At 42.8% G+C, this 144,179-nt stretch overlaps 2 protein-coding genes across 11 annotated transcripts; one reads left to right on the top strand and one right to left on the bottom strand.

Annotated features, from left to right (window-relative positions):
* Positions 1-25,963: 25,963 nt before the first annotated feature.
* On the bottom strand, positions 25,964-98,762 carry ST6GAL2 (ST6 beta-galactoside alpha-2,6-sialyltransferase 2). Of its 10 annotated transcripts, XR_011426227.1 has the most exons (7): positions 98,216-98,762; positions 59,231-60,226; positions 50,985-51,082; positions 49,479-49,580; positions 44,530-44,704; positions 37,599-37,742; positions 25,964-30,922 (listed from the first exon to the last, which is right to left on the bottom strand). XR_011426227.1 is itself a non-coding variant. In XM_023618465.2 (6 exons), exons 2-6 carry the CDS (start codon positions 60,171-60,173, stop codon positions 30,651-30,653), a joined length of 1,590 nt encoding a protein of 529 aa, XP_023474233.2. In that variant the 5' UTR covers positions 60,174-60,226; positions 98,216-98,749; the 3' UTR covers positions 25,964-30,650. The 10 variants fall into 10 exon arrangements, 9 of the variants coding, with proteins under 9 accessions (XP_023474233.2, XP_023474234.2, XP_023474232.2 ...); XM_023618465.2 differs by lacking the exon at positions 37,599-37,742 and having other exon boundaries at positions 98,216-98,749; XM_023618466.2 differs by lacking the exons at positions 37,599-37,742; positions 98,216-98,762 and adding an exon at positions 98,027-98,165.
* On the top strand, positions 88,793-106,797 carry LOC138917785 (ESX-1 secretion-associated protein EspK-like). Its single transcript, XM_070235943.1, has 4 exons — positions 88,793-88,833; positions 96,894-98,156; positions 103,353-103,939; positions 105,661-106,797. Exons 1-2 carry the CDS (start codon positions 88,793-88,795, stop codon positions 97,795-97,797), a joined length of 945 nt encoding a protein of 314 aa, XP_070092044.1. The 3' UTR covers positions 97,798-98,156; positions 103,353-103,939; positions 105,661-106,797.
* Positions 106,798-144,179: the final 37,382 nt, after the last annotated feature.

The following is a 144,179-nucleotide window of genomic DNA, read 5'->3' as shown; positions in this document are numbered from 1 at the left end:
TGGCTGCTGCGGAGCAGGCACTGCCCAGCATTCCGCCCTCTGCCGCATTCGCATTGGAACATGCCTAGACTGTGCTTTCCAATGGAAACTCCCACCGTACTGCAGCTCCCCGCTCTTCTGGAGAGGGTGTTCTCTAAGAGCTGGGACCACAGCTTTCTATCTGCCGGCTTACCTCTTCTCCTAACTGACCTCTGGGTAGTTAACAGAGCGTGTCACTCTCAGAGTGCTCTGTGTACTCTGTCCTCTTTTCCTGGATCACGGTATTGACTACGGTGGGATTCACGGGAGGGGGTGAGAGAACAAGGCTGGTGTTCACCAAACAGCAACTATTTGTTTATGCATATTTATATCTCTCCTGGAAGATCTCCAAAGAATTGAGACTTGGCGTTTCTCTTCTTTGAATTCCTATCAGCTAGAATAATACCTGGTTACACGCTCAGTACTATTTTTTTAGACAAATACATCACGCAAGAACCTACTTACGAGTTTTTTGGTGTGTTCAATGCTGCTGCTGATTTTCCTTTTCTTTTCTGATATTTTCCCTCTCCATTGTGAGTGATGAAAACCAGTATTCTATTCAAGAACTTTCAAAAGATTATAGTAGGGGTAAAATGATCAAAAATGAATTCAGGACCAATGGTCTTAATTGGGACACATTTCATAAATGGCAGTGAATAGTGTCTCCCTGGAAATTTTAATAGTTTATCACCTATTGTTATAAACTGTGGCATTTCTTCGTAGACATGCATATACTCAGCGGACTTTTGAATGCAAAGCTTGGGCTTATAACTATATATTACTGAGTCACAGTGATTTATGAAATGCACGGAAAGAACACCAAAAACAATGCTATTTCCTAATAGACAATGGTGCTGCCGAACTTTTTCTGCAAAACTTTTGATGAATGATATGAATAGACTTTTACCAATAAACTAAGCTGAGACTCTAGTTTGCGTCTTATTTTAAAACTCAACACACTACAATAAGCACTCATTGTGGTTCTTTTGTGTGCTGGGCACTGAAGATACAGTCAATAAAATACACACACACACGAACACACGCGCACACATGAGTAAGACCCTCAGGCTGCTTAGACCTTAGACTTTCTAAGATTATTTACGGATTATGTGAAAGAAAACAGATAACTGTTTGAACATTGGTCTTTTGGAAACACAACCAGGGTATAAATATTTATATGCAAGTAAAGGAATCAATTTTCATTTCTTTCTGATATGCAGCTTTGTAGGAGCTGGGAGCTACAAGGATCTTCTCGAGTGTCCTTTAGAAGCCTGGAGAAAGAAAAGAGGTATTTATTGAGCATCTACTATTGGGCAAATGGCTCACGAATGTTAGTGATAAGGATCCAATAGAGACTTTTAAACCATACAGATTCCTGGGCTCCACCTCCAGAGACAGTGATCAGAAGGTCTAGGAAGGGGGTCCAAGAACGTGTATAATGGTGCCGGTGGCCTGAGAATGACATTATGGAAAGTAATTGAACTGACTTTTGTTTTGCCCCAAGAAACTAGCTCCTGACTCTCTAGGTCCCTTGCCTTAGTTGTTAACTTTTCACACGGGCTCCTCTCACTCCTATCAGACTCCTTTTATTTCAAATCCTAGTTTCCTCAGTCCCTCGGCTGCTAGGGGTTTGCTCTCTGTGAAGATATGCTGTCAGGAGTGACGACTGCCTCACACCTGGCCCAGTCTGCAGTGGGATCCTGACACAGGTGCCCTTGGCTCATGGTGTCCCTGGCCCCTTTGGGAGCTGTATGCTCAGCCCCGGGCCCCCTCCTGTACCCACCCCTCTTCCCACCCAGGCCCTCAGCTAGCGTCAGGTTACCCTGTCCAGGCAGAGGGATTACACCCTCATTTCACACTGTGGAGGTGTTTACCCCTCAGAAATCAGAATATGGTCTCTTTAAGGTAATAATAATAACAACAACGTTGACATGAGCATTAATGTGAACACCTGTGTGTCGGGTACTGCGCTAAGAATGGGCTAGGCGTCATCTCACTCATTCCTCACACAGCATGCGAGGTGTTCTGTCACCATCCCTACATTACAGTGAGGCTTCGAGACCCCAAGATTTTCACTGCTTTGCCCACCATCGGAGCGATGGTAAACTGAAGACAGTGTCTCTAACAGAGCAAGCTAAGGCACTAGAACACAAGGGAGCTATCTGGAGGCAGAGGGAGGCGTTCCAATATCAGTAAAATTGTAATTGACTTCATACTCACAAGTTTGACCTTGGCTGGTAGCCAGGGAATCAGGAAAACATAAGGAGACAATCAATATGTTACCTAGGGTAGTGTTAGTTGGGATAAAAAATAATCAAATTCCCCAAATACAAAATGGCTTAAAACAACCCAAGTTTATTTCTTGTTGATGTTCCAGTTCTGAGTAGTTCTGGTAACTGGGGAGCTTGGATCCATGCAGCTATTCAGGGTCCCAGGCTAAGCGAGGTTCTGCCATCTTCAACTTTCAGAGTTGCCCTGGTTGTCTCTATCCAGCCAGGGGAAGAGGAAAACATCCAGAGCATCACACTGAGAAGTGACTATGGGCCAGACCAGGAAGTGGTACCCATCACTGCTGGTCATAATCTGTTGATTGGAACTCAGTCATGTTGCCCCATCTAATTGTAAAGTAAACTGGAAAATACTATCTAGCTGAGTATCCAAAAGGCAGACTAAAACAAGTTTGGTGTGAAGCTAGCAGTCTCTGTCCAGACCATCTTTCTACTTCCCAAATATCCATTCACATCCTTATCCCCACATAGAACACACCTACTCCCTCCCTCACAGAGACAAGTAAGTCCTATCCAGCTATTGCGTCAAGCTTAAAGTCCCCATTCTCCAGCTGATGCACAGCCTACTCCACCAGGTCTGAATGTAGTTCCATTTGGCTATCTTCTTCCTACGGCTCCCAACCACCCCACCGACTATACTCACTCCTAATGCTGAAGCAGGGACAAGATAACCACAGCAAAAATGTCCCATTTGAAAAAGGAAAGACTTTGACATGCAGAAGTCACTGCAATGATGAAATCCTTTCAGGCAGGCATTGCAAGGCCCCTCTGCTCCGGCACGGGGCAGAATTCCTCGATTTGACCCCAGTTCTCCTCTCTAGTCTAGAAGGAACTGCCCTGCTCAGTGATTTCTGTGATTCTGCCCTCTGGGAGGGTTTTTCTTGCTCATTATTACACATATTCACAGCAGAAGGAAACTTTAGGATATTAGACAGTGCAGGAGAGAAAAAACACCTTTTTCCTCTGTTCTCTTCTCCATGACTGGGGCCCTGAAGATTAAACTGACAAAAGGCAGATTAACAGGGGAAAGGTTTATTATGTATACATACGGAAGCCTTCATCGAAAAGAAGACTCAAGAAGCAGTTAGACCCAGGGACTAATGTACCATTTTAACAAAAAATGATAAATTCTGGAAGTGACAAGACAAAGGAAAACGGGTTTGGGATTCTAGGGGTGGTAAATTGTGGGAAGGTAAATATATGGGAGAAACTAGTGGAAAATGAAGATTACTTTAGTAAAGTTTGTTATGCAGACCCAACTCACGGCTGACTTTCTGTCTCCAGTGTGGATGGTCATCCTTCTCCTGGAATGGGAGAGGCGGGGAACAGCTTCACAAATGGAGACAGACGCCCGCTTTCAGGCCGATAGGGAGGGCAGAGAGCTTTTTCTGCATTTGCTCCTTCTTAATTGCCTTCAGTTCAAAACAATACTTACATCAAAGCAGCATATTTTGGGGTGGTATGTTCTGATCGCCTTCAGCAGGACGGTGAACTTTCCTGGTCCACTTTCTGCTTGTGCAAGTTGGGAGGACAAGGCTGCAGTAAGGCTCAAAGGCTTCTGTTTTTGGTTTCGGTCTAGCCTCATTGGCAGGGCAATTCTCTCATACTGCGGTCTAGTTTCTTCTGATTTATGTGAGTCCACTCTGTTCTGCGTTCCAGGAGCCCAAGGACAATTTCTAGATGTAATTCTCAAGCCTGCATTTTTTTTTTCTTCCGGGACTCCATGCCTCCTTCAATGCAATGGCGAGGCGTCTTGAAACAATTGTTTCGGGGAAGGCCACATAGTTGATCCGATACTTGGGGATGAGTCACTTTATTTAACTGAGAAGACAATGACTCTTATGGCTCAAAGCCTTTCAGTCTTTTTTCCTAAAACTTCGGAGTCTAGACATTGTCAGCTGTTCTTAACCCCGTGAGACCCTAAACTGATGCATATTCTCTACTTCCTTTTATTTTTGCTTGCAAACTGGCCAGACTTTCCTACATGCCTCTCTTCTTTCAACACATTAAGCGCGGTGAGGAGCAAGCAGCCCACACCAGTGTTCCAGGTCTCTCCCACCACTTTCCGTAGGGTCACAGGCTCTAGAAGTACTCGGCCTACATTCCAAGCCATGTTAGGCAACAATTTTACCAAATGTTTTCTCTGGCTCTAACAGGATCTGTACCACTGTGGAGCTTAGGCTGATGGAAGCCCTGCTGTTTTCAACATGTGGCTTCCTAAGGTCACAGGCCTTCCATCCAGCTGCAGAGGGGAAAGAAAGTGGAGAAGGAGTTGTGGGAGGTTTGTAACTGCCAGGCTGGGATGTGGTGGGCGCAAAGCCTCTCACATTCCACTTGCTTGACTCAGTCCTGTGGCCACATGCAACTGCAAGGGAGGGCGGGAAATGAAGTCCAGCGGTGTGCTCTGTGTCAAGGCCCATGCAAACTTACTGCCCCTGACTTTCCATTCACTCAACTCAAATCTGAGTCTGCCTACCTTGTATCCCCAGGAGCACATCCTGCTCCTGTCACAGAATTCTCCCCATTCTTACCCTCCCCGATCTTGATGTCTGATCCTGTCCTACTTGCTGGCCTCGCAGATGTGAAGCTCCATGTTGGTTGTGACTTCCCACAGCCCTGAGTCCCCAAGCCCCCAGGGAGTCCCCTCCACGCAGCAGGGAGTGGAGCAGTTCCTTGCCCTGAGATGCAACGCCCGCTAATAAAAACAAAATAAATAAAGACGAAATACATGTGGTTTAGTCTCAGAACAATGTTTTTATGCCTGGAAAAGAGAAGCAGCTGGACTTTGGAGAGCATCTAACAACGCTGGCCACAGCTCGGAAGGAGAGCTTGTTCTCGTCACCTTTGGCTGGGCTTCGAGATATCAGAGGAGGAGCCTCCGGTCTCCTAAGAACTTTGGGAATTTGTTTCTGTTTTTTGCTTTGTGGGGTGACGACTGGGAAGAGGTTTTTCTCTGCTGAAGGCTCCTCACGTGTATCCAGGTGTTCCTCTGTGCCACTGCATCCTGCCTGAAGCCAAAGCTTGAAGGACTTGATAACCCATCAGCTCACTCCTTTGGGAAAGGAATTTTAACTTGATATTTGGGTTCAAGAATTCTTTAAATCCCAAATGCTGCCTTTGGTAAACTTCTTGTCCTGTTACCTTCTCTGAGAGCTGTGGCAGCACAATCAATTCTTTAACCTTCCCGGAGCTCCCTGCCACCGCCCCAAGCCAGCAAGAGAGAAATCACGATGCCAAGGCTTGATCTCACCTGCACATCCCATTAGCACCTCCATCCTTCTTGATAAGCATTTAATTGAGCACAGTAAATGTTTCAGCACTGAGTCATGGCAGATTATGCACTCGGGGGCTCCTGTAAGGTGTCTGGGGAGGGAAGGAACATGGACAGGCACAGGTTGTGGTCACCAAGCCTTGAAGGATTTGCTGTCATTTCTGTGATATACCAGGGCCCTAACCTAAGGACAGAGCATCAAATCCAAACACAGATTTGGTTAAATTGTCTAGGCTTCTTTTGGATATAAAAATAACTTTTCTGTATCAAGAATTTAAATTCTAGCCTTTCTTTTAAAGCAGAATGGCCTTAATCACCAAAGAAACGAGGTTGGAAAAAATGCCTATTTTGGGCATGTGCACATGTATTCATGTTCCATGGGTCTAAGTGAGTCACATGACCAAAGCCCACAGTTGATGAGACAGAAAAGGGGATCCAACATTTTGCCAGTGGTTTATGAAAGATTCCTCAGCTCATGTACACTGGTTATGGGCAAAATGACCACATATATGCGTGGCTGGTCAGTGTATGCCACACTGCTGTTACCTTGCTAGTGCTGTAATTTGTAGTGATGGGGCGTGTGGTAAAACCAGCGGATTCAATGAGTGCAAGCTCATTGCCACACTTCCTGCCCCAGAAAAGGAGTTACCTGGTCAGAAGCCTTGGGAATTGTGTGACAGTGGATGAGGTCTTTAAAAGTTCATGGATAGAGGCATTGACAGAGTATTGCAGGCAAGGAATGCAATTCCATATTCGGGATAAGTGATGATTCCAATGAACAATCATACATTCCTTCCCTCTCCACGATGTAGGGGGGAGGGAGAGTGTCCAACGCATTAAACCAGGTGGCCCATTAGCCACCAAGAAGAATGTTGCTAAACCAGTGTTGCTCCCTGCTGTTGATACGTTCAGCACTCAGCAGAGGCTGTTGCCAGGTAAGCCCTGGCATGGAGGTCCACGCTGTTGAGCCCATGCATGACCACCAAACTTGCCAGTATGGTCACTTGGCTCACAAGTCTATTGGGCAGGTTTGGGGAAGGTGGCAGAGACAGTGACCGACATGCACAGACCAGCTATCTAATCCCGCTGTGCAGTGAGAGCTCCCTCTGTGGTAATTGGAGCTTGGAGAGAATTCCCAAGGGACCAATGGCCTCATGCTATGTGACTTCAGAAAGGTCCATTTCTTCCCCAGAGTAACTTGTCATTGGGTTTTCATTCTTCTTCCTTCCAAGTCCCTGAGCATCCGGTGAAACCATCAGCCGTGACCTCTCCATCAGTGAAGTTCCATACCTCTAGTGTCTCTCCTTGCAGCCATGGTGAACAAGCCTGGGAGGGTCTCCTTCCCTGCCCTGGAGATCACTCCCACATGGGGCTGTAGTACTGTAGCTGTCCACTTTTGAGTGTGCCAGTATGACACGTGGAACCATCTAAAAACACGACCCACATTGTTTCCCTCTGTTAACTGGTCGTGGGAACCCCTTATTGGGCCATTGGTGGGGTTTGAGGGAAGGGTATCAGTATAGGAGAAAGTGCACGAGAGTTTGAGCTGCTTATTCAAGCAATTTGCTTGTGCCTCTGCAACTTGCTGGAGCCTAATTTTCCACATACCAGTTTCCATTTGTTAATGGAAAGCAGCTCTCTGTGCCCAGCTTTGTGGCTCAGTAACTTAGAGAACACCCAGCTCTTAATAAGCATCTTGGGTCACATAGGAGCTACCAGGGCCCAGTAGCAATCCAGGAGATATATATATTTTTTAAAGGAGAGAAGTTATCAGAAGAAGAGAGTGTGATCTTGTTCCAAAATCCTAAGGGACCATGCACATGTGACCTCCTATCATGACCAGCTAAAGACCCCAGGGATCTGCTGGGACACACGGCCCCTGTGCAGAGAATCTTGACCAGCAGCCTGGATCTGCTGCAGAGCCTTCTCTCACTGTGGGATCCACTCACCTCTGGCAGCCTGATGGATAACTTGGGAAACAGTTTGGAATAGCATGGTCAAATACATTGCCCCTAGAATCTATTTCCATACATATTCCTCAGATTTCACTCCATATAAACCAGCAGCATTCTGTAATCATTTTGATGCAGATAGCACCTTTGAGATGCCCCTGTGGTCTGCAGTGAGTCTATAATTGTTACTAGACTCTAATCACAAGTGTGGGAGCATCGAGAGGGGACGGGGCGGGGACATAACTGTGGAAGGAGCAGCATCCCCCTGCAAGGTAACTACCTCAGGTGAAGTGATGACACCGTCTTCAGGTGATGGGAGGCTCGGCTCCCAGCCGAGGGAGGAAGGGCTACTTGTGCTGGCAAGGGAGGCTGCTGGAGTATGGGATCCCTCAGAATCGGAGGAATCTTCCCTAATGATCCCATTCTAATCTCAGGGACTCTTTCTGTCCTGATCCACACCGTAACTTTACATAAGAGACCTGGAAAGGCTGTGACTTCAATTTGTATTGTAGTTCAGACACCTTCAGGATTCAGCTTTGGGTTGGTTTTCCTAAGCCTAGGCTGTCTGGCCGTGAGAAATGAGGCATTTCTGTAGGACACTCACAGGAGCTCCCTTTGCCTATGCATGCCTTGAGATGAGAATTTAAAGGACTAAGCTTGTCATCTCCTTTCCCCCAAATCTCCAGGGCAGTAAAAAGTAAGTATTAGATCTCCTCAAGATGGTGGTGTGAGCAGACTCTGAACTCATCTCCTCCCACGAACACAACCAGGTTACAACTATTTTTGGAAAAAATACCCTGGATAGAAAACTGAAAACTGGATAAAAAGAACCCCCACAACAAGGGACAGTCCTGACTAAGGTGGAAGAGGCATAAATTCCTGCTGGAGAGGAAAAAAGCCACCTTGGGAGCAGTGGAGCTTCTCAGCTGGCCAGGCGGGAGCCACCCTAAGGTCCGCAGCCCTCCCTGGAGGAGTGAGGACCGGAGTGGGGGCTGATACTGCTATGAGCATCCTTCAGACTCAGCCCAACTGAGACGAGGGTCTTACTGTCTGGCTTCTCTGGCTGTTAACTGCAGTGGGGATACCCCCAGAAAAGTTATTGGCTGAAAGCCGAAAAGACCCAGGTCTTAAAGGGCCCACACACAAACTCATTCATTGCAGCAAACTAAAATCACCAGAGAGAAGGCTGACAGTCCTTTGGTGAAACAAAACTCACCTGGTGGGCTCTGGGGACATCTTGGTGAGAGGAGGGGCCTCTCTGGAGACTGAGACATTGGCGGAGGCCATTGTTCTGATCTAGTCCAGGCATGCTGACACAGACCCTGGTGGGTGCCATTGAGGTGGGTCCCTTGGCCTGTTAGCCCAGGGGGCTGCCACACTCACTAGAGTACAGATTCAATCCAGTTCAGCCAGAGCTGGCAGCCACCCTAGGGACTGGCCCCACCCAACACCAAGCCCTCAGGCTACTTTTCAGCCTACATTGACTGGGTGCCTTGATCCTCTACAGGCAGGCAAGGGTGTCTGCCTCTGTGGGGCAGGGCCTGTGTGAGGACCAGGTGAACTGTGGGGGACATGGGGCAGAGGTGGGGGCCTCTGCAGTGTGGTGTCGGGGTATGCTCTAGGGGGTTGAGAAGTTTGCATGGACCAGGACTGTGTTGATGGTATATGTGGTCCTGTGGAGGGGTGGGGCTTATCAGTGGCAGAAGACCTGTGCTTCACAAATAGCCATAAAAAGGATCAGCCCCACCTTCCAAAGCCTGAAACAATTGAGTGCTCCCAAGCCTAGAGCCAGCCCCACTCAGCTGTACCCCTAAGAGAACTGACAACAGCCTTGTAGGCCAGAAGCCTATAGCAACTGTAAGCCCCTGAGCATAGCAACCAGCTACACTGGGTACCAACCAAATCAAGAGGAAAAATGCAATAGGAGAGTGCTGATAGACTTTGTAGCCAATGGTGCTGAGGCTCCCCAAACTGGATTTACAAACAGCTGGCCAGGGAAGAAAAGATTAGACTCCCTGGGTACCTGCAGTAAGAGCAACCCTGCCACAGCAGAAGAACACAAGTAGACCACAAAGGGGTCACTCCTGGATCATTTGGACTGGTGACGAGAGGGAAGCACACTGCTGGGCCTCATAAGGCATCTCATATATAAGGCCACTTCTCCAAGATCAGGAGACATAGCCGACTCACCTAATACATAGAAATAATCACAGAGAAAGAGGCATAATGAGGAGACAAAGGAATATGTTCCAAGCAAGGGAACAGGACAAAATCCCAGAAAAAGGACTAAATGAAATAGAAACAAGCGACCTACTTGACAAAGAGTTCAAACAAAATATCATAAGGATGCTCACAGATATTGGGAGAAGAATGGATGAACACAGTGAACTCATCAGCAAAGAACTGGAAGATATAAAAAACAACCAATCAGAAATGAAGAATGCAATACTGGAAATGAAATATTCACTAGAGGGACTCAATAGCAGAGTAGAGGAAGCAGAAGAACAGATCAGCGAGCTAGGCAAAAGACTAGAGGAAATCACCCAAGCTGAACAGAAGAACAAAAGAAAGAAAAAAAAATTAGACAGAATGAGAACAGTCTAAGAGAACTCTGGGACAATATCAAGCATGCTAACATTCAGATTATAGGTGTCCCAGAAGGAGAAGAGAGAGACAAAGGGGCAGAAAATTTATTTGAAGAAATAATAGATGAAAATTTTCTTAACCTAAGGAAGGAAACAGACATCCAAGTACAGGAAGCACAGACAGCTCCAAACAAGATAAGCCCAAAGAGGCCCACACCAAGACATATTATAATTAAAATGTCCAAAATTAAAGATAAAGAGAGAATCCTAAAAGCAGCAAGAGAAAGGCCACAAGTGACATACAAAGGGAAGCCCATAAGGCTATCAGCGGACTTCTCAGCTGAGACACTACAGGCAAGAAGAGAATGGCACAACGTGTTTAAAGTGGTAAAAGGATGGGGCCGGCTCTGTGGCCGAGTGGTTAAGTTCATGCGCTCCGCTGCGGTGGCCCAGGGTTCGGATCCTGGGCACAGACATGGCACTGCTCGTCAGGCAACATTGAGATGGCGTCCCACATCCCACAACTAGAAGGACCTGCAACTAAGATATACAACTGTGTACAGGGGGAGTTTGGGGAGATAAAGCAGGCAAAAAAAAAAGATTGCCAATAATTGTTAGCCCAGGTGCCAATCCTTTAAAAAAAAAGGAAGATTGGCAACAGTTGTTAGCCCAGGTGCCAATCTAAAAATAAATAAAGTGGTAAAAGGAAAAAACCTACAGCCAAGAATACTCTATTCATCAAGGTTGTCATTCAGAATGGAAGGAGAGATGAAGAGCTTCCCAGATAAGCAAAAATTACAGGAGTTTATCACCAAGAAACTAGTTCTACAAGAAATGCTGAGGGGTCTTATTTAAGTGGGAAAGCAATGTCCACAAATAGAGATAAAAATATTATCAAAAAAACAAAAAAAACCCGGGCAATACACTCACTTGTAAAGGTAAAAATATAGTAAAGGTAGCAGGTCAGCTACCTGTGAAGAGAATAAGCAGGTTAAAAGACAAATGTACTAAAATCACCTCTGTCAATGATAAGAGGGTAGTGGATAGACACACACTAAACAAGAGACTACATATGATTTCAAAAACATAAAATGTGGGAGGAGGGGAGTGAAAAAGTAGAGCTTTTAGAAAGAGGTCAAGCTAAAGAGTCTATCAATTCGATATAGACTGTCATATACATAGAATATTAAATAGGATCCTCATGGTAATCACAAATCAGAAACCTATAATAAATAAGCAGAAAAGTAAGACAAAAGAAATCAAACATATTACTAAAGATAGCCATCAAACCACAAGGGAAGAGAGCAAGAGAAAAAGACAGGAACAGAGAAGAACTACTAAACACCCAGAAAAAAAAGTAACAAAATGGCAATAAATACATATTATCAATAGCTACTTTCAACATCAATGGCCTAAATGCTCCAAATGCCATAGGGTGGCCAATTGCATAAAAAAACAAAACCCTTGTATATGCTGCATACAAGAGACACACTTCAGACCTAAAGACACTCACAAACTGAAAGTGAAAGGATAGAAAAAGGTATTCCATGATATAAGTAGCAATACTTATATCAGAAAAAATAGACTTTAAAACAAAAGCTGTAACAAGAGACAAAGACAGGCACTACATAATGAAAAAGGGAACAATCCAACAAGAAAATATAACATTTGTAAATATCTATACAGCCAACATAGGAGCACCAAAATACAGAAGACAATTATTGACAGACATAAAAGGAGAAACAGACAGTAACACAATAATAGTAGGGGACTTTAACACGCCACTTACACCAATGGACTGTGGTGTTGGTGACAGCAAGTTGACCGGAGACACTGCTATGCAGGAATAGCTCTTTGCTCTTCCTATGGGAGGATAAGCTTCGATTCAAAATTTGGACAGATTCATGGGAAAATGAATACACAGCGCTTGGGGCAGGAGTTGTAGAAGAACAAGTGAGGGCTCATACTCAGGCGTGGGGAGTTGTTTAACAGCTGCGCATTTTTCCTCTCACAGGATGCATGTTGCTTTGCAAGTGTGCCTTTGCCACCCCTCCCATCCAGAGGTGGAGCCAACTTTCTACTCTGTTTTTTTTAATTTTCTTTTTTAAAGTAGTTTTAGGTTTACAGCTAAATTGAGAAGAAGGTAGAAAGATTTCCTATTACACTGTACCCCAATGTATGCATAAGCTCCCCCACTATAACATTCCCCACCAGAATGGTACATTTGCTATAATCAAAGAACTGACATTGACACATCATTATCATCCAAAGCCCACAGTTTACATTAGAGTTCACTCTTGGTGTTTTACATTCTGTGGGTTTGGACTAATGTATAATGTCATGTATCCACCCTTATAGTATCACACAGAGTAGTTTCACTGCCCTAACAATCCTCTGTGCTCCACCCATTCATCCCTCTCCTTGCCCTCAATCCCTGGCAACCAGTGATCTTTTTGCCAACTCCATAGTTGAGCCCTTTCCAGAATGTCATATAGTTAGAATCATACGGCATGTAACTTTTTTCAGATTGGCTTCCTTCATTTAGTGATATTCATTCAAGGTTCCTCCATGTCTTTTTATGGCTTGATAGATCATTTCTTTTCAGCACTGGATAATATTCTATTCTCTGGATCTACCACAGTTTATTTATCTATTCACCTACTGAAGGACATCTTGGTTGCTTCAAAGTTTGGGCAATTATGAATAAAGCTGCTGTAAACATCTGTGCGCAGGTTTCTGTGTGGACATAAGTTTTCAATTCCATCACCTTTGGGTAAATGCCAAGGGGCACAATTGCTGGATTGTCTAGTAAGAATATGTTGTTTTGTAAGAGACCACCAAACTGTCTTCCAAAGCGGCTGTGCCATTTGGCATTCCTACCAGCAACGAATGAGAGTTCCTATTGCTCCACATTCTTGCCAGCATTTAGCACTGCCAGGGTTCCAGATTTTGGCCATCCTAATAGGTGTGTGGTGGTATTTCATTGTTGTTTTAATTTGCATTTCTCTGATGACATATGATGTGGGGCAACTTTTCATATGTGTATTTGCTATCTGTATATCTTCTTTGATGAGGTAGCTGTCAAAATCTTCAGCCTGGGGGCTGGCCCCATGGTTGAGTGGTTAAGTTTGTGCACTCTACTTCAGTAGCCCAGGGTTTGCCAGTTTGGATCCTGTGTGTGGACCTACACACCACTCACCAAGCAGTGCTGTGGTGGCATCCCACACAGAAGAACTAGAATAACTTATAACTAGGATATACAACCATGTAGTGGGGCTTTGGAGAGAAAAAAAAAAAAGAGGAAATTGGTAACAGACATTAGCTCAGGGCCAATCTTCCTCGCCAAAAAAACCCCCAAATCTTGAGCCCATTTTTAAATCAGGTTGTCATTTTCTTATTGTTGAATTTTAGGAGTTCCCTGTATATTTTCCATAATAGTCCTTTATCAGATGTCTTTTGCAAATATTTTCTCCCAGTCTGTGTCTTGCTTTTTCATTCTCTTGAGATTGTCTTTCACAGGGCAGTTTTTAATTGTAATGAAGTCTAGCTTATTAATTCTCTCTTTCATGGATTACGTCTTTGGTGTTATGTTTGAAAAGTCATCCCTGTTCCCAGGTTGTCTAGGTTTTCTCCTATGTTATCTTCTAGGAGTTTTATAGTTTTGCATTTCATAGTCAGGTCTGTGATCCATTGTGAGGTAATTTTTGTGAAGTTAATCTCTGTTTCTAGATTCATTTGTTTGCACATGGATGTCCAGTTGTTCCAGCATCATTTGTTGAAAAGACTATCTTTGCTCCATCGCACTGCCTTTGCCTTTATGTGGGTCTATTGTGGGCTCTCTATCCTGTTGCAATGATCTATTTGTCTATTCTTTCACCAATACTACACTGTCTTGATAACTGTAGCCTTAAAGTAAGGAAGCATCAATTCTCCAACTTTGTTCTTCTCCTTCAATATTGTGTTGACTATTCTGTGTCTTTTGCCTCTCCATATAAACTTTAGAATTAGTTTGCTGATATCCCCAAAATAACTTGCTGGGATTTTGACTGGGATTGTACTGAATCTAGAGATCAAGTTGGGAAGAACTGACATCTTGACAACACTGTCTTCCTATCATAAATATGGAATATCTTTCTTTTTATAACTCTTCTTTGATTTCATTAGTCAGAGCTCTGTAGTTTTTCTCATATAGATCTTGTACACACTTTGCTAGCTTTATACATATGTATTTCATTTTAGGGAGTGCTAATAAAAATGGTATTCTTTTTAATTTGACATGTCTGTTGTTCATTGCTGGTATATAGGAAAGCGATTGACTTTTGTATATTAACTTTGTATCCTGCAACCTTGCTATAATTGCTTATTTGTTCCAGACATTTTTTTTGTTGTTGATCCTTTTGGATTTTCTACATAGACAATCATGTCATCTGTGAGCAAGGGCCATTTTATTTCTTCCTTCCCAATCTGTATACTTTTTATTTCTTTTTCTTGTCTTATTTCATTAGCAGTGACTTCCAGTATGATTTTGAAAAGGGGCAGTGAGAGGAGACAGCCTTGCCTTATTCCTGACCTTAGTGAGAAAGATTCAACTTTCTCACCATTAAGCATCATGTTAGCTGTAGGTTCTTATGGATATTATTTATCAAGTTGAGAAAGTTTCCCTCTCTTCCCAGTTTATTGCCACTTCCTTGTTTTGATAAATCGAATGTGGCAGATACTGTGCTAGCTCTGCAGCCTGGGTCCCATGGAGCTGGCACCTTCCGCCTTCAACCTCTTAGACCTCTGCCCAAGGGAACCTCTCTGGCTGAATAGAGGAGAAATGAGGAGACTCAGTTGACCGCCTGTGCCACTGGTCAGACAGGTGAATGAGACAAACCACCCAGCTTGGGTCGACTCTCCAGCTGAACATAGCCCCCCATAGCCCCAGGAGTGCGACCAGGAGAAACTAGCAGAGGAACTGGCCAACTAACCCTCAGAAATGTGAGGACTAGTATATGGCTCTTTTTTTTTTTTTTAACATAATCCTTCATTATCATGTTTTGTGTTGCATTTCTTTTTTGTCTTTTTTTTAAAGATTGGCCCCAAGCCAACATCTGTTGCCAATCTTCCTCTTTTTTTTCTTCTCCCCAAAGCCCCCCAGTACATAGCTGTGCATTCCAGCTGTAGGTGCTCCTAGTTCTGCTATGTGGGATGTCGCCTCAGCATGGCTTGATGAGCGGTGCCATGTCCGCACTCAGGATCAGAACTGGTGAAACCCTGGGCCACCGACGCAGAGCACATGAACTTAATCACTCGGCCACGGGGCTGGCGCCCAGTGTGGCTCTTGGTTTAAGTCATTGCAGTTTGCTATGCAGCAGCAGATACACCAACAGTGGAAAAGCTCAAATGCAGTGAAAAGCTGAGAAGGAGAAAAACAGTAACTGTGCTATTTTCAACACCCCTCTAATTGCTCACTTCATTTTGTTTAGTGAGTGTTTGAGCAGATTCTGACAAGAGTCATTTAAAGATGTTTAACCCTTTCCCTGGGGTAATAAATTGCAGATCTCCTGATAGCAGGTACACATTCTCTGAATGGGAAAAAAGGACAGAAACAAGAAAAAGTTAAAAAAACACGTTTACTTGTATTTTCTCATTTCGTGAAAGAGGATTCCTGCAGAGCTTTATTTAGAGAGACCTGAAAACAAATCATCGCCAGAAAGACTTGGTTTTATTTTACTTTTAAAATTTAAACAGATGAAACTTCTCTGAAAAAGCAACCATCTGCAATGTTTAGCATCCGTCAGTGTTCTCTTCTATTAGTTATTTAGATATATTAGACTGAGGAGATCAAAATATAATAATACCACCAACAATTCATATTCACTAGGTGTCAGGCTTTGTGCTAAATAATTTATATGTACTGTCTAAATTAATAATTGCAATAATCCAATGAGTAGATACTGTTATCATCTCTATTTTACACATGAGGAAACTGAACTTCAGAGAGTAGGTAATTTGCACAAGATCACATAGCTGGTTTAGGAGCTAGGAACCGAATCTTGCCTTTCTAATCAATAAAGTGATCACAGGTGCTGGCCATGGGGCTTGGCTGTTGTTGGTGGTGACATTGCTAGAAGCCTGGGCACTGTGCTAGCCTTTATTGCTGTGGACATGTAGGGGCTCTGATCTCCATCACACCTGGACCCAATAAATGAATAAACAAGAAGCAGTGCGTGGATTTTCTTCTATATGTGTGTGTGTATATATGAGAAGGAGATTATAACGTAAATACAGTTTTCTATCCTATTCGTTTACCTTAATGTTATATCATGAACTTACCCATGTCAATAATTTTCTTTATAGCCATGGTTTTCATGGCGGCATGAATTCCCTTAAGGCTTTCATTCAGTCACTCTATGATGTTTCACCAAATTTAGGACATAGAAGAGCCTAGGACAATTTCCTTGGAAATACTATTAATTCACGGTGGATGCCCCCATGTTTTTGACTTAGGGCAAGTCCCAGGGTTTATGCTTGCATTCTTAGACAGAAAGGTCTTGTTCGTTAGACAGAAGGTTGGGTGAAAAAATTACAGACTTTGGGTAAAGAAGACCTGAGCTCAAATCCTGCTCTGTCACAATGACCTCGGTAAAGTAAGAGCATTCTGGAGCCTCAACTCCCTTGTATATCAGATGGGGCTGATGATATCTACCTCCCAAGGATCTTGTGAGGATTAATGAGATAATGTTGGTGCAGCATCTGCTACATACTGAATGTTCAGCGTGGGTTTCAGTGTTAACATTTATGTGAATTTCTTTTTCCAGATTATTTTTCTTTGGCAAAGGGAGAGGGCGGCTAGTTTTCAGATACTGATTATTTGTCTCATAATGTCTGTTAAATATGGCTGTGTAGTGTGCCTGGTAGCCAATATGGTACTGGAGTGGACTCCTTTTAACAGTCAATAACACAGAAGCAGCACAACAAAGTGACTAAGGGTATGGAACCAGCTGCCTGGATTAGATCCTGCCTCTGCCACTCACCGGCTTTCTAATTTTCACTAAGTCACTTTGCCTCGGCTTTCTCATCTGTCAGATGGAAAGACAATGGTACTCCTCTACAAGATTAAATAATTAATACATGTGATGCGGTTATGATGGGACATTAGAACGGAGTGCTTAACCAATGCTAGCTCTTATTATAAACCTCTTCATCATCACAGGGCTTGTCACTCCCCAGGAGCTGCTTCTCTAGCACTTCATCCTCTGAGCAGCTCCCCAGGGTGTCAGTCCATAAAAACAAACACAAACCCCTCCCGTCCACAGCTCCATTTACTCACCTATTAAGGGAAGAAGACTTCACTTGACTAGAAGAACAGAATACACGGTTTCGTTGTTTTTCCTGCTTTGCTGATGGTCAAGAAATATTATCATTGGGTTTATCCACATGGCATTTTGGATTACCTGTTTGTATTTCCATCCTCTAAAACTCAGACTACCTTCATCAATAGGAGTTTATTATTATCTCCAAAGGGAAGACTCATAAGAATCTCCATGGATCTTTATTTTCTCTGGCTTACTATTTGACTTTGATTTGGATATACACACACATAGACATACATACACATTTCCATGCAGAACCCCTGAACTGAAACTTGAAGCAACTGCTTGGATTCTCTCGCCCATACGTTCCCATCTCTTGCCTTAAACCTTCTTGTGCAGTGTTTCTCAAACTAGGACCCACAGACTCATCAGCCTGCTGAGATGTATTTCCAAGGTTTGGTAAACTTGCTCTATGTGTACTTTAAGTTGTATGCTTTCATTTCAGGGACAGTCAGTGAACAAGTGTGATAGGCTGAAGGTGTCTGCAAATCCTTTGCTGCCCCTCCCCTGGGAGGTGGGATCTCATTTTCCTCCCCTTGAATCTGGGCTGGCTTTAGTGACTTGCTTGACCAATACATGTGGCAGAAGTGACAATCTAAGTCTTCTGAGGATACAGTAACAGAAGTCTTCACCTTCTAACCCTGCCCTCTTGGTAAACTCTCTCTGGGAGTCCTGGACTGCCTTTTACAAAGTCCGACAACTCTGAGACTGCCACGCTGGAGAGACACATGTAGACCATCTGGTCGACAGTCCCAGGAGCGCCCAGCCTTCCGACCACCCTTGCGAAGTGACAGACGCTGCATGAAGCTGTCTTGGAGCCCCGAGACCAGCCTGCCCACAAGCTGAGAGCACAGATCAGAAGAATCACTCGACTAAATGCGGCATGAACATGTGAACAACAAAATTACGAGATTCGATAAAAATGGCTGCTGTTTAACTTCGGGAGTAATTTATTAGGCAGCAATAAATAACTGGCCCAATAGTGTACATTTATTCCAAATGATCTCAATCTGGATCTACAAATGTTTTCTGTAAGCAACCAGACTATAAATATTTCAGGCTCTGGGAGACATATGGCCTCTGACATAATTACTCAATTCTGCTGTTGTACAGTGAACGCAGCCATAGACAATATGTAAATGAATGAGCCTGGCAGTGTACCAATAAAACTTTACAAAAACAGATAGCAAGTTGGATTTAGCTGCAGACCATGGTTTGCTGACCACGCATTGTCATGTATCAGTATTTGCTCTTTTTTTTTCTTTTAATATTCAAGTTGGCACTGTGTGGTACCACTTTAAATATGGGTTATTGAGACAAGAACAAAAATTTAATGCCAAAATGTCAAAATATACTATGTGAATAAATATTGCATAGAACAACATGTCAGGAGACAGGTCTATAACAGCATAGATAAAAGAATTTAAAATGAATTTGCCCCAGAACAGTCTATCCCCTATTCATGTGATTCAACTTCAACAGACAATATTATCTGGCACATTAGTGAGGTTAATAGGAGTTTAATTAATTTGACAGCTTATTTCTATTGAGTGTAAAACCGTCTTGTTGTCTAGTGGTGTGGAAGCTGTAAGCGCACAGAGCTCTTCCTTAGTGTACGTTGGAACACACCACCCCAATGTTATTATACTAACGATAATCTGAGGTGGCAGTGTGGGTCCAGAGGAATTCTTTTCTTTAAAAGCGCTCTGTACCTTTGTCCTTGTGAAAAATACAAGAAATACTGCCCATAGGACTCATGTCCATGGTGTTAGTCCTGTGGCAATCATTCATTGCTCTCCTGCTGGTGTCCACGTGCTGAGTTTTCAACGTCAGTATGCACTATCTCTACCTGAGGTATTTCCGGAGCCACATTTTGATCAAGAACTTCCTATTTGGTGGCCATTTCAGTCGGCCCCATAGATCCAAGGCATCTTTCTGGTTTCTTTTCTATCCGATCTGCTTAGCACTTTTGGTATAAGCAGTGCTTCTCAAACTACATCCCCTACCGTGCTGATACTCAAAGAGCCGGTCGCTCAATTTAAATTAACAGCTGTTGAGACAGAGGCATCGCAAGGCTCCTTTTGTCCTGCCGGCACGCAGCTGGACAACATTTTCCAGAGCCCCACAATCAGGGAAGGGCATGGGACTGCTTTCGGGCAGGTGACTGTGGGCAGCAGTAACACACACCATCTTGAGGCACGGCCCCTAAATCGTCCTGTGGGATCCTGCAAGCTCTCTCCTCTCATCCTGTGGGTACATGCAGAGGATGCGTGGAGGGCTCTGAAACCCTCAGGGGACGGGAGAGGCTCAGGTCGGAGGAGCCTGTGTCCCTTCTCACCACGTGGAAGGATGTCAGCTTATACACCCTGTTGAGCTATCACGTAAGCAAAATCCAAATCTGATATTTGGGAATCATTTCAGCAACAACCTGCTTTGCTCATGAAGCAGTCATTCCCTAATTTCCAGGGGGGAATCCATGGTTATTAATGGACTTTCCTCCTCGATGTAAAGTACGTCATCACTATTTTTCTCTTAAACCTTTGGTGTCATATATTGCTTGTCTATTAATGATGCCAGCAAATGACAAAACAAACCAACAAGTAGCAAAGGAAGACAAATTGTAAAGTGATAAATTTTCATTCTTAGCTCAGCAATTTGTTCTCTTGTTCTGCAGGTATGTCCATGGTTACGATTTTATATTGAACACATATGAGAGACAGATTTTCGGCTGAAATAAAAAATTTCTAGTATAAGAGATGAATTTAGCATACGATTATTTTAAAGTTTCATGAAAGCCTTCAGACGTTAAAGAATCATTAAGTTAGAGCATGATATGAATAAGGAGCAAGTCCCTGAACCATGACGCTTTCTGATTTGCGCCTCGCCCAGAAGTTGGCCATCTTGCAAATTAGGCATGTGGTGATAATATGATGAAACAGTAATTTAAGGTTCTCCCCCCATAATTCCTAATACCCTTGGCTCTTTCCCCAGCTCAGGGAGCTAAGGCATGTCACCGCCACTCCTTAGGGAAGGTATATGACTATTAAATAAAGAGAAATAGAGATAGATTTTTGGCTTCTGACTTTCACTAGCCATAGTTGGCTTTTAAGACAAAAGACTTGGAAGAATACGCTATCATAAAGAGCTAGTGTTTATCTATGTCCAGATTGGCTAAAGATTCTCCAGACTGAGGGTAAAAGAAAAGCAGGAGAGGAATCAAGAGAGTTAGACACGGATGGACCCAGAACAAACAAGGAGCCGTTCCCTGCCCCTCCCGACCCCTCCTGACCTAGGTGAAATCCAAGGCAGGCGGCGAAAGAATCCCAAGGGGGGAGACAGACCCCCAAACAGGAAACGTAGACTTGCTTGTCCTGGAGAACCGCAGGAGGCAGCACGCTGTGCAGTGCTGCCGCATGCCAGGATGGCCGAGGATAGCAGACGTGACTCCACGAGCAATGAGCCAGAGACTCTCTGGTGTCTCAGGGGCCAGCGAGACACAACTGGGAACGTGAGCCTCAAAGGGGAAAAGAAGCAGCTGGCAAGGGGACCAGGCTTCAGAGGCTGTGAGACCACGGGCGGAGGAGAGGCAGCAGACCTGCTTGACTAGCCTGGAGCTGGACACTGGGCAGCAGCGTGGACAGTTCAGACAGACAGACTTCCTCCTGGTGCTCACACCATAAGCAGCTGCTCCCTCACATAGTCAAGAATGTTATTTTAATAAAACTTTGGTTTTATTTTAGAGTAGAAATAAGTTTGAGTGTAATTCTTATAAATAAAATTGAGTATAAATAAATAAGATTTATTTATACTTTGTGGAGATATAATTTACACGGCACACAATTCACCCTTTAAACCATACAATTCAGTGGTTTTGAGTATTTTCACAGGCTTGTGCAACCATCACCATTATCTAATTCCAGAACATTTCCATCACCCCCAAAAGAAATCCTACACCCATTTGCAGTCCGCCCTATCTCCCCTCTCACCAGTCTCCAGGATCCACGAATGCACATTCTGTCTCTGCGGATTTGCCCAGTGCTGGACATGTCATGTAAATGGAAACAGACAGTCGTTGTCCTTCTGTGACCGACTTCTTTCACTTATCATGATGTTTTTAACGTTCATCTAAGTTGTAGTGAACATTACTACTTCATTCCTTTTTACAGCAGAAAAGATTCCATTGCATGAATATATCACATTTTCTTTATCCATTCCTCAATATGGACATTTGGATTATTTCTACTTTTTGGCTATAATAAACAGAGCTGCTATGGACATTCATGTATACAAATTTTTGTGTGGATATATGTTTATAATTACTTAGGGTATTGTATTAGTTTTTTATGGATGCCAGAACAAATTATAACAAACATGGCTTAAAACAAAAATTTACCATCTTACAGTTTTGTAGTTTAAAAGTCTGAGATGGGTTTCAACAGGCAAAAATCAAGGCGTCAGCAGAGCTTCGTTCCTCTCTGGAGTCTCTGCCTTCCTGGTTTCTGGAGGCTGACCACACTCTTTGGCTCATGGTTGTCTTCTTTCACCATCAAAGACACAAACTTTGGGCAGAGATCTTTGCACACTGCCAGCTCTCCGGTTCATATTTTGCTCTAATTACTTTAAGAACCTGTATGATTACACTAAGGTCACCTGGATCATCCAGGATAACCTCCCTAGTTTAAGGTCAGCTGACTAGCAACCTTAATGCCCTTCACCATGTGACAGAACAGTCACAGGTTCCAGCGATGAGGATGCAGACATCTTTAGGGGTAATTATTTTGCCTACCACAGGTTTGCACATAGGACGCATTGCTGAGTCTTTTGGTCACTGTATCTTTAATTTTTTGAGGAACTGCCAAACTGTTTTCCTAAGTAGATACATCATTTTACATTCCCACCAGCAATGTATGACAGCTCCAATTTCTCTCCATCCTCACCAATACTCGCCATGTCTATTTTTTGACTATTGCCCTCCTAGTGGGTGTGAAGTGGTATCACATTGTGGTTTTGATTTACATTTCCCTAATAACTAATGATCTTGAGCATTTTTTCATGGGCTTAATGTCCATTTGTCTATCTTCTTTGTAGAATCATCTATTCAAATCCTTTTACCATTTAATTGGGCTTCTCGGCTTTTTATTATTTAGTTGCAAAAGTTCTTTATATATTCTGGATACTAGACCTTTATCAGACATATGATTTGCAAATATTTTCTCTCATTTGTGGCTCCTATTTTCACTTTTTTGGTGGTGTCCTTTGAAGCACAAAAGTTTTTAATTTGATGAAGTCTAATTTATATATCTTTAAATTGCAGCTTAGAAGAAAATCCTGGAGACAACAGTACAACAGTCTTTAAAAAGTGGGGTATCACCATTACTTTCGATGACGCAGAGGACAATTCTGGGTGGAAAAAATGGTAGAAATTAAGGACTTACTGAAAAAGTCATTCAGAAGAGAAAGCCTCTGAATATGACTTTTAAGAATACCTTAAATGACTTGTTTCACTTATATTTTGCTTTCCCATATATACAAAGGCAATATGTAATAAAAATTTATGTTGAAATCACCTAAAAGCTTTTTCAACAAATTTAAAAGTTCTAAGTTACTATTGTTTACTGGAAATATAATGTGAGCACAGACATAATTGTAAATCTTCTAGTAAGCATGTTAAAAAAAACGTAAAAAGGAACAGGTGAAATTAATTTTTTCATTTTCATTGAGATACAGAAATTAATTTTAATAATATATTTTTATTTAAACCAATATATCTAAAATATCACTTCAACATGTCAGCAATGCTACAAAATTATTGAGGTATTTTACATTCATCTTTTCATACTAAGTCTTAGAAACCCAGGGCACATTTTACACTTCGTGACTCCATTCTGATGAGCCACATTTCAAATATTCAATAGCGACACGTGGCTCATGGCTACTGTGTTCACCAGTGCGGCCCTGAGTTCGCACTAGTTTAATTCCAGCATTTTCTCTGCAGGGGTACACAACAGAAAGGCACACCTTATACTTAATGATGTCTTAGATTAGATGAAATACAGTAGTTTTTACCATGTGTTGGGAAGGGGATTCAAGATAGAAATTGTTTAGTTATGGAAAAAATCGTTATTTCTTACACATACCTGCTAGTAGTAGAGGTGGGAGCCGTCAGAGCCCCCTGCTGGCTCCATATTTCCTGAGCTCTGGGTCAGCCTCTCTGGTGCCCACAGTGCGGCAGCAGCAGTCACCGCTCTGCTCTTCCTCTACTGGGGTGCAGCACGGCAGCCAGGCCTCTGAACGTCCTCCCCCAGGTCTCAGGGCCCTCCTGGGCTCCCGCAAAGCTTTCCTAGAGGAGCATCTGAGCAGCTCCAAAGTGCCCTCCGCAAACCCCTCAGGCCAGCATCGCTTTCAAATAGCCGAGGGGCTTCGGCTGCTTGAATCCTTTTTCTCCATCCTTATGAGTGTCAGAAGTCAACAATGACAGAAGACGTATTTTCCAAAGTTACTGATTTTTCATTTACTTCGGCTTCTGCGGTCAGTTTCTCAGCTAGTGTCTCGTGATTCAAGGGAAGTCCTGTTTGTTTCTCCAACATGATACAATGTAGTCAGGCTGGTAGCTGGGAATAGTTTCTGGCACTTTAGTCCCCCACACCTGTGTGCTCTGGACCACGTCAGAGGTCCTCTTTCACTGGGATATGTCAACAGAGAGACCCGCTTTTAATAACAAAATAAAACTTGTACTTGACTGGCACACGTAGATCAAATACATTTGAGTGTTCTGGCAATTTAGAGAACTTTTGAAAAGCCTGGGTCCTCTTAATCTCCATCAATTTCAAAGCACAATTTCTCAAAATATTCAAAGGATGATTATCCTCCAAAGCGAGCGCACGCAGCGTTTCAGGTTGGCCTGTTCGAATGGGAGAGCAGCTCTCAGGGAGTCTGGGCTGCCTTAAGTCTACCACAATGGCTGCGAGCACGGGCTCTGAAGTCAGACAAGCACTGCAAGCCCAGCTGTCATTTCCTGGCTGTGTGACCGCAGGCTGATGAACCAATCTCTCTGACCCCAACTTTCCTGGGGCTAATATACTATCTACCTTAGAAGCCGTTCTTGTGAGGACCGCACGCGCACCATCCACCACAAGGATTGCCTAAATAGTTCTCAGTAAACTGTATTTATCATCCGGGGCCGGCGAACCTTTTCTCTAAAGGGCCAAATAATAAATATTTTAGGCAGGGTGGGCTGTAGGTTCTGCTGCAACGACTCAACTCTGCCTTTGTTTGTAGCAGCCATAGACAACAGGAAACAAGTGAGCGTGGCGGCTGCCCATAAAGCTTTATTTACAGAAATAGGCTGTGGGCCGTAATTTATTGCCCGTCTACAGGCAGTGAGGGGCCAGCAGACGTTTCTGCAGGAGGGCCTTCCTCCAGCCAGATTCTGGGCACCAGGGCTTCTTGAACACAACGCTTCAGTGCATAGGGCTATGTCCAGTGAGAAGCCTTTAGCAGTTTTGTTTCTGAATTAATGACTTTGCTATGCAAACAGCGTTGAAGATCCCTGGCCCTTGTTACTCCTCTCACCCTAGCCTTCCCTTCCCCTCCCCTCCCCCGTCCTTCATGCCCACTCCTTCCCTTGCTCCTCCTCCTCCAGCCCTCGCCTGCTGCCTGCAGCATAACCTCTTCCTTCCCCTGATCCCTCCGGGGGCTGCTGGTCCCGGGCTGCGGGTCTCCTGCGCATGCGCCTCAGGGTCCCGGGCGGCTCCTCCGCGCTGCCCTGAGTGTGGAGGAGCATCCTTTGATGGTCCACCTCTGGTCCTTCCCCATCAGGGCCCTCGAGGCCAGGCCTGCGTTTTAATCACCAGCAAACAAGCAGCCATCTTGCCAGGAGAGAAAAATGACGACGACACACAGGTGGCAGGCGTCCTGGCGTTCTCAGCTCGACCGAGTCAGGATGCTCACGCAGTCCTCACGTCAGCACCCTGAGCTCCCCTTCAAGGGGGCCGTGGCGTCCTCACCAGAAAGCGCAGCCGACTGGGAGTCTCTAGGAGCCTAATTAACTGATTTGCCCTTCACATGGCGAGGATGAAGATACCAAGGCTAATTTGACACTGGGGCGGGTTAAGGTGATTGCACTGTCTCAAGGCTTCCTCTAATGACTTAGGTATATTTTCTAAGACTTACAGCCTTGTCACACTGGGAAACAAATTAATCAAAAGGCGGGATTCCTAAGTCAACATCAGGATACGGTGGCCTACATAGGCCTTGCTTGACTTTGCGCGGCCATTCTCCCTCGGGGCGGCGACCTCCGAGGAGGGACACCGCGGACCAAGGACCCCGGCCTCGGGCGCTGAGCCCAGCTCAGGGCTGAAGGCAGGCTGCTGTTACAGTCCGCTAATTAGATTTCTTCGGCTGTGTGCCATTTTTTTCTGGGGACGGCTCTTTATTTTGCCACTCACTCATTTGTATGTGCAACTTCTACAAGTTAAAACAGAAACTTCTAGACAAAGGAAAAAACGTTTTATTTACAAGAAAAAAGTCTGTACACTGTGTATACATACAAATATACAAAACCAAAATAGAAAATATCAAAGTGTTAAAATGTGTACAAACACTTTTAAAATGTGACTCCTGGAAAACCTCAAGACTTAATTAGTTTGAAGAGTACACATTTCATTTTAAAAACTATCATACAAAAAAATTCCCAAAGCTGCTAAAAAAGTTCACTGGTTTCCACTGGAAAAATTTCATAAGTAACTCATCTAGAGTAAAACAGAACATGTAGTATTACAAATGTTAGGTTTTAACACTACCAATGCAGTTAATTTGTGTGAAATCTACCTAGTAAAAAGACTATTTTTCATAGAACCAATACATGTTTCTCCCCCTAATCTTGTAGAGTCATGAGCTACAGACAAGCTTCTCATCAAAGTTCAGTTCAAACAGGCTCTGAGCAGGAGACAACCTTTAGGTAGCGGTCCTACCCTCACAGTGTCTTTCAAATGCTTCTCCCATACTTTTTAATGGAGCCAGGATGTGCAGAATATGAGTGTGGGAAGACTGAACGTTTTTTTTTAACAGGACATACAACATTTGCTTCCTTCTTTTAAAAAAAAAAATGGTGTTTGCATAATTAAAATAAAATTTACTGTAAAGATTTCAGAAATAAAGTTTGATGAAAAAAGACAATATAAAACCAACCATGTGTGTAGGTATGTATATATACAATTACATAACTATATCTACATGCATACTTTTTATAACAAGAGTAAGAACTGTATCAATGTCTTTAATTCTTTAAATTCTATTATTCCAAGCTTGTAGAGGAATATGCTAGATTCTTTTTTCTTACTAAAAGGCTTCATTCATTTAATAAAAGAGGAATCAGAACTTACAATTTATTTCCTTGAATTAACAGAGAAATATCTTTCATTTACCAATTGTGTAAATAATGCCTGAGTGACAGAAACATGCAGAATAATTTCACAATGGAAATATCCAGAGTATAAAAAACAAGTTTGAACTCAGGCACATTTTACCTAAGCAATTAATTTCTAAACATAGCTGCCTTCATCAGTTGTGTAACCACTGGGTAGGAGTCCTAATCTATCAGAAAGGGAGAAGTTGCAACAGACAATATGACAGAATTCATTCAGAGACTGTCTGGCCCATATATGATCGTGCACTTCTCCATGGTCCCCTACCTCCTTTCTGTCTCTTCCCACAGCAAGCAGAAACGAAACTAGGTCACTCTGGCCGCCACCCTCAAACACATACTGTACTGGTCTCTAAGAAACCTGGACAGAGAACTCGCATCATGTCATTTGTGTACACAGAATTCTTATATCACATAGTATTACTCACGTGAGACTGATCTCACTTAATGCAGCCAAACAGGACCTTAGGAATTCAGTGGTTGTAAGTGTTCCTGCCCGAAGAGTCGGCCAACAGCACAAGGTATTAATCTGCTCCACCAGAATGAACTGGCTCGTAAACGTACAACAGAGTTACCCCGTGGTAGCTTTAAACAGTTGCTTTTATTTCCTAATTTTGAAAATGCTAACGATTATTTCAGCATCGCTTTGTCCAGATGCTATGGCTACAATGACAGATGATCACTGGAGAGTCCAGGATTGATTAAGTGTCTGGCTGAGAGATCGAGGGCACGAGACGCGTGGAAAGTACCATTGCTGAAACCGGGTTCCTTGAGCTCTGCGTCCAGGCAGACAAGGAAAGATGTGCAAAAGCCCCTCACTTGGCCCTTTGTAACGCACACCCCTCATGTTGCTTGATGCTTACATGCAACTTTTAACTGTCCACCTCGTGGCCCTGTGCACAAAGATCTTGATATGAGCACCCCTGTAAGGGCATAGTGGGGAGGCTAAGACACACAAGGCCAGTACTGGTGTTCCATGTGGACAGTGAGGATGCTACACCTGTCACACCGCACCCTTGTACCCAGTGGAGGGACTGGGGAAATGAGTTAGGGAGACTCTAGATGAAGGCGAGTTGTCATTCTTGATCAACATTTGTTTTTGTGTGATAACAACCAAAACAAAAAACGGTCAAGTGAAGTTATCCTAAAACACAAAGCAATGTGACTTTGTTAGTCCTGAGAGTGAAAAAAGGGACACCTAATGGCTTCTGGTTGCACAAGGATTTTATCAGTGTCCCTTCACAAAAGCGGATGGAGGGTTTTGGAAGGACAGGACCTGGGAGAAGTGTAGCGGGACACCATCTACTGTTAATTTCTCCATGGAGGGCTGTGTGTAAATGCAGCATGTAAGGACTTGGTCAAAGCCTGGCAACATACTACCACTTAGGGCCAATTTGGCAATACTAGAAGCAAGAATCATGTTAACGCTAACTGCCTAATGTTTTTGAGAGGCTAAACAATTTAAACTTTTAAATAGAAGAATGCCCAGCCCACGCTATATTAATATGTGTACCACATTTTCTGAATACTTAAGACCCTGATTCCCAAGAGTCTTTAAGGCCATAATAAATTCAAAAATTTTAATTAAATCTCCTTTATGTTCTTCAGTCTTTCTGAAGACAGAAAGTGCTTTTAAAACGTACATGTGTTACAACAAAATGCTATTTAAAAATCTTTGAAGTGTTTTCTCAGGCTTTTGAACTTGAATATTTACACTGACCCAATAAATTTTCCTCTAACCAAGTTCTCATGTCACCAAAGGAGGTCGTTCTGGATAATAAGGATGTCAGGAAGGAAATCCACTAGGGACACTGTCAAAGGAATGTCAATGTCTTGGGCACCTGCAGGCAGAGCCTGGAAGGCCCAGGGAGAAACAGGGCTGCGGGAGGACCGCTCACCACGACAGAGCCACCTCTCCAGCGACTTCGCCAGACTCCCAACTCCCTCCATACGCCTTCAGGAAGACGAAGCTCTTCCAGGAAATCAGAAAGAAAAGCAGCTTGACCATGTCTGCTCAGAAATGAGCTAATGTGTGAGACAGAATTATCCATCCTTTCTCACAGATCTAGAAACAAAGCTCTCCATTGGGCTTCTAGTGGATACTGCTGGGATTAAAACTTCAATTACTCCTGCTTCACTATCACAGTAAGTCAGGAGAGGAGAGGTCTGCTACCCACTCTGATTTCTGTGCAGGGGACCGACCAAACGAAGCTGTCTGTTTCTGTAAACCCTTCTTCTCAAGAAAGTGGCCTCGAGAGTGCTCAGGAAAACACCAATCCTGGGACAACAAAACTTTTCCACTAAACTCTCCTGACATTCCCATACTTGCACGGGAGAACATGTTTAATTAAGCTGCTACTGTCACTGCAGGAAGACGTAACCGCAGCACTGAGACGCGTTCTGGTGACATACTGAAACAGCACGTTTAATTACGGTATTCTAGAAAGTTTCTGTTTCACTACTTTCACAGCAAAAAAAATGTTTTTCAATGTATCAGTGACAAAAAGTTGAGGTTTAAAAAAAACAAAACTGAATATAGCTAACACATTGGGATGACAATTTCCCTCTATCTTCCTTTCCTCTGAAGCATACATGTATTTTACTTGTTGTTAAAGAGCAATGCTGTCACACAATTTTATTTACTTACATGGCTTTGTTTTGTTGCTTTTATGTTGTTATGTTTATATAAACATATCTGTGAAAACAAGGATGGGATCCCTAAATGTCTGTCTGTAGGAAGAATTAGTGAAAATTTAGTACATTGCTGCTGGGCTCTCAAAGCTGACGTTAATCTATAAGAAATGTGTATAAAGGAGATGGGTGTGCATCCCCAGAAGCACAGGGGGACTGCTCCGCCATCCTTCCTTCCAGAGTGGGAGGAGCCCCCACAGGATGTCCTAATGTCAGTGGGTGTAACTATGAAAGGAGCTGAGGAGCCTGGCAGGTGAGAGGTGCAAGGTGAGAAAGCTGGAGCTGGTGTCCACGGCCACCCTGGGCCCCGCGCAGCTGCCTTTCCTGGCCAGTGACATTCCTCTCTGTCTAGGTGACACTCCTAGTGGAGTAGGGGACACTGCAGGTAACAAAGAGTCTCCTCGATGATGCTATTCTGGGGCTGGCTTTGCCCTGGACTTTAGGACGGATGCTCTATGGTCCTGACACACGAAGAGCACAGCATTCCATGGGCACTGGGCAGCAGAGAGGGGATGCAGCGGTTTGGAAACGTGCACCTCGTAGCATGTGCTGAGGATTTCTGCCATTAAAATATACACATCTGAGTGATAATTCAGACGTTCGCACGAACGCTAGATCTTTAATGATGAACACATGTACAAGCACACTAGCACACTAGAGACTACAGACACTGTAGCCCAAGGTGGGTGTTTCCCGGTACAGCCCATTTCATAGGACCAGGTGTATCACTGAAATCTGTAGCTGAAACCAACCCTGGTCAGTGGTGCCCAGGGCCTAAGAAAAGCTTAACATTTTTGGAGGTATACTACCCATTTGCTTTTTTTCTAGATATCTTTTTTTTTTTTGCATCTTTCTTGAGCTTTTTTTTCCTTTTAATTCCATTTCTATATCCAAAGCAGTAATAAATACTCAATGGCTTAGAAAGAGAATTCTCGTGACCACCACTACATTACAGTTTAAAGACGCAAGACTACACTGCCTAAAACCTATCTTCAAGTATTCTTTTGTGACTTAGAGTACAACAGTAGTACCTTATTGCACATTGATTCCCAAGAGTCCCTTTTCAAGAGTGTGGAGCGGCGGAGCTGGGCGCCGGGCAGCGCACGGCCTGGAGCCCCGGCAGGACCACCTTGCCCTTGCGGCGCAGGTCCCCCTGGGCACCTGTGTTCAGGCGCTGCACCAGGAGCTTCTCGTAGAGCAGCGGGTGGTAGGCGCCGAGTGTGCAGGCCGCGTCATAGTACAGCTCATGGTAGTGGCAGAGCTCCGTCTGCCGGACAGAAGGGATATATTCATAGACATGCACCTCGCTGCACATGGACATCATGAGGAGGATTCCTGCAACAGAGAGAAAATCAGAAGTGATGAACACCTCCCAGCAGAAGGGATCATGTTTTGGAGGAGTGGTGGTGGGGGAATGACTGTCCAAGAGACACCTGCTCTGCACTCCCTCATTGCCTTTAATGTGGCAGTGCTGTCATTTCCATTAAGTGGCCTGTGTATGGTTCACAGGGTCTGGGGGCATAATAAGATGTAATACTATTAATATTCACTTGTTCCGTTGATTACTGTGGGCCCGGGACCAAGAGAGGAAAAGACAAAATTACTGAACTTAAGGAGAAAACAATCAGTGACACATTCGCATCCCCAAGTTAGAATATCACATATTACATCCTACACACAGGTCCCATTTGATTTGCGATAGCAGAAGTGTTATGTTCCAAAGAAACACATGCTATAAAAAACTTATTATAAAATAGCTGCTTGATTATAAAACAGTTGTTCGAATGGAAAGAGATGGAGCTGGGGACACAGAGTTTAAGATTCATATTAACAAAATTATTCTCATCACTGGAACTATCAATATTAAACTTGCTTTAATTTCTTTTTTTTTTTAATGTTTCAAACAGACAGCTATAAAACCTCATCATCATTGAGCAAATCTAGTTCTTGATCTAGGCTAAAGGGCTTTCTTGTCCTAGAACCACCAATACTTTTGTTAACATCCTTTAAACTTCAAAAAATTATATGCTTATTCTTTTTACAAAAGGGATATTCTTTGTTATGAAAAAACACAATGTCACACAGTTAATTCCTGTTATAGGCAATATCTATCTGCGGAGGACGATCATATTTCTAATTAATCAACCCTGTTTGCATCATGAAAATCCCCACACCTAGAGAAAGTCCTGCATAAGGGACACTGGGAGAGAAAAGAGAAGGGATCCAGAGAGGCTGCCCAGGGAAGGGGAGGCCTCACGGCAGAGGGGCTGCCTGGTTGACCAGGGTGGAAGGGAGACAGGCAGGGGTGCTAGTCCAGAAACCACAGTGGCATCCTGTCTAGAAGACTTTAAAGATGTGACTTGAGAGCCAGGATGCATCGTTGTGGTTGAGAGTAAAACAGCTTCCTAACAAAAAGAAGGAGATTATTCAGCTTAAATTCTATGAAGTAAAGTTGTTCTCAAGAGTACTGTCAAAACTTCAAGTTACTGGTCAGTTCCTCTGCTTTTCCTCCCAGTTCTACCAATTTCATCCTCCTCTTCCACGGATGAAGCTACCGCCCAGCTGGGGTCCCTTCTTTGGGCTGGCTGAAAGTGACAGTGATTCAGGTGGAGCCAAGAGACAACAACCCAGGCCCAGGGCCTTCTTCCTGAAGTCCCCAAGGGGGCTGGCCCCAGCACCTAAGCATGAGCACAGGCAACAGAGAAGGCTCCCTCCTCTGATAAGCAATTACTGCTGCATAAACACTTCTCTTCTTCCTCATAAAATCATCTATAAGGAACTGACACGATGACTACGAAAGCTACGTGCCCAGGGAGGAGTAAATTCTCCTTGTATTCCCAGTCACTTTAAACCTCAAACAAACAGGAGCCCCTCTGATGTGTGTGTTCTCTCTTTCGAGTGTCACAGGGCCTGTGGCCGTGGAGCTGAGGATGGCTTCAGCATTTGCCAACCAGGGGCTGTGGAACAAGCTCTTGCATGTGGCCCCAGCAGTGGCTGCTCTCCCTGCCCTGGGCACGGCACCTGGCTGTGCCAGCTGTGCACGAGAAACCACAGCAAAGGACCCTAGACATCCTCCACATCCTGGACGTCACCCATTCGCATATTTATTGCAACAGTTTTCCTGCAGATGGCAGTGAAGAGGATTCGAGAGCAACTTTTGCACAAAGGCATCTTACAAACCAGCAGTGGAAGTGTACTCGGAAACCTCAGGTCTCTGCTACCTGGGCTGTACTGTGACACAACAACACAACTTCACCCGTGGGGACTGCGGTCAACTGTGTATGAGTTGTCACCTTTACAACTCTGGTTCTGAAAGCGGATGGCTTTCAAAAGTGAATGTTATACTTAAGAAATATGTTAGTCATGTTGCTGGCCCTCCTAAAAGCAATTCTCAAATTTCAGCATGAAAACCAAAGGCCTGGGCAGTTTGTTACAAGGCTGATTCCTGAGACCTGTCCCCATTACCAGAGATCTGGGTTCCACTGGTTTACACTGGGGTCCTGGAAATGGAATTTATCAACAATCCTAAACTTCTGTGGTGAAGGCCATTTAAAAAAATTCTGATCCATCACAGACCAATACTTGTGTGAAATACAGTAACGATGAATTACTAGAAAAATGATCACATATTTGGATGCCATGCTACGTCAAATTGCTAGAAAAGTTTCTAAATACTTTCAATTCTACAGTGATCTTGTTGTAGACCAATAACGAATGTTCCTGGACCTCTGCTGGCCTGCTGCCCATGCTGGTCCAACACACATATCCTTTGAACAACTCTGCTGGAGGGGATCCCCAGGCTGTCTCCTGAGCTGGACAGCTAATCTGGAGGTGAAGCCCCCACACCCAAGTAGGGAGAACCTTGGGCTGTCTCCCTAGAGGTCCTTGCTATTGTCTTGGGCTCCAAGAGCTACTAGATCCTTGAATCTGATTATTTTTTTCTAGAAAGTTCCCAAGAGATAATTTTTACTCTTGCTGCTAGTTAATTATTACATTTTAAATCACGTATTTGCTAAATATAGAGTACTGATTTTTGTCATAAGACTAGACAAAAAGTTATAGTTTCACTACAATAGTACATTTTAGCATTTTCATATATAAATACTTTATATCTTAAAATAACTTCTGGAGCTTCAGCAATACACAAACCTGTCAGTAAGACAGTCCAAACTGAAGGCCAACAGAGGTTAAGAAAGTGTGGTTCTTATTTTGAGTTATCTCTATTAATTCCTCCCAACTTTTGCCTATCCAATACACATTCAGCAACAATGGATTCCCACCTCATTTCATACTCTCATATGAACTGGTGGCTTCCTGTAACTATGAGCCTTGGCTTAGAGCATCCAAAAATTTAAGGAATAGTAGAATCTGCTCTAAGTGTTTAAATGGCAGGCAGTTGCAGTACTGATACTGGAATTGGTATGGCAGCACCTTCAAAGGGAGGGGAAAAATTAATTTACAACTCACTGGGTACATGTGAAAGGTGGGAAAGGTCTATGGTACCAAAAGTGGAGAATATTTATTACTATTTTAAACTTTTTTCAGACAGCATGGTCAATTCATTTGGCATATGCATCTCTGCTTTTTAGTTTATTAAGGCCTATAGTTTATTAGAATTTATAATTTATGTGTAATAATACATAAATTTGAGTTTAGATTCAGATTCCGTCATATGATAAATACTGAAAATCTTTATTGTTAAATGTGGTTAAATCTACACAACAGTTTTCCTAGAGTTAACAGTACTTAGCAACACACAAAATCCCGAAGAGGAAATTTCTTCACGTTTTCCAAAAGGAACTGGGTAGACATCACTGCTGGAATGACAACACAGCTCAGGCACTGATGAGAGTGGGTGTGTTTAGTAACAAAGGGTATGGGGGCAGATACTGCAGGGAGGCAGGGTTGGGACATCCAGAGCCTTCAAGGACTACTGGAGGCCTCTTTTTGATTAAATTCAACAGTTATTAAACTGGGTGCAGCGCTAACTACTGAGGAGTTAGAGAAAGTTTCTTGAAGGAAAAAAAAAAGCAAATTAAAGAACTAACCTTTAAAAACTGGTGGCAAGCCCATAACCTACAATTCTTAGGTCAACTCGAAGAAAGTGTCTTAAATATTGTACGAGAAAAATATTTACGCACCACCACCAGCTTCTCTCCTGAAACGCTGTGATGCTGAGCCCTGTTATCCACAAATGAGGTAAGACCAACACCACCAGGCTCTCCGACGTCCTCTGAATCACCAGCAGCAAGGTACCACGTGCAGATTCCCTAACCCATCCTCAGGTTTGACGAATCACTAGGAGGACGAACAGGACCCAGCGCACCTGGCTATGATGTATTACGGCTACAGGATACAAGTCAAAAACCAACAAAAGGGAAAGGGCCTCCTCGGGACGAAGTTCCAGAGAACCCTCCCAGAGGAGTCACACAGGATTTGCTTACTCCCCCTAGCAACACATGTGAAATGTTGCCAATCAGGGAAGCTTTTTAGAGACAGTGCTCAAGGTTTTTATTGAAAGCTGGTCATGTAGGCAGAATCTGCCTGGCACACACCAAAATTCCAGACTTCCAGAAGGAAATCGGTGCTCAGCACCAACCACACTGCTTGCACAGAGCAGATGAGACACAGCGAACCATTCTGATCAGTTAGTGAGGTGGGAACCCTCTGCGATCCAAGTTCCCAGATGTCAGCCAAGGGCCAACCTTGCCAGCAGTCAGGCCTGCCATGTTGAATCTCTTCTGCACAGACACCATATATGTATAATTCCACAGTATCATGTTACTTCGTAATCATTTCCCCATGCCAGACCCACATGAGGAATTCACATCTGGTTATGCTAAAAATGTTATTATTTTTTTCATTTCCTTTCTTAGGACTGCTCAGGATTACCTTAAAAAGCTAGAATACAAAGCTATTCAGTAAAGAATCTTTTAAAAGTCACTTAAGGAACTTTTATGTTAAATAAGTTTGTTTATAGACAACCAAAAAGTAACTGCTTTCATCACTAACAAAATTTTACCGTTCTCACCGTGGAGCTGGACTTTGGATAGACAAATCAATGTGTAGACACTTTTTAATGCATTTCTCTAAGCCAATCGAATGGGCATGTGGTCAGTTTTTTAAAAATCTTTAAACATAATTCAATTAATGTCAAGTTTCTTTGGCCAGTTTTATAAATGAGTCCATACTAGGGATTCATTTGAAGAAAAAAAGTGCAAATGTTTTCCAGGCAATTATGACTCAAGAGGAATTCATCTGACAAGCTGTATGTTTTTAAATATTGTATAACGCAATATAATTATCAAACCAATTAAAAAGCATTTCAATTGGTCTTAATAAAATGTCACATTACATGACTCAGCATAATAAGGAGTCTGAACACTTACTTGCTCCAAAATTTGGATAAAAAGCAAACTTCAACCTGTGTTCAGATTATCACAAATTCTAAATGAATGAGCTTTCCCCTATAAACTCTACTTTGCATATATAGATGTATTTGAGGTGTTTCCAGAGTCTGGTAGAGTTTAATCATTTAAACTTTACCTTAATTGTGATTACATTAAAATTATCTTGCTTTTCACCTGGAAAAATCCTTAAAGTAACATCCAAAATTATTATGAATAATAGAATTTTCTCCCTGATGAACACATCCTTTCAACATGTGGCAAATAAGCTATGGATATAAACAGAACAGTACGCAACTGACAGGAAAAATACTGGCTTCCATCAATTCCCGTGAACGCCTGGACACAGTTCATGTGTGAGGTGAATGAAGAATTTCTGAGAACTGTCAGCTGAAAGGCACATTTGTGAATGAATGGTGAGGGGAAGGCTAAGCATGGAAAAGACCAGCCTAATGGAAATCTAGCAGCTGTTTCGTGGTTTCTCTACAAATTTATCATACAATGGAAATTATGAGAACTGTACCTTAAGATTATTTAAAGAGCAAAAGTGACTTTTTAAGTGAGATTTCCAGAACATATGTGTAATATTTTATAAATATTAAAAGATGCTTTGGAAATCTAAATTTGATGTAATAAATAACAATAAAAATTTAAGCAGCATCCACCATATTACACAAGAGCATATAATGCAAGAATAAAATTTGAAGGCCAATTTTTAGCTCATTTATACTGCGTTATTTGATGGGAACACACAGTCAGGATTCATTATTTATAGCGAAATACAAAAGGTTGCACCTAATCAATATAATTGTGATACACTTTACACAATTGTAAATGTTGATGTTAAGTGGCTTATTATTTCCTATTGTGTTATTATTTTGTCTTAATCACGGATCATATATTGGAAAATAAGACCCCCCGAATGCAATATAAAATAGAAAACAAAGGAAGTTATGACTTGTTTTCAAGCATATTATTCTTGCGCATACATTAAATAGCTTGAAATTATAGTGTTTGTATCTGAATTCCAGAAATATTACTTACTCTATAATCAGTAGTGGCTGCCTTATTTTTATTTAAAAAAAAACCTTTATGTTAAGTTATTCTAACTTTTTTAAGTTGGGGGAGGTGTTGCTGGATTCTACAACAAAAATATTGTTAACTGTAGATTATAAGCAAGTCCCATCTCTGGGCTGCTGGTCAGAACCCGTGTTACCAAGCCTGTCTGCCCGCCGGTGCTCAGCCTGAGCCATGGGTGGTGTCTCATGTCTCCTGCTGCACGTCGGTGGAGACCAATCCCGACATGCTTTATGATCCCAGGTCAGCTCGCTGACCTTCTATAAGAATATCTGTCTTTATGAGAGCAAAATGGAAACTGGGATTCCAAGTAAATTATTCCTTATCCTCAGTAAGGCTATGGTACAGTCAAAATGACTGCACAGCACCAAATTACAAGCTAAATCTCTAGTACCCAACTAGGAATGAAAGAGAGAAACACTCCTCAAACGTGAACAAGCAGCTCCCCAGTGGGCTGAGGGTACGGAACCTAATGAGACAAAAAGGTTGTTCCAAACAAACAAGTCCTTATGGATCATGTAAATTACCTTGATCCATGTGACTTCCTTTTAATTTTAAAAATACATGTGCGGTCCAAGAGGAGTAAGAATCTCTTTATTGCTTCTCTGGAGAAGAGGATGGTACATGTAATACATTTCCAATGTATCTACTAGTGTGCCTCTTTCTGTGAACTGTAAGGACAAATATGGACTCTGGTTAGAGATTCAAAGAAAACGCTGTATATCAACACTTACCAACAATCATCAAAACATCACACCCTTTGCTCAGCACTAATACTCTCGGGAACTTATTCTAAGCAAACGGTTGAAAGGAAAGAAAAGTCTACACAGTCACGTATAGAATAAACTACAGTATGAGGACATGTAGTGAATTATCAATAACATTGATAGTATCAAATAATTTGAAACAAACTGAATATTCAACAACTAAAGACAGGCATAAATTACGATATACCTATTTGATGTAATGATATGGTGTCTGTGATATCAAAGAAAACAAAACCCTATTTTCACCTTGATTATGTATCTTAATGAAAGAATGGTCTTTTTATATTTGGGAACATCGTCTTAATTGACCTAGCATAAAGTTTTAGATGAGGTACATCACAAGAATAGTAAATAGTAAATATTAGCTTTTAAGTTGGGCACATGAGAATTCAAAGACAAGGATACCATCAATATCTTCGTTTTCTAGTTGAAAGAATTGATGTTTGGAGACATGAAGTAACTTGCTCAAGGTCACATATTCAGTTGACTGGTGGAGCCAAGATTTGATTCTGGTCTCCGCAGAGACCAAGCTCTTAACCAAAGTGAACATGCAAAGTGATACAGGAGGAGATGGGCATCCTGCTACATGTGAGACCAGCAAATTCAAAGGTGAGAGTCTATAAGGTGACATAAAGCACAAATTCCCACTCATTTTTTCATCCACTCAGTCATAAGCAAACATTTATTATGCACCTGATGTGTGGTGCCATGCACTGAAGGAGGCTCGCTCATTATAACAACATTAAGAATAAGTAAGCCTAGATGTGGTCAAGATTTGGAAGAGCAGAGAGTGAAACAAAATTAGGATGGCAGTACTAGGGGATGGGGGGTTATTTAGTGTTTTAAAAATTGTTTAAATATTTAGTTATAATGCTATTTTCCCTTTTTATAAGGCCAACAAAGGAGATTCTTCAAAAAAAAATGTTGTAAAGAAAGACACTCTTTTTCCTTAAGGTTTGGTGAAAGCTTTGGGCCAATATCTATGTCAGGATAAATAATACCTCTAAATCTCCTGAGACTTACATATGTTAATAAAATGAGATTTCTTTAAAAGTTAGTCAAGTTTTCACTGATTTCCACATAATGACCTTGTTACCGAAAGTCAAAATATATTTGCACAGTTATAATGTTTTGAAAAACAGTTATTAGTAATCAATGTGCAACTTCAGATTAGGTTTCAGGTTTAACTGCAGTAAATATTCTTCTGTTTAATAATGATTTTTCAAGTATTTTGTTTGGTAAAGTTGTCTGGTAATAACAGGGATTTAACATTAAAAAGGTAGAAAATGGTTTAAAGATATTCATTTAGGAATCTGAGAGGACTAACTTCAGTATACATCATAGATATTAAAAGTTTAATAAGCATCTTATTCATATTAAAGTAAGCTTGAAATGAAAGTATAGTTTAATTTATTTAATATTAAAATGTATTTATATCGTCAATATTATAATTGTGCACCTATGTTGTCCAATTCAGTTTTACTATAAAGAAAGCATAATAAATTATTAGCTTTGATAAATTCTTTATGTATGTGAATTTCAAACTTCTGAAATGTTTTTCCAATAATAAGATGAGTTTCAGTGAAGAAGCTCTTAATATTTGCTTTTTTCAATGCTAGGTCAACGTGTTCCTCAAATCCTACAACTTACTGCTCTTTCTCTGTAACCAGAAAAAGCAGTGCTATTATCTGCAGATAAAACAAAAATTTATTTAGTTGCAAACTAAGTGTTTGTGTCAAAATCTGATTTTACTAGGACATCTTGACCAAAAGAAAACTTCTCTATAGGAACTGATAGATCCCACAGAACCCAGGAAAAGGCACAGCCCAGTCCTCTCAGGCATCGTGATCGATGACAACGCTGACACAGAAGCATCTCTGGGCCCACTCTAACTAAAGAACGCTCAGAATGGTGCACTCAACAAAAACTGCTTCTAGACTTTTCTCCCCTTCAATATTTACTGCTTCCCTTTTCCCAACAGAAGATGTGTACGCGCACACACACACGCGCACACACACACACCCGCCACAGCTCCTATCCAACAAGGTGAGCCCACAAGATCTGTGTGCCATCAAGGAGCCTGCTGGTGCTGGGCTAGGGGTTGCTAATGAAGGTGCCAAAAGGATGCTATGCTTCCTGAAGTGAAGATGTTGGCTGAACCATCTGCCTGAATATCACTGAGAGGATGCTTTCCTGAAATTAATGAGAGTTGGGACATCGCTTGCTGGTACCCAAACTTTCACTCCACCGATCAGTATATCCAAGTCTCAAGATGATAGAACCAACCAAAGAAACAAAAATCCACTTTTAAGCAGGGCATTTACAGTCAGCTGTTATGTATCATTTCACAATAAGTTTTTAAGACATAAAAAATGATACCATTAGTAATGATGGGAGTACATTTTACAGCTATGTCTTCAAAGAAACAAAAAGAATAGTATATTTACAGTTAAGAATCTAACGCTGGAATATACGATTTAATGTTACAAAGTTTAAAAGGACAAAGATATAAATAAGCTGTATTTTCAGTAATATATTATTTTAACTAAGCATAAATAAAAATAATTATTCCAACTGTGTTTAAACATTGCCAACAAATAAGGGACTGAGGCAAAGTGAAGTCTTAGAAAGAATCCTGTGTTCCCTACCAAGTCAAATGCATATCACCTTGATGGCATATTTATTAATACAGAACCTGTGGACCAGATTTCTAAAGTTTCCTCCAACTTTAGGATTCTAAAAAGCAAGAAGAGCAGTTTTCAAAGTCATGTTTGTGACATCCTTGTGGCCTCCTGCACGCTCTCGCTCTTGGATCCCTCTCTCTGGGGAAGCCAGTTGCCTTGTTGTGAGGACACTCAAACAGCCCTATAGTGAGGTCCATGTGGTAAGGCCTCCAGCCAACAGCCAGGGAAGTGAGCCATCCTGGAAGCAGATCAGCCAGCCAGGGTCTAGACAGCTCAGCCGAAACCTTGTGAGACATCGAGCTGAATCATCCTGCCAATCTGCTCCCAGATTACAGACCCACAGAAACTGTGTGAGATAATAAATGCTTATTGTTCTTCTCAGTATCTAAGTTTGGGGGTAATTTGCTTCGCAGCACTATATAACTAATACACAAGCCCTCTGGAGGATTCTGATGCATGCTAAACTTTGAGAAGCACTGAGCCAGAACACTCATTCATTCATCAAGTAATTATTTTTTGTACCTACTATATGCCAGGCTAAGAGCAGGACCACAGTGATGAGCAAATACTTCTCAGCCTTCGATGCATCCTGTTCTTTTCCTCCACTGCAAATATCACGGTTTGCAATTACATTTTATCTGTGCACACACCTTCATGATCTCTGCCACCCACCACATTGCAAGTTCCAGGTGGGCAGGACCTTTGCCTGGTTTTCTCACCACCACCCCTCGGGGCACAGCCCTGTGCTTGGCACACAAGAGGTGCTCAATTAATATCCATGTTATCCATGTGGTGGATGACTTTTCCCTTCCATCTTCACTGCCTTCTTCCTAAAGGAAGAATTCAGGCCGCAGGAACACACCTCTGAATAGCACCAATAGCATTACCACTAAGGGGTTCAGGTGTGTTCCACTGGGACTCTAACTGCTGTTTGCTAAATTTCCATAAAAAAAAACATATTTTGTGTTCAAAACAGTCAACTTTTAGAGTCCCTCTACTTTATACATGCAGCTTCATAAATACATATAAGGGAAATGTATGCAGCAGGTTTAGAAATATGAGAAATTAAATGTGAGACTATTTTTCATGTATGGATGAGCATGTCAATAAAGAAAAGGGATTCGTCCTGCGTCACCTCCAGGTGGAGACCTGTGCTCATCAGGAAAGAACATCAGAGAAACTGCTGCAGTGGCTTCTGCAGTGGAGACTGTCCTCTGACCAGCGCACCTGGGAGAACCCTCGACTGCATCCACTGAGACGTCTAACCCCACTGCACGGCTCGACCGTGGGTTCTTTGGTACAGTAACTGACAGGAGAGGTCAGAGTCTGGAAATGATGACATGGTGCGACAACAGGTCAATAGCTTTCAGTATGACTTCAGAACACGAAGGGGCATTTGGAGAACACTTTTTGATAACAGAAATAAATGCTTATTGATTTTTAAAACGTCTTATGGCAGATAGATTGAGATGTGGATGACATCATTTTAGCGATGTTTAAGAACATCAGATAAATTATAAAACAGACTCTGTCTCAGCATATTTCTGAGCAAGATCAAAGAAGAGGTATAATGATTGCACAACATCAATGAACACCCGCAGGGTATTCATTCGGAGGGTGACTGGGTGCTCGCCTGGGTACAGCTCTCCCAGGCTGTATCTCCTGCCCATTGTAGTGAGGGGCTCAGACTTAAATATGGCAAGGGACAAGAGCAGCAAATAAATTCAATGATGTCAGGCCACGTCTTCTATCACACCTGTATCCCACCCACCGAGCACAGCCCGCCCAGTAGGACATAATGATCCCTCATCGACACGCTCTTTTTCTTTTGTGATTAGCAAAACCAAACAGTGCTGTCCTAGACAACTTTCTGAGACGACAGACATGTTCTGGCTGCACCACCCAATACAGGAGCCACCAAGGACCACGTGGCTGCTGAGAACTTGAAATGGGGCTAGTGCGACTGAGGAATTGATGTTTCCCTCTGACTTAATCCTAATTAATTTAAATTTAAATAGCCACATATGGCTAATAGCTGCCATACCAGACAGGACAGTGCTGGAAAATAATAACAACTGCAAACTGGCCCACTAACTCATCTTTAGAAAGGTTTTATGATTTTGCCCATTTCTCATATGAGCATATTGAGGCTCACAGGATTAAGTGACTCACCCACAATCAGAAAGCTAGTAAATAGCAAAGAAGAATTCATACTCAGCCAATCCAACCTATGCTCCTGCAATGACATCAAACTACAATCTCCCTTCTTCATGTAAAAGAAGCTTTAAAGGCAACATCAGCCTACAAAAACTCCAAACTCTGAGTATAAGAGCTGTGACAGGAAGCTGACCACAGGTGGCATGACTTCTTTCGACACAAACACATAGGAAAACATTCTTCTCCAGCTAGGAGTGTCTAAGTTGAATCTTTCAAACAACATGTCGATAGTAAGTCTATCTGACAGCCCCCCACGGTGTTCTAAAACTTTTGCTCTAATCAAATATCAGCCACATGAATTCACGAGAAGGCAATAATATGAAAAAGACTTTATTAAACTTCTGCCACATCCTATTATGCTAAGCATTATTCTATCCCACTTAACCTTTGCTGACAAACAAGATTATAGTTTCTTTCCTAAACCAACAGGATCCTACAAAACTGCACAAAAGATAAAGAACCTAGGATTTCAAGTGATTTTGGAATAAAGAGTATCAATGGTATGACTTTAAAAGGGGGGTGCCTATGCTCAAGGAAAATAATATACAGAGTTGTATTGTAAATTTTGTCTTGAATTCTACGTAAAATATTTCACATTATCACAATATCAGAAACTCACTACAAAATCCGCAAGCCTCAGTTCAGATGCTTGTGTGCCTGGTAGCCATAACCAAACCAGTGTTACCTATGTAAGTTTCTCCTTCATTCACGGTGACCCACTGGGCACCCAAGTTAAGATGCAGGGTTGTAAATTAATTGAAATTAGGGTGGGGGAACATTACAGGTTTTTGTGGACAAAATTAACATCCTTTGGTTCTATTACAGTTTTCCTATTGCCAAAGGGATCTGAGATATTCCTTTAATAATATGCTACTTAGGTAAAATCAAAGAAATAATGGGGTGATAAGCCAAAACACAGGAAAGAAATGGGGTAAGATCACACACTTTGAGTATCAAAGCCTGGCTGCAAAAAAATATAAGCCAAGTGTGATGATCCTGTTACATAAAATCCACTTTTGGATTAAAGCTCAGGGACCCTGGTAGAGAAAGCTATACCAGGTCCTAGAATTAGTCTCGTCAAAGCCTGGACCTACTGTCTTGCAACATATGGCACTATACCATGGTCACCAGTTCAGCTCCTCAGTCTGGCACCACGTCAGCAATGTGCATGGGAGTGGGTGCCAGATCAAAGGCGGTCAAGGTGGGCTCTATGTGGCCTCCCCTTGAGTCTGTGTGCCCTTGACTGCTCTGACCCACAGAACACAGCACAAGTGACACTGTGCAAGTCTCTAGGCCTCGACCTTAAGAAACTGGCAGTTCTATTTCTTGTCTTTTGGAAAACTTACCAGGACCCCCCAGCTTCCATTTAAGAAGTCCAATTACTCTGAGACCACCACACAAAAGACCACGTGTGGGCACATGGTCAACAGCCCCAGCTGACCCAGCCTCCCAGTCATCCCTTCCAAGGGGCCAACCATGGGAGCAAAGTGACCTCCACCACCAAGTGACCCCCACTGATGCCTGCGGAACAGAAGGATCACCCAGCCAAGCCTGTCCTGACCCACAAAATCACGAGAAAAAATAAAGTAATTCTTGCTTTACACCTCTAAATTTGGGGGTCTGTTATGCTGCAAGAGATAATTGGAACAGTGTTCCTACTTTCTTCAGTTAATCTATTCTCCCTCTAAAACTATTAATTGTACTTGTTACATAACATGACTATATTTATTAAATATTAAGCTTAACCCTGCCTAACCACCTAACCATTCCAATTCTTAATATGTACCTACCAATGAAACCAGAAGATGGTGGGTTGGGCTGAATCTTCTCCTTAGTGTTCTCCTGGATAAAGTCCCAAAGCTGCCATATAAATTTAGGATGAAGGATGTAAAATGGCTGATTTGGGTTTCTCTGACGATGTTGAACATACGGGGTGAACAGGTTGTAATCTGGCTTCCTGTACCACTAAGAGAGAAAAAAAATGAACACAATCAAGAACAGCGGGCCACACTGTGAAAAGAAAAGACAGCACCCAGGTGGGTGGGGAGCCGATGTAGAGGCTGAGAGGCCGAGGGGTGGACGGCGTGGCAAGGTAATGACTCATCATTTCTACAGCACCTCCTCACTGGATGAGGGAGCTGGGACTCTGGCCCTGAGAGACTGATGCTTATTCTTCAGTAAAACGAGGGAGATGGCCGGGCAGGGTCAGTAGACGTCTCTGTAAAGGGCCGCATGGTAACCACGTTAGGCGTTCTGGGCCATACAGTCTCTGCTATAACTGCTGCACTCAACTCCGCCATGCTCTGCGAAAGTGGCCACACATAACGATACACGATGACCAGGCATAGCTGTGTTCCAATAAAACTTTATTTACAAATATAGGGCCAGATTTGGCCCATGGCTGTGGTTTGCTGACCTCTGGGCTCAGTCAGTCTACTTAAAGTATGTCTTCCAACTCTAATCTATAGTGACAGAAAGCATACTAGTTAGTGCCCAGGTCTGGGGTGAGGCTGGCAGGACTGAGCACAGGGTGCAGGGACTCTCTGGAGTGATGGAAACATTCCATATCTTAATTGTGGTGGTGGAAACATGACTATATAAAATTGCTAATACTCACAAAACGAACACTTACATTGACTGTACATAAATTATATGAAAAAATAAACAATAGGTTGATCTTTCAAAAAAAGTCTTCAGAAGCGTCGCAGGTGCCACCATGAATGGGATTTGGAAAAGGAGTGTGGGGGAGAGGCTTAGCTCATAGGGCTCTGAGGGGCCCACGATCCCTTCAAACAGACAAGGTGGATAAAAGGTGGGTATAGATTAAGATCCCAAGTAAGATTCCATGGTTGAATGAGTTCTATGGGCTTAAAAACTTTGAGAAGGACCGGGCCAGACCACCTTTCGTAAACTATGGTCTCAAGCCATGAGATAGCGGGAGGGAAGCAAGAGGACCGGGGGACTGTCAGTCAATTCTTTACCGCTCCTCCTCCAGGTCCTCATGTGACCGTATCGGAGCACAGGCCCCAGAGAAAGCAGTTTGTCACCTGGATTTCAGCACTGTTGCTGCCCAGAGCCACCGAGGTGGACAGCTCTGTGCTATGCACTTGGATGTAACCAACAGAGGAAAATAACAGGCCCCACAGCTAGAAGCTGTCAGCCTTTCCACAAACAGCAAGAAAGCTGTCAGACTTAAAACCAGAGGACCTCAGGCTAGGAAAGCAGCTGAAAAGTTCAAACATCCATTTGATGCCTGATTCTCAATAGGCTATACATATGAGAATGGACCAGAGAGCTGTCTCAAAAAACACACGTAGAGGCTATATGCTACACTTCTAGAAACGGGGCCCTGAGAGAGAATTCTGAAAAATACTCTCCAGGTGACTCTGATGTGCACTCTGGTTAAGAACCAGTTAGCAGTCATGCTAGGTATATGTCCAGCCTCAGTCTCAAAGAAGAACAGAGACAGAACGCTCCTTCCAGAGGGACCCATTCCACCTTGGGCAGCTCTCTTGGAAAGTTACCTCTCGGTGGAGCCAAGATCTGTTCCCCGACATTCATCCTAAGAAGGGTGCATTCTCTTGAGTCATAGCAGAAGTCGAAAGACACTCACTGGCACAGCTGATAGCATCTTTCATGAGGCTAAATGATCATCCATCTTTCCCAGCCCTCTTTAAAAAGCAGGTACACTGGCTTTTCTTCCAAGGTTTCACCAAAAGTAACTAGCTGCTTGTTCAGAAAGGCAATGATGTGCCAGAATGTCATGAATATAACTTGCTTATATTTTGATGGCTAGTAATAATCTTGTTTATGCTATACCATATATGATATATCATAAAAAGGCTTAGAGGCAGCAGCTAGAGTGGACACTTAAGAAAAGCCTGTAACACATGTCATTTAAATAATAATGAGCTCTGGATTCACAAAGTTTAGATTTCCTTGCCAAGCACTTCCAATATACAGGCATACCTCAGAGATATTGCAGGTTCAGTTCCAGATCACCACAATAAAGCAAATATTGCAATAAAGGGAGTCAATAAGTTCTTTGGTTTCCCAGTGCATATAAAAGTTATATTTACTGTATACGTATATCTTATGTTTAATACTGTAGTTGATTGAGTGTCAATAGCATTATGTCTAAAAAACAACGTACATACCTTAATTAAAAAATACTTTATTGCTAAAAAGTGCTGACCATCATCTGAGCCTTCAGCGAGTCATAACCTTTTTGCTGGTGGAGCCTCCTGCCTTGATGTTGATGGTGCTGACTGATCAGGGTGGTGGTTGCTGAAGGTGGGGGTGGCTGCGGCAAGTTCTTAACATAAGACAACAATGAGGTTTGCCACACTGATTGACTCTGCTTCATGAACAATTTCTCTGTAGCATGCGATGCTGTTTGACAGCATTTTACCCACAGAATTTCTTTCAAAATTGGAGTCAACCCTCTCAAACCCTGCTGCTGCTTTATCAACTAACTTTATGTAAATTCTAAATCCTTTGTTGTCATTTCAACAATCTTCACAGCATCTTCACCAAGAGTCGATTCCATCTCAGGAAACCACTTTCTTTGCTCACTCCTAAGAAGCAACTCCTTATCCGTTAGTTTTCTCATGAGATGGCAGCAATCCAGTCACATCTTCAGGCTCCACTTCGAATTCTAGTTCTCCTGCTGTTTCCACCACATCTGCAGTTACTTCCTCCACTGAAGTCTTGAACCCTCAAAGTCATCCATGAGGGTTGCAATCCACTTCTTCCAAATTTCTGTTAATGTTGATATTTTGACCTCTTTCCATAAAGCACAAATGTTCTTAATAGCATCTAGAATGGTGAAGCCGTTCCAGGAGGTTTTCAATTTACTTTTCTCAGAACCATCAGAGGAATCACTGTCTATGACAGCTATAACTTTATAAAATGTATTTCTTAAATAATAAGACTTGAAAGTTGAAACTACTCCTTGATCCATGGGCTGCAGAATGGATGTTGAGTTAGCAGGCATAAAAACAACATCAATCGCATTGTACATCTCCATCAGAGCTCTTGGTGACCAGGTGCATTGTCAATGAGCAGTAATATTTTGAACGGGATCCTTTTTTTTTCTGAGCAGTAGGTCTCAAGAGTGGGCTTAAAATATTCAGTAAACCACGTTGTAAACAGACGTGCTGTCATCCAGGCTTTGTTGTTCCATTTATAGAGCACAGGCAGAGTAGATTTGGCATAATTCTTAAGGGCCCTAGGATTTTTGGAATGGTAAATGAGCATTGGTTTCAAGTTAAAGTCACCTTCAGCATTACCCCTAACAAGAGACTCAGCCTGTTCTCTGAAGCTTTGAAGCCAGGCACTGACTTTTCCTCCTGAGCTATGAAAGTCCTAGCTGGCATCTCCTTCCAACATAAGGCTGTTTCATCGACACTGAAAATCTGTTGTTTAGTGGAGCCACCTTCACTGATTCTCTCAGCCAGATCTTCTGGATAACCTGGAGACATCAGCACTTGCTGCTTCGCCTTGCACGTTTGTTATCGAGGTGGCTTCTTTCCTTCAACCTCATGAACCAACCTCTGCTAGCTTCAGACTTTCCTTCTGCAGCTTCCTCCCCTCTCCGTCTTCACAGAATCGAAGAGTTAGGGCCTTGGTCTGGATTAGGCTTTGGCTTAAGGGAAGGTTGTGGTGGTTTGATCTTCTATCCAGACCGCTAAAACTTTCTCCGTATCAGCAACAAGGCCGTTTCACTTTCTTTGTGTTCATTTGTTTCTTTTTGTTTCATTCGTGTGTTCACTGAAAACAGCACTTTTAATTTTCTTCAGAACTTTTCCTTTGCATTCATAACCTGGCTGTTTGACACAAGAGGCCTAGGTTTCGGCCTGTCTCGGCTCTCAACATGCCTTCCTCATGAAGCTTAAGCATTTCTAGCTTTTGATTTAAAGTGAGAGATGTGAGACTCTTCCTTTCACCTGAACACTTAGAGGCTGTTGTAGCGTTATTAATTGGCCTAATTTCAATATTGTTGTGTCTCAGGGAATAGGGAGGTTCAAGGAGAGGGAGAGAGATGGAAAAATGGCCGGTCAGTGGAGCAGTCAGAGCAAACACAACATTTTATCAATTAAGTTGGGTGTCTCATATGGGCGTGGTTCGTGGTGCTCCAAAACAATTACAACAGTAACATCAAAGGTCACTGACCACAGATCACCATATATAGCAATAAAAAAGTTTGAAATATTTTGAGAATTACCAAAATGTGACACAGAAACAAGAAGTGAGCAAATGCTGTTGGAAAAATGGCTCCAGTAGACTTGCTTGACGCAGGGTTGCCACAAACCTTCAATTTGTAAAAAACTCAGTATCTGCGAGGCACAATCAAGTGAAGCACAATAAAGTGAAGAAGGCCTGTATCTCAAAAGGTCTTGTAACTGCCTGGAAGGTGACGCATCCGTATCACAAGGAAAAATTCTGAACTTAATCAGCCCAACCTCTAGTGTAACTAGGAATTTCTGAACATTTAGACGTTGCACAACTGTTTCTGTTTTAAAAATCCTTTAGAGCAAAAGCCCTTTTTCTTTAGATGGATAATGTTCACCAAGTATGCTACTGGAGCTGGGTACCACATGGCAGGAACACACATGTATTTAAGCGGCGCCCACTATCAGTTTCATTCTGTCAAAGCTTGATCCCTGACTTGCTCCCACTATTAATCATTCAGCAGCACTGTCTGACCATCAGGGTAGAGGCCCAAAGAAACACTTACTAGGTTAAGATTTGCAGAGTAAGGAGCGGGGTCCCAGGCCACCAAAATGACATCTTTATACAATGAACTGTCAATGAAGTGATGGTTGGGGTTGGTCAGAATCTACAAATACACAGAAAAGTCATTTCAAAACAAGTGTTTGGTTCTCCAAAATTATATTTTAAAAACAGAGGAAAATTTCAAAAATGAATCATAGCAAGAAAAACAACATCCCTCAAACTTTATATTTCCCTCTAGGGGCGGGAGAGAGGCTGGAATTGCATGCTAAAGCACTCAAAGAAATGTTTGGGGAAATGAGGGGTTTTTATTAATCTACCAGTTCTTACATTTTCACCAGCACTGTCCTCATCTCTACTGGTATCGAATCAGCTCCTGGAAGCTGTAACTCCCCAGCTATTCTGGGCCCCCGGCCTCTCCCACCACAGCCTTCCCAGGTGATCTGGAGAGAGAGTAGCAGGCGGGGATGAACTGAGGCCCGAGGCACCTGCAGAGTGCCAGCCTCAGGACAGACAGCACAGGGAGCCAGCGGACCTGTGTCAGCCCCGGATGACTGTCTCCCTCTGTGGCCCTACCTGCTCTCAGATGAGTCCGTCAATCTCACCTGCCAATCATCTTTTTTTTAACAAGTTTGGGGAAAAAATAATGTATTAATTTTACTGAGTTTTAAGGTGTGATTTTTCAGTTTTTAAGATGCACTTTTTTCCTTCACATAATATTTCTGAAGTTAGGCTATATCTTACAGGTGGCATGTACTTTAATTTGATGGGGGTTATCTCCTCCTCTCTGAAACGCTATTAAAGGAATGGCAAATCTTACAATCAACAGCATCTATGAATTAAGGAAATATGGTAACTGTTTCTTACTTGCTGCAAGCTGCCTGGCTCTGGGTACCACACAGAAAGCTAATCTTTTGTTCTGCAACCAACTTATGATAAATCACACATTGCTTCGTTTTTTCTATATAGTTTGAAACTCTAGAAATTGTTGTGGTTTATTTTGAGAATAATTCTGCTATAAATTTGGTAAACATTCTTATTAAAGAAAAGAGATATTTTCATTTTCAATTAAACAATCCATTTTCATTTTTTAAATTTTCAAATAACAGACTCAGGTTTCCAAGCTACCCTACTGGCACTTGCATTCTGTCCCTTTGCTTTTCTACCCTTCATCCCTTGCATTTCTGTCATGATTTCTTCTAAGTTTAACTGTTTTTCCCTCAGTTCTCAAAATGCAACATGCTAAGTCTATGATTATATACATACATATATATATTTTTGTATCTACTTTGATCTTTTCTTTTGATCTTATTTACTCATTTCTTCCTATTCATGTCACACACAAATTCCCATTTCTCTACATTTTTCCACATTAATTCTTTATAATTACAAGACCCAGAGAAATAAGGTAGATTGTGGTCATGGATAACTAGGTAATTTCTCTTCACTTATCCAACTAAATGACTTACCTATAAAAAGCACATCTGTGAAAACACTCCATCCGCCTTACCTGGGAATTAATGATGCGCACGGTGGTTTTATTTCCAACATCCTTCTCATAGCCACGTGTAGGAGCAGAGTTAAATCTCAAAACTGCATCATGAGAATCTAAGGGCACATAAGTGACAAACTTACTTTGTTTTTTTCTCTGTAGAATCAACAAAATCTAGGAAAAAAGACTGTTAAAGCAAATCTTTCAATACCTGAAACCAATCAGATGCCACTCCTAGAGTTAAGATACTCATAACCAGTCTACTGCCTATGTAGAACGAGATCTTAGCTAGGGGGCAAATCAAGATGGGAACATACAAATCCATTACAAGTGGTCCCATCTCATCTAAGTTATATTTAGATACTTATGTGTTCACATTCTTTAAAGGTGACATGCTTTATGCAGCCATTCTCCTAAAGATTCCAAAACATTTTGAAGATGGACTCTGTAGGAGCAGGTAAGGATGCCATAAACAGGGGCTGCTCGTCTGCAGTTTGTTATTGCTTGTAGAGCATGGAGGCTGCTCAAGGTGCCTCTAAGGCTGCTGCCTGCACTAAGATCAAGTGTGACTCTCATACAGTGACAGCCACAACCTTCAACGCAACTTTATCACTTTCGGGTGTTGGTTTGTGCTTAAAAAAGAAAACCAGCCCTGATTTCTGTGCATCTTTACATATTGTTGACGATGCCAAGACCCATGTGAGAGCAATCTTAGAACATTCTGCATTCCCAGCAGAATTCCCAGTCTGACTTATTGCCGCAGCCCTGGAGGATGGGAGAGACCACTAACAGTACGGCTACCAAGGCTCCTTATATTCTGCAGAGGCACACTTTGTTCACCAAGCTTCAACTACAACATAAATCTATGTCTCTCTTCATTCAACTTGACAGTCAGACTTTCCCAAGTTCTCTGAGGTCCCAGGGAAAGCAAGGCTCCCATTTCATGGAGGCTGACAAGGAGATGAGCATGAGGTGGAGAAAGATGGGCTCACTTGATTAAGGAATGGGAATGGAAGACATGCTCCCTTTCCACAAAGCAGTCTATACGCACACATGTCTTGAAATTTCCCGAGCCAGCTAATGTGTTTCCCAGAAACCAGCCTGAAAGCAGAGTTAATCAGCAATAAGGAAATTTTTATGGGCTACCTTTAGCTTCAAAAATTCCACGCACATTTCAAGTTTAACTTGGGGCAATGACAATGCCTGTTTGTGTGAGTGAGAGGCGAGAGACGAGATTATGTTTCTTATTTGCCAAAGAGCCTGTGGATACACCCTGCATTCACCACGACCACGTCCCACACAAGTCCCTATAGCAGCTCGCCTCCTTCACTTGCGTCCTGCTAGCCCCTCCTGAGCGGACTCCTTGGGAGAGAGCTCCCCACCCTCTAAGTAGTGGAAACTCTGCACGAGCGCCACCATTAACGCCACGTCACAAAAGATAACTTTTCTGACAAGCCCTGAACTCAGAATTCAGATTCCAGTTTTGACTATCAAAATCAATACACTTTCGGAACACAAAGAATGCATAAAGGGTTCCTGGCTACATCATCAAAAAACCCCATAATGTTCTTTTAGAGGAAATTTTGCTATGAGCTGCCACCTGTTTCAGTAAATAAAGCACTGCCACACAGACACACTCATTTGTGAGTCTATTGTCTGTAAGGGCGGACTTGGGTTGTGACAGACACACTGTCTGACAGACCCTACAATATTTACTATTTGGCTCTTAACAAAACAAAAAGGCTTGCTAGTCTCTAGATTGTAGGTGATCTACGCTTTGCATAAATGATGCCAAAAACCCTGAACACTTTCGATTTTCTTTACTTCACAATTTAAGCACTTGCTCACCCCTTTTTGGTAATGAATTGCTTTATTATCTATTTTTATTGAATAGTGTTTTGTCATAAAAATTCAAATGACATTTGAGCCAGAAAAATTAGATTATTCAGAGCAGTGGCTCTCACTTTTCGGTCTCAGGACCTCTTTATACTCTCAAAAATTACTGACAACCTGAAGACCTTCTGTTTATTTGGAATACAATTTTCAATATATACCGTATCAGAAAGCACAGTAGAAAACTTTAAAATGTTTATTAATTTAAAATAACATGTTTATGAAAACTAACTGCATTTTCAAAAAAATAGTGAGAAGACTGGCAATGTTTTAAATGTTTTCAAATGTCTGGGCCGTCCAGCTTCTGAGAGGACAGCTGGCTTCTCGGACCTGCTCCGACATTCAAGCTGCTGCACGACGTCACTTTAGCTGAAGCCTGCGAAGGCGCGGACGGATCGCTGAGAACGGGAAGAATACTGTCAGTCTTCCCAGGTTACTGGGAAGATTCTTCCTTGATACTTCATCAAAACTTGACAAGTGCTGGCTGCTTAAGAGTTAGTTGCAAGGTGGAATGTGAAATAATATCAATGAAATTTCATGCTCTGTTACACTAAAATCTATTAGTTTATCTTGCTCTTATAATGGATGATTCACACGTGCATAATTTTATCACATCATGCAATGATTGTTTAGAACTATTAGTTCAATAAGTTACTCAGATCTTTCAAATACCGATGTATTTCATTATAGACTATCCAAAAAAATCACACTAGTTAATATCACTACGGATCTCATCAGTTTTTAAGCATGAGCAGCTTCCAAACTCATGGTTGAAAGCTTGAATTTTGTCACTGGCAACAAATACTGCCAGTTATTTTCCTAAAAGTGACAGCCTCACTTAATTCCTTTTTGAGAAAATATCTGCCAAATACCCAAATATGAATAAAGTATGACTGTCTGCCATTTGTTTCGAGTAAAAATTGTGTTTCATGACAAAGTGGCTAGTTCTGCTCACAAGTCAGTCACACTGTGCCTTCCACTGCACCAACGGTGGCATGCAGAAGTGCATTTCACAGTATCGCCCTACTTGCCTCAAAAACACGCGTACTCAAAGGCTGAGATTCAGTGAAACCAATAATTTTACTGCTTCATTGAGGACATCCATAAGGAAACTGGCACTCTCTTCTTTTACTGCTATGCTGGCAGAGAAAAATACCAGGACACTTAGCATCAGTGGGTATCACTGCCTTGATTTGTATTAAACAGCAGTTTTATCCAACAATGCTTTTGCACCATCAGTGCAAAGGTCAACAGTTATAAAGACCTCTGAGTATTATCATAAAAATAGTTTTCACTTGTGACCCCCCCAACAGGGTCTTGGGGACCCCAAGCATAAGCATAAGCAGACCATACTATGTGCACTGCTGACCCCCTGACAAGGCAGAGAGTGAGAGGAGGCTCCAGACAGTGAGGTGACGGCCAGGGCCTCAGAGGTCATGAAGACAACAGCAGGGCAGGAAGCGTGAGGCTTACACTCCTAAAGCCCGGCTCTCCCACTACACCCTGCGGCCCTTAGGCACGGCCTGTCTAAACGGAACGCAGACATGCCAGGGATGCCAAGCAGTGATGCATTTCAAGTCAATCAGGCAGTAATTCCAAACTAACTGTATCTCTCCTGAAAATGTTCCACATTTTAAATGCCAGTGTTCTACACTGAGGTGTGTTTCAAGCCTTCGAACAACTTCACAAGGCACAGGGCACGGAAATGCCGCCTGGCTTATCTCCTTTGGAAGTGGCACAAGTCTGCAGAATTCAAAGGCCAATTTCGTGGAGGAGCCAGGGAGGTAGAGGCGGAGGCTCTGGATGGAGACTGAACCTCCTTCAAGCTGCCAGTGAACAGAACTGGATCAGGACAGGGGGTGACGGGCGTGCGGGGGAGGACGAGCTGAGAGCGTGTCTATCATGCAGACTTGTTTTGTAAATGTATGTCTGGCTGTGCATCTCCTTGATAATGTGCCTTAAAAAACTAAGCTGTCCATTCACATTTAGAAAAGGAGGAATGATCAGACAGCAAGCACAAGGGGAATAAGGTAAAGCATCATTTCTGCAGAAGGCATTTCCAGGCTAGAGCGGATTCACATTGACCTTGAGAACAGAGCCAGGGTACGTTCACTCACTGAAGGAAGATGAACACCCTTCAAAGAGCAGCCAGCCAGGAGGTGCACCAGCACTAAGTCCCCGCCTGCCTTGGGCACTACACTCCACCACCTCCTCCTCTTCTCCTGCACTCCTCCAGAAAACTAGATCTGAACAGCCAGGAGCAAGCACCTCTAGTCTTTAGGGAAACGCCTGCCTGCCGAAGAGATGATTCATCTCTCTCCAGCCTCTGCCGCCCCATCTGGCTCACCTCCCACCCGGACTTCTGCAACCTGACTTACCTCCCTGGTGCCCTCAATTCTAGGCTCTGGAGCAATCTCTCTAAAATGAAAGCTCAGCCATCCACCCCTCTGCTTCACAGATCTCACTGCCTCTGCACCACCAGCCCAGGACTCAGAGCTGAGTTTCTGGAGACCCAGAAGGAGGTCTGAACCCAGGTTCCACCCACTGTAGCTCTGCATGCCTCCATTTCCTTATCGGTAAAACAGGAATAATCCTGTCCATTGCTTAGGGTTGCAAAGCTTACAGCAGTTAACCCACGAAAGCATTTAGAACAGGACCTTGTCTGCAGTAAGCACGCTATAAGTGGCTCCTATTATTACAATTATTCAGTAAAGTCTAATTTCTGTAGAATAATGCACAAGAACATCCATCAGCTGACATCCTGCCCACCTGTCCGGTTTTTCTGTCTCCTCTCCCCGTCCCAGTGCCTAGTGCTCTCCATAGCTCTGATCACACACACCGCACATTGTGCTGTTTCTCACCTCCCTGTTATGCTGGCCTTTGGCCCGGATTCCCCTCTTCTGAGCAGTCTTTGATAACCCCCCCCGATGACTCTGCCCAGCCATCAGCCCCCACGGTGGGTTAGGATTCCACTGTCATTTCTTCCCCGTCAGACTACATATCTCCCGTCCTTCTAACCACAATATTGGAACTGTCTGTTTACGATCTGTCTTCCCCACTAGACTGCAGAGGATTTGAGGTTTAGGTCTGTGTCTTATTCATCTTTGTGTCACTAGTGGCTAGCATAGTATCAGGCCTCAGAGAGATGGGAATCGATAAATAATCAACGCTTGTTAAATGACTGTATGATCTGCTTTCCTGCTTTTTTTAGGTAAGATATCAGGATACGCCAAATCCCAAGCGCTTACCACCAAGTACTCTGCGCCCCACTCCCTGCACACTCGTCTCCCCACTCTCCCATTTCCCACACACTCCCAGCTACACAGCTCCTGATCTCCCACCTCCAGGCTACTACTGTTCAGAGTAGACATTTCTCTTCTGTAGCCTGTGTCCACAGGACTGTCGCTCGCTGATCTCACTACCAAATTATTGTTTATACGTATGGGTGAAAAAACATCATCTCCTGACTCTAGGAAACACTGTTCCAAGTTTCCAAAGCCGTTCAGTTTGCTCTTCAATGTCATACTGGAAGGGGAGGTGTTTACAACTGCCACACCATTGTTCTCAGAAACATCCCATGGTCTAACCGCCTGGGAACAGGGGAGACAGGACCCCACTGCCAACGTAGCAACAAGCACAGGGAGCCAGAGGGCAGCCAGGAAGCAAACCTGAGGCGCAGCTGGGTCTCCCTGTCCCAGAGGGATTTGCTGAGCGTTGAGGGACAGTTCAGCCCGCAGGGGGCCTCCAGCAGGGCTGACTGGGGCTAGTCGCAGGTACCCTTCTAACTCTGCCCTCAGTTTTTCATAAGACCATGACCTTTTGTAAGTCATTTGATCTTCATTTAGTCAACTCACAAGTAGATATTCAGGGTCCAAGATGAATTTGGCTGACTAGCAGTACAGCACGCCCCACTATTCCCAGTGGCCTGAAGGAAGCGGCTATACGAGAATTTGTTTTTATTAAGAAAGCCGTTAACAACTATGCGGTAATAAGCCCGTGTACATTCAGGTGAGCAGGAAGGAGAAATGTCAGCACCTGGCCCGCAGGAGCACTGATGCTAAGAGACACCAGGTAACAAAAATGAAAGACTTTTCATTTTCACAAACTGAATTATGCTAAGGCTACATATGCTTAAAATGGAAGGTACAAAATTAGATTCAAAGGAATCTAGGCAAAACAACAAAGAATTTTTAAAAAACTTCTGTGCGTTCTTCAGCTCTGACTCTACAATTCTAATCATGAAGCTGTGTGTAAGTGCATACAATGTAAATTAAATCTAGATACTAGAAACTAACAAAGATATAACTGACATTGCATGTTCCCCAGAAACGGGTAATTCCCAGTGTCTTTCACACTCTTCCAAATTCTGAATGGAGTAGAGTTTACAAGGCTCTGGTCAGGAATATTTACGCCAGAATAAAGAGCAAGGGAATTCTCTCTGACATAGCAATCCAAATATGCAGCTCCGATGTAGCGGTGTTTAAACAAAGCAAAACAAAACCAGAAGCAAGCTACTGCCCTTAGAGCATAATACTTAATTCCTTCTTACATTATTAATAACGGTCCTGGGAAACGAGGAAGAACTGTGGTGTTACTTCGCCCCAGGGACCTCTAAAACCACTACTCTTTCCTAATCAATTGCAGGCTGCTCGGCTCTGGCTTTGGCCACATGTGACACGTGGACAGTGTTACTACGAGCCTGCTATAATGTCAGCACAGGGACACTGGGACCCAGACCTCAGGCCCAGACTTGTGCCTTGCTTTTTTAGCTTTTTAAAAATTTCACATTCAGCTTCATGCCCAAGAACATCTGAGATGAGGTCCAGGCTGTGGGACCTGATTATAATGGCACCACCCTATTTCAAGACAGCTCTGAACATTCAGGTGAGCAGGAAGGACTCTGAACGCTTCAAGGACACAGAACAATGAATGGGTCCAAGAAACAACAGTTACTCCTTTCTCACATGTGCACAACGCCTCCTGAAAGGCCCTTCTGGATTAGTTAGGAGTTAACTGTCTAATATGAGGATGTATTAGACACCACTGTTTTACCTCTAGACTGGAGACCAACACAGTGTCTGAGTCACTTTTGTTTTCTTGGCACCTAGCACAGAAGCTGCCACATGGGAGGGGCTGAACACATTTGTAAAATGACTGAATGAGTGTAAAGGGCCAAACTGCCTGCTCACAGGTACAGCAATGGAATCAGCCTGGGCATAGAGGGAAGTCTAAGGTCTTAAGGCATCCAGGGGAAGAAGGAATTCTGCACTCAGACTGCAAGAGAGAAACCCTGCCTGCATTTCCCACCTGCCCTCCTGCCCACAGATTTCCAGCTCCAGACTGCAGTAGCAGCTCCGACCTGAATTCTCAGCCTGGCCAGTCCCCACAACCACAGGAGCAAGGCCTTAAAATAAACCTCTCTCGGGTAGCCTGCTGGCACAGTGGTCAAGTGAGCACTTTCCGCTTCGGTGGCCCAGTAGTTGCGGTTGGGATCCCGGGTGCGGACATGGCACTGCTTGGCAAGCCATGCTGTGGTAGGCGTCCCACATATAAAACAGAGAAAGATGGGCACCGATGTGAGCTCCGGGCCAGTCTTCCTCAGCAAAAAGAGGAGGATTGGCAGCAGTTAGCTCAGGGCTAAACTTCCTCAAAATAAATAAATAAACCTCTCTCTCTCTCTCTCCATATACATCCCATCGCTCTGTTTCTCCGGAGAGGCCTAATATAGGAACTATGAAACAGAAGCGTTCCTGAGCTCTTGACATGGATTTGAAGGGAGCTCAGAAGGGAAGCTGCCAGCCCAGGGTGTGGTGGCGCTATCTGCCATCTTGGAGAAGGTCTCTACCAGGCGCACTGGCCATGACCCAAAGGCTGGGTTGGTGCCAACGGGTGGGACGTGAGAACCCCCTGTTCCGACAGGAGCGACGTTCTCAACGGTAGCCGGGCGCCCTCAGAGCCCTAACATCGGTTTAGCCCCTAAAGTAACTAAAATCGTCGTCACGTCTGCTTCTCTTTGGAGCCGACACCCGGACCGCCGCTGCCCTCCTCTCGTTCCTCCCCCGTAACTCTACCGCAGGGCGGGCTCAGCATGCAGCTGGGGGCCAGGCACTAACGGAGGACCGAGACTCGGGGGGCGCAGGGGCGCGGCGGCCACGGGCGCTGGCCTTGCCCTCCCCTGGCTCCCGCGCCGGGACCACCTCTGCTCTAAGGCCGCCCCAAAGAGCACCGCTGCTGGGACGCCAACCGGCCCCGTCCCAGCGAGGGACAAGCACCCTAGGGCTCCAGCTGACGTCGGGAACTCCCCGGCCTGCCCCGGGAGCTCCAGACCGCCCGCGCCCAGCACGCCGCCGGGGGCCCGCGCCTAGACCCACCTATCTCCTCGCCCAGGGAGGAGTTGAGGATGGCGCCGGCCGACATGACCACGGCGCAGGAGCGCAGGCCGCGCGGGTGCAGGCGGCCGAGCGGCACGCGGGGCACCAGGTGGCGCCAGCCCAGCGCCGCGAAGGGCGCCTCGGAGCCGTCGAGCGTGCGCACGCGCACACGGCGCCGCAGCGCGCACAGCAGCTGGGCCCGGCTGCGGCCGGCCGCGCGCCGCCCGCGGAAGCGCACGCCGTGCCTGTTGGCGCCCAGGTAGTCCTTCATGGCGCGCTGCAGGCGCGGGCTGAGCATGCGCGAGGACACGTTGCCCTGCCACAGCCGCTGCAGGAAGGCCCGGGACATGGAGGCGGCCCGCCGGGCCCCGCCGCCCTCCTGCACCGCCTGGCTCCCGGCCTGCGGGCCGGGCCCCTTCCTTGCTCGCCGCCGCTGCGCCGGGCCTGCCGGCAGCACTGCCTCCCGCCGGCCGCCGTCCCCGGGCGCTAGGGGCCCCGGCGTGCCCTGAGCGTGGCTGTGCGCCCCTGGCTGACCGGCAGCAAAGAAGTAGTCGTCGTCCTCCGGGTAGAAAGCACTCTGAGATTTTCTCCCGATCTGGGATGCCAAGAACTCTTCTGTACTTTCAAACCCATCTTGCCCCTCGGCCCCTTTCTGCAGGTCGCCGGGACCCGCGAGAAAGGGGCCAGACGGGCGTCCCCGGAGCAGCGCGCTGTCGGCGTCCACGCCTTCCGGCAGGGAGGGCTCCTGCGCGGCGCCCATGATGGCCCTCTGCTTCCCCTGCAGGGGCAGCAGCCTCCGGGTCTCCAGGACTGAGAAGGAGCTGGGCGCGGGCTCGGCAGGGCTGCTGTCGGTGAAGTAGATGAAAATCACCACGAAGAGGAGCCCCCACGCAAATATCCCGCAGAGCATTCGTTGTCTCCATTGCTTCAAGTGTGGTTTCATGGCAGGTCTCTGGGGTCGGCCCCTTGTGTCCTAAAGCGGTGGGAGGAACGAACCTGAAAAACAGCGAAGTCTGCAGTTAGCCAACGTGGGACACCCGCTCAGACATCGCTGGGGACAGTCTATCTGAGCAGTGATTCTGCAGGGAACGGATAGAAGAGACATCAGACACCAGCATTATCTGGGAACTTTGGCTAAATTCAGGTGTCATATTCTCCCCACTTCAGACCGCTGGAAGACGGACGCTCCCGCATCTCAGCCACCCATCCCAACAAACCCTCCCGGCAACTGAGTTTCCATAATTCCAGTTTGGAAAAGCAAACCAGGAGAGTCAAGCAGAGTTTGCCCACTTCTACCTGCTTATCAGACCACCAAAAGGCTCAAAGCTTATATATTGTACAGTGGCACTGATGTGCATTTCTAAGGGGTGACAACCGTATCTGATTCTTCATGGTCTCCCCCAGGCCCAGGAGGCTGCCTGGAACATACCAGAAGTCCACTTATGGTCCTAAATAAGCAACGCTTCAGTGACTATGGCTGTGGGCAGATGTTATGCCAGTGTGTCTGTGGACTCAACAATAAATGCTCTCAAATAATGCCTTCCTACTTCATTCTCACCATGAGTCTCTGATGGAGTAAGTGGGAAGTGTGTTCAAATTTTAAATAAGGAAGGCCATGAGGAGAGAGCTTGCTCATTCTAGATGAGCCTCAAACGAGAAAGGCTGAGAAAGGAGGCAGAGAGGAAAAGTGTAAGATCAAATGTAAGAGACAAGGAACCTCTCCTTCATACAGTATTGCAACCCATGTTTACTGCTCTGCTGCTATGTGGGGAGCACAGTGCTTGGTACTAGGGGAAGCAATAAAACATTAATAAGAAATGCACCTAACCTTCAGGAATGTAAGCAAAATCCCAGAAGGGAAAAACATGAGGCATGTGTGTGGAATAATAATTGAGCTTGCTGGAGCTTAAAGCGGAGCACTGTGCCCGAGACAGGCAGACACTGAATAAATACTGGTTGAAAGAAGCACCTGAATCTGTGTGTGTGCACGTGTTGGGGGTGGGGGCTGTGTGTCTGCAGGAGTGCATGGTTGTGTGTCTGGATGACGGGGTTGGAAGAAGTAGGGAGGCCACTCAGGGAGAACTTAACTGGAAAGCAACACCCTTCCAGCCATGGGGGCCTGGAGGGCCTGCTTGGATGTGTGGGCCACACGCTGTGTGGAGAATGGGGAGGAGGAACGCGCTGGTTGCATGGGCTTTCAGGAGGTTTCTTTGTGGCAGGGAAGGCAGGGGCAGGGAGGAGTGCAGGGAGGCAACCGGGAGAAGAGGAGATCATGGGTAGAAATCGGACACTCAGAAAGTCCAGTGTGATGGGAGGAGCTCGCAGGGGGAAATCAGCGAGTCATCCAATCCTTCCCAGCCTGGGGGTGGCCATAATGCCACGGCTGGGGTTTTCACTCACATAAGACTGAAATGAAGATGAGTGATACCTACGTCAGTGTAGTCATGTGGGAAGCTATACACTGTCTTTGGTGGAAAAAAGGATATACCAAAGTAAGAAAACCACATTTGCTTTGTGGATCTGCAGCTGATGAACGATGTACACAGATTCTTTGACTCTCATCCCATGGAGAGATGGAGTCGGTGTCTCCTCCCCTTCAATGAGAGGAGGGATGTGTGACTGCTTTGATCAGTTACCAGGCCCAGGTCCAGTGGCTTCCACTTCCTGCCTCTTAAAACGTTCTCTTTGGGGGAGGCCAGCCACCAACAAAGACACCTCTCTAACTGGAATCCGCCATGCAGTGAGGAAGCCCAAGCTAGCCGTGTGGAAAGGCCACATGGACTGAGAGATGCCCGGCCACCCCTGAGCTGTCCCAGCTGTCACAGCCCCGGTACCTAACATGAAGAGTGAAGAGGCCACCTGGGATGTCCAGCCCAGTTGAGCTTTCAGACGATTCCAGCGCTGGCCAGCCTCAGACTGTGACCACACCAAAGACCCCGAGTGAGAAGCCAGCTGAGCCCAGGCAATCCACAGAACCGTGAGTGATAATGACAGACCGTTGTTCTAAGCCACTAAGTTTTGAGGTGATTAGTCACATCAGAATATCACTGGAACAGGCTCTCCTAGAAAGGCCAAACAGGAGATGCCAAAGTGCCTCCACCATTGTGGACTCCTGGAGATGAGAGTCTAGCCTCTTGGAGTGATTACAGAAAGCAACATTTCCTTATATGTATAATTTGTGGCTTTTTACAAAGTGTTTCCTTTACCTTGTATTCACATGAAAGCAAGGCTGTAGATTTCATTTACAGTCATAAATCAAACACGTGTATACAGAACATGCTTTTGTCAAGTCAGAAGCACTGATGCCAAGAAATGAACATCAAAGAAATAATACCTACAGTTAACTTGCCATGTGCCAGACCCTGTACTTACCACTTTCCCAAGGTTATCTCCTTGGTCTTCCCACCACCTAATAAGGTAGGAAGTACTCCTATAACCATTTTGTAGATAAGGCAAGTGAAGCCCAGAGAGGTTAAGTAACTTGCCCAAAGCCACAGAGATAGCAAGCAGCAGATATTGCATACAAACCCATCTGCTTGATTCTAGGGCTCACACTTTTAACACCAAGTTCTGATTCCATCTGATCATACCAACCAAGGCTATATATTCTAAATAAGGCTTCTTAAACTATCTGTGGCAAAGGATCATCTTTTTTCCCCAAATTATCACAATTTGCTACTTTTATATTTGCATTCCTGAATGTCTTGGCAATGTCCAATTGCTGTAAAAGTTTCTAAATGCTTACTGTCAAGTTCTGCACAGATCTCATTAGGACCTGCTAATGAACGGGCCCACACTTTGAGTAGAATCTGCTAAATGATCTTTCTTAACCTGTCCGCTCAGGAGACAGTGCTTCAAGCTGTAATGCCCAACCTGAAGACCTAGAAGCTGTTTCCAGTGTTTCAACATTTCTATTAGAAATCAGAAAATTACCCTCAATAACAGTCATTCTGCTTCCACCCCTACTGAGTACACCGCAACAACTCTCACACTAACCGCTGGAGCTAGCACAGCCCCGCGCGTTACAGCCTCTCACAGGACTGCCCCCACCTCAGACAGCAGCCTTCACTGGGGTCCCCAGACCACCTGCACTTCTGACTGTTTGGGTACCAATCTGGGAGGGTCCCATGACACCCTGCAGGTTTTGATAATTTGCTAGAATGACTAACAAAACTCAGAAAAGCACTGTAACGATCATAGTTTTTTTGTAAGGGATACACAGAGTTCAATGTCTGGGTCTAGAGAGTCCCAAAGGCAGAGATTCCATGCCCTCTCCCCAGGGTGTCAGGGAATGTCACCCTCTTGGGACATCAATGTGTTCACCAACCACAAAGCTCCATGGAGCCTTGGCATCCAGAGTTTTTATTGGAGTTTCATTAAATAGACATGATTGATTGAATCATTAGCCACGTGACTGAATTCAATCTCCAGTCCCTTTCCTCTCTCCAGAGGTCAGGCTGGCCCGCGTCCCCCAGCCTCTAACACCAGGGTTGGTCTTTCTGGTGACCAGCTCCCATCCTGAAGCTGGAGGGGCCCACCAAGAGTCACGTCATTAGCATACTAAAGCCACTCCTATCGCTCAGAAAATTCCAAGGGTTTTAGAAGCTCCATGCCAGGACCCCAGAACAAAGATCGGACAAATCATTATTCCACCACAAGGCTGTAGTAGGTAATTTGAAAGGCAGTCTTTCTGCTTCTGGCTGGAAAGCCTCATTAGCTGGTTGCTCTGCCCTCAGCAACAGCTCTGGGACTTATTCTGGTGGATTCCTAAAGATGGGAGGTTTCTTACTTCAGCATTTGCCTGAGAGACTATTTTTAAAACAAAAAGTCAAAAGGTGAGGTGTGTGCAGAGTTGCAGGAGGTGAAACAATGGAAAGGAAGCTTTGTCTGTTGCGAGGAACGGAAAACCTCTGGCCTCAGGGCTTGGAGCTGGGGGCCAGGGTCCCCCAAGCCAGATAAGCCTTCCTTCCTGAGATCAGCAGAGTCAGGAAGCCTTGGGAAGTGGAGCTGAGAAAGTGAACCTGCTGTATCTCCTGGCAGCATCCAGAGTATCAGGCGTACAGACGTCACTACACGGAAACGCTCCTTCCCAACCGAAGGCACGCAGAGTCTTTCTCTTCACGCGGAGATGACGGACACGAAAGGGAGGGAGAACAGTGAGAGGAAGGCTGGGGGCGCAGAGAAAGTACAGGAAAAGCCTAGCGGGACACAGGGGCTGCTGTGGGGTCAGGCCCTGCGACGGTGTTCTCTCCGACCAGCATGCAGGGAGGTGGGAAAGGTGGCATTTGTGAAGCTCTCTGAGCACCGTGAAAGGAGTATTATCGCAAAGCAAAGAATGATGACTTTTCACTAGGAAAGACTGACGTGGCTCCTAACGCACGGGGATAACAGAAGGGATGGGCTAGCTGTCTTGCTCAGGATTAGGCTCCAACTCTGAATAATCCAAAAGCCTTCCCTGAAAGCTCTGTCGCTGCAAACCTTCTGCTGCCAATTCAAGCAACTTTCTCCAGAATGGGCAAATCTCAGGGCAACAGCAGCTCCTCTGCTGGCAAAACGCTACGGAAATCATGACATGCACCATAGGTCCCAGTCATCAGCAATTTGGTAAAAATCCAGGTTAGAGAGAGGTGAAGGACATCATCAGTTTTATAGCCATTCTTTTCCTTAAAATGACCATACTGTCCAATAGGAAGAAATGTTTGGCTAAGCAAGAGAAAAACAACAACATTTTTTCTCTAATATAGCACATCTGAATATTACAATGATAGAGCTTAGACAAAGACGTGTCTGTGATACTGTTGCTGTATCCCTTTATTAGCTGGAGTGATATCAACCCCATCAGGGAGATGTAAGAGGCCCCTCCACCACATCATCTGTCCCCAGGCACCAGCGAAGACGTGCTCCCTAATCATGTGCTCAGGTGGCTGTCGAGGACGGTTTACATGGCTGAGGATGTTGAGTTCTTGCCAGTTATCCCCTGGGAAGAACTGGTGAGATTACGTGCATAGTTTGCGTGGTGTGGCTTTCTCTTCTTTCCCATAGTGATTCTAACGTTAAGCTAAGGTTTAAATTCTGTGGATATTTTCTGCCTATTTGACCTGCTTTTCTCCATTCCCACCTTTCTCGCACTTTCTGTTGCCTGTCTAGCCAGGGAACTCTGTACGGTAACACCACAGCAATGATTACAGACAAAATAAAAAATGACCCCTACTAGAAGTTATTCTGATTTTTCCACCTGCTGGAACTTCGGTGCCCATATCTTAGACATTAAGTCTCAAAGAAATGAGCCACATTTTTGCATAGATATTCAATACAGGACAAAAGCGTTTAAATTCTCCTTCAAATCATTCAGAAGGAAATCACATTTTCCAAAAGGCACAAGTTGTCAGATGAAATTATGAAATGTAAGCACTGCCACAGATGAACATTACAATGAGCTCAGGGTTAACACAGCCGCTTCTTATTTTGTTGAAGGGTAAAAAGAAGTTACTTCTGGGCTTTGCCACTTCAGTGACGTCCCTTTTAAGTCCTGAGGTTGACAGGCTTGATCCCCAGTTTTCTTGAACGGAGAGTCCTTTTTAACACACTTTGACTGATGTGCCTGCTACTGCTGCCATCTGGCCAGGTTTTCTGTTGGTCGGAGAAACGGTGTCTTTTTTCGTGTAGAAGTTGTCTGAACTGATCTTAAACCTAAGCCTTTATTTTCACATTGAAATAATAAAGAAGATTTAGCGTGTAGCGAGAGTGAGACAGTCATGTATCTTAATAGCCTTCAGGACTCATTTTCTTTCAAGAATCATTTTTCTAAAATTAGCTATCGTCACATACCCAAGAAAACACTCAGTCTGCAGAAAAGGGGAAGGTACCACCTCCAGTGGGCATTCTTCTCTATTCACAACCTCATCGGCTCCTTTTAAAAATGACCCCTTTTCTCATCTTACCTTTTCTCATCTTCTATTTTGTAAGAAAGCCTCCAGATTGTTAAATGCATAACACTAAGGGTCCACCCCTCAGTTCAGTCCTTCTCTGGTCCCAGCCCACTCTTAAGCTAATGTCCTGAAGAACAGAAAGAAAAAGGTCAGCCTGGTCCAGTAGAGCTTGTGGCAGGAGGGATGCGACCCCGCAGAACTGCCAATTCACTGTCCCAGAGGGGCAGCCCCACTGCCGGAGGGGAGGTGAGAGCCCTGAGGGTGGGCGAGGCAGCTTCTTCAGGCCCAGGCCAAGTCTCCTCGTGCCCCGGGGGCCGCTGCTATCTTGTGGGGGGCGTCCCTGCCAGGGCTGGTGGGCTGGGCAGCTCTCCTGGCGAAGGCACAGTTTAGAACATTAGTGCAGGGCCTTGAGGGAGGGGGGACACGCGGCCTGTCCTTGCCAGGCCAGCAGGAACGTTGGGGAGGCTGCAGGCAGACGCAACCAGTTGTCGCATGGCTAGGTTAGGATCACGAGCAGCAGTCTGGTGGTAGTCAGGGTGTCAGGTGAACTAGCAGCAGCGGTTACCCGACGCGCCTTGACCACACGCCCACCGTGTGCCAGCCCTGGACGGAGCACCTCGTACGCACTGTCTCATTTCAAGTCTTCATTCTCAGTTTAATCTGTACAACAAACCCCTTAGTAAATGTTGTTATTCTCATTTGGTATATACAGAAACCAAAGCTCTAAGTGGTTCCCTTCTTGTACGTTGTTCCAGAACCCGTCGTTTTGCTCTATATCACGAAGCCAGGGCAAGCGGCACCACGCTTAAAATTTTAATGAGATTTTTTTTCTCTCTGCCACAAAGTGCTGTGCTGCTGGATTTCAGGCTAGCTCCCTAAATTGACTGGAGGACCATGTGATTCCCTGACATCCCTGGTTTTGTTCGCTGAATCTTCCCAGTTAGACCTCAGAACCCACATCTCCCCATGCTCGGCATTCACCAGAGAGCTTAGCCTTGGCGTGCCAGCCAGCTAGATTCCTCCCAGTCAGAAAGGGATGCCAATTCACCAACGTTTTCAGAGAGGAAGCAGGTGTGAAGGCCCATGATCTCAAGGAGTTCATTATCCAGGTAGGAAGACAAATGATTCTGATGGCTTAGTTTCTGTCCCAGAACCAGTGAATGCACAGAAGAGTGATATGAATTAAAGCAATCCTGGAGTGCTTCCAAGAGGAGGGGGACTAAAGCTGGACATTGAAAGACACATCAGTATAGAAGGGAGTCAGCCATGTCCAGCCAGTGGAATACCTGAGCCAAGTGTGCCTGCGATGAGAACATGCATGGTGCACAGCCTGGTGACCAGGAGTGATGGGCTAAGGCTGGACACAAGTGGGCCACCCTTATTATGATGATAGTATTATCTTTCTAGGCAAATAATCTCAGCAGTACAAGTTTTTCCTCGAGTGGCAGGGCAGATGGGAAATAGTTTAAAGGCAAAGACTCACATATGTGAGCCACTCTGGGCAGCTTTTAGCTTTCAGAGCTTTCTGCAATGAGGTGGCAGGTGCTGTGTGGCCAGGAGGGGGTGGAAATGATTCCAGACATCTATTATTGGTTATGCAGAGACAACACAAGCTGCCTACTAGCTAGGGTCTGCTAGCTTCCTGAAACAGCATTCATCTGCTTTAGACATGGTGGCCTGTTTGTTTTATAAAAATTAGCACTCAAATATTTACACTTTGTACCAATAACATGCCAAGGCTTATGACTGAAACTGAAATTAGCTTCAGCACTGATGTTTTCTAGTTAATAAGATGGAAGGTTGTGTACCTGCCATTGAGATTTGAAAGTTTGGCTCTGATTCCTCAAATGTAAGTATGCTTCAGGTAAGTGTACATGGCCAGCAGGTGGCTCTTACAAGGAGGCCTCTGTACCAGCAGCAGAAGCCACTTTTTCTTAGGAAAAGCAAGTCCTCTGCCCTGGCTGGAGAGAGGTCCGGAGCGTCACTGTGGGCTGGCAGTGGATGGGTTTGCTGGCACACCTCAGATGACAAATCAGGGCACCATCCTTGGTCTACCCACTGGGTGTGGAGAGTGAGAAAGACGACTTCACCTCTTGGGAGGAGCAAAGGCAATGTGCAGTTGACCGGAAAGCCCTATGGTCAGACAGCCTGTTCAGACCCTTGCCAGCTGTGTCGTTTTGGATAACTCCTTTGAGCTGCAGTATCTTCATGGAATGTGAGCCATAACGCTGCCTGGATCACCGTTGCTCTGTGAGGCAAGCATATGCCATGCTCAGCACGGTACCCAGTGCAAAGCGAGAGTTCAGTCAGTATTATTTCAGTCCATCTTTTGAAATCCTGTCAAAGTGAAAACGTGGTATAACAAGCATGCATTTCACAGGATGAGTTATAGGTCCTGTTAACCAGTAGGCATCCCTCTCTTTAAATGACCCCAAACTGATGTGCTCTCCTTTAGATAAACACTAGCACCTGAGTCAGGCTCATAAGCACTAGCTAAAGCCTGCCCGAACTGAAACCTCTGCTTCAGTCCTAAAAGGTAACCCTTTCATGGACTGGATGTCGGATAAATGTCTTCTCATGGGTTCACTGTGCTGATCAGCTTATTATAATTTATGCTGCTATAAATCAACCAACACTTATTAAGCCTAAAGTAAGGCTGAATATACTTCATATGACGCTTTGCTCTTGGGGAACTGAATTAAGCTCTTGGGCAAATTAAGATTTAAATTCTTGAATAACAAAAGAATGAACGAAAAGTACACTAAAGATTCAAATTCCAAAGTCTCTCTTCAGTCCGGACAATAAGGCCTCTCACGAGGACTCAAAGAAAGGGTGCTCGGAAGCACCAGGGCCTTCCAAGGCCCCAGAGGGCGCTCGTTCCTCCCATCAGAAAGAAGGTGTTTCATGTGACAAGAGCCACATGTTAGAAAGAAGCTAAACGCGTTAGCTCCATCTCCACAGATCTGCGCAGGGAAATCTCAAGTGTAACGCGAAGGGAAAAACAAGCTGGAAAAGCAAACACACAGAACCGTGCCATTTATGTCAGATTTTAAAACACCAAGACAAACATCTGCCTGCAGCTGCCTGGAGGAGAGAGGAAAGAGACTGGTGCGGGGATGGGAGGGACGATGCTCGCATTATTGCTAAAGTGTTTCCTTTTTTATAAAGGAAAGATCTGAAGCCACGAGGCAGAATAGTGACGTATTAAATATGGGTACATATACTCAGTACATCATTTTCTCTATTTACACAGATTTAAATTATTTATGATTTTAGACATAAAGTTGTAAAAATAAAAGTTGTAATGAAAGTTGTAAAAACAAGAAAGAGAAATCATTAATTGTGTTTATAATATACCTCTCTATTTCCTAATCTCTTTGGGTGATAATTCCTGCTAATATATTAGAACAAAATATAAATCTAATATTTCACACTGGATTCCAGCTTTGCTTAAAACTTTCACATGAAGAGCTGGCCCGGTTAAGTTTGCATGCTCCATGTCAGTGGCCCGGGGTTCATGAGTTTGGATCCCTGGCATGGACCTACACACCATTCATCAAGCCATGCTGTGGCAGCTTCCCACATACAAAATAGAGAAAGACTGGCACAGATGGTAGCTCAGGGCCAAAGAAAAACATAAAACCTTTCATGCAACAACATTATCGGTCTAGAAAAGACTAAGACTAACTTCAAGCTACAGTGATTTCAGAAAGCACAGATGCACACTGAGCTTACAGTGAAACGAGGATTCCAGCCCTGACTCTTACTATCCATGTGATTTTGGGCAAGTTACCTTACCTCTTGCAGCCTCAGTTTCATCTTCTGTAAAATGAAGATAATCCTGACCTTAAAGGGTTGCTATGGAATAACATATTTTAAATGAGAAAAAGCGAATAAAGTACTTATTGTTACTATCATAAAAAATAAGCCTCTAAAACTATCAGCTGTGCTGTGTGGTCGCAGGCTCCGTGCTGAGCGCTGTGCAAGGGCGGTCCCTGGTGTAACTGTAGGCACTCAGAATGAGGACAACGACAATGCTGGCTCTCCTCACTTCCCAGGGTTGTTGAAAACAGCCAGGAGAAAAATGTAGTTAAGAACATCTTAAATGTGGACATCCTACAAATTCATTCAGTTTTCATGATATGAAGAATTGTCAATATTTAGATTTAATTATTGTGTCAAAGTAATCTTAGTTGATTTTTTGTTTCATAAAACAAGTGTAAATAAAAAGAGGATCCTGGCATACATTAAAAATAATCACCTTTGCAGATGTGGAGGTGCCAGTGAAAATTGTGGGCAAGTGACCACTTTTCTCGGCAAGTGACGATGGTAGTAGCTTGCTGCAAGGCTATTCAGTGGCTTTAGTACTGCAGCCCTAACCCTCCTGAGATTTTCTTTTAAGGACAGAAATTTTGAAACCTTGTTAAGAGAAAACACCAAGTTGCTAAATGACCTAACACCATGCTCCTTATGATAGGACACGTTTTCCACAGAAATAACAGGATAAGCCAGCATCCTCCTGGGGTGGTAATTCTAACAGAAGATGTGAAATGGGAGACATACATTAACTTTTATATTAAAATACATATACACACATATATGGAGACACATATAAAATCAACTTGAAGATTTAATATAAAACATGAGAGCTCAAAGAAATTTCTTAGTGCAGAGCTTTCAACTCAGCCTCTGATTTTCCCAAGCTGAATGTTCTTCTCCTCCACCCAGAGTCCCCCAGTGGGAAAGCTGAGAAGCTGGGGCGAGACTCACACACAAGGCTCCCCAGCAGACTTAGGAATAACCGAGACATAGCTCAGATGCTTTCTCTCTAGTCTGCTTCTCTAGTTTTCATTTTTCAAAGCCAATAAAAAGTTGCCAGATTATGAAATAATTTCTCAAGTTTCTAACTCTGAGGATTAGCTCGCACTTATAATATGCTCTAATTGCCAACAAACCGCAGTCATGGCCAGTCACTGAGTCACAGTTCCCATGTGAACAGCAGCACAGACTGATTTTGTATCTGTGTGCATACACGCGAGCACAGTACAGATCTTCCATTACACACTCGCTCATTACTTTATTCATAAATTCTACAGGGATGGGGACACCTACTACCTACTGCATTTACGTATACAACGTTGAGCAAATCAAATATGACTTCTCCCTTACTGAGCTTACAGTGACATGAGAAAGACAGAAATTAAGCACACGAATCTTGCAGGAGCCTGCGCAGCCTTAACTGATTTCTTTCACCACACTCCGTTTTACCCCATGGCCTTCCTCCATTCACAGGGATAAACATAAACTCCCACGCCCAAAGGAGAACTGTTACAAAGGAACTGGGAGAGGATTATGTCTATTCTTGGCTTTTAAGTTCAAAAACTGTATTTCAAGGCGTGGGGAAGGGGAGGACAAAAATTTGGAAGAATACTTACTGAGCCAGTTTTCTCTTGCCCAAGGGGAGATAAAAACTATCCTGGACTGATAGAAAAGGAGAATGGGAACTGAAACAGAAGAATTAGATACTCAAAATCTAAGAAGCTGAATTTAGATAAAGTTGCATTTCTTGAACACTTGTGGATGCGGATTGAAAAAATCCACCTGCTACATGAGTGGACGCTATGATTGTGCTACGTTTTCTGTCTATTAGATACTGGCAAGGGTCTCTGAAGATGGTTCTAACATCCTGCAAACCCCAAACCCACCGGGTTAACACCAAGAGGAAGAGAACACCGGGACCCTGGGTAAGTGTGGAGACTGGATGTAGAGGGGATGCTGTCCCACTCTGCACCTCAAACCTTGGGATGGGGAGGTCTTGCGGGGATTCTCTACCCCACTGGAAATGCTAGCACAGCGATGAGTGTGTGAGCCAGGGTTTTCTGTGCCCAAAAATGCATGGAAGAAAAACCAAATGCAGCCCCGAAAGTAGAGAGAAGCTACAGACATAAAGAGGATTTGCAGGCATGGGCGTTGGGGGGATGGCACTAGGGGGCAGCATGTACTGTATGTAACGCACCACAAGGCAGGGGACCAGGAGACCCAGTGCTCAGACAGCAAGTGGATGCTGACTAAGGACAGACAATTCCCCTGATGTCATGAGACTGTTTAAGTTCCAGGAGTTAGACGGGAAACAAAGAGCTAAATCACCTATGCTTATGGCGACTTCATTTAATTTAATCAACTCACAAACGTTGCCTGGATTGGCAGTTAGATTTTCCAATACTGAGTGGAATGGGGTCTCAAAATACAGCTCAAGTTGAATTCACATGAAGTTGCATTTCTTGAACATTTGTGGGTATGGACTGAAAATATACACCTGCTGCTACATACACGTATGGCTAGAACTGTGCCCTGGTGGGGCCATGAAAACTCCGTGACTAGCAGCAGAGCATTGTCTGATAGAGCGCCAGGAGAGGGGAGGATGGCACAAAAAGAAACGCTGGGTTCTGTTCTGCCCTCCACAGGGTCGCTAGGAGTCGGAATCCACTCGAGGACACTAACAAATAATTGTGCTATATTTTCTATCTAATGACGATTCCCACGTTTAAACCCATAGCCTTGGTTTCTCCCCTGAACCACAGAGCCATATAACCAACTGCTTAAATGTTTTCTAGGAATCTTAACCTTCATGCCCAAACAAAACATGTGTCACTCTCTTTTCCTTCCTTATTCTTGCCATCCAGTAAATAGGATGGCCATTCGCCCAACTGCCCAGTTCAAAAACTTTGGTTTTGTTCTTGCTTCTTCTTTCCAGTTAAACCCATATCCAATCCCAGCCACCAGCAAACCTTGACAGCCGTAGCTCTAAAATACGTCTGGACTTGCACAACTGGTTGCCTTCTCCCCTGCCCCAGTGTGGTCCTAGCTGCCTCTTCCCTGCTCTGGCTATCAGCCTGGGAACAGGTCTCCCTGCTGCCTCTCTTCTGTGAACGTGCCAGGCAGCAGAGTGAAACTTTTAAAACGGAAATTTAATGTAGCTGGTTGCTTGCTCTCAACCCTCCTTCTTCCCTCCGATAAGACACATTTGGTACATGGTGTGTCCCCCCCCCCCAACCCCGTCTCTCTGACCTCATTTCCCACCACTGCCCCCACCCTCGATGCCTCTCTTCCGGCCCCTGCTGCTTCTTGCACACACTCAGCTCCCACCTGCTGCAGGACCTTTGCACAGGCCATTCCTTCTGTCTGGAGCAACCCTCCTCTAGAAACTGGCCTGGCTTCCCCCTTGCTTTGGTGAAGTCTCTGCTCTATTCCGAAGGGCTTACGTGCAAGACTCTCTCATCCTCTCTACCCCACTTGGCTGGCTTTATTGTCATTTCTGGTCCTGATCACCACCTGACATGTTCATTTGTTTTCTGCTTTTCTTCGCCAGCGGGCCGTGAGCTGCAGGAGGGAGACCTGTCTTTCCTCAGTGCCCAGACCAGAGCTTGGCCCAGAGTAAGTGCTCAGCCACTCGGGGAAGGAGACCGGGAAGGAAATGAGGGAGGGGCCACAAGACAAATGACTTCAGGGCAGACTGGAGATTGGGGGAGCCTGGGAAGGTCATGTGGAGGCAGTAAAATTTAAGCTGAGAACAAACGGATGATGAGGAGTTAGGTACTCTGGGGTGGGGTGTATTGCAAGTAGCAGAATAAGAGCTGTGACGGGGAAGGCCGGCAGGAATCGCAGGCCGTGTACTGGAATTTGGGTTATGTGCATGGGTATATAAGAAATCCTCTTTATAAAGATCAATCCACTTGTTACTTAATCTACAAACACACCGTGATAATGGAAACACTGGCTTCTATGAAATATACGGACAAGAACTTGTGAGAAACACTGTAATTTAATGTCTTTATCACATCTAACGACATAAACAAAATGGAATGGGTTTCAGCCTCCCCATTAGAGCTCAGTAAAAATTTTCCCTCACAAATAGTTTTAGCTAAAACTCAACCACATACAATTGAGCTATGGGAACTCAGAAGTATGACTTCTGGAAGTTAATTTTTGTGACACATGGAACTAGGAAGAAGAGGGAAAGTGAAAAGAATGATTTATCCGCATCCACCCAGCCTTGATCGATTGCACGGAACTTTCGCTGCTCCAGCAGGACCGAACATTTCCAGTCATCACCAACTGAGGAGGCACCCGTGCCACACGGTGGAGACCCAGACCTGCTCCAGAGAGGCAGGCCAACTCTTAAGATGTCAGGGACAGAGACTGAAGGAGGGAGAGAAGGGTGAGGCCACAGTCACGGCTAAATCAGCAGAATTCGAACTTACAGCTAACCACGATGACATAGGAAAATACCAATCAAAGGAGCAGAAAGATGCTATCTGAAATTGGGTCTCTCTGAGATGACACCATGAATCGTAAAATGTTCTGATGAATTCTAGTTCAATCTCTCTGCTAAACAAGGACTCTGGTTATCTCCCCAGCCCAGTCTAGCCCAGCCCAGGCCCTTTTCTTACTGCTATAATTTCTGTATGGCCTGCAAAAACACTCTTTCTTCTAATTTATAAATAAGTTGTGGTATACAAGCTGCCCGCCTACCCTTGATGGGAATATATACACACAAAATGTATGTAATAAGCATTTATTATATGTCCAGGCACAGTGCTAGATGATGGGGATTAAAAGGATAATACAGCCTGGTCTTATCCTTTATGATTCGTTAATTCAGGGGCAATAACTGCTAAAGTTGTCTTCACGGTACCTGTGTCAGCCAAGAATATTTCATTATTAAATGGAATTGATGTTCACTTATTCTTACTTCTTACTCTTCTGTAAATATACAAATAGTAATTACAATTAGGGTATTTGTATCTAATTTCCATGCTGAGTAAATGAAAGGTCTCTGCAGAAAAGAAAACCTCACCGATCCACCATGCACCAACTCAACAAACATCTCTTCTAAGGCACACACTCAGACATAAAATTATTAGTGACCATACTATATATTTCATGCAGCTTAAATGAGATGCTAATACAGCCGCACCACAGTTATCAAGCAGCGCGGATCTCTCTGTTGCCTCTCCCTCCAGTGTGCATTTGTTCATTTTATTTCTGCTCTTGGCAAGATTTAAATAAAGGCGTTTTTTTCCTTTGCTCTACAAATGTTTACAGCAGCTATATTGCACTGACTTACCAGAGCATTAACCACAGTACAAATGAACGCTCCCCAGATTGCTTTTTGAAAAAAGAAAATGTTTGTGATCATTCCATCACAGAAACACTCAATTCATCTGTCTAAAATTTATTTAAAATGTCAGTTGAGTTTGATCAAGATCTATATCTGAATTCATTTCTGAACAGTGTAGTTATTACTCTGAATTCAAAGGAAAAGAATATACCCTAAAATGTGTTCTGGCTCTCTCAGAATGTAAAGTTCAGGTTAAGCCATGTGTGGCTACTGTGGGTGTGCACTGCGTTATGTGCTAAAAATGCAGTTCTGACTTGGTTGTCCTTCTCATTTTAGTAAAATTTTTAGTCCTATTCTACAATGAAACAAAATATCAGTTCTAAGTGAAAGCAACTAAGAAGCCTGGGCGGAGATGAAGGTAATCTTATTATGCTTTATGTTTTGATCTAGGCACTAAGCAAAGGCTGGTTATTTGGGAAAACCAGGTTTCGAAATGGAGGCAGGGCAGCAGAGCAGGCAAGAAAATGGACACAACTTTAGAGAAAACCGATAAGAGAACTATTTTAAACATAATTAATTTCATAGGTAAAATACATTTCTATTTTCCCAACCCCCAAATAAATAAACACAATAATACAATCACGAGTGCATTGCTCACAATGCAAACGTGCTACCTGTCTTGGAAAAGCCAAAGAACGTGAAATCAGTGGTGATATTTTCTCCCTCCGTCCTGGAGACTCGGGAGATTGAACAAAAGCTTGGATACAAAGACTCCAGCTTCCTCTGAGGAAGCCAGGGTCTGGGGAAACGAAGCATGCGACCTGTGGTTACAAAGCCAGCTGGAGGCAGGCACAGAATGTGCACACAGGTTTCCTGGTTCAAGCTCACTCTCTTGTTCTGTCTGTTCTCCACATTAACTGACGGAAAGAGACTGAAATACTCAAAACCTATGGAAATCTACCCTACTAGCAATATGCTCCTCGTCATTGAACGATACTAAATAGGTGGGATCATGGATTTTACTTCCAGAGTTTTCTCAAGTTCTGTAGCTGACCAGAATGCTGCAGAAATTGAGAGAGGAACCTCAAGAATAAAATCCCTACCTTGTAAAGTCTGTAGAGTCATTCCACTGGAGTGCAAATTATTTGGGGCAGTATAGATGGTCCCTTGTTTAAGGCACAATGCTACTGAGGTTGGCCTCAGAGCACAGATCACCACAAGGTGGCATCCTGGGCACCAGGGCCGAGCCCCTCATGGGCAATGTGCACCCGAGGAAAATACACTGGCAAATACAGAGAAGTCTGGGTCCGCCATTTGCTAACGGTGGGACCTGGAGCTCCGTAATTAACCTCTGCCACCCTCATTTCTCTCAACTGTAAAATAAGAAGAGTAATTAATTGCTCTGAACATCTCACAGGGTAACTGTGGGGAGAGACAGAGACTGGGTACGAAAGTGACGTGAAGCTGGGAAGAGCTCAGGTTATTATTATGTGCGTGTCCTTTCTTCTTCTTGGTGAAGACAGCACAGAAGCTACAGAACAATACTATTTCTCAGTGTGTGGTGCCTGGTGCTCAGAATCCCTAAGGATGTAAGATAAAAATGAAACGTCCTGGGTTCTACCCTAGACTTGCTCAACCAAAATCTGAGGTTAGGGCCCACGAGCCTGCACTATAGAAGCTTCTCTTTCAACAGCATGCCCTCAACAGCCAGAGAGGCCGGTAAGAATGGGCGATGCCTTCCAAGTGTGCCGCAGGTGGTGGTCGGGCAGGAAGCTCCAAACCACCCACAGATGCCTCTCTGACCACAATCTCATAATTCCGGTTCCCTCTACCTAGACCAACCTCCACCACAACACTTGAAACCCTGGAGGCCACACACGATGCCAGGCACACCTCTACATGCCTTTGCAAGGGCTGTTTTCTCTACACGAAAACTGGAGTTGTCACCTTTTAATAAACAGCTTAAGCATCCTTCTCTGACATTCCCTGGTCATTTCCTGTGCCCCTCCAGCACTTCGCACCTATTTCTCCCTCAGGCAGAACCTCTAAATGACCAGTGGCTGGCACATATTTGACTTTCAATGCTTGCTGTACAAATAAACGAATGAAAGAAAAAGTACAGTATTAATTATACTTACAAAAATTTTACCATAGCATTTAAAACTACTTTCCTTTGCAAAACGTATTCAAATTTCCATTCCATAGGGAAAAGATAACAAGGAGTTGAGTCACAAACACCTACATTCAAATGCTTTTCCAAAAGAAGTGTCTTCACTTAATAGTTGTATCAACATGGGCAAGTTATTAAACCACAGATCAGTTTCTTCAACTGCAAGACTGAAGTAATACCGCACAGCTTAGCCAGCCTTTAAGAGGATTTTAATTGAACTCTATACGAAAGGCAATGAATGTGTTGCCAGGCACAGATGCTTGAAGAATGTTCACTCCCTCTTTTCTTTTCCCTTTTTCACGCTTTCTAAAGGGTCTGTAATGGTCTACAATAGCTACGGCTTGTAACAAATCTTGCAAAAGGAACTTGTGCACTAAATTTCATCTCTACTCAGTAACATGCTGACAAACGTTTAACAACTGGCTCTCGGGGCAGAGGGTTCAGAAAGGAGACCTGATTTTTAGTATTTGCCCATTTCCATGGTGTAAATACTTCTACCACAGCCAACTCCAAACTAGCAATGTGACGTCACCCAACACAGGGCTGGGAAGAGATGCGCAGGAGTTCATCATGGTCTGGTACTGGCACCACACAGATACATTACGTGTAAACAACCCCAAGAGAAGAGGCGATAGCAAATGTAATAAAATTATTAGGATGTCATGAGTTTTGAGTACTTACTACCTTTGTTTTTAATATAATTTAATAATTGGCTCACAGAATTCCTGAAAACTTACAAGCCAGCTCCACACACCACTATCTCACCCTATCAAGGAGATGCTGACTACACGGGGGTATTAATTCCAGGGCATGAGGTTTTTCATCCTACCTAGATGAAAATAGACACAGGAAGTACATGCTTAGATTTTGTACAAGGATGAAATACAGCTATGAACAGCACGAATCTGTACGGAACAAACGGAGTGCACACAAGCATTAGTCCTGCTGGGCGCGAGCCTTGGATGGTGGGAGAGAAAGCTCAGTAGTACCTAACACACTGCCAGCACCCAGTCAACAGGAGGGGCGAGAATAAACCCGATTATTGTGGCTCTTGTCTCCATCACGTCCTCCTTACGTCCACTTATGTCTGTGTTTTCATTTCGGTCCACCCTAGTTGTGAGACATCTTGCCATGATGCGACAATTTGTAGTATCGATGTCAGATACCTGACCCTCTCACTTGACAGATGAGGAAACTGAGGTACAGGGAGCAAAGCAAGCTGCCCACACGTAGAGATGTGGAACTTGAAGCCACGTCTCATGTTTTTATAAAACCACTGTGCTCTGCAAAGCCCTTAAGGCACTATATTTTATTTGCTTATTCATTTACACGGACACTGACTCATTTCAAAAAAGATAATAAATATATTTGTGCCTTATAAAAATTTTTTTACAGCCTGTTTAATTCTAGAAGTGACATTTAATGACTCTGGCTTGCATTTGCATTAGGTTGTCTTTCCAACAAGAAAACGGTCTCGTTTAAAGACTTGCTCGGTAGTGGGAGTGGTAAGAATGAACTTTCAGTAAAGGCTTCCTAGGCACCAGGTGTGGTGCTGCATAAATGACACACAGGGCATCCTGTAAACACAAGAACAGCCTGGGAGTTAGGCAGTATTACTGCCTCAAGTTTATGGTGAGGAAACAGACGCTCATTGAAGCTGAGTCCATTAGACATCACTAGGGCCTGGGACTGGTGCAGTCCCACAGGACCCCACATTCTGAAGGGCCACGCTTGGTTTAATGCTCTCCTCTCACTGTCTTGAAGTTCTTAACTAACTTTCCCTTTGAGTCTGTGTTTGTAAGTGAAGTCTGATGGGGGAACGGGGCCATGAAGCATGCACGGGAGCAGACCAGACGTGTAATGAGGGTGCAGTATCTGTGTCCACCATTCCTTGCCATGTGCAGCATCCGTGATGTCCCATGAGCATAGAATTCCAGTACGCCCACACTGCACGGGGGGGTTCAGTAAGACTCAAAGGGAGTCCATGGTAGCATGTCACCTCTGTGACTAAGTGGGGGGATCCAACAGCCCTGAGAGGCTGCGCTTTCTGTTAGAACCAGAACTTGCTTCAAAAGCGAAAAGAAGCAAGGGTGTCCCAAGAAACACAATCGGCCAAGGGCCCCTATCATGTCCTTTCCTTTTCCCTGTGTTAGCCATCCATGTGTGCTGAAAATGATGACACAGAGGGAAAGCCCTGCCTTCCTCAACAGAAAGCTGCAGACAGACTGTTGGTAGAATGTGCATGTGTCACGAGGTGAAATAAAAACAGCTGAGTTAGTATCGAGCTGTGTTCCCACTGTTCTGGTAAGAACGAAACACATACACACGTGCCAGCTATGAAGTACAAATCGTGCAATCTCAGTGCTTTTGCATAGGAGTAAACGGTCTTAGATTTGCATTTCAAGCTGGTATTGCACAATATAAAGATGAATGGTAAAAGTCATGCTAATAATTGAATTTTAATTTTTCTTTGCTTAGAAAATCAAAAACACCATGACAAGTCAAGAAAGGGAAAGGCAGGAAAAAGCATAAAACAGTCCATTAGGGGCATTTCCCCCCTGCTTTTTGAATAAGGGGCCCCGGATTGTAACTTTGCAATGGGGCCCCTCTGCCTGCCTGGACGTCACACAGGTTGTAGAGTCAGATCTGAGCCCAGGCTGACTCCAAAGCACCTTTGTTTAGACACCATCTTATTCAGCCTCCCAGGAAAGCAGCCGGCTTCCTATAGTTTCAGAAAAATTTTGTCGTTATTGTACTGTTAGCACAGTACAATAGCACTGTTAGCACTGTTAGTACAGATCTGGACATCTGACAATTAGTTGTTTATTTCCTTTGGCTTTTCTTTCTTTTTTTTGGTTATTTTCTCTGAATCATTTAAGCTATATTTTCTCTCTTCACTGAGCAAGTATTCACTTTGAGCCAGTAACGTGTAAATGTTATCCAACGCAGTATCAGCAAAGCATATAATTTTGGAGACAAAGATGGCTAAGTCATTTCTAAGAACCTTAATAAAAACAAATAAATGAGGATTTTTATGTAACTTCAAAGTCTTTCTGCTCCTTTGCCCAGTACTTAATTACCTCTGTAACCAGAGTCTGTATTTTATGGCAGGTGTAATCTTTTAGAGGTCTGGGCTGCTTAGGAAGGAGCAGGGACTAAAATGAGCATTTGGCTGCTAAGCAGGCATTCTGTTTCAAAGAGAGCTTGTTCAGTTGAACAGCAAATGTGGACTAGAAGCAGCAGATTAAAATTCTGTGTGCTGAGTCCCACAGAGGACTCAGAGTCAGGGAATTTCCAGGTCATGACCTTTCTGCATCCTCCAGTCCCCCAAACCACTTACTGGGTTCTAAGTTTCACAAACCATAAGTAACTTCAAAGAATAAGGTATTATATAAGAAGGTAATGCAATACAAAACAACAGAACAACCAAAACCTTTAGGAGAGCTGCTTAAGAGCCAAAACAATTTGCTACACAAGCAGCCAGTTCCATTTCCCTTGACTACCGCACTGCGCTCTAAAAGTAATAGTACAAATGCCACCCTTGCGCCCATTACAGATGTGTTGGTTGGCACTTAAAAATACTGTCTGTCAAAAAAGACCCAGATCATTTACTCTCATCTTACAGAGGAGGAAACTGAAGCCTGGAATATGGTTAACTTTTTTGTTAGAACAAAAAGTCGGAGAAATCACAGACCTAAATGTAAAATGCAAAACTATAAAACTCCTAGATGATAACACTGGAGAAAATTTAGATGACCTTGAGTATGACAATGACCTTTTAGATGTAACACCAAAGGCACAATCCATGAAAGGAATAATTGATAAGGTGCACTTCATTAAAATTAAAAACTTCTGCTCTCTGAAAGACAATGTCAAGAGAATGATAAGACAAGCCACAGACTGGGAGAAAATATTTGCAAAAGACACATCTGACAAAGGACAGTTATCGAAATTATACATAGAACTCTTAAAACTCAACAATAAGAAAAAAATCTGATTAACAAACCTCATCAAAAAAGACATACAATTGGCAAGTAAGTGTATGAAAAGATGCTCCACATCATAAGTCCTCAGGGAAACGCAAATTAAAACAACCAAGAGATACCACAACATACCTATTAGAATGGCCAACACCAAAGGCTGGCCAAGATGCGGAACGACAGGGACTCTCATTCATCGCTGGTGCGAATACCAAATGGTACAGCCCCTTGCGAAGACAGTGTGTCTGTTTCTTACAAAAGTACATGTAGTCTTACTATATGATCCAGCAATCATGCTTATTGGCATTTATTAAAAGGAGTTGAAAACTTATGTCCAGACAAAAACCTGCACACGGATGTTTATAGCAGCTTTATTCATAACCGTCAAAACTTAGAACGACCAAGATGTCCTTCAGTAGGTGAGTGGATAAATAAACTGTGCTAACAACCAGACAATGGAATGCTATTCAGCACTAAAAAGAAATGAGCTATCAAGCTATGAAAAGACACTGAAGAAACTTAAATGCATATAACTAAGTGAAAGAAGCCAGTCTGAAAGGTTACATACTATATGATTCCAACTATATGACATTCTGGAAAAGGATACAATTATGAAGACAGTAAAAGATCAGCAGTTGCGGGAGAAGGGTGGAGGAGGAAACAGGCAGAGCACAGAGGATTCTTAGGGCAGTGAAAATACTCTGTATGATCCTATAATGATGGGTACATGTTGTTATACATTTGTCCAAACCCACAGAATGTACACCACCAAGAGTGAGCCCTAATGTCAACTGTGGACTTTGGGTGATGAGGATGTGTGAATACAGGTTCATCGATTGTAACAAGTGTATCACCTGGTGGGGGACGCTGATAGTGGGGGAGACTGTACACGTGTGGGGGCCGAGGGGATATGGAAAATCTCTGTATATTCTGCTCAATTTTGCTGTGAATCTTACACTGCTCTAAAAGTTTTAATTTTAAAAACAGTAGGAAAAAAAGAAGAAAATAAAAAGAATAACTCACAGAAATGCCCCCAAAGTGAAGGCCCTGGAATTTGAGACTTAGACTGTTGACTCCAAAGCCCGTCTCTCTGCTCAGGCTGCCCTCTACAGTTTACAAAGAGCTTTCACATACTGTGCAAATCAGTGCCATATGGATTTCAGATTAAATGTCCAATTCTGACCTCAGTTATGCTGAAAATAAACTTTTCACAGGTCATAAATTTTTAGAACCTGCCATAATAAACTAAATATCTGTGTACAAGTCCCAAAGCAAGATAACTGTCCTGCAAACCTCAAGTAGTGCCCCAACAGAGCTTGTTAATGCAGAAGTACTGACAGGACGCATCAGAGAAGGAGACGAGAGACTGGAAGCCGAAGAAAGGCAACGAGAATCCAATATAAAAAACTGTCATCAGTCTACCAACAACGCAGAGTTTGGGGGCTTAAGAGACACTTGGAATAAGCCAACTTGTTTTTCTTCTTAAGAAGGAAATTTCTAACCCCAGAACATGCCTTCCTTCTATAAATCTCTGTTCCCACACATGTTAATTACGGTTGAAGAGCATGAAATCAGGGAGTGCAATTAAAAAACACCTATTAAATACATTATTCATTGAAGGAGTGCCAGTACATTCTGCGTTAAATTACTAGTCAGATAAAAAGTAGACGGGTGGCAATCCATTGCTAGATTGCAACCAACCCCTGTCTACCACAAAAGAAGTTTCTTGTACTCAACAAGTATCTATCAAGGTATTTGCTAGGCCCTGGCCAATCAGATAATGTGGCATATCTAAGAATTTTTGGAGGATTTGGGGGTGGTGACAAGAATATCCCAAAGCAGGGACTCCAGGAGATACCAGCAGCACTGAGAAGTCCTGAGGAAGATGCTCTGACTCCCTGGAATTTGCCATCTGGAAGGACACCTTTCCCGCAGGTGGAGCCAGCGGGCAAGGGGCTGCGCATCTGGACCTCTGGCAGCTTCCCCTGTGCATGGAGCCTTGCCTCTTCCCACTCAGATATTCCGGGAAATACCAAACTCAGACAACTCCGTTAATTTCCTTCAGGAAACAGAAAACACATTTCATCTCATCTTTTCATCTTTTCCTCCAGAAGCCCCAAACAACAACGGCCCTTCGAACTCAATGATTTAACTGTTCTGTCCTATGAAGCCTGCTGAGATTGGGCCGGGGGGAGACCCCAGTTCCTGCCGCAGCAAGGGGAGAGGCTGACAGTTTACATAGTGCAGAAGCCCCCTCCCGCTGCCTCAGCTCTCTGGGAAGGAAGGGAGCCTTCAAAGCTGTCAGTCAGACCCTTCCAGAACGCTGAAGAACCCTGTAGAGGGAAGAAAGGATTCATCTGCTTTTCAGCCCTTCTCATTAACTTGACTGATGGCTGAGGCCTCCCTCTTGCATTCCGCATAGCAGGGATCCCAGGCTCAAGCTGAAGATCCCCACGCCCCCTCCCACCCACGCCCACCCCTTCCTGACAGGCAGCAGGAGTGCACAGAGGGCCCAGCCCAGGGGGCACCTGACCTTTGAGCCAGGAGACAGATTACCCTTTAGGTATTTATTTGGGAAGACTGCAATCAGGCCGACCTCTGTGATGAGCCATGTTCCACTATGCCTGGTGTGGCCGACCAACACAGGGAACATGCCTGGGTTGACTGCTAGGTGGCCTTCTGCAAAACGGCCAGTGAGGAGAGGGCAGGAGAGGCAACTCTGTGCAGGCAGTCACCTGCACTCAGCCACTGTTGAGACAAGGAATTCTTCCAAACAAAGCAGAGCGAGATCTTCCCCACCTCTCATTTGGCAGAGAGAGCTGAAGGCATTATGCATTTCACCCTGCAGGATGCTAGTCTTCCCTTCCTGGGAGAAGGCCTTTCAAAAAAAGAATAAAGACAGGGATTTTGGTGTGCAAACTGAATGTTTAATAGTAATTCAGTAAGAGGGCCTGTAAAGTTGAAATTCCCAGTTACTTCAGATATTCATGAAATGTAAACACAGTAAATGCAGGACTTCTGGTTAGATCCATATTATTCATTACCAGTTTCTAGGAAGCCACAAAATTGTGCTTACTTTGAAAGTAAGGCTCACTGCCTGAGAGTAAACCTTCTCAAGGAGTCTACAGCAGTGGAAAAAAAAGAAAACCAAACCAATAAACAAGCAAAACACAAACGCATTACTGAAGCCTTGGCCCAGTTCTCTCCCACTCCCAACAGCTTGGGATCCATTTGAAACTAGTTCCAATATCCAATGGTTATGAGTGTCCTGAAGAGGACAACGTAAGTTGGTGGGTTGGTTTTATCAGAGCGTTGGGCATTCCCGGCTGGCACCAGAATTCCAGGACACAGTATCAGAATTTTCTAACCACATCCAGTCATCAAAAACTATGTCCAGGACAACAACATAATTGAAACCCAACTGGCAATGCAAACCTTAGGAAACTGGCATAGCAGGACTCATGAGGAAAATGAAAAGAGCTGGGGGGTAGTGCGGACATCGAAGGTCATTAAGAAAAATGAAATAATTTTCACAGATTTTCAAAATTTAATATGTTACTTTAAATAACAGCAACACTCGGATGCTCTGGGACCAACCCAGACTTCTAAGTGGACTGAGTTTTCTTACTTGAAGAGCTCCCGTTGCCTGGTGCGTGACTCCAGGCACAGACACGAGTCTGTGCTGATGCTACGCAGTCACCCACAGCCGGGGTGGTGGGGTCACCAGACTGAAGGGCCAGCCTACCACAGTCCACAGCGCAAATGCAATAGCCAACACACACCAAGTCATGAAACTCCACTCAACTTGGTTACGAAAGTGCTTAACACAATTTCCACGGGTGCGAGGAAATCCACACTTCGGTTCTTTTTACTCCCAAGCAGTCCCTTGTATCCTATCACATGCAAACAGAGCAATGAACTCGTTTATTCAGTGTTCCATGTATTTTTTTTTCTTTTTGAGGAAGATTAGCTCTGAGCCAACATCTGCCGCCAATCCTCCTCTTTTTGCTGAGGAAGACTGTCCCTGAGCTAACATCTGTGCCCATCTTCCCCTACCTTATATGTAGGATGCCTGCCACAGCATGGCTAGACAAGCGGTGTGAAGGTCTGTACCTGGGATCCGAACCAGCGAACCCCAGGTTGCCGAAGCAGAATGTGCGAACTTAACCGCCCCCCATGTATTTTTTTTAACTCCCTGTGCCTTTGTTAAATTCCTGCAATGTTCTACTTACCACTGAGAATCACTAACGGTCCCTAACTTCCAACACTTTCACCACTAGTAACATTTTTTATTTTAAGTCTACTGTGTGTTCAGAGTAAGGGAAAGACTCCTTTAATTAAGTGACTCATCCCAGGCATGCTCCTAGCCCTGACTCCACCTTTTGAGAGATTGCAAAATTCAAAACAAAACTCTCTTAAACAGATAGTGGGGAAAGAAATGCACAGCACTTAGCACTCAAGGGGATCTGTGTCTGGGAAGATACTTTGAAAATACACTCTAATGACACAAATGCACACAGAGCCTCTATCCATGGAAGGTGCCCTGGGAGCTGTCTCCTGCAGGGAGCACTGGCAGAAGGAGGTCATGGGCACGCTCTGACACACGGGAAGGCGCAGCACACCGCCTTCCCCACGCCATCAGCTAAAGGTGTGTGTTAGTTTCCCCACCTGCACCCAGTTGGCCTGAACTCAGGGTCAAGGCATTGCATTTATAATTCTTCATAGACGGCTGATATTTTATACTCTCCCAGGTCTAGAAGTACTTTTTCCAAATTTTAATATCTATTCATAGATGATTCATGGGCAGGCAGAAAAAATCGCAGCACAACAGCCAAACGCTGTTGAGCCCACTGGCTCAGGAGCAGCCTGTTATCACACCAGGTGCTGATAATGTACGTAGCTCTCGTTGGAACCTGAAACAATACTTATGAATCCAAGACAAAGTGCTTTTATAAAATCTCCCTGGACAGAACCTGATTTATTTACTAATTACTTACCAATTACACGTGTCCCTCACTTCTGAATGCTTTGTTAAAGAAAAAGCAAAGATGCCCAACCACATATGTAATAATCACGAAAAGAAATGTGAATTTCAGGTTTCCCTGTGAAATTCACAAGGGGCATAAAAATGATAAGGCTGATGGTTAACTCTGATTTCCTAACACTGCTAGTAAATGTGTTTCTCCAAAGTGATGACCTGCAACTCTAATCTATGTACAGAATGGTTCACCTGACCCATGGACCCACGTCTATAGAATGTCCTGTTCATAAATGGATCACTGGAATTGGGGAAGCTATATAAATGGGGATTCAACTTTAAAAGAGACAGAAAAGATCCCATCCTCTCCCTTTTTAGAAATCATGTAGGAGTGGACAATAGGCCTCCCAATCTGACAGGACTCTTAGCTTCATTCATTCAACAAACAGTGATCAAGCATCTACTGAGCCCAGTACCTCAAGATGTGCCAATTAGCTGAGACAGAGTCCCAGGGGCTGCCTACTGTAAGGACCTTACAGTTAAGCAGGGGTGAGAGAGAAGTAAACAGCCAAAGATAACACAGAGGAGTAAGTGCATCACAGAGGGATGATGCTATAGCAAAGAAGGGGAGCGTTATGCATGTGCACATGTGCATGTGCACGTGTGTGTGTATGTGAGAGAAAGAGAGAGAAGGAGGGAGAGAGAGACAGACCAAAAGCTTGCTGAAAGAGGAAGAAAGAACAAGCTCCATCCTTAGCTTTGCCCTAATATGGTCAGAGGAAATAGCCAATGGGAAAGTGGAGACAAAAAACTGGGGCCCAATCCAGAAGCACACAATGTTCTAAAAATTCTACACTGTGGCCTTTATGCAAGCGAGCAACAAGAGCATCTAAGGAGAGGAGAAGGTCCCACGATCAAGCTTCGAGTTTAGAAAGTGACTCTGCCAATCTGGACAATGCATGGGGTGCAGGAGGTGAGCAAGAGTGGATGGAGACATTGTAAAACAAATTCCTAACATAAAATGCTCTTTTTGCTACTAACAGTGGAGAGCTTCCCTCCATTCTTCCTGTAAAGAATATGATAAACACTAGAAGCTGGAGTCCAAGAAACGCTGTGCCCTCCAGAAACTGCAAATGTCACTGTCTCCATCAGGAAAGAGACTCTGGACAGGCCCAGGAAGCATCATCACGTATTTTCAAGCCTCTTAAACAGCACACGCCCAAGGGCACGTTGTGGAAAAGCCGGCATTTTCAGCAGCAGGTAAGACAACGCAGCTTCACCTTCAGGAGACAGAAACCGGATCCTGAGACTCGCCAGCCTGTGAGCTCTGGCTGCCAGAGGCTGCTCCCGACCAACTGGTTCCACTGGCGTGTGGCTTTGGGTTTAAGCCAATCTCTCTAGCCTCAGGGAAATCCCAAATTTACGCAATAGAATCTGAGTACATTAGATCTTTATTAAGGAATCTGTCAGTCTTTTTACTTTTTAAATCGCATTTCCATTTCTTATTCTCTTCCTTTCTACTAAATTTTAAGATATCATTCTACCTTTTCTTTAGATCCCTTTGAACTTTAGTTTTTGGTAATAAGTTGGTCAACGTGTTCCAAGTACAGGCCAGGCAACTGATAGGCTGCGCTGAGCTTTTAGATTTTTTAATTTTTAGATTTTTATTTATTACTTCCAAACTGCAATGCAGACTGTCTCTATGAGGACGAAACCTCTGAAGGCTCTATATGACTTTAATCTTCCATGTCCTGCTGAATTTTTCTATGAGCTAGTTTCCTAAAAACATCTCCTAAGAGTGTCACTATATTACATAAAATATCTCACAGAACTATTCATCTGTCAGTGTCCACTGGCAATATTAAAGGATTCCAAATTCACAATGCAGAGGCTACAAGTTGCCAAATGAAATGAAATTCAGTTAGTAAAGAAAATTTTGTTTTTCAAGTGTTTTTTCCATAGAAATGCTATACGTTCAGCTTTATTTTTAATCAACTGAAATATATTAAAATATATCTTTAAGATTTAGAGCATAATGTATTAGTTTTTAATACATTTTAAAACTTATTTTTGATCCTGTGGTTGGAGAGAACTGAAAGGATGATCTATAGCATCGAACAAATAGCAAAGCCCAGCTATGCGCTTCATACAGTGTGAAGGTTTCAAGCAGAAATAAAACTTTTCTACTTTAAGAGGACAACCTATATTTCATTGCTGGTTAACTCTGCCTTAACACTAGAAAAATACACTAAACTGTTAAAAAGTTATTTGTTTAAACTTGAATGTAAGCAGGTGACACAAAGCTAATCTATTCTATTAGAAATCAGGATAGTGGTTATGTCTTGGGGGACAGTGGCCAGAGGGGGCATGAGGAGGCTTCTGCGATGTTGGTAGTATTTGTTTCTTCATCTAGCCGGTTACACAGGTATGTTCAGTTGATGCATACTCATCAAGCTTCCCCCCTAGGATGTGTGCACAGCTGGCAATGGCATGAGATTTAATAATTAACTTTCCTCTGCGGTGATCCGCTGGTTGAGGAACACAGCTGAAGAAAACAGGACAGGTAAACCAGATGCCCAAAAACCAGCGTAAAACCAAACCTTGGAGAGAGTGACACAGTTTCCTCCCTACATGCATTGACACAAGAAGCACACGACCAATACAGACACGCTTGGACGAAATGAAGAAGAAAATGAGAGTTCTGAACTCGCTGGTGGAAAGAAGCAAGTGGCAGATGGCATGGGGTGGGGGATGCAGGAAGATGACACATTTCCACAGACTTCTTTTCCTCTCACGAGTTCCATTTGACATCATCTGCTTCTGGTTTGAGGACTAGCAGGGAAACAGACACAACAAAGGCCACTTCTTACTGACTAGAGCCCTGATTCCGGGGTTCAGCACATCCTCCTAGGGCCTATTTGATCTGCAAGCTGGGTAGAGCCACACTTGCTCTTCTGTGTCCCTCAGAGATCCCAGAAGGTGGTTTGGGGGCACTGTTTCACCTTTATCTTTTGTATTCGAGGTTGATGAAATCTGATATGTGAGCATACATGTAGCTGACAAGAATAATGCGACATGAAGGGCCAGCCCTGTGGCACAGTGGTTAAGTTTGGTGTGCTCTGCTTGGGTGGCCTAGGTTCGTAGGTTTGGATCCCGGGTGTGGACCTACACCACTCATCAACCATGCTGTGGCAGTGACCCACATAAAAATAGAGTAAGACTGGCACAGATGTTAGTGCAGGGCTAATGTTCCTCAAGCCAAAAAAAAAAAAAAGAGAAAGATTGGTATGGATGTTATATCTGAGCGAATCTTCCTCAGCAAAAAAAAAAAGAGAGAGAGAGAGACTAATGTCACGTGAAAGTAAATGCAGTTCTGCGAATGAAAAAAAAGTTAAAAAAAAGAAAGACATGCTCTAGACTTGTGTTGTTCAATGATGTCACTACTCCAGGCACCCTGAGTTCAACACCTGCTTGCAGCATCAGTTTCTCTGGTAAACGCTCCATCCATCTCCCATCCCACTAACATGAGCTTGGAGGCCACGACTCAGTTCCTGCTTTTCCTCCATCCACAAGCCATCAGCACCAATGAGGGAAATTTCATCTGAAGGACACAGTGAACGCACACTCCAGGGGACTTTACCTGATCTCTGAAAAAAAAGATGTGCTTAGCAACTACACAAGATAAACAAGGGGAACCTTTAAATACCTCATTGCCATCACCAATCCTTGTTTTCTACCCACAATATGAAAAAGCAATATAAAGCAAAGAAATAAAAACACACATGACCTCCCTCCAATAACCCTGTCCTCTATCTCCCTCACACAGAACTTGAACTTGTACTTGAGAAAAAAGAATATGTGGGTTCACAGGAAATGTATATCCTGGAAAGCAAATTAATCAATCAGTCTAGCAAGGATGGGTCTAAGGAGCAGCCCTGCTGGAAGCTGAGCAGGGACCGGGCGGACAGCACCCCGGCACCCGGCCGTGTGCTGCAAAGGCCCACGTGGACACAGTAATTCCCAGACCAAATGTGCTGGCCATTATGCAGGGTCACTCTCCATATTTTTACATTATAAACTCACCTCTCACTTGCAATACTATGTGATAAGTTTAAGAAAGATCTAATTTGGGCAACTGAGAGGCAGGGATCCATGTGCAGATTTGGGCTTTAAGGTGAGTTTAATTTTGCCAGAAAGACATGCACACCATGCATCTGATTGTGTTCACAGAGTTCCACATTCTAACTGGGTTATATATAAGCCAAACAACAAAGGTTCCTCGTCTAGGATTCTTTTGAGTACCCCTTACAAGGCACATTATTAAAAACCATCTGCTTTTATTTTACCCACTTCTGGTTTTACATCTAACACGATGCTTACCAGTTATGGAAATATTGAAAAAACTCCAAGCCAAAAATTAATTCTTCCCTTTCTGTGTATGTATCCAACTGTGACACGTGGGGTATTACTGGGGTATTATTATAATACAGCATGATATGTTTTAACTGTGTGGCGGAAAGTATAGTAAGGCAAGTATAGAAATGTTTGCGTTTAACTTATGGAAGCAATCACATTATTTTAAAGTCACACCTTACAGACATTTTCCTATTACTATCAAAGTCAATTTCTGAAACTCTGCCACCTCAAATAGTTAATACGGTAATCTATTTAACGATGTTCTTTGAATGTTGTTATAAAGTACCAAGAACTGAGCCAGGCAAATTACTTAATTAGTTTGACTCTTCCAGCTATGAATTTTGAACATAGGGCAGAGGAATATAGTTTGTAACTACACTGTGACTCAAAGGGGGAAAACTGCCCCTTGAAAAATGGAAATTATATACCTACATACACATTATATACATAAATACACACATATTTATTAATATAAAGTAAACAATATTGCCCTTGTTAGCTTCCCATTTATTCATAAATTGCTCAAAAAATGCCTCGAGAATTAGACAGTATAGTATTTTTTTAAAAAATCAAACACTTGGGCTTATTGCCTTAATTCTCTTACCTAAAGTCTACAGTGATGAGAGGACATTACTATTCAGGGCAATTTCAAACACTTCTCTCTTCTCCAGGTGGCTGAGTCACCTACATTATCTGGCCAACTTCAGGTTGACCTGAAACACCTAAGATGTCCCATCTCTTCGATCCCAGCCAACAGCTGACTGACACACAGGCCGCAGGCAGCAGCCCCGGCCGGCTCTCTTGGACGCCCTGCCCAGCAGCCTCCCTCAGGGGCTAGTCTCCACCGCCAAAAACACCCTGCACGCCACGAGAGCCACCTGAAGACAAAGAACACTCACAGAGACACGCACTCACACAGGCACACGCACACATCTCCTCTTCATAAGAAATTAAGGGTGCAGTTTAAACGCTAAACATTTTTGATATCTTCCTACAAGCCTCTGATAACCTGGAACATGCCCTTCCCACAGAGATAAGTAACCGGAGAAAGAACGCTCTGCTCTCAGCCTGAAGGCCAGGGTCCTAGACCCGATTTTGTTACGCGGCAACAGAATGCTGACAGTTGATGCTTAAGATTTCTACTTCAAGTTCCCACTCTTAATCGCTCATGTGAAAACATATTAATGCAGGGACTTAGTCCCTCGGTATTTGTGACTGTGTGTGTGTGCACGTGTTCTTTTTAAGGACAGTCCTCTTTATTCATATTGGGATTACTCGCAGGATGCAGTTTTCCCAATTTTAAAGTATAATTTACATAGCAAGGTCCCTCTTCTAATAGTAAAAATGAATTCATTCATCTAATCATGTACCTATAGGTCCATATTATATTTGGGTTAACTGTATCATTTGAAAACAAATCCTATATTAATTGTACTTTTTGGTATCCATTTGTGGTCACAGGTACAAATATAGGTTTTTAGCACACAATTATAAATTTATATTTCAGAAAAATCATCGCCACACTTTCGAGGAAGTTACTTTTCAAATTTGTTTTTGAATAATGGAAGCTAGTGGGTTATTGGTGAGATTTACCCTTTCCCAAATTTAATTTATAGTTAAGTCACTTTAGAAACCACAACAATTGCCAACATGCAAGGACCTCTCTACTTGAAAAAACTGTATAATTTGAACATGGAAAACCAATTATTTTAAATTTAATAAAGCATTTTCCTCTCAGGCTTAAATACTAGAAGCAGCCTACAGTAGAACTTAATGTGTGAATTATAAACTCTGAAAACAGAGGCTTAGAATCAAGATATTGCAGGACTTTCCTTTCCAGCGTATTCTCTAACGCTTTAGCTGATATATTTCTAAATGTCCTAGAAGACTACTTTCTGAGCTTGCTCTCTTCACCAACCCAATACCTCAAAGCATAGGAATAATTTTCTCAAATCCTAGCCTAAATTTTTCCTTGGGAATTTCACTTGCTCTTCCAGCCTTCCCACAAGCCCAAATTTCACTCTAGTGCAGTCCTGACCGCCTGGACATTCCACACGGCAGGGCCAGCAGGCTCGAGCCTCCTTCTGCTTCCAGCTTCTGGTGGATACACGGGCTGTCTGTCTGCCTGGCTCCCCTGCCAGCCCCTCCCATCCTACACAATCTTCCTGACCCAGCAAGCTCGGCCATGAGGTGAAGACCTGAAGCTCAGTTAGTCCTTCTCTGGCCCTGACCCCACAACTGGGGGAGGCATTCCTGTTCCTCTGCGGTAGGCTCTCCGTCTAACAGCATGGACTCTGGAGACACATGGATCCACGTCCAAATCCCAGCTCTCCATCTTCTCACTAAGGGACTTCTGAGGAAGGCATTGCACCTTTCTGAGGCTCAGTCTCCATGCCCATAAAATGGGGATGATGATGGTACGTCCCTGGGCTGCGGCTAAGGTGTACTTTAACAACCTCTCCCAAGTTCATTATCAGCTGCTTTCATTATTCTTTGAATTACTCCTCCCCTGGGGCTACATGGTGTTTGAAGGGAGGTTCAGCACGTTGACTAAAGGGTAATTTTCTTTTGAACATGGGAATTAGCTTTTAAGTGTGCCAGAATATACAAAGATCAATTTCGTGGAATCTCAGCACAAGACGACACCTTGGAGAGGACTGAATCTAAGCCTTCATTTTACAGCCCTGGAAACTGAGCTCTGGGAGGCTCAGACCGCCTCCAGTGCGGGTCCCCGCAGGGGCAGCCCTCCCTAGGACTCAGGTCTGAGGGCGCCAGGCAAGAGCTCTCCTTGCTGCTCCGCTCTGTGAGAAAGTCCAGTGCGAAACTGCAAACCCCACCCTCCAGCCTTCTGGCTTGTTAGAGCCAATGTCAGCCTTGAATTCCAAGTTCTTTCCCAGAGAAGACCACAGGGGGCAGCAAAAACCAGGAGGGGGGGCACAGAACAGCTCAGCGCAGAGAGAGCTCCCAGAGGGTGGGTGGCATTTCTCTGATGTCATCTCTCCTCCACAGAGCAATTCCTCGCCCAAAGCAGGAGGGACTTTGCATTGTGGGACAGCCCGGAACCTGCAGGTGCCAAGTGAAGACAAGACAGTAGTGGGGCAACTGCTGAGACCCAGCTTTTACCAAGTGGCAGGTCTAAGACACACACTAGTGCTTGACCAATCCACCGGCGACTGCAAAGCCTTAGGACTGCCCAGTTCATACCTCACACCCTTCAAACATACAGCCACCATTCTGCCCACAGGCTAGGTGGGTTCCAAGCATTCTAAATTGCACCTGTTCCCCAACAATTCTGCGGGGGGGAGGGGGCTTGGGATTTCATATCAGGATGGACTTGGTAAGGGCACAATAAAGCCAGGTTTCTCTGACAGCTCTGTCTGTGCCCTGTATACTTAACAATGTTTACAAACAAATCTCTCAGAAGCAGGAAGGAGGGCTTCCAGGAAAATGGCAGATCTATGGACTTGAAAGTCCGACGTTTATCCGCTAATGGTAGCTGGGCATCTTCCACAGCGCGCTCAGCCCTTGGCCTTGACAGCAACCTGTCAAGAACAGTGGAAAACTTCTGTGTAAATGTTCACCTGCACTTTCCTGATCACAAAATTAGTTATCTACTCTATGTAATTATTTCTCGTACAGTCAGTTGTGAATTTCACCCCATAGGTCTTTTTAAAAAGAGGAGCTTTCAATGCTTAAAAACTCAAAACTTGACATACACCTACCATGAGGGCACTATCTTTCACTTAGAAAGTTAAGCAAGCTAAATAAAATACTTCATGTAATTTAAACAATTAAAATGTAACATCATATAACAGAACATCCAAGAGGGGGGAAAATACAACATACTTAAAGGGAATGTGAATATTAAAAATAGACTGTCCGGGGCCGGCCTGGTGGTGCAGCGGTTAAGTGCACGCAATCTGCTTCGGCAGCCCAGGGTTTGCTGATTTGGATCCTGGGTGCGGACATGGCACCGTTTGGCAAGCCATGCTGTGGTGGGCATCCCACATATAAAACAGAGGAAGATGGGCACAGATGTTAGCTCAGGGCCAGCCTTCCTCAGGAAAAAGAGGAGGATTGGCAGCAGATGTTAGCTCAGGGCTAATCGTCCTCAAAAAAATAAATAAAATAAAAAATGAAAAAAGACTGTCCTTATCAATGCATAAGATACTTTTATTCAGAAGTGAAAAGAATGAGGCACCAAATCTGAAAATTAATTGAAAGTTTCTCAAAGAGCACATATCTCCAAGTTTTTGGAAAGGAAGCCATCGTTTATTTACCTAAGCAGTAGGTGCAGAAGCCTAGGACTGAGTTTGTCATTTTAGGGAAGACTTAAGTACTTGAGAAATGCTTGGATAAACTGTAGAACCAGAGTATAAAATTTCGGTTAGTATAAGCAACAGATCAGAGACTCACACACTTAAACCATCTCAAAAAAACCTCCAGAAACAATCATCTACAGGAATTCTCAGGACCCACTTCACTGTTCAACCAATCTCTCTGGCTGGCCGTAATCCCAACTTAAGTCTACACTCCACAGAGTAAAGCCTTTCTCTCTTAATTATCTTCATCAGAAACTTGCACAGTTGATTGCCCTTCTCTGCATAATATATCCACTCATGTATTTTCAAATATTAAATTATTCGAAATCCTTGAATCCTCCAGGCTAAACATCCTCATTTCTTAATCTTTACTTCCCAGATCACATGGGCCACATAATAAACTCACCAAACGCTGGTCTTGGCTCCGAACTCTCTCCAGGAGTCTCCACGTCCTCTCTAAATTGTGAGGCTCAGAACTTCACTAAGAGCTTAGGCTCATATCACAATCTCTACAAGAGATTTAGCTCAAAATTCCAGAAGCTTCAAGTGCACTAAGCAAAAATGTAAAATGCTACAATTTATATCAATCACAATAAAAACTGGATCAAAATTCCAACACATTTGAGTGCCTTCTTTTAACCTGGCTGTAAATGTCAAGGCAATTCCCTATTATTTTAGGTTGTTCTTCACTTTGATCAAAATATCCATTCACCATTGTCAACAGTTTTTCTAATGCATTCGTAGGAAATACAGACGTTCAAGAGTACAAATTTTGGTTGTTAGTCTCAGAAAAATAATGGCGGAAGGAGAGTGGGTAAAAAGTTCAAGGCCACATATCATTTTTCCTTTTAAAAGAAGTGTGAACCCTAAATTTGCAACAGCAAGATGACATATAAGATTTCAAGTTTTGAAATTTTTCGTTAGTCACAAATTTTATTTCAAAATGGCAAAATATATTGACCAAAATTATTTAAAAATTTAAATGTCAAGTAACCCGCATGAGGCTTTTGAAATGTGCAGAAAGTACTTAAAATGTGCTGCAAGCCCGCTCACAAAACCCTCACCCCAGCAGACAGTCCGAGGCGCTGAAGTCGCCCTGCCCCTCCGCGGTCTGAACGCCAACGGCACAGAAACAAAGATTTCGACCAAATATGGTTTGCCTCTCGCTAAATTTTCAGCATGACCAGTAAAAATAAGTTCACAAAAATCCAGCCAATCATTACTTTTCTCCCAAAGTGCTTCTCGGATTATAAAACAGCTTTGAAAGTTCAGCCTGCAAAAACAAATATGGTACTAAGAGGAGAGACCTGGAAGGCAGTCACAAAAAGTCTCATTTAAATTCCTGGAAAGCACGGCTTCTCCAAACAGCGATTCAGCTCGCTTTCCAAGGCATCACTTACTGCGAGCCACGAGTTCAGCTGCACTCCGTCCCCCAGCGCGGTCCAACTCGACCGAGACGGATGTTACACCCCGGACTCAGAGGAATGCATCAAACATCCTCTCCGCACACGGCCGAAAGTCAAACGACTCAAAAGCTGGAGTTTTCCCCGTGCAAGCCCATAAGAATTAATACCAGGGTATTTAGGATTCTAAAGATCCCTTCCACCCCTAAACATTATGGCTCCAGAAAACTAGAAATCAATAGAACACAGTTTTAGCGTTAAGAAGTCCAGTTTTGCATGGGGGTGGGATCAAGAAAGACAATTAAAAATCTCAGTTTCCTTCTACCGCCAAAATAAAATAAAAGATCACCATTAACTGAGCCACAGGAGCACAACTGTGTCCTCCCGTCCCCAAAGCTCAAGCCCTCCTGTTCGCTCACCCTCTCCAAGAATTTCCTGCTTCACCCCCAAAACCACCCTCGACGTCCTGCAGACAGAGGTCTGGCTCCTGCCGCCGAGTCCAACTCCGTCCTGAGCAGTGCACAGGCTGCGGCGACACAGAGGAAGACGTCGCCCCAACGCCCGAGCCCCCTGCCCGACCTTACCAACCTTCCCCAAACGCCGTGCCTCGCAGCACCCGACACCACCGTGCTCGGCGCTCCTTGGCCGCGCGGCGATGGAGTCGGCGACGTGCGTGTCACATTTTATTCCCCGGTACCGCTCGGGCGCGCGCGCCACGCGCTCCCACACTCGCACGGACGCCAGCTGGAGCGGGGACCCGGGCCTGGGGCGCCCAACGCGCGCCGCGGAACTTGGGGGCTGCAGACGCCGAGCGCGCGGCTCCGATCCTCCTGCTCGTGGCCGCCCCCGCCCCCGCCCCCGCCTAGCAGCCGGCTAGTACCATCTCGGGAGCCCGGAGCGACCCGCGTTCGCGTCCCGGGCGGCCTGTGGGATCACCTCCCCGGGGCCAGAGCTGCTCGGCGCCGGGCGGCAGCAGCGGGCGCGGCGGGCGGCTCGGCCTCGGGGCCGGCGCGGGGCTGCGCTCAGCTGCGCGCCGCGCGCCTCATTGTTCCCGGCAGCGCGGCGGCGGCGCGGGCGGCGGGAGGGACCGCGGCCGGGAGCCCCGGGGCTAGGCGGAGGGTCCGGGCCCCTGAGCGAGGCTGCGCCGCGCCCCACCCCCGAGCTTCGCGCGCCCCCTCTGCTCGCTCCGGCCCCCTCTCCCTCCGCCATCGCCTCCATACTCCCCGCGCCCGGCCTGGGCTCACCTAGCGGGCAGGCGCCGGGCCCCGGGAAGTTGCGCTGTCCGCTCCCCATGCTCCCGGCCCGCCTGCACCGCCGCCGGCCAGCGCAGGCGGGATGCAAGGCGGGGCGCTCCCCGGCTGCGCGCCGAGCCCTGATTCTGGCGGAGAGTGACTGGAAGCGCGGGCGGCGCAGCTGCCTAAAAAGGCGTGCCTTCCCGGCCGCCGCCTCCAGCCAGCCCGGTTCCGCTGAGGGTTACCTGCACAGCTCTGCCGGGCGCCGCGCTCGGCACTCGGCGGGCACTCAGGTCCCCGTCGGCGGCAGGGATGCAGGAATGTGACCGGCTGTGAGTGACGGGGAGGGGAGTCCGGGTGCCTGGCCCCGCGGAAGTGAGTCTTTGTGTACCCCGCTCGAACACACCCTCCTGCGGCGCCAAAGGCCGGGCTACCTGCGCGCGAAGCAGCGCCCGCGAGCCGGCCGGGTTCGGCGCGGGGGAGCGCAGCATCCTCCCGGGCCCGCCGGCTCCCTTTGTTCCTCCCGCTCGGCCCGGCTCTGCGCTGCCGCCTGGCCGTCGCTCCCGGGAGCTTCTCCAAGGCGCCCGAGAACTGCTGTGGACTTGGGAGCGGGCACCTTCCACTTGGAAAGGGCCGCCCACCGAGTCCGGCGCAGGAATCCCTAGAGGCCCCCGCCCCTCCCCGCCGCCGGCCCCTAGCCCGGGGAGGATGGAAAGTTCTCGGGACGGTGGCGCCCAAGGCTGCTCGCTGGGCGCGGGTGGAACCGGCCGCGGGGCGGGCGGCGGCCGGGGGCCGGGCAGCTGGAGCCGGCGGGTGGGGCCGCCGGGAGCCGAGGATCCGGTGTCCGTCTGCTCGCGCGCGGAATGTCCATTTGTCACCGCGGCCCTCTTGCTCTTCCGAGGCGGCCGCAGCTGGTCCCGGGACCCGAGACCGCGCCGCCCTTTGTTTGCCTGTAACACGCTCCTTTGAACTTCAAGGTGGCGCCCCGCGAGCGCGCAGCGGCAGCGGGCCCCGCTCCCCACCCAGTGGTCCTCGCGGACCAAGAGGGCTGTTCAGGTGTGGGGAGCCTCCAGGTGGAGCAAGGTTGAATGGGGTGATAGTACCTGGCGGTGCCCGTCTCTAAGGGACAGCAAGTGGCTCGCCGTGCCCTCCATCCCAGGTCCCTGCTGGGCTAAGATTTTAGAGACACAAATCCTTCACTAAATCACTATTTTAAAATTCGTGTGTACACTCATCTAACAGACTTTTTACAAGAAAGTAATTAACTAGGTAACCAGTTCATTCAGTGTGTATTGAGTGCCTACGTGCTGGGGACTCTGGGTTGGGCAGCAGACAGGCAAAAATCTCTTTCCTACCCTCAATAAGCTTGCAGAAATTTTTAAACATCCCGGGGTTGAACTAAAACTGGGCAAACTGCATTGTACTCAATCAAAAATCAGGACCGAAAACGGTTTGTCAGTATTTCTCCGATTGTGGTAAAGGTTTCGGATACCTGGAATTCTGCGGACCTGCATTAAGGGACCATGTGTCACACGGATTTAAAAACAACTCTGTTACATAAATATGAAATACGTACAGTGTGGCTAAAAGAAAGTAAAAAAAAAAAAAAGAAATTGACGTGATAGAGTCTCGCAGCTAGCGGGGGTGGGAGAGGGAGTCATGGAGAAAACTCCATCTCTGTTGTCTGAGGGGCCCTGAGCAGGTGGCGGACGCTGGGCCTGGGTTTTCGTCCGTAGAGAGCATGTGATAGTACGTACCTTCACGGTTTGTTGTAAGAAGTAGAGAGTATGTGTTAAAGGGTCACCCCTAGTGCCCGGAATGTGATACTTAATATATTGGAGACATTAATAAATTACAGTAACCGTTATTAAAACACTTTAACCATGACGTAGAAAAATAATTTGTGTTCATTTCTTATAGTGTATTTGTATTGTATATGCTTCCTGTTCCTTTGCATAAATACTGCAAAAGTTAATGTCCTGACTACCTTAAAGAAATCTTAATAAGTTAAATAAGAGTGGCCAAATAACAATTATGCTGTAGAAAAGTTACCGCCTGAGGGCAAATATGCAAATCACTGTTGTAAAATTTTAAGTAGACTGAGTTTCTTATTTATGGTTAGGGCAGTAAACAAAGTGGGACTAAACTGACAATCCATGGCTTCCTAAAGAAATCAGAAAGCTGGTTGATAGACATAAAGCTATCAACTTGTGATTGTTTCTGTCAAAGTGTAGTGGTAAATAAAATATTTTGACATCCTTTAGTTTAATTGCTTAGAGACACCCCAAATAGGAGCAGATTATTTAAATTTTTTTTTTTTAGGCTGTAGATTCATAAGAAATTCCTGAGCTCTTCTGGCACTTTAATATTCATTTCCTTAAACAAAACAAACCAGGGGCCAGCCCATGGCCTAGTGGTTAAGTTTGCACACTCTGCTTCAGGGGCCTGGGCTTCACTGATTCGTGACCCTGGGCACGGACCTATTGCACCCCTCATCAAGCCATGCTGTGGTGGCATCCCACAAAGAAGAACTAGAGTGACCTACAACTCAGATATACAACTATGTACTGGGGCTTTGGGAAAAAAACAAAAAGAGGAAGATTGGCAGCAGATGTTAGCTCAGGGCCAATCTCCTTACAAAAAAAAAAAAAAAAAAAAAAACCCCACCTTATTCCTACAAATAGAAAGCATCAGAAACCTGCTTGGTATTATCCATTTGCTCATAAAAACCTGAAATTCCTTTTTTGTTTTTAAACTCAGAGTTCCTCCACTTTGTATCCACTGTTGCCCAATGAGGGCTGTGTTTCACAGGAACGTGCCTCCCATTGTCAGGAGCTGGTCCTTGGTTAGCGGTCAAATTGGGAAGCTCAGGGAGTCTCCCAACTGAGAGGTGTTTGAGTTGGGGTAGGAAGTGAGAGCACCTATTTTCAGACTGTCCCACTGCTGAATCTGGGGTATTTGTTTTCACTTAACTACTATTCCTAGAAAATACGTATTTCTCTTCTGTTTATTTTACCATTCGATTCTTCACAATAAACCCATAGATTATTTTACAGATGGGGAGACTGAGGCTGACAGATATGTTTAGGACCATTTTCTCTAAGCATAACGGCTTCAGTTCTGATTTACCCGAGATTGCCATTCTGTAAGTGAAATTAGTACCTTAGGGAGGAAAATCACCTTTGGATGTTTTCTTTATTCTTAATCAGTGAAACAAAATGTCAGTGTGAAAAATGAATTTCCGATACTCGTTTGTTCAGAACCCATTATACATTGCTAAAATCAGGAAGAGACATTTTTTCCGCAGCCTAGCCAACCCATAGATTTTTTTTAAAATTTATTCATTTAGTCTTTAGAAATGTTAAAAGGAAATGGACCACTATTAGGAAGAAACAGCCTGAGCTATTTGGATGTGTGGAGGCCAGGATCCTAGCCCTGCAGGAGCTTTCTCCCACCATCCCTTCAATATTTTCAGATGGAGAGAAAAAAAATCTTTGTTGGCATCAGCCATGAAAAAGGAGCCTTTTCAGCATCAGATCCGGAAGAGAGGACACTAAAATGCAGTTGCTGCCCTTAGGCTTGCTGGGGTCCACGGTCTGCGCCACCTCCATCCTGGTCCCTGGGCTCCAGTCAAGTAAATGCAGCCATCTTCAGGGTGGGGCGGGGGTCACAACCTGACCTCCGATTGGCAACCAGCACCTTCCCAGCAGAGCAGGATAAAAACATGACAGGGTGTGAAAGAAATTTTCTTTTCCTAAACTTTTCCTTGGAGTCCACCATCTAATATTAAAAGGTCAGGGCTGAAAGCTACGAGATCTGGGTTTCAGTTCTGACATTGTCACCTTGGTGAAGTTATTCAAGCTTTCTGTGCCTCAAGTACCTCATTGGCAATAGGAGTTAAACCCATTTTATAGTTCCCTACAAGAATCTGAGCTTCTATTGCAATCTTATAAATATTCAGAAGGGCACCGCACTTCACAGTTTATGTATAGACTTTCTTGTCCATTATCTCATTGGACTTTCCACAACTGAATTGTAAGTGAAGGTGTGAGGGGATTGGGGCCATGTAGAGTTGGCCCTGCCACTTCTTAATTGTATGGTAATAATAATGAGAATACCTAATCAGTAATATTTTAAGGCCTATGCTCTAAATCCTTTGTAAGTATTAACTCATTTAACCTTTATAACAAGGGTTTTGTAAACTTTTTTGTTTCTAAATTTTATTTTGAAATAATTTCAGACTTACAGAAAAATTGGATAGATAATACCTTCCTCCAAAATTCCCCAAACATTGACATGTTACTGTGTTTGCTTTTTCATTTCTTTACCTCTGATTTATATTTCCCCCTGAACTTTGGAGCATAAGCAACTATCATAATTAGGAAAATAACATGGATGATACTATTGTCTAATCTCAGACTTTATTCAAATTTCACCAATTCTCCCGCTAAAGTCCTTTATAGCAAATAAGAAATAATGATAGTAAGGCCCAAGATCCAACCAAAGATCATCTATTATATTTAGTTGTCATGTCTCTTTGGTCTCTTTAATCTGGAACATTTCCTCAGTTTCTCTAACCTGAACATTTTTGTTGAGTTCAGACTGTTTATTTTGTTAAATGCCCTCAATTTGGACTTGTCTGTTGTTTCCTCACAATTCAATTTAGATTCAATTCAGGTTATGCTTTTTTTCTTTTTTCTTTTTGGCCAGGAATACCAGAGCAGTATGTCCTTCTCAGAGCATCATTTCAAAATTAGGCATTATGCTCATTTGTTCCAATAGTAGTGAGCTTAACTTTTATCACCTGGTTAAGGTGGTGTCTGCCAGTTTTCTCCACACTGAAGTTGCTGTTTCTTCCTTTATAATTTAAAAAGTAATTTGTGTGGAAATTCTTTGAGGCCACTTAAATATTGTTCCTCCTCGAACTCGTATCACTAGTTTTAACCTCCATTCGTGATTCTCACCTGCAACAATGGTGATTTTCTAGTTCCATGATTCCTTGACACGTAGTGGTTGGCATTTTGTCACAAGGAAGTGATTTTTCTTTTTCCCCATTTATTGATTTCATAATAATCGTTTGATGTAAGTGTTTTTGTCACCCTCTTTCTCAAGAAGAACAAACTGAAGGGTCCCAGAGAAAGGAAGCAAATTGTCCTGGATCACACATCTACTAATTGTGAGTACCTCAGGCAAGATAACAACTCTCACCCTATTTCCTCATCTGTGTAATGAGAATAATAATCCATGTCGTAGAGCTGGTAGATGGATTAAATGAAATAGTGACTTCAAATTGCCCCCTCCAGTTGAACATATGGTAATTGTTCGATATGCAATAGCTGTTAGTGAAAGCATGAGGGTATGCCCATTTCATAGATAAGAAAATCTGATTATAGAGGGTAAGAGAGATGCATAAGATTATTTGTTACCAAACAATGGTCTGACCCTGAATCCATTTCTTCAGCAACTATTTGTTGAGTGCCAGCTGTCTGCCAGGTTCAGTTCTAGCATCTACAGATACAAGTCAATGGCAGAACAGGTGCTTGCTCTCACTACCTTCTATTTTTTTTCCAGGTGAGACTGCCTATACAAACCAAGAACATCCAGAACATGTATAAAACTCTGACCCCAAATTGGCAGCAACCAGACCAGGAAGCCAAACCTCAGCCTTTGTACAATTGGCCCCAATTAGTCAGAGCTTAATAACTGCCAGCTTCTCAAATTTTTGTCCCTACTTCTCAAAATTTTGTCCCAACTTAGGACCATACACAGAAAGCCAAATATGTTCCCCTAGTAATCACATAGGATGTCCCATTTCTGGTTAGCCCATGGTTCTGAGCTGAGTTATGTCTCCCTAAAATTCAGACGTTGAAGCGCTAAACCCTGTGTCTCAGAATATGACCATGTTTGGAGACAGGGCCTTTCAAGAGGTGACTGAGTTAAAATGAAGTCATTAGCGTGAGCCCTGATCCACTATGACTGGTGTTCTTGTGAGAAGAGGAGCTTAGGACACACAGGGAGACACCAGGGACAGCCTCTCACAGAGAAAAGACCACATGAGGACACAGCCAGAAGATGGCCATCTGCAAACCAAGGAGAGAGGCCTCAGAAAGAAGGAACTTTGGTGACACCTTGATCTTGGATTTACATCCTCCAGAACTGTGAGAAAATTAATTGCTGTTGTTTAAACTACCCACTCTTTGGTACTTTGTCATGGCAGACGTAACAAATTAATACTCTCATCTACAGCTTCCCCAGGCCGACAGTCTCAATCAGGGCACCCCTGAAATCTTCCTTTTTCCACTGTAGAAGCTTTCCCACTCACCTGCCAGCCTTTGAGTCTCTGGCAAATGCCAGTGATGATGCTGACTCCTTTGCTCTAGAAAGCTCTGAATAGCCTTTGCTTGTTCTCATTTAGGTGGTCTTCATTTATTTCAACACAGGGAGCGGGGAAACCCAGGGAAAAGTTGCCAGAAGGACAACTAATTGCATCCCCAGTGCTTGGGAGGATGTGGAGATGGGCTGAAGACTAGTCAGGACATTTCCTTTTTAAAAATAGTCCTACAAGAACAAACAGCCCATATGTGATGTTTCTTTGATTACCTTTTCAAAGACCTCTCTCTAACAGCTAGCAATATAATTAATTAAAACCTACCTCAAGTGCTGGATAATTTTCCCATTGATTAGCCCTGCAATTTGTTATACATCTCTCACAAAACACTAATCATTTTAAGGTGAAGCAGCCTGTACTGACACACAATTACACCAGAGTTGAAAACACCATTCGATTTCAGAAGTCTAAATCCTACAGCAATTTAAATTTTTTTCAGTCAGTGATAGAAATGATACAAAATAGCTTTAGCTATAGAAACTAATGAATAATAATAGCACTAATTTAAGAGACATCAGAAGCATGAATATAAAGTGGAAACTTTGGCCAAATTTTTTTTAAAACCTACACATTAGTCTTTTAAAAGAAGCACTAAGCTGTCTAGCTATTCTCCCCAACATATTTCTAGGTCTTGTCTAACACAGTTTAAAATCAAAACGTGCTTCCCAAGAGAATTCTTTCGTGACTAGGATTGATTTTAAGTTATATATTAAATAGCACAATTTAGATAGCCATAAATTTCTTAATTCAAAAATCAACAAAAGTAAAAAAGAATTGCCAAACTAACCTGTGTTATATTACATGCAAGTGTAGGGGAGGCAAAAACTTTTCCTCTACCCTTCTAGGTTCTTCTGGCTAGTTTAAGAATTAAATTGAAACAAGACAGATTAATGAGAGAAAAAGCAATTTAATTTCATACAGACGGGAGCCTCATACAGACATGAGACAAGTGAGGCAGCTTTTATGTTTTTTTAAGACAAAGAAACAATAAATTGCATGAATAAGTGAACTGACAGGACAAAGAAACTTAGGTTTGGGTACTTACCTAAGTGGAAACTTAGAGTAGAGTTTGTTTGCACAGCCTTCTCAGCCCTCAATTCCCCATCTCTGCTGATAAGGATGTCCCCTCACCTTCGGGTGCAGCAAGGGTACCTTTTGTATTGGAGATTCATGTCCTCCTTTCAGAGTGTCCTTCTTGTACCAGCTGTTTCTCGAGTAATTTTAACTCAAAATAATCAGTATACCACTTTGGCATGTTTTGTGGCAGACTGCCCTGAACCCCAATGCAAGAAATAATTTTTAAATTTCGAGTGATTTGACTAAGAGGAGCCAATTATCCCGTGAAATGTAACAATATTAGAGGACAGATTGATCTCTTCTGCTCTCTTAGTTCACCTGCACTGATGGTGGCAGCATTGTTGAGATACAATGAATAATTTGTTCATCTGAAAAGTTTAGCATTTTAAAAATGTGATCTTTTTTTCTTTCTAGTTTACATAGGTTGTGGAGGATGAGTCATTGAGAAATGATACAAGCAAAAAAGCGTTCATGTTCATGATTTTACTTTCTTGGAAAATAACAGTATCCACGTAAGAACACTCTTGAAGGAAGAGTTCAAAGACGTCAGCAAGGTTGTCCTCGTGCAAATGAGCTATGTTCCATAGGCTTCTTCTCTTCCTGGGAGAGCAGACAACCTCTGCGTGTGGCCCGCGGCCTCCAGGCCTCTCAGAAACGGCTCCTGAAGTCCAAATCATTTTATAATAATGCTAGATATTATTTTCCTTTTTACTCTCACTCTCTCATGAGCATACAGTGGAGTTTTCTAGAGGCTGTGTGATTGATATGCAGATTAACTGCAGAAGCAGTATGAGAATTCACCCGTATTTTAAGTCAGACATGAAAGCAATTTGCAAAAAATGTGAAGCAGTGTGATTCTTCTGGGATTTTATTTTCTTCTGTTTTGGAAAATATAGTTACCTTTTCACAAAAATATGTCACTTATGTTAAAATGTAATAGCTTATTATTGTTGTTATTTTTAAATAATTAAATAATTAAAATTTCTCAGTATTGATTTTGGTAAATATGCAATAGATACAACTGAGATAAATAAAAGCTGTTTGAGGTCCTCAATAGTTTTTAAGAGTTGAAAGAAGTCCCAAGGTGAAAAAGTTTGAGAACCACTATACCAGAGAGTTGGAGTACAGTTGACCATGAGAGTGTTCTAGAATGTGGTGAGGCTCCCTGGCTCGTTGACAGTAGCCTGAGCTCCACCAGTCTGGCTTCTGCTTAAGCTCCCTCAGTAATTGCCTAGAACCCTGGCCACTGTCCCCCAGGGCTGCATGGCCTGGTTTCCTGCTGTGTCCCTCTCCCCAGCACCACCACCTCCCCTGACTCCCTGTGCGCAGGGCAACCCTGCCTCAGCCTCGGCTTCCTCTTCTTTTCACTGCCTGCTCCAGCTCATTTCTTTTCATCCTTCACACCTCAACTTATATCTCATTATCTCAGAGAAAACATACTGATACCCCAGACCATGTTAAGTCCTTTTAAAATATAACTTTATGGCACATAGTACTTTTGTTGCATGTAACAAAACTATAGTGATGTTCAATAAATATTTATGGACTGTCTTCTGTATGCCAGGACCTGTTCTAGGTGCTGGGAAATATCAATGCAAAATACAATAAAGGAGCCCCAGGCCTTGTGGAGCTTGTGTTCTGGTGCAGAGTGGGGAAGAGACAGACAGTAAGCAAATAAATACATAAATTATATAGTATGCCAGATGATAATAAGAGCTATAGAGAAAAATAAAACAAGAAAGGGAGATAGAAAATGCTGGGAGTGGGAGAGTTGCTGTTTTGAAAAGTCTGATCAGGGAAAGCCTCATTGAGAAGGTGATGGAGCAAAACTCATTGCAGCGGGCCCAGGAGAGAAGGAGAGCAGAGAACAGTAAACAGCAATGATAATGGATGCTATTTATTTATAAAATATTATACAGAAGTATACACTTTTAAAGTATAATTATATCCTTTTAAAGTATGATTATATATTTTCTGTGGCTTCTCTTTCCCCTGCTTGAATCAATAAAAGCAAGGATGTCGTCTGTTCGAGTCAGTGCTGCATTAATGTGCGGTAGATGAATCTGAATGAACACACAAGCTCTGCCTCTACTTCACCTCCCATTCACTCCTCCTCCCGGCGCCATGTGGCTTCCCCCTAATGACGCGGTCCTCTTTCTCCTAAAGTCTAGCTGCTGTTCCTGTAATCTCCATGGGTTCTTTCCCTCGACTTGTCCCATAAATGGAGGCTCTCCTTGGGAGTGGGCTCAGCCTCTCGAGCATTCATCCTCAGGGCACTAGAGGCACCTGTAAGACCATGTGCCCTGCATGAGACACCCACTGACCTCTTCCCCAGGCCAGTGCCAGGCATGCATCTGCCTGCTGGGCATTGAGAACTCCTCAGGCCTATAGTTAAACGCGTTATCCTTGTCTTAGTCACCTCAGACGCCATGACAAAAATGCTATAGACTGGGTGGCTTAGACAGCAGAAATCCATTTCTCACAGTTCTGGAGAATGGAAGTCTAAGATCAGGGAGCTGGCAGAGTCAGTTCCCAGTAAGGGCCCTTTTCCTGTCTTGTAGCTGGCAGCCTTCTTGCTGTGTCCTCACGTGGTGGAGAGAGGAAGCTCTGATCTCTCTTCCTCTTCTTGTAAAGACACTAATTCCATCATGAGGCTCCACCCATATGACCACATCTAAACCTAATTGCCTCCCAGAGATCTCACCTGCAAACACTGTCACACTGGGGATTAGGGTTTGAATGTAGGAGTTTGGGGGGACACAAGCATTCAGTCCATAGCAAGGCCCCCACCGTAAACTTGCTTCTTCCCCAAGGAGTCCCATTTCTGTTTTTAATGGGCAGAGTTTGTGGTCCCAAGGGAATGTGGGTAATAACTGTTACCCTGATGTGCTAATCTTAGAAAAATTGCCTGGGTGTGTACACCAAGGAGCATAGATTTGACTTAGTAAGGCTTGACTTAAAAACAAAATCTGGGGGCCGACCCCGTGGCTGAGAGGTCGGGTTCGCGCGTTCTGCTTTCATGGCCCAGGGTTTCGCTGGTTTGGATCCTGGGCACCAACATGGCACCACTTGTCAGGCCATGCTGAGGTGGCGTCCCACATAGCACAGCCAGGGGCACTCACAACTAGAATATACAACTATGTACTGGGGGGCTTTGGGGAGAAGAATTAAAAAAAAAAGAGAGAACATTGGCAGCAGATGTTAGCTCAGGTGCCAATCTTCACACAAAAAAAACGCCCCAAAATCTGAAAATAGCCTGGAAGGTACAGGCTTAGCCTCTCAAACTCTAAAAGGAGCAATGTTTTTGGCTATCAGTACTAAATGTGGTTTAGCGTTGACAGAGAAATGAAACAGTGTTGGATACCAGCAGTGTGTGTTAAAGATTAACTGGAACGTGGACTAAAACAGAGCTTTACTTTATCCTTGTCCCCTAACACTAATGAAAAGAATTCTAAACTCAAGTCACGATATGGCTTGGTTAATAGCATCACCCTCCACCCAGTGACCCAAGCTAAGAAGCTGGAAGTCAAACACACACATCCCTTTATCTCTAATATCTAATTGAATTCTTTAACTCCTATGTTTGCACCATCTCTTAAAAATATTCCTTTTCACTTCTATTGCTTTAGGTCAGATTCTTATCATCTTGCACCCAACAGTGCAGTCTGGTCTTCCTACCTCTAATTTCTCCCCAGTTCAGTCCATTCTTCATGGCCACTATATTGGATTCCTAAAAATATATATATTTTTTAATATTAGTTAATAATATGTGTATATATAAAATATGTGTATATATAAAAATGTTTTATAATTATATAGTTTTATATAATCACATATTTATATACATAAATATATATTATTCATATATACTGTATACATAACATATAAACATATGTGAGTTTATCTATCTTTATGTGTAGATATGTCTACATATCTTAGAAACATATCTATACACAGATTTGCCAGTCTGTCCTCCTCTCTGTAAAATCTTTGGCTCTCTAATGCCTTCAGAATAAAAGCTAAATGTTTTTAAAGTGGTATTCAAGGTCTTCTGCTAGTTCAAACCTCACTTTCCAGTCTTATTTTCCTGCCATTTCTCATATGTATGCAATTTTTTTCATGTTGGAAAAATAACCAAATTGATTTTCTTTAAACAAAATATTCAATTTCACTGTGTCTTCATTCTTTCTTTAATTAGGCCCCTTGTTCACAAACTGTGTGCAGAGGTGTCCAGGATACCATAGCAAACTCACTGAGATGCTACAGGATATTTTAAATTTTTGAAGGAAACTCTGTTATACTTGATACCTGTGGGATAATGCAGTTTGATAGTCTTGACATTAGATTGCGCTACATTGGTATTGATGATATCATATCTCTTTAAAATTGTGTTTCTGACAGTTGTTGTGATTAAAAGTAAGTGTCATATGAAAATCAAAGTGGAACCAGAAATGAAGGCAGCAGTGTTCAATCTGATTCCAAGTTTGAGATGTTGTGCAGTATTCAGTAGGCACACATATTATTAAATAATTTTAGATATTTAAGAAAAGAGTAAAAGTACTTTTTTCTTCAATTTATATGTAATGTTTTCAAATAGCTACAGTCGGTTTTTGTTATTTGTAGTAGTTATGTTCTGGAACGTTCCTGCAAATGTGAATTAGTGAATACTGAATCATTGCTCCTAGGCGAAATATAGAATTGGTTTCTACAAGCTCCTGACCCCAACATTTTCATTAACTAATCAATTCATAAATGTGTTTTGTTTGTGTTTCTGTTTCAAGATGTCTTATTTAATATGTATTCCTGACTCAGTAACGCTGAACTCGCAGCTGACAGCATTATAACACGTGCTGGACGGAAGCTCATCTAACACACATTTTCTTTGTAAGGCACCTCACAGCTTTCTTGTGCGTAGGAACGTAGACAGTACTTCAGCGCTACACTTGGGGGCATTTTAAACAGTGAAATCATCATCAAAAAGCCTAAAAATGTGTCAGATACGGCACTTAATAGACCATGAAAAGGACACATGTTTACAGTATGAGAGCTGAAACAAGAAGGCAGAGCATCCCCTTGCTTGACCTCAACTGGAAATGTATTCGTTACCTGACTCAAAATTTTCAACACTCTGTGTATGTCTGTAGATGACCATGAAAGTGCCATGGGCATTGACTTTGGGTTTACAAATATATGTTAGCAAATAAGTGAATTTGCATACACAGAATCTGTAAATAATGAGGATTGGCTGTACTAAGATCTTAAAATAGATATACTTTTTAAGTTGTTTAGACCTAACTAATTAATAAATGGAACTGGCAACTTGAAAATTTTCTGAAACACTGATGGCATTGTAAACTAAGAAAGTTTGAGAATCTTTGGTTTCTACTCATCTTCTCTCCTCCCCAGTTTATTGGCATCTTAGTCTTCTTTCCTAACCCAACTTGGCAAGCCCTTCTTATCTGATGCCTTCTCCATGTCTTGAGTTAACATTAGCCACTTCCTCTTTTGGCTCTCGTATCCACAGTATGAAGATCCATCTCTATCATGAGATTAGTAACTCTGAAATCCAGTGAAATATTTCATTCTTTTCCGACCTTTGTTTCCCCTCAGGCCACAATATCCTAGTTCCACCAACATTCTTCTGCTATGTGAGAAAATGACCTAATATGATAACCTCCTATAGGCAAGAAAAACAAATAGAAAGTGTAATTCCCAGAATGAGAGAAGACACTTGCAGCACTTATGAATCAGTAAGAAATAGACAGCAACTCTATGGAAAATAAACAAGATAATCCAACAGGTGCTTCATACAAGAGGATGTACAAGTGACCCATAAATCTGGAAAGATGTTCAACCTACTCTGTAATCAGAGAAATGCAAATTAACTCTGTGATTATTCTCTATAACAGAATGACTGAAATTTAGTAAAAGACTGACAATGCCAACAATAAAAAAATAAGAATTTTTGTAGCAGTATCATTTTTGTTTTGTTTTGTTTGAGGAAGATTAGCCCTGAGCTAACTACTGCTAGTCCTCCTCTTTTTGCTGAGGAAGCCTGGCTCTGAGCTAACATCCGTGCCCATCTTCCTCTACTTTATACGTGGGACGCCTACCACAGCATGGCTGCCTAGCAGTGCCATGTCCGCACCGAGAACTGAACCAGCGAACCCCGGGCCGCCGAGAAGCAGAACGTGCGAACTTAACCGCTGCGCCACCGGGCCAGCCCCCTGTAGCAGTATCATTTTATTACCCGAATCTGAAAGCATTCCAGAGTCCTCCAACCGTAAAACTTAAATGAGATGAAATATTCATGCATGGAATATTATACAATAATAAAATGAATAAACTATAGCTACTTGCAACAACCTGGGTGAGTCTCACATACAGAGTGTTAAGCAAAATAGTTCAGACACAAAAGAATACATATTATTGGAGGGTTTCGCATTAGGACATTGAAGCCTTTTCATAATGGCTAGCTTAGATGCTTGTCAGGTAACTCTAACATCAGTGACAGGTTGACGTCTATCGATTGTCTCTTGTCTTGCCTCATTTAGTTCGATATCTTCCTGATGTTTCGTATGGCAGTGATTTTTTACTGAAACCTGGATATTTTGGATACTATAAGATTCAGGGTCTTATTTACATCCTGTGTTTTAGTAGGGCTCCTCTGACACCACTCCAGGGAGGGGAGAAGGGACAGTACTTTGTCACTCCCAAGCAGTGGTGAAAATCTCCACTTGGCCTCGCGGGGGCAGCTGGGACTCCCTGGAATTGCTGGGTGGGGGTGGGCTTTAGGTGCCTTCTAGCCCTCTACTTGATACTGCCTTGGCTCCCAGCATATTTTCTTTCTTGGGGTGTTAAAAATGATGGATCTAAAAGCATTTCTCTGTCAATAATCAAATCATAGCTGAGAAGAAAATAATGTATTTACACCAGATAACTATTCTGGCTGATTCTTTCTTGAGAGGATAAGATAGCACTACTGACAGAGAAAGGCTTTGTGAATGTACAGCCAGCAGTCATTTAGGCAAAGAAAAGGTTCTGGTTACAGGTGACTTTGCCAATTGTTTTATTTTGGTTTCCCCAGAAGCAGACCTTGAGACAAGTGCAAGTTTGTTTGGAGGTGATCCCAGGAAACATCAGTAGGAGGGGGTGTGGGGAAGGAAGGCCTGGCAGGGAAGGCAGCCAATGAAGAGTGCTTGTGAAGCAAATAACCAGTGTGGACACTCTGAGCTCAATCCTGTGGGGTACTGTGGCACCAGCGTGGTACACACGGCTTGGAGTGTGAAGGAGCCAGGAGTTTTACACATTAGGTCCTGTCAGTCTCTGTTCAAGGGCTGCCTAGGTGGGGGAGGTGGTGAGAGTGGTGTTAATTCTTTGTTGCTGACCAAGAGGACTATAGCTGTCAGAGAATGTCCCCAGGCACAGAGCTGACATGATGGCAGCTGGAAGTCAGCCTGGTGCGCTACAATGGCAAGGCCCGATGGAGTATGGGCAGAACACCAATAGCATCAGCAACACTAACCAAGTGGGTATCTAGAAGATACCCCTAATGCTGCATTGGCGCATTTGGTACACAATCTAAAATACCGGGATGAAAAATTGCTCCCTTTAGCTCTAGCCCTCCCTCCATGATTTTTTCTTCTCTATATGTTGCAGGAATACTGTTTAGGAGGGGTGCTTATCTTCCCCGTGTCTTGTTTCAGCATCTTTCCTACCCTTTTTGAGAACTTTTGCTATTCCAGTCTTCTTCAAGAGCAGCCCCTAGTGCTCTCCGGCAACCCAACGTCTCATCTCTCTAAGATAGTTTCAGACAAATCCTCAGTGAGATGTTAGCAGTTGAGTGCGGTACCACTTCAGGCTGAGTGACATTCTAGGAGGGGAATGAAAGGGTGTCGAATGGGCCATTTCAGGCATACGAGCCTCGAAGAGTGGCTGCCCGTCATAGGACGGGAGGGGAGTGCCAGCTTCGCTTTTCTCAGGGCGTGCTAACACATAACAATTACAAATGGGTCAGCACCACCTACAGCTGTTCTGGAACTAGTCTACCTCTGGTTTTGGGTTAAGGACAAGCAGTGTCCCGCTGAAGATTGGATTCAGCAGGTGAGCCATGTGGATGAGTAAATTAACACTGGAGCCTGGGGCTCTAATCAGGGACCTGGGAGGGAGAGGGCTGTGCTTTCCTGAGCCACTGAATGCTTTGGGGGAAAAGAATGTAACACCTCGGTTCTTCATCTGTCAGGAGATTGGAAATAATGTTGAACTACCACACTGGGACATTGTAAGAATCAATTGAAAATATAATTGTTTAATTTCCCCTACGATCACATAGGTGCTTTCCTTGCTGGTGACAATATGATGCTTTATAAGAGGGAAGTGCCATTTCTACTTCTTGGATGCTGCAAGCCTTAGAAAAATGTGAAAGTATGAAGAAACCAATTTAAAGGTATGGAGGACACTGTGGTCCCTATTTCCTGAAGGGTAGTAGCAATATTACCCTTTCTTCATGTTTTATCATGGCGTAAAATTTAAGAATATGGAACCAAACAATGAAAACTCTGTTAAAGGCCTTAAGTGTATCTGTCAAAATACTCACATAGTTAGAAGCACCCCACCCCGAAAAAGAAATCTGAAATTCATTTGAAGATACTAATCCCTTTTAAACTGTCCTTCTCTGCCACCTCTAGTGGTAGTCAAAAAGTACATTACTTTTTGACTTAAGAAACAGGATTCAAAGCCAGTCTGTAAAAACAGGCTAGGACTTTTCCCCAATTTGGCTTAGCTTGAAAGTAAATATTTTTGGGTAAACACGCAGCATTTTGTTTAGTATTCTTTTAATGTTAGATGAAGAATTAAAACGAACAAGAAATTGGTTTTAGGAATTTACCTCCTATAGCCAAAATTTGGGATCAGTCAGCAAACTGGTTTTTATTTAGCATTTGTATTAATTTCCTAGGGCTGCTGTAACAAATTACAACACACGCAGTGGCTTAAAACAGTGGAAATCTATTCTCAGCCGGTTCTGGAGGCCAGAAGCCCTAACTCAGGGTTTTGGCAGGGCTGCCCTGCTGCCAGAGGCTCTGGGGAGAATCCTTCTTCACTTCTTTCAGCTTCTGGTGGCTCCCAGCATTCCCTGGTTTGTGGCTGCATCACTCCAATCTCTGCCTCCATCTTCACTCGGCTGCTCTTCTGTGTGTCTTCTTCGTGACACTGGTCATTGATTTAGGGCCCACTCAGATAATCCAGGATGACCTCATCTTGAGATCCTTAACTTAATTACTTCTGCAAGGACCCTTTCTCCAAATAAGGTCACATTTGTATATTCTGGGGCTTAGGACTTGCACATATCATTTTAGGGACCATTATTCAATCCACTATAGCATCTCTTTTTTCAAATTAAAAAAAAATTGTGTGATTAATTCAAAGTATTGTAACTTTTTTTAAAAAAAATAAGGTGTAATAGACATATAACACAATATTAGTTTCAGGTATACAACATAATGATTTAATATTTGTATATATTGTGAAATGATCACCACAGTAAGTCTCAATAACATCCATCACCATATATAATTACAAATTTTTTTTCTTGTGATGAGAATTTTTAAGATTTACTCTTAGCAAATATGCAAACAGTATTATTAACTATAACTACCATGCTGTACATTGCATCTCCGTGGTTTATTTATTTTATAACTGGAAGTTTGTACCTTTGACCCTCTTCACTCTTTCTATCTGCCCACCCGCCCCCCCACCTCTGTAAACCATCAATCTGTTTTCTGCATCTATGAATTCATTGTTGTTATTGTTTCTTAGATTCCATATATAAGTGAAATCAAATGGTATTTTTCTCTCTTTGTCTGACTTATTTCACTAGCATCACTTTTTTTAAAAGATGTATTTCATAGGGTTAAAATTGTAGTAAAATTATGGTTATATCAGAAAAGCAAGCTGTTTCATTTTTATTTATATTTTCCCTTTCCAGCATTTCTGCTCTTTGAGAAGACAACATTACTTAAAGGTTTACAAATCCATTAAAGGTTTACAATTCCTTTTAAAGGTTTCCCAATGCCTGCCATTCTCTGTTGGTGCAGGAAGCGTTCTCCACAGGCAGGGAACTGGGCACCAAGGACTGAAGGACTCTTCATTCAGTCAGCTCCGTGACCTCAGAGGTTAGAGGCCTCAGTCACCTCCCTCAGACCAGTCAGGAGGAAGGATTCTGATCGGCAGGTCATGCGACCACGCCCTCAGCCTCCTAACGGGAGCGTAGGCAGCGCTGTGAGCCAGGATGCCCAGCAGGCAAAAGCAGGAGCTCTCAAGGTTTCTGCAAACAGGCCTCAGATGGGGGTTCTAGGGGGAGGGTCTGTTACCACGGAGAGTGAGGGAGCAGGATAGTTCCCCAGCTGATCCTAAACCAGACTTTACAAGTTGATCTGCTCTCCTTTCCATGTGTTGAAGCGCTCTCTCCTTGGCACGTCTAGACAGCCTGATAAGGAATTCCTTTTTGTGACCATAGACACCCCAGGCCACCCTGGGTTGCCACTACTTCACCCTCAAATAGAATAACTCTGATGCCGCGTGCGCAAGTGAACTTTTGGCCACTGAGCTTCCCACGTGGCTTCCTCACTGGGAAAGAATTGCCCAGCAAGGCTGAAACAATTTTCTGATCTGCTTGACTGTAAACATAATAGTTGGCATTCTGTTTGCATATTTTCGTGTGGTGTGAGCTTTCTAAGGGCGAACCAACATCCCCAGTTCTGGTTGAATTTCAGGATTCATGCTTCTCACTTCTATTTACAGTTCAGAGGGTTAATCTAATTTGAGTCCTTCCTGGTCCTATCAACAATGGCCAAAGTTTGGGGTCACACATTACAGACATGGCTGTTCTACATCAACTCCCATACCTGGTGACAGTAGTGGTGGGGGTCATTTTTTGTGGGATGGGCGGGTACCTTAAAAGGTGTCTTTTTTACCCCAAGGCCCCTGTTACCTATGCTTTACACACATTCTCTCTTCTTTAAAGTATATGGAAGTACTGTTTTAATACCTAAGGGAAAAAAATGGGTCTGAAATATTTTAAGAAATGAAAGTTAGTTGTGATATCTTTTACCTCCAAAACGTTTGTGAAATGAATATGTTATGATTGTTAATATCACATTTTATTATAATTGTGTATTCATATACTATGTGTCCACAGCTGCACAGTAGACTTCGTGAGGTCAGGATGGTATCTTCAAAATCTCTGTCTTCCTTTTCTGGCACAGAGCGAACTGGACTCTGATAAGTTTGTTATTCTAGCTCAGCACCAGTCAATAGGACTTTCTGTGAAGATGGAAATAAGCTATATCTATGTTGCCTGACACAGTAGACGCTAGCCAGAGGTGGCTATTGAATACTTCGAAAGTGGCTAGTGTGATCAAGGAACTGAATTTTTAATTTTATTAGTTTTTAATTAATATAAATTTAAACTTAAATGACCGCAGGTAAAGCAAGAAGGATAGAAGGTGTTAATGAAAAGTAAAAACAATTAGGAAAAGAATTCATTTTAAAACCTTGTGGCAGAAACGACAGGTGCCTAGTCTTGAACTAGTCACTTTGGTACCCCTCACCTACTTCTTTCTTGCTAACCCCAATTTTGTTCAGGCCCCGGGAGGTCCTCTGCTTCCTGAGCTTTCCTCCAGCCTCAAGGCTGTAAATCTTAATTGATCAAATCCAGAGGTTCTTAACCTTGGCAGTGCAATAGAATCATTTGGGGAGACTTTTAAACATCTGGATGCTTAGAATGTATGTTAGACTAATGAAATCAAAATCACTGGAGATGACACTCAGCATCAGCACTTTGCACAGCTCCCCAGATGTGATGGTTAACCTCATGTGTCAACCTGGAGGGTGTTTTTGGATGAGATTAACATTTAAATTGTGACCTTGGAATAAACGGATTGCCCTCCACCATGTGGGTGGGCCTCATCCGATCACTTGAAGGTCTGAATAGAACAAAAAACCTGGCCTCCTTGGGGAACTTTTCAGAAGACTGCTTTTAGACTGGAACTGCATCATTGGCTCTCTTGAGTCTCCAGTCCACCAACCCACACTGCAGATTGTGAACTTGCCAGCCTCTATAATCACGTGAGCCAATTCCCTATAATAAATCTCCATCTGACCCGTGGATATTAAAAAGTCACACACATCCTCTTGGTTTTGTTTTTCTGGCAACCCTGACTAATACAGATTTTGGTACTGAGAGTGGTTCTAGAAGAAGAGAATCTTAAGGATTAATCTTCAGAATTGATTCTGGGGTTTCTGGAATTATCTCTCTAATCTGATTAGATTTAAAGACACTAATGACTCAATTTCCACTAGTAAAGAGAACAGAGATAGTCCATGGCAGGACCTGGCAATAGAGATACCCAAAATATCACCACTGGATACTCCTAACCAAACACTTACAAGAAGCAAGGATCTGGGTGACCATGCACATGCTACATTCAAACATTTTTGTCAAACAAACAGGTATAATTATATTGACTGCTGCTCCCAATGTTGCTGGACAAAGTAGGGAAGAGGATGAGCTCTGGGGTTTTAATTCCCAGCTCAAGCGCTGCATAAATTACCTAAAAGCTTCTATGTTTGCCCTCAAAGAGACCCTTCTTTCCTGTAACTGCAGGGCTGAAATTGCTGAAAACCAAACCCAGAATCTCCTCCTGCAGGTTGCTGAGTTACAAAGCCTCACGGAGGGTCTACAGCTAGGGTGAGGACGTCGACTGGGGATCCTGAAAGTTGGAATGGGGATGTGTGGGAACACCCTGATGAAACCAGGAGCATTAAGTGCCTAAAGTCTGTTGACTTTTCTTTGCCATTAGAAGTGGCCTCCTCACCTGCGGTAGAACTGGCCTCTCCACCTCCTTCTGAGGGAATTAACTCTGCATTGCCTAACGAAAATGTGCTGTCCTCCCTTGAGGCAGTCGCTGGGTAAGGCACTTCTGATCCTCCTTAGGACTCACCCACCACTTGAAGTGGGTCCAGTGGGTTCCTCAATCCATTCCGCGATTATTTCCCCAGTTCTGGAATGCACAATTGCAATAGACATACTCAACAGCTGAGAGAATCTCCATTTTGGTTCCCTGACCTGTGGAGTGAGGGCTCTTATCATGGGAAAGGTCAAATGGAAGCCACTACTACTGTCTTTACCTAGGAAAATCGTAAACCAAATGAAAAACCACATTCCTGGAGGGATTTCAGAGATTGGTGCCACCATGAAGGACTTGACATAAGCAAGAGTGGTGATTCCCACCACTTCCTCATTCAACTCACCTCTTTGGCCTGTGCTAGGGCCAGCTGCATCTTGGAGAAAGACAATGGGTTATCATAAACTTAACCAGGTGTTGACTCCAATTGCAGCTGCCCCATCAGATTTGGTTTCCTTGCTTGAGCAAATGAACACATCCCCTGGTACCTGATGTGCAGCTGTTGACCTGGCAAATGCCTTTTTCTCCATCTCTGTCAATAAGAGCCACCAGAAGCAACTGGCTTTTACCTGGGGTCCAGAACAAAAGAAGGCGGTGTAACAGGTCCAGGCCACTGTGCAAGCTGCTCTGCCACTTGGGCCATATGATTCAGCAGATTCAATTGTGCTTGAAGTGTCAGTGGCAGACAGGACTTGGAGCCTTTGGCAGGCCCTATAGATGAATTTCAGAGCAGGCCCTTAGGATTTTGGAGCAAAGTCCTGCCGTCCCCTGCAGATAACTACTCTCCTTTTGAGAGACAGCTCTTGGCCTGCTACTGGGTGTTAGTAGAGACTGAATGCTTAACCGCTGGACACCAAGTTACCATGTGACCTGAGACGCCTATTTTGAGCTGGGTGTTATCTGACCCACCACGCCTTAAAAGTTGGGAGTGCATGCCAGAACTCCATCATCAAATGGAAGTGATATATACAAGATTGGGCCCAAGCAGGTCTGAAGGCACAAGTAAGTTACATGAAGAAGTGGCCCAATGCCCATGGTCCCCACTCGGGCCTTCTCTCGCACACTGCCTTCTCTCTCCCACTCTGAACCATCCAAAAGTGGACAGTTGCAGCATGACAGCCCCTTTCTGAGACATTCTTGAAAACCAGTGGTGAAGGGAAATCCTCCTAGTGAGCAGAACTTCAAGCAGTGAGCCTGGTTGTTCACTTTGCCTGGAAGGAGAAATGGCCAGATATGCAATTACATACTGATTCATGGGCTCTGGCCAATGAGTTAGGATGGTCAAAGACTTGGAAGGCACACGATTGGAAAACTGGTGCAAAGATATTTGGGGACGAGGTATGTCGATAGAATTCTCTGAATGGGCAAAAAAACATGAAGATATTTATGTTCCGTAAGAACGCTCACTCAAGGGTGACCTCAACGGTGGAGGATTTTAATAACCAAATGGACAGGATGACCTCTTCTGTGGATACCACTCAGCCTCTTTCCCGACCCACTCTTGTCATTGCCAATGGGCTCATGAACCCAGTGGCCATAGTGTCATGGTGGAGGTTATGCATAAGCTCTGCAACATAGATTTCCATTCACCAAGTCCAACCTAGCTGTGGTCACTGCTTGAGTGCCTAATCCGCCAGCAGCAGAGACCAACACTAAGTCCTGGATACGGCTCTATTCCTCAGGATGATCAGGTTGATTACCCACCTGGTGGCAGGTTGATTACATCGGACCACTTCTATCAAGGAAGGGGCAGCATTGTCTTCTTACTCGAATAGACACTTACTCTGGGTATGGATTTGCTTTCCACGCATGGACTTAAAGAATGTCTTATCCACCATCATAGTATTCCATATAGCATGGCTTCTGGTCAAGGAACTCCACAACAAATGAAGCATGGTAACGGGCCCGTTATCATGGAATTCACTGGTTACCGTGGCCTCCACCATCCTGAAGCAGCAGGCTTGATAGGATGGTGGAATGGCCTTTTGAAGATTTGGTTCAGTACCAGCGAAGGGGCAATACCTCGCAGGACTGGGCAAGGTTCTCCAGGAGGCTGTATATGCTCTAAATAATCATCAAACAAATGGTGCTATTTCTCCCATAGCCAGAAGTCACAGGTCCAGGAATCAAGTGTGGAAATGGGAGTGGCAGCACTCACTGTTACTCATAGTGATCCACCAGCAAAATTTTTGCCTCCTTTCCCTGTGACCTTATGCTCTGCTGGCCTAGAGGGCTTATTTCCAAAGGGAGGAGTGCTTTCACCCGGAGACACAATGAAGATTCCACTGAACTGGAAGTTAAGACTGTTGCCGGCCCACTTTGGACTCCTCATGCCTCTAAATCAAAAAGCAAAGCAGGAATTTATGGTGCTTGCTGGAGTGATTGATCTTGCTTACCAGGGGGAAATTGTACTGCCACTGCATAATAAAGGTAAAGAAAAGTATGCCTGGGATACAGGACATTCCTTAGGGCATCTCTTAGTATTACCATGCCTTGTGACTAAAGTCAGTGGAAAACTACAACAACACAATTCAGGCAGGAGTGATGATCGCCAAGACTTTTAAGAATTAAGGTTTGGGTTACCTTACCAGGTAAAGAATCATGACCGGCTAAAGTGATTGATGAAGGCAACGAGAATACAGAATGGGTAGTGGAAGAAGGGGGTTATGAATACCAGCTATGAACACACGACCAGTTACAGAAATAAAGGCTGAAATTGTCATGAGTATTTCCTCTTATTTTGCTACGAATGTGTGTTTGTGTGTGTGTGCGCATTAAGCAAGGATCTTTGTTTTCTTCCCTCTGTTATCCTCTTATTATGTAACATAGGTTATATTGGGTTTATATCATAGTTTTTAAGTATTGCTAACTTTACACCATAATATTTAAGCTATGGGATATCAAAGAGAAGAGTAAACATCACCCAAGGATTTTGTATCCTTTTCTAGGGGAAGGATTGAGTGAGTTTTCAGTTGTTTGCAGGTGTGTTAGGTGGAAGTCTGACCTTGTTATTATGTGTATGTGGTTTGAGTAGATGCGTATGGGTGCCAAGGTGAGGAAGGGTAGACTTGTGAGGGTTAATTTTATGTGTCAACTTGGAGGGTGTTTTTGGATGAGATTAACATTTAACTTTGAATACGCAGATTGCTCTCCATAATGTGAATGGGTCTCATAAATCAGTTAAAGGCCTGAATGGAACAAAAGAACCCGCCTCCCAAAACAAGGGGAAATTCTCCATAAAACAGCCTTTAGACTTTCTGAAGAAGCCTGATCTCAAATAATACACTAGGTGATTTCAATGTGGGAAGAAGTTTGAAAATCAAAGGTTGAAACCAGTTACGGTTATTCCATTTCTCTCACCAGAGATCGCTGTAGGAATGCAGATGTGTTTCCACAGCAATCACGGTAAGAGGCATGGAATACCATAATTGTAAAATGTAAAACTATAAAGTTTCTAAAAGATAACATAGAAGAAATTCTAGATGGCCTCGGATTTGGTCATGACTTTTTAGCTACAATTCCCAAAACATGGTTCATGAAAGAAAAAAATTAATAAGTTGGACTTCTTTAAAATTAAAACTTTGGCTCTAGGAAAGAAGAGAATGTAGACAGCCTCCATCTGGGAGAAAATCTTCACAACGTGTATCTGATAAAGGGCTGGTATCCAAAATATTCGAAGAACTTTTGAAATGGAAAAATAAAGAATCCAATTTAATAAAGAACCAAATATTTGAACAGAATACGTATTGGTAATGGCGGTGGGTCTCTAAAAATGGTTACTTCTTTTCTAAAAAGTGGTGTAAGGAAGGCCCATTCTCTTCCTAGTCTTGGATATTTCTATGTGAAGAGGGGATGCTCAGACCTGCTTCAGCCTTCCCACAGCCAGCGGGGACAAGCTTGAGGGTAAAAGCCGACCAAAGAGCAAAACAAAAGCTGGAAAGAACAGTGGTCTTTGGGACAAGTTGTCGTGACTCTCAGTTTTTCGATTGTCAATCCACCCGGCAGCTGGCTTCTCATTGCATGGCATAACAAATCCATTCATAGTTTAAGCCAAACAGCTCAAAGCATTCTGATTCAAACTATTTTTTAAAAATTGCTTGAGTTGCTTTGGTTTTAACATTTAAGTTAGAAAAACATTGCAGTCATACACTATCTGGTTCAGAGCTGTTAAATGTCAAAGTAGCGGCTGGCCTAGGTCTTACTTCCAACCCCTCCTCTAGTTTATGAGATGATTCTGAGCACCACCTCTCTCGTCATCCTCCTACGTTATTTACAAATGGGGAGGTTGGACAGTCTTAAAGTTTGGTGATTCTAACCAAAGTCCTTTGCGTTGCTTTCACTGTCTAACTGATGATAGTGAGCTGGCATATTCTCCCTTCTCCCTGTCAATCAACTCCTGTCCTCAAGTTTTGCATGCACTGTGAAAATCTGAGGATGCTCTCAATACTCGAAAGACATTTGTCCTTTGTGTTAATCTGAAAAGTTGGATGGTTAAGGCATTATAATGAAATATTATTCTTTTCTCTAAAAGGTCAAACTGGAAGTTCTCATCCTTAGAATGAAGGAGGTTGAACTAATGTATTATAGGGTGAAACACATAAACACTAAATAGTAGAGCATTGCAAACTAGCATTTAAAAATGTATAAGCTGCCAGGATCATGGTGAATAAAGTAGATACCAGAATCTCTCTCTTCTCTTCATTTTTCTGTTTTCAGTTTATTCACTACTGCTAATAACTAATAACTAAGTAATGGGATTACGACTTCTGAGATATACGAGGACGGGGAGCAGAGGAAGAGAACAGCTGAAAATAGTCACAGTCATTGGATGGTTTGTATGTGCATTAACGTATAGGAGCCAGGAAAAAAATCCAAGACCAACATCCTTAAAGAGAATTTGAGAAATTTCTCCTACTTTTTTTCTTTTTTTTTAAAGATAGGTCCTGAGCTGACATCTGTTGCCAATCTTCCTCTTTCTCTTTCTTCTCCCCAAAGCCCCCCAGTACATAGTTGCATATTCTAGTTGTAGGTCCTTCTAATTCTGCCATGTGGGACGCTGCCACAGCATGGCCTGACGAGCGGTGCCAGGTCCGTGCCCAGGATCAGAAACAGCAAACCCTGGGCCACTGAAGTGGAACATACAAACTTAACCACTTGGCCATGGGGCTGGCCCCAGAAATTTTCCCTATTAACATTTTGCTTTAGTGTAGTATATTTGTTACAATTAATGAACAAATATTGATACATTGCTATTAACTAAATTAACATAGTGTACCTTAGAGATCACTCTTTATATTATATAATCTATGGGTCTTGCCACATGTATAGCATTGTGTATCTACCATTTCATTGCCCTGAAGATCCCTTAAGATCCAACTACTCATTCCTCTCCAACTCTCTGCCAAGCCCCGGCAACCACTAATTTGCTTAAAAAATTTTTTTTCTACAGTGATAAAATATGTATGACATAAAATTTACCACCGTAATCATTTTTAAGTGCACAGTTCAGTAGTAAGCATATTCATATTGTAAAACAGATATCCAGAACTTTTTCATCTTGCAGCTGAAACTCTATACCCATTGCACAGCTCATTCCCCCCCACCACCCCTGACAACCACCATTCCACCTGCTGTTTCTATGAATTTACTACTTTAAATACTTTGTTTTAAGTGGAATTGCACAGTAATTTGTATTTTTATTGACTGGTTTATTTAACTTAGCATAATGTTCTCAAAGTTCATGCATATCGTACTATGTGATAGGAGTATTTTCCTTTTTAAGGCTGAATAATATTCTTTTACATGCATATAACACATTTTGATTATCCATTCATTCCTCCATGGACATTTGGGTTGTTTCCACCTCTTGGCTCCTTTGAGTGGCACTGGGGTGTGAACACAGCTGTGAAAATATCTCTTTGAGACTCAGCTTTCAATTCTTTAGGATGTATATCCAGAAGTGGGATCACTGGATCACATAGTAGTTCTTTTTCTATTTTTTGAGGAACTGTCATGCTGTTTACCAAGTTGTTGCACCACTTGATAATCTCCTAGCAGTGCACGAGTGTTCCACCTTCTTCACAACCCCATAAGCCTTGTTATTATTTTTTTTATGGCAGCCTTCCTAATAAATGTGGTAGCTCAGTGTGGTTTTGATTTGTTTTTCTCTGGCAGTTAGTGATGTTGGACATCTTTCACATGCTTGTTGGCTATTTTACATCATCTTTGTAGAAATATCTGTTCAATTCCTTTGCCCATTTTTAAAATCAGGTTGATTCATTTGCTATTGGATTGTAGGAGTTCTCCATATATTCTGGATATTAACCCCTTATCAGATACAAGATTTGCAAATATTTTCCCCTTCATAGGTTGACTTTTCAATTTGTTGATGCTGTCCTTTGATGCACAAAAGTTTTTGTTTTATGTAATTCCCATTTGTCTATTTTTGCTTTTATTGCTTATGCTTTTGGTGTCATAAACAAGAACTCACTGCTAAATACCATATCATGAACCTTTTCCCCTATGTTTTCTTTTGGGCTTTAATCCATTTTGAGTTAATTTTTGTATATGGAGTAAGATAAGGGCGCAACTTCATTCTTTTGCATGTGGATATCCAGTTTTCTCAACACCACTTGTTGAAGAGACTGTCTTTCCCCCATTTTGTGGTTTGGCAGCCTTGCTGAAGATCATTTGACTGTATTTGAAAGGGTTTGTTTTTGGGATCTCTATCCCATGGTCTGCATCTCCACCTTTAGATACATGTGTGCCAGTACCATACTGTTTTGATTACTAAAGTTTTGTAATGTTTTTTGAATTCAGGAAGTATGAGGCTTCCAGCTTTGTTTTTCCTCCTCAAGATTATTTTGTTTATTTTGGGTCTCTTGAGGTTCCATATGAATTTTAGGATAATTCTTTCTATTTCTGAAAAAATATCAAGATTTTACTGGGCATTTCATTGAACCTGTAGATCAGTTTGGGTAGTATTGATATGTTAAAAATATTGTCTTCCAATTCACGTACACAGGATGTCTTTCAATTTATTTGCATCTTTGTTAATTCATTTCAGCCATATTTTGTAGTTTTCAGTGTACAAATCTTTTACCTCCTTTGCTTGGTTTATTCCCAAGCATTTTATTCTTTTTGCTGTAATTGTAAGTGGGATTGTTTTCTTAATTTCTGTTTTAGATTGTTCATTGTTAGTGTACAGCAATGCAATTAATTTTGTAGGTTGATTATGCATCCTGCAACTTTTCTGAATTCATTAGCTCCAACAAATCTGTTTTTTTTCCTTTGTCATGGAATCTTTAGTGTTTTCTACATGTAAAATCATATCATCTGTGAACAGAGATAATTTAGCTTCATCTTTTCTGATTTGAATGCCTTTTATTGCTTTTTCTTGCCTAATGTGCTCTGGCTAGGACTTCCAGTACAATGTTGAATAGAAATGGTGAGACTAGGTATCCTCGTCTTCTTTCTGATCTTAGAGGAAAGATTTTCAGTCATTCACCATTAAGTAGATTATTAGCACTGAGATTTTCATATATGTCCTTTATTATATTGGGGTAGTTTCCTTCTATCCCTAGTTTGCTGTTTTTACCAGGAAAGAGTGTTGAATTTTGTTAAACGAGTTTTCTGCATTAATTGAGATGATCACCTGATTTCATCTTTCATTCCGTTAATGTAGTGTATTATGTTGACTTTCTTATGTTGAACCACTCTTGCATCGCAGGAATAAATACTACTTGATCACACAATCTTTTTAAGGTTGTGTTAAATTCAGTTTGCTAGTATTTTTTTTAAGGATTTTTGCATTAATATTCATCAGGAATATTGGCTTGTCATTTTTTTTTTTCTTGTAGTTTCCTTGTCTGGCTTTGGTATTAGGGTAATGCTGGTCTCACAGAATGAATTTTGAAGCATTCCCTTTTCTTCATTTTTTGGATGAGTTTGAGGAGGATTGATGTTGGTCTTTCTTTAAATGTTTGGTGGAATTCTTCCATGAAGCTGTCTGATCCTGGGCTTTTCTTTATTGGGAGGTTTTCGATTACTGACTCAATCTCCTTACTAGTTATAGATCTTTTCAGATTTTCCATTTCTTCATGAGCCAGTCTTCGTAGGTTAAGTGTTTCTAAGAATTTATCTATTTCTTCTAGATTATCCAGTTTGTTGCTGTACAATTATTCATAGCATTCTTTTACAGTCTATTTTATTTCTGTGGCATTGGTTGTAATGTCCCTTCTATCACTTTTGACTTTAGTTATCTGTCTTCACATTTTTTTTCTGTGTTAATCCAACTAAGTGTGTGTTGATTTTGTTTATCTTTTCAAAAAACAAATTCTTAGTTTCATTGATGTTTACTATTGTTTTTATTTTCTTTATTTCATTTGTTTCTGTTCTAGTCTTTATAATTTCCTTCCAACTGCTAGTTTGGTATTTAGTTGTTTGTTTCCCCCTACTTCCTTGAAGTGTAAGGTTATGCTGTTGATTTCAGATCTTTCTTCTTTTTTAGTGTATGCTTTTGTAGCTATAAACTTCCCTCGTAGCATTATTCATTCAGTCAATCTGTCTTTTGATAGGGAGTTCAATCCATTTATTTGTAAAGTAATTATGAAGGACTTACTGTTAATAGTAAGAAAGGTCTTACTATTGCCATTTTGTTAATTGTTTTCTCTATGTCTGGTATCTTTTCTATTCTTACTGTCTTTCATTTGTACTTCATTGATATTTTTTGGTAGTGACAAGCTTTGATTCTCTTCACATTTCCTTTTAGGTATGTTCTGTATATATTTTCTTTGTGATTGCCATTGCAAGTAAATAAAATATCCTAAAGTTATAACATTTTATTTTAAACTGTTAACAACTTCACTTCCACCATGTACGAAATCTCTACTTTATGATTCCACTTTCCACTTTATGTTATTGATTTCACAAATTATATTTTTACATATTGTTTACCTATCAACATAGATTTATAGTTTTAAACGTTTTAATTTAAATTCTATAGAAGAATTAAAAGTGGATTTCTGCACCAAAATTACAATAATACAGGTTACTATATTTGCCTATGTATTTACCATTACCAGGGAACTTTATATTTTTGTATGGCTTTGTGTTGCTGTCTAGCGTCCTTTCGTTACACCTTGAAGGACTCTTTGTAGCATTTCTTGTAGAGAAAGTGTAGTGGTAATGAACACACTCAGCTTTTGTTTATCTGCAAAAGTCTTATTTATGCTTTTACACTCCAACCAGCAATGAATGAGAGTTGCTGCTTCTCCACATCCTCACCAACATTTGATGTTCTTAGTGTTTTGGATTTTAGCTGTTCTAATAGGAGTGTAGTGGTATCTCATTGTTGTTTTAATTTGCAATTTCCTAATGACATTCAGTGTTTAACATTTTTTCATATGCCTATTTGCCATCTGTATATATTCTTGGGTGAGGAGTCTGTTGAAATATTTTGTCCATTTTTAAATTGAGTTCTTTATTTTCTTATTGTTGAAGGGTTCTTTGTATATTTTGGATACAGGTCTTTATCAGGTATATATTTTGCCGAGATTTTCTCCAAGTCTGTGGCTTGTCTTTTCATTCTCTTTAATAGTGTCTGTTATAGTAGAGCCAATGTTTTTTAATTTTAATAAAGTCCAGTTTATCAATGTTTTCTTTCATAGATTGTCCTTTTGGTGTTGTACCTAAAACATCATTGCCAAACCTAAGGTCACCTAGATTTACTTGTATGTTAATTTCTATAGCTTTGAATTTTACAGTCAGGTCTAGGACTCATTTTGAGTTAATTTTTGTGACAGCTGTAAGGCCACTGTCAAGAATAACCTTTTTCCTTTTCTTTTCCTCTTTTTTTTTTTTTCATGTACAATTCCAGTTGTTCCAGCACCATTTGTTGAAAAAATGATCATCTCTCCATTGAATTGTCTTTGCTCCTTTCCTCAAAGATTGGTTCACTGTATTTGTGTGAGTTTATTTCTGGGCTCTCTGTTGTGTTCCATTGATCTGTTTGTACTTCCATCAATACCACACTGTCTTGATTGCTGTAATTTTTCAGTCTTGACGTCTAGTAATGCCAGTCCTCCCACTTTCTTCTTTCTCAATGAATAGTGTTGGCCATGTTGAATCCTTTGATATACACAAAGTAACTTGCGAGGATTTTGATGGAGATTTTATTGAATCTGTACTTCAATTTGGGAAGAACTGAGATCTGTAGAGTATTGAGTCCTCCTATCCATACGAGTGGAATTTATCTCCATTTGTTTAGACCTTCTCTGATTTCTTTCACCAGAGTTTTGTAGTTTTCCTCATATAGATCTTGAAGATATTTTATTAGATTTATACCTAAGTATTTGTCTTTTTCTTGTTTGGTGATATTGTAAATGGTATTGTACTTTTAATCTTTAATTCCAGTTTTTACTTGTTGGTATATAAGAAAACAATTGGCTTTTGTATATTAACCTTGTATCCTGCAACTTTGCTATAATTACCTATTAGTTCCAGGAGTTTTTTGTTGGTTCTTGGGGATTTTCTGCAAAGAAAATCATGTTATCTGTGAATAAAGACAGTTTATTTCTTCCTTCTCGATCTGTATAGCTTTTGTTTCCTTTTCTTATCTTATTGATTAGCTAGGACTTCCCATACAACATTGGATAAGAATGGTAAGAGAGAAGATCCTTTCCTTGTTCCTGATCTTTGGGGGAGTGCTTGTAGTTCCTCACCATTAAGTTGGTTGTTAGCTGTAGGTTTTCCGTTGATGTGCTTTGTCAAGGTCAAGAAGTTCACTTCTACTCCTAGTTTGCTGAGGGTTTTTCATCATGTGTGTGTTGGATTTTGTCAAATGCTTTTGCTACATCTATTTATATAATCATATAATTTTTCTCTTACAGTCTGTTGATATCATAGATTACATTAATTGATTTTTGAATGCTGCAACAGCTTTCATACCTGGAATAAATACCACTTGTTCATGGTGCATAATTGTTTTATACATTGTTGGATTCAATTTGCTCAAATTTCATTGAGGGTTTTGCATCTATACTCATGAGAGATATTAGTCTATAGTTTTCCTTTCTTGTACTCTCCTAACCTGGTTTTGGCATGAGGGCAATGCTGACCTCAGAATGAGTTAGGAAGTGTTATTTCTCCTATTATCTGCAACAGATTGTAGAGAACTGATGTCTTTTCTTCCTTCAATATTTCCTGGAATTCATCAGTGAACATACCTTGGCCTGGTGTTTGCTTTTTGGAAAGTTATTAATTATTGACTTAATTTCTTTCATAGATATAGGCCTATTCAGATTATCTATTTGTCTAGTATATTTTGTCTTTCAAAGAATTGTTTTATTTTATCTAATTTATCAAATTTTGGGGCATAGCATAGTTCTGAATGTTCCTTTATTATGTTTATAATGCCCATGAAATTTCTTCTATTTCTCATATTAGAATTTTGTGTCTTCTATTTTATTTCTCATATTAGAATTTTGTGTCCTCTCTCTTTTTTCATGGTTAGCCTGGCTAGAAGTTTTTTTGTTTTTTTTTTTTAAATCAATTTTGTTGATCTTTCATAGAATCAGCTTTTGGTTTCATTGATTTTTCCTATTGTTTTCAATTTCTTTTATTTCTGCTCTAATTGTTATTATTTCTTTTCTTCTGCATATTTGGATTTAATTTGATCTTTTTCTAGTTTCCCAAGATAAAAGCTTTGATTATTGATTTTATGTCTTTTTCCCCTAACATGTGCATTAAATGCTATAGATTTCCCTCTAAGCACTGCTTTTGCTGCATGCCAGATATTTTGATAAGTTGTATTTTCATTTTTTTTGTTCAAAATATTTTTAAACTTGTCTTGAGACTTCTTTGATCCTTGCGTTTTTTAGAAGTGGCTTGTTTAATCTCTAAATATTTGTGGGGTTTTCTAGCTATTAGTTAATGATTTCTAGTTTGAGCCCATTGTGCTCTGACAGAACAATGATTGTATGATTTGTATGATTTCTAGTCTTTTAAATTTGTTAAGGTGTCCTTTATGTGCCTTAAAATATACTCTATATTGGTGAACATTCCATATGAGCTCGACAAGAAAGAGTATTCTGGGGCTGGCCCAGTGGCGGAGTGGTTAAGTTCGCGTGTTCTGCTTTGGCGGCCTGGGGTTCGTGGGTTCGGATCCTGGGTGTGGACATACACACTACTTGTCAAGCCATGCTGTGGCAGGTGTCCCACATGTAAAATAGAGGAAGGTGGGCACAGATGTTAGCCCAGAGCCAATCTTCCTCAGCAACAAAAGAGGGGGATTGGCAGCAGATGTTAGCTCAGGGCTAATCTTCGTCAAAAAAAAAAAAAGAGTATTCTGCTATTGTTGGATGAAGTATTGTATAAATGTCAGTTAAATCCAATTAAATGCAGCAGACTGATGATGTTATTCAGTTCAACTATATCCTTACCGATTTTTTGTCTGCTGGATCTGTCAATTACTGATAGAGGTGTATTGAAGTCTCCAATTACAATAGTGGATTCTTCTATTTCTTCTTGTATTTCTAGCATTTTTTTTTTTGCCTCATTTTGATGCTCTTTCATTAAGGAATACTCATTAAGGATTGTTACATTATCCTTGGAGAATTAATTCCTTGATCGTTATGAGATGCTTCTTTTTATCCCTAATAATTTTCCTTTTTCTGAAATCTGTTTTGTCTGAAACTCATATAGTTACTCCAGCTTTGTTTTGATTAGGTTAACGTGGTAGATCTGTGTCAGTTTGCAAAATTTGCAAAATTTCTACTGATGTATCTTCTAGCGTACTGATTTTTCCTCAGCTGTATCCAATCTACTGATGAGCCCATTAAAGGAACTTTTCGTTTCTATTATAGTGTTTTTGATTTTCTTTTGATTCTTTCTAAAGCTTTCATCTTTCTATTTATATTACCTCTCTGTTGTGCATTTTTTCCCATTTAATTATTAGCATATCAATTGTATTTACTTTAAATTTCCGGTCAGATAATTCCAAAATCTCTGTCATACTTGAGTCTGGTACTGATGCCTGCTCTGTCTCTGCAAACTATGGTTTTTGACCGTTAGCATATTTTGCAATTTTTGTTTGAATGTGAGAAGTGATGCATAGGATAAAAGGAACTGAGATAAATAGGTCTTTAGTGTGAGGCTGTATGTTATCTGAGTAAGAGTTTGGTTGTGTTTACTGTTGCTGTAGCTGTGGTGTTAGTGGCTAAAATTTCCTCTAGTGTCCTTGTTTTTGCCTTCCCTTTTGTCTTTTAATTTCCCTAGAGACTTCTTAAATCAGATCTGAGGCTTGCAGTTCTTTTAGCTGTAATCCCCTATTATTATACATAAACCCTATTGTTATGACTTTGTTAAATTAGCATTCATTAAATGGAGCACAGGGTATTGGATAGTGAGCCAGGGATCCACAATAGATCACAAGAGAAATTGAAATAGAGAATTTTATTACTCACTGGTCCTGGAGGAAGTAAATAAGATGCCTTTGAGGGGCATATGGGATGTGAGGCAGTCAAGACAGAGTGCAGACAGAGAACGGATCTGAGGCATATGCCTTTACTAGGGTCCATGGGTGGACTGCTTTGAGGTTCCCATGCTAGGGCCAGATTGGTTAATTTAAACCCAAAGAGTGTGGTTTTGGTGAGCCCCATGGGGATCTTATCTAAGGGGCACATGAGGCACATAGGCACTGGGAAGTAGGGGACATTGTTGATCACCAGGGCTGTGGGGGAAGTCATTTCAGAAACCTACATTCACTTGGACTCTGTGGTGCTATCTAGAGCACGGGCTTGTGTGAGGGGGCTAGTGCCAGTTGAAGGTCCCTTCAGGCTGCTTGGCCAAATGAAAGGCATGCCAAGACAGCAATACCATAGACTAGGTTAGCTAAACTCTCAACACCTATAGATGTGGTGTAGGTGTCCAGAGGAGGGGAAGTGTTCTGACGTCGTATGAGTAGGTCTCAGTGAGTCTATGCCCTTGGGCTGTGAGCTTCATGAGTGCTTCTCAGCTTCTTCTCCTGCTTAGGTGGGATAGGAAAGCTAGAGGGAGCTGGATTTGGGTATTTTCCTTCCTTTAGGTTCCAGTAAAACTGAAGTCAGTTAGGATCTGGTAAAAGAGTTTCCCTTGAGGTAGCTCTTTATTAAGGAAAGCACAGCTCTGAGTAGAGTTCAAAATGGTCACTTTTTCCCTTCTGCTGCCAGAAGAAGGAGGGGATTCTTCTCTGATCTTCACTGTGAGAACCTGATGAAGTCCTGGAGCTAAACTGACAAATATATGGAGGTCTTCTGCATTTATTTCTTAGGCTTGTCCGCAATGAGCCTCCAGCAACTCAGCAATTACAGCTTAAGTTTTCCTATTTCCCATCAATCTGTGGCTCCAGGAGCTTCTGCTTTGGTAAGGTGTGGTTCTCTCTATTTGCTTACCTGTCTCTTCAGTTTTGGGGTGGCATTCTGCCCTATGACATCAAATCTTGGGTGAATCTAAGAAGAGTTGTTGATTTTCAGCTTGTAGAGCTTTTTTTTGTTGTGTGACAGGAGTGATAGCTTTCAAGTTCTTTATACATTGGACCAGAAAGTGGAGGGTCCTTTACCTTCTTTTGATGCTGATATCTTAAGTTGCCTCTGTAAGGCTTTTAAGAGATAGAGCTTTACTGGCTTTGGGAAAGACTAGCCAAGTCTAACCTAGAAGGCAGGAGCTTGACGAGAGAGTCCAATGTGAAGAGCTGTCATGGATCTTTGGTTCCTGGGACAGCCGCCCAGCGTAACAATAGCACAGCACCTTGATTTCCATCACCTAGCTGGCTCTCAGTCTGATCACTGATATTGTCATCACTTTGTTGCTCACAGCTTTCCTTAGGTCTCTTCATCATTGCCTTAGCAACTGTCATTTCAGTATATAACCTTAAATTTTTTGCAAAGAATTTCTAGCTGATTTTCTGTGAGGGGGATTATTAAATCTGAACTCAGGAGACTTAAATTAGAGTTCTAGTTCTTTGACTTTTTAGCTCTGTATTCTTGGAAGAGTGGTTTAACCAGTCTCTGCTTGATTTGGGGGCAGAATGTTGTGATGGAAAGAAACCTAGCCCAGAAAGCCAAGGACCTAAATCTTAGCCCTGACTCTTACTAACTAGTTATATGTTTTGGGGCAAGTTTAATGTCTCTGGGCATGAGGAAATTGAGCTTCATTCTTAACCAAACCTTCCTCTCAACCACCTACTCAGTGGCTGCAAGGCTCTGGAGGGGGAGGGGTCGGATGTTGGGCAATAAATGTATGAGTGTGAAATTCAAAGGGGGAGGTAGAGGCAGAAGGACACAATTACAACATAGTAGGATAGGCACTGCCTGAAAAGAGGCTGTGATTTAGATCTGCCTCAGAAATACTGAATATTAGGCTGTGTAGAAATTGAGGGCAGGTGGGATGGAAAGGTGCGGAGAGGAAGGAAGGGATATTCCAGATCACAATATGGTGGACGCCCTCGCAAAAGATTCTGGCTCTGCAGTGAAATATTGTTTGCCTGTTCAATGACTCTCTTGCAGCTGTGACACCATTAGAAGGCTCCATACAAGAAAGCATATGCTTGCTCTCAGCCAGACTCCTCTTTGCATGTAGCCCAACATCACTCTGCCAGTTAACTTCCCATATATCCCTCAAGTGACGGGTCAAGTGCCATGTACTATATGGGGTGCTTCCCTGATGCACCTCCATTTAATAAAAGCAGCCATTTTAAGAGATTTTGGTTGCTGGTTTATGTATGTCTTCTTCAGTGGACCCTTAGCTCCTCTCTGACAAGGACTCAGCCCTTTCATCTCAGCACACCCAACACTGAACCCAGACCTTCCCATGGTATGTGCTCAAATACACGCACGTGGGTGACACTGCATACTGAATGTGAATTTCAATCTCACAGTGTGAATCCCATCTCCCCTATTTAGTAGCTGTTGACTTTGGGCAAGTTAATTAACTTCTCTGGATTTCAATTTTCTAAGAAGAAAAGTATAAAGTATAGAGATGTAATGCATGTAGAGCACTTAGAAAAGTGTCTTATACAATCAGCATTCCGTAAAGGATAGTTATTCAGAATAATTGTTTGTTGAGTGGATGAGGAGGGACACCCAGGCAGAACACTTTAGACTGGATTATCCTAGATTGTCAGCGACGTAAGAACAAGTTGCACATTGGAGTACTCTCTAGGAGCACTCCCTTCACATGGACTGTGGCTTCCCGAGGTTCATTGATTAGGTAAGCTGAACCTCGTGGGTCTCAATTACCCCATCTATTAAATGGGGCTAATTTAGTAGGTTGTTGTGAGAACTAAATGAGTAAATGTAAATATGTAGTACTTAGAAAAGTTCTTGATATGTAATAATCACTCAATAAATCACAGCTCCTATTATCAGTAGCATTAGTAGTATAATAGTAGCAGTACAAATTACATCCTGGGGTTGTTTTGAGGATTAAATGAGGTTGTGTATGTGAAGTAAATGGCCCCGCACCTGGTGGAGTGAGCCCCCAGGAGATGTTAGTTCTCAGTCTCTTTGGTGGCGCACTCTATTCCATTTCTTAAGAGCTACCTTTCCTGAAGAGCGTCTCCACTTCCTGTCTTCTCTGCTAAAGGATATGCCAGCCCCTAGAACACCCTCTCCAATGCTCTCCCGCGTCTCTCTAACTGTGTCACTCTGTGACATAAGACACCATGATTTTTATGTAAGAAACACGAGGCAGCTTTCATTGAATTTTAGCTTTGAAGAAGGATACTTTCATCAAAATGTTATGTTTGATGTTTCCAAAGACCGGAGTGCTACACTTCGTGACTATTCAATGATAGGTAATTTGCTTGATTCTTCTTTTTCAGTTTTCATCCAGATGTTTGGCATTACTTGACAAGAGTGCCTGAGTGTTGCTCTTTTGTCATTGTTGAAAGCTTTTTGCGGATATACTTGAAATCAAATAGCAAAGATTTATTCCTCCTTAGCTTTTCTTTTCACTACACAATCATATTAGTATTCTTAAATTACAAAGCAAACCACACCAGTCATCCTGCTGGTAACTTACATCACATGGATCATGAGTCCATGGCAAGTCTGATCTGCTCCACTCTAATCTTATCTCCAAACATACCTGAGAGTTATTATCCAGAAATATTATTTCCCTACTTCCTCTTTATATATTTGAGCCATGATGTGAGGTTATGAAAGGAGAGAAAAAAGAGATGAGTAAAAAGCTCAGTGAAGAAAAAAGAGACTAGAAATGAAATGGCCAAATTGAAACTTAAAATATATGTCTACAAAACGGTAAAAAAACAAATGGACAATAAATTTGTTTCCTTCTCATGCTCAGGGTCGTCTGTCTTCATTTGGTACAGTGCAGCAAAATCACAGTCAAACAGTAAACGCAAATATCACGATTCCTGACTTCGTGTAGCCTCGCTGCATTTTTGAAAGCTTATATTTAACATCTTGCCTATCCAAAATACACCATATGGACCACGTGGGTGAGAGTGCAATAAGAACCTTTGCTCGTGCAGTCTTTGATTGTGGAGGCTTCAAAATAACCTGAATGTTAAGTTGCTATTTTTTAAAAAAAGATTTTGACTTTTTAAAACTCTTGTAAAAAGAAAGAAAAACACCATAGGTCAGAATTTCCTAAAGTCCCCGGGATAGGCTCACAGGGCGAGGAGACCTCTGAAGAGCAAGAGGATTTTGAAATGCCCTAATACAAGAGGGGCTCCCTGCAGGCAGGGCAGTGGGGGTCAGAGCAAAGACTTCCTAAGCCAGAGGGTGAGGGCTTGGCAACCTTTGCAGTCTAACAAAGAATGTGTTCAAACCGTTGTGTGTATTTCATATGTGTTTAAAACTCATAAAAATCAAACAAAAATTAATGACCTCTTTATTAGCATCTAAAAGCAAAAATTGCCTTGGCACCTGAGGATGGATCCAGCGTGTCTGTGTTGCCTCTATGAAGTTTGTGTCCTTTGAGAGGAGACAGCTGATGAGTTTGGGTCAAAATCCAGTGGAGAAGAAATCAACTTGACAGTCTCTTGATGTATGTTTTGAGCCAGGTACATTCCAGTCCCGTTTTCTGTGATTTTTTTTTTCCTAAAAAATCCTCATGTTTCATTTTAATGAAATCGGTATGGAGGAAGACTGAAAATAAGCAAGAAAATCTACCAGAAGTAGACTACCTAGCAAGTTGTAAGAATGTTGTAGATCAACACTTTAAAAATTTAATCTCGTTAGTGAGAACTTGAAAACAACTTTTAAACACCTTTAAAATGTGTTTAAATAAAAAATCTATTTTATTATAGAAAAACTATATTTTCTACTTTTGAAATAGCTAGAACTGTTTTAACATGAGGACTTCTTTCTTGAAAAATGTGCAATTTGTTGCATTTTGGTTAGATAATGAGTATAATTTCACAGCAGTTGTTAATCCAAGCTGTTTCATTCCATCACATAGAGTTACTTTTACTCTTTTGTTGAAGATTTCAAGAGTTAAAGAATGTCAAACAGCATATTTTGAAGAGAGGCTAAGTTAATTTGATCACTGCAGGTCATTGTTATGAAATGCATTCAACTTGCTTCTACAGAGTCCGGAGAACACACAGCTTCTGTAGTCGGGCAGATCTGGAACTGAAATTGTCTCTTCCTCCAGCAAGCCTTGTGTTCTCAAATGAGACATTTTACTGACTCACAGCACTGTTTCTTTAGGTATAAAATAGAAATGGTAATGCTTCCTTTGTAGTGTTCTTTGAGGACTGAAGGAAATGATGTCCATCAAATGTTTGGCTCATGGTAAGCAATCTCTCAATGAATGGTGTCATCACAGAGACTGAAGACTGAGGGAAGATTCCACTCGTCCTCAGTTAGGGCTCTTCACCCAGCATCCGCTTTCGTCTTCACTAACCTCTGACTGAAATTTAACATTTCCTTCCATTATGAATGCAGGCAACAGATCGCATCACTTTTGTGATTGGTCTGGAGGCCAAGCCTATGGCTCGGATTTGTTGAATGTTTCTAATTCCCGCCTGTCTTTGAAGGTAGGCATGTTGTGCGTCTCAGCAAAATCCAGCTCTCTGCCTGTTTTCGTGAACAAAGTGGTATTTACACAGCCATGCCCATTTGTTTACTGTTGTCTGGACTGTTTTGGCTGACAAGGGTAGAGGTGAGTAGTTGTCACAGAGCCCTATATCCCGCAAGCCAAAAATTTACTATCTGCCCCTTTGTACCAACTGCCTCCTAGGTCAGATCATTGATGATTCATATATAGTTCTTTCTCTAGTAGGAGTTGACAACCTGCAAAACACCCCATATCAAAGCCCTATTATGAGCCAGCTACTATGCTAAGTACAGGTGATTTAAAGACAAAAAACCCCCCAGTTATTGCCCTAAAGTCTCTCTAGTTGGATAGTGGACATAGATTAGAAAACAAGCAACTTCTACACACTGTGGAAAGGGCCATGATGAGGGGAATCGCGGGCACTTCACAAGGAAGTGTGACAGTGGTTCCTCCTGAAGTCAACTGCAACGGTCAGCCCAGCTGTGTTGTTACTACAATGAGTAGTCCAGGAAATGCACATTCTATGCTCCCGCCCTCAGAAAATCAACCTTTGCTTGAGGGCTTGAGGGAGCTGACACTGACTCAGGTAGCACTCACAAGACCACAGGACAGTAGTTATTCGATTATGCATCATGTACAACATGGAGTTTAAGGTCAAGGACGATCATAGTCTGTGATGGCAATGTGTGATGGTAGGCAGAGTGCTGGGTGTGCTTAAAAGAACTGGAATGGTTTCATGGAAGAGGCAGGATTTGGAAACTTGACTCTCAAATATCTTGGTTTCTGCCTCTTGCTGTGGATTTATTACTTAATGGTCTCTTGGTCAAATTTTTTTAACAGTCTGATCTTAGAAGAAACAGAGGTAACACTGTATATAGCAATATCAACTTTAGAAATAATTTTCCAAAATAGGCTCCTTTATGACTATTTGATAGTTTTACTTTGTTATGATCTTTTTCATAGGGGACATTTCCTGACCTTGACTTTTAAGTTTAGATGATACTGAATAACTTACTGTGTCCTCCTCAAAGGACAAAAATGTATTGATTAAGTCTCTGCTTGTCCTATGCATTTCCTTCCTGATTATCATCTTAACTCCTAAACTTTCTTTTTGTGGGACTAAACAAAGGTCACTAAACAGAAACAACAGAGGCAATTTATTCATCCCTGGGCACCAGGCACCATCACTTGGCTTTTGCACAGACTCAAAGGCGGACTGAGGAGTGGGGAAGCTTTCTAGTGGAGTAAAATGGAAGGCTCAAGCTGTGCCTGCATGGAGGCTGTGGGCAGGGGGCTGGGGTGGCTCACGGGGCGTGGGGCTCACTGTGTGATAAGCGAGGGTGCATGTCTGGCTTTCTCTGGCTGGTCCAAATTTGGAAGTGAGAATGAAAAAGTAGGGAAGCTGTCAGTTATTATCAAGTCTTGACCATCCTGGGCCAATTGCTGCAGAAGTTGTGGTTTGGCTTCCCAAGGGCTGGTTGCTACAGATTTTGAGTCAAGAGTTCTATTGTCATAGATGGTCTGGCCATTGTTTGTATATTCAGTCTCTGACTTTCCAGTCTGAGCAGTTTTAATTATTTAGCTCATCCCATCCTCTTTTTTCTTGGGTGAGGAAGACTGGCCCTGAGCTAACATCCGTTACCAATCTTCCTCTTTTTGCTTGAGTAAGATTGTCATTGAACTCACATCTGTGCCAATTTTCCTCTATTTTGTATGTGGGACGCCACCACAGCATGGCTTGATGAGTGGTGTGTAGGTGTACTGCTGGGATCCAAACCCACTAACCCCAGGCCACTGAATGAGAGTGTGCAAACTTAACCATTATACCACTGGGCCAACTCCTGATCCCCTCTTCTTAATTATTTCAATTGTTCTTGTTTTGATGAATCTTGAGTTTGATTTTCTTTTTCTTGAAATGTAAGAATCAGAGCTGACCATCTATTACAAATACAGACTTTCCATAGGTTTATCAATATCAAGATAATGTTTTTGTTTTATTTTTTCTTTCTGAAGAGGATTTGTTTTCATCTATCCTGCTAACACATTGTATTGTGTAAGATGTTAGCTTTTTAATTAATTAATTAATGTACTTATTTACTTTTATTTTTTCTTCTAGTTTTATTGAGATATAATTGACGTTTAATGTCATATAATTTTAAGGTATACAACATAATGATTTGATATATATGTGTATTGCAAGCTGATTACCACAATACACTTACTTAACACCCATCACCTCACATAGTTACAAAGTCTTTTTCCTTGTGACAATAACTTTTAAGATTTACTCTCTTAGCAACTTTCTAATATAGAAAACAGTATTGTTAACTATAGTCACCATACCGTACCTTACAGCCCCAGAACTTATTTATCTTAGAACTGGAGATTTGTGCTCTTTCACGATGTTCACACAGTTCCCCCACACTCACACCCCACCTCTGGCAACCACAAATCTCATCTTGGTGTCTATGAGGGGTTTTTTTCAGATTCTTCGTATAAGTGAGATCATACAGAATCTGTTTTCTCTGTCTTATTTCACTTGGCATAATGCCCTCAAGGTCCATCCATGTTGTTGCAAATGGCAGGATTTCTTTCTTTTTTTTATGACAATAGTATTCCAATGTGTATATATAAGTGGATAAAGAAAATATGAGAGATATCTATATCTATCTATCTATCTTTATCCATTCATCCATTGTCGGACACTTCCCACATCTTGTTTACATGTTTCTATGGAATGCTGCGATTAACCTGGGGGCGCAGATATCTCTTTGCCTTAGTAATTTCATTTCCTTTGGATAAACACCCAGAAGTTGGATTACTGGATCATACGGTAGTTTTATTTTTAATTTTTTGAGGAACCTCCACAATGTTCTCCATAGTGGCTGCACCAATTTGCATTCCCACCAACAGTGCACAGGGTTCCCTTTTCTCCGCATCCTCACCAGCATTTGTTATGTTGGCTTATTTTTAGTTTAGTTTACGTTAGTTGAGTGTAACTTAGTTTATGTTAGTTTAGTTTGCCATTGTAATATCAGAAGTTTGTAATGACTTTTCATTCTTATTTTGGGTTTAACAGGTAGTGAAAAACCTGTAGTCTAAATAGAGTTGTTTTTTTTCTCCTTAGCACTTATAATTGACAGAATAATCATCGACCATGCTTACTGCTTTTTCAAAAGAAACATCTCCACTCCTGGAGCTTTCTGAGGAAATCTCCCTAGTTCATTTTTTGCAGAGAAAAAAATGTTATTTCTCAGATCGTAACTGGTTAGGCAGGGCACTTCATCCAAATTCGAGTGGTCTACTTGCTTTTTAAGTGGCTTATGTCAAAGCTTACCAAACCAATCTGAACCTCTCTCTTGGGAATTTAAGCTGGGAAATAAGGAGAAATGTAGGTAGCTGGAACTGGGCTATGAAATGGATAGGATGTGTTAAGAAAGGCCATGAAATAGAGTAGGAGCCTGGAGGAAGGTGAAGCTGTGAAAAACAAAAATTATGACTAACTAGAAGACATGGTGGAGAGACAGTGTGTGGGTAGAAGAAACTAGCTGTCAGAGCGAAGGAAATGCTGTAGACTCAGGAAGAGGTGGAAGCACAAAGGAGCGAAGTACATGAAAAGTAGAGTAAAAACAGACTTGCTTTGAGTTTTATATTGTATATTTTATACAAAAAATGTGTTTATTATCTGACTCCTTTATAAGAAGTCACGCTGATGAGGTCAAGAACTTTGTCTGATTTGCACTGTATCCCCAAGGCTTAGCACAGAGGAGGTGTCAAATAAATATATGTTGAATTAATGAAGAAGGTTTATAATTTTATGATTCTATTCAAGTTATTTGCACTGACTTGGAGCTTTATTAACTACTTAGCAGATTTTAATGGCAGGTGCCGGCCAATGGATTTTAGCCTGTAATTTACAGATAATTTATAAAAATATGAGATAAGGTGGACTCCAGTTTTATTGCTTAGTGAAGCCAGTATTTACCCTTTTTCATTCACAAAATGCATTTCTACTAAGTTTCTTGTGTTTGAGGAAATGTAAAACACTTTATAAGGAATATCCATATTAAGTAGCCTTCCCATAAATTTGCTCCTAATGGATTAGCTCAAGTTTTTCCAAAAATAGATCATTTTGAATTGAATCTGAGAATGTACGGTGTAATTATAAAAGAGGACTAAAAAGAAAACACTAATGATAACCAAAAGCATATGATTCTATATATTAATATGATAATTTCTAAAGCTAAAAATTAAATTCGATGTTGAATTAAATTGTGGATAAAAGTACAAAGCAGAACATCAATATTAATAAAACATAACACAGCCGTAGCTAAGAAGAAACTCAAATTGTGTTCATGTATATGTGTGTGCACACCCACAGTTATAAACCTGCATTATCTCAGCTAAAATGTTTTAGAGGGTGTATCAGTCAGGATAAGTTAGGGTATGCTGCAGTTACAAGCAAATCTCAGCAGCTTACCACAACGTGGTTTACTTCTTGTTGCATTCATTTCTAATGCAGTCAGCATTTGCCACATTCACTCAAGTATTCAGCCTGGCAGACTCGGAATTTAAGCAGCTTGTGTGCCTACCGAGGTGGAGTGGAGACAGTGTTGTACTTCATGTGCTTGCTTTTAAAGCTTCTGCCCGGAAGTGACACTTTATTTCTGCTAACATTTCGTGACCAAAGCAAGTAACAATATGTCCACATCCAAATTCAAAGGGTGGGGCAAGTGCAATCCTATCGTGTCCTTGGAATGAGAAAACCCAGAATACTTCTTAACAGGACTAATGACTATCACAGAGGGTAGTTTTTACTTTGGCTCTGAATGAAGACGTGTAAGCAGGGTGGAACGGCTAGGTGCAGGAATCCTTGGTTCCTCTCCATTCCCCTTTTTGATGTACTGCTTCTCCTCAGGATAAAAACGTCCCTGGGCAAATGCATTAAACTGTGAAGGTTGTTTTACTGTCACACTTTGAGCATTATTTCTTTCATAGCATCCTTGATTACATATTGAGTCAAAGTGCTTTTTTCTTTGATTGAGGGAGAAAAAATATTAGAAGAAGGCAAGAAAAGAGACAAAATGTAACAAAAAAATGGGAAAAATAAAAGTAGCAGAATGGTTAACTTAGGCACAATTTTATCAACAATTACGTACATGTCAATGATACACATGATTTAATTAAAAAGCAGAGATTTTCAGACTGGACACAAAAGCAGAGCCAACTCCACAAGACAGTCTTTGGAGCCGGTCTTGGCTACCTTGCCAGATCGAAACTTTTAAGCTTATGATGTTGCCTAAAGCTGTACCGTTTCTCTGCCTCACAGAAGCCACCCACTCACCAGCCTTTCAGTCTCCTACTATGACCCATGAATCAAAAAATATTTTGAGAATAAAATCAACATGCAGATAGGCAGGTGCACCTCAAGAACTTCCCTTCACTCATAAATCTGGCCACTCAAATTCTGTCTGCCTCAGCCGCTCTCCAATTCCGACAAATAGGGTTTTTTGGGTTTTTTTTGGTGAGGAAGATTCACCCTGAGTTAACATCTATTGCCAATCTTCCTCTTTTTGCTTGAGGAAGATTAGCCCTGAGATAACATCTGCACCGATCTTCCTCTATTTCGTATGTGGGTCACCACCACAGCATGGCTTGGTGACTGGTGTGTAGGTCTGCGCCCAGGGTCCAAACCTGTGAACCCCAGGCTGCTGAAGTGGAAAGCACAAAACTTAACCACTGCACCATGGGGCCTGCCACTCAAATAGGTTTTTAAATAAATTTTATCCAGATTTTGTAGAGACTAGGAGCAACGGTCTACTACAAGCTACTCTATCATAGCTGGAGTGGAAATTCTCTGTAAATGATTATTGACTAGCATTGATTATTATTGCTCACAGGATGTGGTCACGCCTAGAAAGTATTGGGAACCCCCTAAATACATCTATTGAGTTATTCAAAATAGAAATAGTAGCCAAAGCATAGGAAATTTAACTCAGTTTTGGTTCTGTAATTCATTGCTTAAAATATATTAAAAACATAACTTTACAACTATAGTTTGAAGAATATAACTATTTTGTATGCCAAAAAATGCCTGTCATGTTCCAGGCAATATAATCAAAGGTTGTAGAAATTACCAAAACTCTCATAGTGGGAGCTTAGAATGGTTGGTATAATTAATTCATATTTCTGTCACTCAATGAATGTTTATCTGTCAAAATGACTGTCTGACTTTCAGGAGAAACTGTTTAACTTTCAGTAAAACACCATTCAAGTCAAACAAAAAATTAAGCTATACATTTAATCACAGGAAATTCAGACAAAACTAATATTATCTGATGTGTTTCAAAATTATGGTATTGATTCTAAAGCTGCTAAATATGTCAAGAGCACAAACAAGTATGGGTTTGAAGGACAACGTGTCACCATAATCTTATCCATGGCTCCTGATGGCCAAAAGTCTTTTAGAATAATCTTTAGTCTCTCAAAGTAGGAAGTCTTTTATAATAACATAGGGAAAGAGTGATGAATTAGCAGGTGATATAGTGGTGTTTTTGTTTAGTTAAAAACACCCCACAAAGAACAAACATGCACATTTGTTTCTCCAAAGCCTGTGATTATGTTGATGATGCAGCTTCTATGATGGTATCATAGAATCAGGAAAACAGTGTATGTGAATATTAGAGTAAAGAAGCACGCACTCTTCTCAGTTTTTATTTTCCAATACTTTATCTATAATCATTTTCTCCTAAATGAGTATCCCAATTTATCTCATCTGTTGACTTCATTGGTTAAAGGGGCTCCAGGGCCCACCTATCCCGCCTCCACCTGTTGTGCCTTCACAAAGAGCTTTCCAGAAGTCAATAGCTAATGTTCCTCTGGGTGTGCTTTTCCTTGCTAGTGCTG

This window comes from Equus caballus, chromosome 15 (assembly GCF_041296265.1).
Source record: "Equus caballus isolate H_3958 breed thoroughbred chromosome 15, TB-T2T, whole genome shotgun sequence".
Taxonomy (NCBI): domain Eukaryota; kingdom Metazoa; phylum Chordata; class Mammalia; order Perissodactyla; family Equidae; genus Equus; species Equus caballus.
The sequence above is the reverse complement of the archived record's forward strand: the minus strand, read 5'-3'. Positions and strand labels throughout refer to the sequence as shown.

What these genes read in the sequence shown, in the direction of transcription:
- ST6GAL2 (XM_023618465.2), bottom strand. Translation starts at nt 60,173, where the DNA reads ATGAAACCACACTTGAAGCAATGGAGACAACGAATGCTCTGCGGGATA. An exon ending in TGCGCATCATTAATTCCCAG is followed by an intron (nt 49,581 to 50,984) that starts GTAAGGCGGATG and finishes GTGTATTTGTAG; the next exon opens with ATTCTGACCAACCCCAACCA. An exon ending in ACCATCTTCTGGTTTCATTG is followed by an intron (nt 30,923 to 44,529) that starts GTAGGTACATAT and finishes TCTCTGTTGCAG; the next exon opens with GAATCCTCCTCATGATGTCC.
- LOC138917785 (XM_070235943.1), top strand. Translation starts at nt 88,793, where the DNA reads ATGTTGGTAGTATTTGTTTCTTCATCTAGCCGGTTACACAG. An exon ending in TCATCTAGCCGGTTACACAG is followed by an intron (nt 88,834 to 96,893) that starts GTATGTTCAGTT and finishes ATAAAATAAAAG; the next exon opens with ATCACCATTAACTGAGCCAC.